General features: G+C 40.3%; 3 protein-coding genes across 11 annotated transcripts; 2 read left to right on the top strand and 1 right to left on the bottom strand.

Annotated features, from left to right (window-relative positions):
• The first annotated feature begins 5,214 nt into the window (after positions 1-5,214).
• LOC125883073 (aldo-keto reductase family 1 member B1-like) lies at positions 5,215-12,403 on the top strand. Its single transcript, XM_049567197.1, has 10 exons — positions 5,215-5,364; positions 5,948-6,115; positions 7,132-7,248; positions 7,505-7,582; positions 7,723-7,845; positions 8,316-8,422; positions 8,521-8,602; positions 9,804-9,887; positions 10,097-10,179; positions 10,888-12,403. Exons 1-10 carry the CDS (start codon positions 5,299-5,301, stop codon positions 10,928-10,930), a joined length of 951 nt encoding a protein of 316 aa, XP_049423154.1. The 5' UTR covers positions 5,215-5,298; the 3' UTR covers positions 10,931-12,403.
• Positions 12,404-15,601: 3,198 nt separating this feature from the next.
• LOC125882621 (aldo-keto reductase family 1 member B1-like) lies at positions 15,602-21,996 on the bottom strand. Of its 2 annotated transcripts, none has more exons than XM_049566414.1 (10): positions 21,797-21,996; positions 20,768-20,935; positions 20,525-20,641; positions 20,307-20,384; positions 19,794-19,916; positions 18,159-18,265; positions 17,289-17,370; positions 16,539-16,622; positions 16,376-16,458; positions 15,602-16,274 (listed from the first exon to the last, which is right to left on the bottom strand). In XM_049566414.1, exons 1-10 carry the CDS (start codon positions 21,860-21,862, stop codon positions 16,232-16,234), a joined length of 951 nt encoding a protein of 316 aa, XP_049422371.1. In that variant the 5' UTR covers positions 21,863-21,996; the 3' UTR covers positions 15,602-16,231. The 2 variants fall into 2 exon arrangements, with proteins under 2 accessions (XP_049422371.1, XP_049422372.1); XM_049566415.1 differs by lacking the exon at positions 21,797-21,996 and adding an exon at positions 21,601-21,736.
• Positions 21,997-33,248: 11,252 nt separating this feature from the next.
• On the top strand, positions 33,249-102,722 carry tfec (transcription factor EC). 8 transcript variants are annotated; one of them, XM_049566405.1, is made up of 9 exons: positions 33,249-33,382; positions 44,920-45,162; positions 91,120-91,374; positions 92,108-92,209; positions 94,778-94,898; positions 96,827-96,883; positions 97,007-97,082; positions 98,015-98,162; positions 101,225-102,718. In XM_049566405.1, the coding sequence occupies exons 2-9, from the start codon at positions 44,941-44,943 to the stop codon at positions 101,714-101,716; spliced, it is 1,473 nt and encodes a 490-aa protein (XP_049422362.1). In that variant the 5' UTR covers positions 33,249-33,382; positions 44,920-44,940; the 3' UTR covers positions 101,717-102,718. The 8 variants fall into 8 exon arrangements, with proteins under 8 accessions (XP_049422362.1, XP_049422363.1, XP_049422364.1 ...); XM_049566406.1 differs by having other exon boundaries at positions 94,778-94,823; positions 101,225-102,711; XM_049566407.1 differs by lacking the exon at positions 92,108-92,209 and having other exon boundaries at positions 101,225-102,722.
• The last annotated feature ends 23,923 nt before the right edge of the window (positions 102,723-126,645 follow it).

Genomic DNA, 126,645 nt, shown 5'->3' with positions numbered 1-126,645 from the left:
CCTCCATGTCTTGGCTGCAGTTCGCAGCCAAACTGTTCCTCTTCTTCAAGTCAAACATTATTTCCAAGTAGCTCCGGTCCGAAGTTTAGCTAGCTGTTTCTCAAGAAAGAGATAAACTAGCCTCCAGCGTCTGATATTCGCCATTTCACACGCTCAATTACCACCAGCTGTTTGGTTTGACAAGCCCCGCCTCCCAGCTAAATTGGTCAAACGCCCCGAGAGGCCCGCCGGACACACTGACCAATCAGCTGGAGTTTTCTGCGATGTAATCTGAGCAGTTATGTGTCTTCATCATGGTCTTCATTTTAAACCTGATTGAGAACAATTATTTTAGTCTCTCTATTAACATGCATTGCAACGACAGTTTATGGTAATATTACTGTTTTTATATCTCCTCATTTTATTTCTTGACTGTGGTCAAGTGTGTCGAAATATCTCTTAACATTTTTTGAGTAATAATAATAATAATAATAATAATAACAATTTAATTTCTCAGTAATTTATTTATTTTTCTGTTTTTTGGTGTATTTTTTTCTGGTTTTTTTGTGGTCATTTTTTTCTGTTTTTCGTGGTAATTTTTTTTTTTTTTCCTGAAGGAGGAGATGAGATACTTAAAAATCTCGCGAGAATCTCCCACCTGGCACCTGCAAGTGACCCCTGCATCCATGGTGACTCCTGCTCATGGATGTATTTTGCATCCGTGCTCCTGCTCCTAGACAATTTCAACTTCGGGATCAATAAGGGTAAGGCACGTAATTAGTTACACACAGGGTAACTAATTACGTGCCGTACCCATGATGGAAAAAAATGTTAGCTTAATGTTACCGGACAACTGAAATCATGCCCATACACGTTTCTCAGCTAAAGTTGTTACAACCTGTTACTAACCTAACCTGTTCATTGAGCGATAGGCCTACACTAGAAGGATGCAGTGGAAAACATAGCTAGATTATCATACCCTGTGTGGATGCAGGGGTCACTTGCAGGTGCCAGGTGGGAGCTTCTCGCGAGATTTTTAAGTATCTTGTCTCCTCGTTAAGGAAAAAAAAATTACCACAAAAAACAAAACAAAACAAAAAAAAAAAAACTCTGAAAAACAGAAAAAAATTACCAGGAAAACAGGGGGAAATTACTCCGAAAAACAGAAAATATTACTCAGAAAAACAGGGAAAAAATTACACCAAAAAACAGAAAAATAAATAAATTACTCCGAAAAACAGAAAAAAATTACTCAGAAAAACAGGGCTTTTTTTTTTTTATTTGTCAGGTGAATGCAATACGCTTCCGTAGCCAAGACTTTAAATCAGGTTCTTAATTAAAATTTTAAAGTTGAATGAACAGGCCCAGGCTTGAGGGAAAGGGAAAAACGACCTAATCCTCAATGAATAAAAACTCTGAAATACATTCATAATTTAACAACTGCCTAAATAAATAAGATTTGAAACGAACAAAGGCATGACTTTTACATAATTAATAGATAATCATATGCACAATTCAACAAATAAATAATAAACAGTGTTACAGCAAAGTTAGTAAATGTCTTCATACTATTTCTAGTCCCTACAACTCTACATTTATTTTTTTCTTTACTTCCATATTTCTAGACATAGCTCTCAGCAATGATAATGATTATTAAGATAATAGGCCTTTATCAGAGCTAAAACGATTAATCATCAGAAAAATTAAACAGCAGCTATCTTACTATATGATGACGAAAACTCTGTCTGTGTGTCTGTTCCATGTTTTTCTCCTCACTGACTGAAATTTGGCACAGTGGTAGAGGGTCATGGGAGGATGCGAATGAAGCAATATTACATCAATTGGCCATGGGGGGGCGCTATAGCAACCGATTGAAATTGCAAACTTTGAATGGGTATATCTCATGCCCCGTATGTCGTAGAGACATGAAACTTTGCACAGAGATGCCTCTCCTCACGAGGAACAAACTTGCCTCAAGAACCCATAACTTCCTGTTATATAGATTTTCCGCCATTTTGAAATTTTAAAATCGATCTCTTCCTAGGAAGTTTGACCGATCTGCATGAAACTCTGTGAACATAATCTAGGGACCAATATCTAAAGTCCCCTCTTGGCAAAAGTTGGAAAACTTACTCAAACTGAGCTTCTATAAGGCAATGAATATTGCAGAGGGCGTGGCTCTTCACATAAAGGTGTATAACATCTCAAGGGTTTCACGATCACCACACAACTTTGTAGGCATATGACCACACATAATCTGAAGGGACCCCTCCATTATTGACCTGATCAAACAAAATGGGGGCGCTAGAGAGCTAATTTCTTAGGCCTAACCGCCATATCGACTTTTCCTAAACTTGGTAGATATGTAGAACAGGATGCCTCAAGGTGACTGGAGAAATTTAATTCTAATTGGCAACTGGGTGGCGCTATAACAACAGAAAAATGCTTAGACATGGCTAAAATGCGACTGATTGCTGCTGCACCAAGGGCTAGCCGCACCCTTCCCATGGGAACTACCAGTGCGGCCCACTTTTAAGTCAATACAACATATAAACACTTTAACTATCTGCCTTTCAACGTGCTACCTCAACTACTAATGTACAGTTTTAGCCCACTAACTCTTCCACTATTGGCAATGGTACTACTGTACTTTCAATAAAGCAATCCTAGTATCAAATTCACAAAAACTCTGTCTGAATACATTGCTCTTCTTAATGGGTTCAGTTTACTATTTAATCTGCAATTTCCTATGATCTGTATCCCAAACACACACCATGTGAAACTCTACATGGACAACTGTGCACTCAATGGGTATGGACTAGTTTTTCTCTGTTTTTGTAATTTTTCAAGAAGAAATGAACTAATCCGATGTCAGTATTTTCTCTGCAAACTGAGTACCTTTGAGTATTGGACTGTTGATTGGACACAAGAAGATGTGAAGATTTCACCATGCACTCTAGGAAAATGTGGTGGGATTTTTTTTTAAGTTGCAGCTGCAATATAAAATTTAAATGCTACTCTTTTTGTGCCTTCTTCAGTCAGCATCATGTATTACTGTTGTATGAATAGGATAACAATATATTAACTTAGAATACATAGAAATTACTGATGAAAACTTGATGACAAACCAGCAACATGCTGTCCAAAAAAATCTATATATTTAAATGAAACTTGTGATTTACACCCCTCATTATTTTGTGTATGTCTACAAATTACTATTCGATTAATAATGTCAACTTTATTTATATGTCAATGACAACTTCCTGTCACCTTGCTCCACTGTACATCATTTTCTAAGCAATGCATAATTTCTTTAATGATCAGCTTTAGTTTTTGTCTCAGCCTTTCTGAACAGGCATGTTGTTTTCATATGCTTTGTGAAATGTATCCAGCTGTGTTATGGAAATGCAAAGACTTTATCCAACACGCAGATCACACAATGCGGCCCTTCACACCCATTAACAGAGCAACACTGCCCTCTGCTGGACATGAAATGTTCAGGGATTAGAGACAGAATGCCTTTGGATGCTTATTAAAAAGGGATGTGTGATTTCTTGTTGTAAGTAGGTGGCGCTACACGAATAATGAAATACTGACATGTAGGTCTGTTTAGGCTTGACCACTCATGCAACTTGTGATATCTGCCATTAACCAGGCCCATATCAGATGTAAATTTTCACTAGTTAACATGTGTGTGCCAAAGTTCGGTGAGTTTTTGAGCACCTTTACCTTTAGCCCCTTAAAGAATGTGATTCATTTGGGGGAAAAAAAAAAAGAATAAGCAATACTGGGGAATTAAGAGTCCACATAGAGAGAATGGGCCCTAAAGCAATGTGTGGAGGGTGGAGAATGGGTCCTTATGAGTGATTGCCAATAGCATCTTTAACAAAATTATGTGCTTATTCTGTGACTATTAATCAACTATTCTATAAATCAACTATTCTATAATCATAAATCAAATGTGAAAATTGTTAAATTAAATTAATAACAACTTAATTTCTTATTTTCTTTGGTACTGTTTGTTATTTACAGATATGCAATAATGATTGCTGGGTAATATGTATGTTGATGTTATCCAATGTCAAGTTTCAAATCCTGTGATGAGAGAGCCCGGTCTCACTCCGAAGTCGTAGAAATCTGGTGCTTGGGCAGTGACTTGCAGCATCAGGAACTAACAAAAAAGGTGTCCTTAAACGTCGGCATGATACGCAGCTGGTTGTTGTTATACTTTAATGGCGCCCAGTGGCGTCAGGGGCAAAGCGATTGGACAACCAACCAACCCTAACCCTAACCCTAACCCTAACCCAACAAACCACAGTTTTCACCTGAGAGAGCTGTGTTTGCGTCCCATAAATTCTAAAGCCAAACCCCGTTCTTTTTCCTAATCCCAACCATGTGTTTGTTGTTGAAGCAAAAAAAAAGTCTATTTGTTGCGTTGTGCTGTATGTAAACATTACATTTCCAGTAAAAACAGAAGAGTATCTTGAAGGAAGACAATGCATGTAACAGGCAGAACTTGACACGCCGTCCTAGAACATCAACAACCAACGCAAGCAGGGTACCTTGCACATCATATGTGGACGTGGAAACCAAACGTCAATATATGACGAGGTTGGAGGAGACAATATGTGCATGATAGTGTGCACCAGGGCCGTCATAAGAGCGTGCACTGGGGCCCATCGTCACTACCTTACTCCACTGCTGTAGCAGCAAAACCCCCCTGAGTGTACAGGTTTGAGCAAGGGTGTGTTTTAGTGCGCATTAATTCAACTTTTCATTTGTAAGGCCAAGAATGTGTTATTTCTTCTCTTTGTAATTACATAGACTCACGTTACAAAAAATGGTGACATAAAATGCAAATAAAAAATAAACCTTGATATAGTATGACAATTTATTCTGCCTGTTTTAGCTACATAATTCACTTACACAAAAAGACAAAAAAAGGAATTCAGGCCCAAACTACTCATCTTTTTTAAATGAAGAAATTAAAGAATTGAGAATACTGCTTAAGATGAATAAAAGCACTTATTTCTTGTTATATTGTACCAATCTTGCATTTATTCCTATCGATTGTGCTGAGTCATCCCTCCCCTCAGTAGCCTGTCTGTCAATAGATTATTTTCATAGACTGGATCCATGAGGACAAGACACTAATCAAACACAGATGGCCTTTTTTCTATTATCTTTAAACCCCACCCCTCTCTCACTGACTAGGACATAAGGGACTGCCTCCTCTCTGAGAGCAGTGTTGTAGGAGTCTGCTTGCACGAACGTCTGCCTGTTGATTTATCCTGCAGAAACAGCAACAGAGGATCCAACATGATACCTTCAGTTACACTCAACAATGGGGCAAAGATGCCTATTGTGGGTCTAGGAACATGGAGGGTAAGGCTGAACATTTTCTAACAAACTTCTAACAGATAAGGTTTAAAAAACAAATGGAGGCATGGACTTGACACTTAGTCTCTACTACTTTTCTCTCAGTAACATTCGGGGTTCTATGGTCTGTATTATCTTTACTGTCAAGTTATTAATCCACTGCCTTGTCAGTGACTAACCTCAGTCTGTGAAATTAACAGAAGGATAATCAAAGGGAAAACAAACATTTTTCCGCACACAAACCTCTGCTGAACACATTTGCTGGTTCAAGGACCGCCTTTATTGTCATTGCACATTATGCAATGCAATTTTTCTGCAGCTCCTGCTACAGTACACATATACACACACGCTTACGCCCACACATACACACACCAATCATACAGATAAAGTACTAGTGATACCAGCAAGGACAACATGCCCTTTACATTCATTTCTTATCATTTTAAATTTTCTAGTCCTTCCATAATACAAGGCCAGACACAAAGGACTGTAACTGCCACAGCTGTCACCAACACGTATTTTACTCAGTATTATTGATGCTGGTCTGTATCTGCAATTCCACTGTTTTTGTATCACCCTACCTCTGTAGGCAGACCCAGGAAAGGTCACTGAGGCTGTTAAGGTGGCTATAAGTGCTGGTTATAGGCACATTGATGGCGCTTACGTGTACCAGAATGAAAAAGAAGTTGGAGCTGGGATTCACGCCATGATTGACCAAGCAGTGGTAAAGAGGGAGGATCTATTCATTGTCAGTAAGGTATGGTATTACAGCAGAAGGCAATATACACACAGAGGCTTTTAAATGCTGCGAACCTTGATTTTTTAGTGCATTGATTTTCTTCGTCAGCTGGGTCAGGGGATGATAAGGTTATAAAACACAAGGGGCCATATTCACAAAGCTTCCTTGTATAAAGACTTGCTCCTAGTGACAAAATTCTAAGAAAATTTTTAACTTCTGACATTTTCCAAGAGTTTCCACTGAAAGTTAAGACTAGATCCTGTTAAAGACAAAAGTTATCCACAAAGTGTCTTAGCCCTTAAAAGAACTTCTGAGGTGAAATACTGTTAGGAGCAGGGAGGAGGACTTTTAAGAGGCTAAAGAGTGAGGAAAGACAAGAATGTAGGAAAAACATCCTCCAAATGCTGGATGACAGTGAGTAAATGAAATGCTGCAAATTAGATCTTGCAGGGATGTTTGTGGTCGATCTCATTAGAGGTGCGCTCACATCTACCATTCAATGCAATAACGATATAACCCCAGAAATAAGGTGATTACAACACTAAAATATTTGGCAACTGAAAAAATGCAACAGTGCAGCAGTGATGACTTTGGTCTGTCTCCACCCTCCATTAGCAGAATGATCACACCACCAGTTACAGCACTTTCCCAGTGCCAACAAAAGGTCAACTAATCACATGTGTTAGAAGAATCTGTCAACCCTAGTAATGAGGTCAACCACAATTCCTCACTGAGATCAGAGTGTCTGTCCCCTAGTTGCTTAGAGTTGCTCTGAGAATTTTCCTAAATCACTTCTAAGCTAGGACTCCTAGGTAGAAACTTTTAGGCTAAGTTAGGAGGTCTCAGAGTATTTTTGGAAGGTTTGTGAATACAGCCTAAGGTCTAACTTGTGCAAAGACATAAAAGCATGTAGAAATCCTTGATAGCCAGGGTCTTCTCCCTTGTAACATTGACATTTTCTTCACTACTCTTCAATGTGACCCATATGCTGAAATCACACTGGCAGGTACAGTATATTTCTTGTGTTTTTATAGTTGTGGTGCACCTTCCATCTTCCATCTCTGGTGAGAGGAGCCTGTGAGAAGACGCTTAGTGACCTGAAATTGGATTACGTGGACCTTTACCTCATGCATTTGCCTATGGGAGCCAAGGTTTGGATTACACTGCAGCCTGTCTGTTGGTAAAACCACTATCATCAAGTGTTCTGGTCAAGCTCAACCTTTAGCCTTTTTCTCCAATGTGTTGGTCTAAGCAACCCAGAGAACTATGCAACCATTAAAGTTTTGCTTTTCAATTTTTTTCCTTGCTTAATAGGGTTTCTTGATGAGCTAATACATTTTATTATCAGAAATTAAAATGAAAAACATTTCATCCAACTTCATGTTTCATTTTTTTTAACCAATGCAGCCAGGGGATGAGATATTTCCATGTGATGAGAATAACCAGCTCATTTCTGATGGCAGTAACTTTTTGGACACCTGGGAGGTAATTTAGAGACTCAGTGCAGTTACATATATTAAGCAAGGACTAACACACTGATAGTCCAACTGACTGCTATATGAACAAAGAAATATTTTGCAAAATGAGGTGCATCAGTGACAACAATGTGCAATTTGTCTCAAAAGGCTATGGAAAAGCTGGTGGATGCTGGTTTGGTCAAGGCTATCGGCATCTCCAACTTCAACAAAGACCAGATTGAAGCCCTACTCAACAAGCCAGGCCTCAAGTACAAGCCTGCCAACCACCAGGTACACTAAAACACCTGTTTACCTAAGACATAACACATTTCACCTGATAACTGTAGGGACCAGCTGCTATTTGAACTGACACATACAGACTTTTACGTTTATTTTACTAAAACCAGGAGCACCAGAAAAGACTCAAATTCTGGGCATGATAATGTCATCATTTACCAAATCTTGGGTTTTACATGTCCGCACAGATACATAGTAACTCGAGTTTTAAGAAGTCTTACCCTAGAGGACATTTTTTAAAAATCTCTGTTTTAGTGACCTAACTTTTTTGCATGTGGACACGAGGCCAAAACATAGAGGAAAGTATCCACTTACAAAAGTATCTGTTGACATATAGACTGGGCCTTAAAAAGATTTAAATCTAACTTGCCTAAGCCCGTAGGAACCCTGGAAACAAGACTTTAATTCTGCTCACAATGTAGCAAGAAGAAAATAAAAGCTAAAGCATTTGTGTGTTTCTCCAGATTGAGTGCCACCCGTACCTGACCCAGGAAAAGCTGATCAACTACTGCCACTCAAAGGGCATCTCAGTGACAGCTTACAGCCCCCTGGGCTCCCCTGACAGACCCTGGTAAGAGGCAATGTCACCTAATATACACAGTTTTCACACAAAACAAAATGTCATTAAGATATGTGTCACTCATTCTTTTCTGTTCCTATTTACAAAAGGGTGACATCTGATGATCCCTCGCTGCTGGAGGAACCTAAGATCAAGGCTATTGCTAACAAGTACAACAAGACTGCAGCACAGGTAAAAAAGTAAAAAGTTCATCTTTCCCCTTTACTTGGAGAAATAAAGCCATAAAACATTTTGTATTATGAGGGATTGGGTCAGTATATCAGGTCCTGCTCTTAACTGGTTAAAATCCTTTTTGTCTAACATTACTTGTGGAGTGCCACAAGGTTCTATTTTGGGTCCAGTTCTCTTTTCACTCTACATGCTTCCATTGGGTCACACACTGCAAAAACATAACGTGTCTTATCTCTGTTATACCGATGAAACCCAGCTGTACCCATCATTCCTAATGACTGCAATAGCCTCACTCAAAATTGCCAAAACATTATCAGAGAGTGGATGCATCAAAACCAGCTGCAGCTTAACCATGACAAAAGATAGGTTTTACTAATAAGTCCACACCATGCAACTGAAGTCCTAAAAGATACAATCATCTACATCTGAATCCACTTCTAAAAAACATCTAAAAACACATTTTTTAGGGTGCCATTTCTATGGGGTCATAGATGTTAAGTGTCTTTATATGAATACATGTGTTTTTTGCATATGTCTGCTAAAGCTTCTGCACAGAGCATCTGTGTATATGGGTATATTTAACTATGTGCCTTTTTGTGTGGATGCATGTACATATTTATACACATTTATTTGTTTTTAATCACTTTGTTTTACCTCTTTATTATTTGCAGATACGTCATTGCTTGTACTCTTGCTTAATTTAACCGCTTGTATTGTCTTATGAAGCACTTTGTAGCATCTATATGTGTGCTGTATAAATAAAGTTATTATTATTATCATTATTATTATTATTATTATTAATTGTTGAATGCAAAGCTAAGTTTGGTAAGAAAACATTCATAATGAACTTTAACATGTATTTTATCCTTTATGAATGCAAAGCATGTACAATGAGCATATACATATAGTGGACAGATATTGTATTGTAGTGGCGTTTGTATGTGTTTCAGTCAGTGGTTGCACACCAGTATCACCGGAAACTCCTCAGAATGGACACTGCTTTGTTTAAAATTGTGTAATGCTTCATTGCAAAAGTTAACTAACAGAAGTGAGCAAGCTGTCACATGGTGGATGGAAAGGTTTGTTACACAACTCTAACTGTGGGAAAATAAACCGCACAGTAACTTGTGGTGATCCACCTAAAATGTGGTCATGCAAAGATGTTCAGGGAGATGCCTGAAGAATGCTGTTTTCCCAACAGGTTCTCATCAGATTCCACATCCAGAGGAATGTGATCGTCATAGCCAAGTCAGTAACACCCCATCGGATCAAGGAAAATTTCCAGGTATACTATTATCATTTATTAACTTGTCCTACTTATCTAGTATATTTATACAGGACCAGTTTCAGATATTGATTTAGGAAAAATAAGTTGAGGTCCAGTCAAATGCTTACATCTGTTTTGTTAGAGAAACTTAAATTTTGAAAAATATTCAGCTTGTGTGCCTCATACTTCTGTTGCAACATTAATTATTTTTTTTCTTTTTCCTTCAGTTGTTTGACTTTGAGTTAAGTGAAGACGACATGAAGACCATGCTGACGGGCTTCACAGAGAGGAGAGTATTCTTACTACAGTGGTGAGTAGACAGGGAGACAAACACAGTGATACGACAATAACATGCATAAGCATATCTAAGGGACTGTTCATTACTTATGAGGGGGGAGGGGGTGGTGCAAAAATGGGAGGAGTGTCTTTTTTTTTTTTAAGCACTCGGGAGGGACTTATGTTTTTTTGTTTTGGCTTAGCATACAAATTTAGATGGTTGTATTTTGTATTTTTTTTTTTTTTTACCATCGATTTTTCAAGAAAACATGCCCTCCAAACCCGCAGTTTTTTGAATGTCAGACAATCCTTGGACACATCACGTGCAACAAACACTTCTGTCAGGAAAACAAACAAAAAAAATCTGACTCTATAATTGTAATATTTCAGCAAAACACTTATCCTACATCTCATTTAAAATCTGGCCATAAATAAACAGTCTGCACTAACTAACTTCAACTTTTAACATTTAACCTTAAACATGAATGCATGACCTTAAACAGTCATGCATTTTCCACTAGTCACACACGAAGGCTCAAGGAAAAATATTTGTAGCCTTGTGGAGGGTTGGAAAAAAAAAACAAAAAAAGAAAAAAACAAAGTCCCACCACAGCCACCCCGTACTCCAATAAGTAAAGAACAGTCCCCAAATGAATTCTTGTAGGCCACAGACTAGGTACTGGGCTTGTTATCCTTAGCATCAAACCTCAAGTAATGTGTGTCCCTCTTCTTTTCTCTACAGGGCCTCCACACACAAAGACTTCCCCCTGAATACTGAATATTAGCTCATCAGAACATGCTGCACCATTTCTGCCTTGCACCAACGATTTAGTTTTCCTTTAATAGAATTTACACAGTCTTATCAAACTACTCCCTAACCAATGTGACAGCTGAATTATTATGTTACTAAACTTGTGCTGGATCAATTTTCATATAATACTCACCACTGGAATAATAAATTCAGTGAATGTACTGGTTATATAGATGTATAGAGTACAACAGTGGTTGTAAAATAAATGTGTGGGGTAATACCTGACAAAGGGTAAATGACATTAACTGTGGGTGACAGAGATTGAACATGATCACTATGAATGCTATGTAGGTACTGAAGTAAGACAACAAAAAAGATGAGAGGTCAAGTACAAACAGTAGATGTTAAGGTAGATTTCAGTGGTGTGATGTAACAAAGTAAAAATGCCCAGACGGGCTTCTCTGGAGATACTGGCTATATATTTACAAGAGATGCTCACAGCGACTCTATTGTCTAAGGAATCTTATTGGCCTCAGTGTTAGTAAGCAGATTTTAGAATTAGTGTACAAAACCGTGGTTGAGAGTGTTTTACCTTTTCACCTTCCTGCCTGGTCGTTTTAACTGTACATCTAAGAATAAACTCTGGGATTGTGACAATGGTAGGTTAAATAGTTGGCAAGCCACAAAAGCCTTTGACGCAACTCTACAGAAAGGAAAAGGACAAAAGTGAGGAGTATCTAGGCAGATAGCTCTCATGCTCTCTTCAGCCAGTTTGAGCTCTTGAGCTCCAGGGGGCGCTATAGAGTACCCCTGGCAACTACAACTGTATTTAAGAAGTCCCTCATTTGAAGTGCCATCAGTATTCTTAACTCATATATGTTCTTACGTATGTTAAGTGTTTTCTAATGACCTTGTATGTTTTTTTACTCGTCTTGAAGCTTATTTGCTTTTTATTAAGTTGTCTCTTGTGTCTGGTGAGCTGAAGACAAATTTCCACCCTGGTGGGCAATAAAGATATATTCTACTCTGCTACTTAGTTTTTTTTGGGGAGTATCTGTACTTTGCTTGAGTTTTTATACTTCTGACAACTTTCACTTTTACTCCAGTACATCTCCCCTAAGCATCATAGTGACTTACTACAAAACAGGGAAGGAAGGGAGGATGGAAGGAGGGACTGATGGATGAATAAATGAAGGAATGGGAAGAAGGAAAAACTGGAATTTGTTCTCTAAATCCTATAAGTTGTGAATACCCAATTTCATCTCAAGTGTAATGTAACCTCCATTTTGTAGGTGGTGTACATGTAAAGAAGAAACCATTGCAGCCTCCAGTATCCGTGTGAATATGTTTTGTTAGTATGCTTCTGCTAAGCCTGGATGCACCAATTCTCATCTATCATTCTAAGATTGGAGACTTGAGTCCCACAGTAGAGCGAGTAAGGATTCCAGGAGATAGAGACTTGTGAGAGGTAACTGCACGGTGACTGCTCCATTTTTAAAGTGTACGTTAAGAAGAAATAAACTTCGTAACCGTCAGAATTCTGACTGCTTTTTTTTTTTTTTTTTAGGGTTAGGGTTAGAAGGTAGGTATAGAATGTTTAAAAAACAGTGAGTGTAATGAAAGAAAGAAATAACATTACGAAACCACATTGCACATGCACAAATATATGTTATTAATACGATATTGCACATATGAGTCTCTCAGTGCTTATTTGGGTTGATTGTGCTCATGGCCTTTGGGAAGAAATTGTCTCTGAAAAACAGTGAGTGTGTGTTTTGACAGACGAAATAACATTATGAAACCACAGTTCAACACAGATGGTGACCTTGATGTGAGTAGGGGGGAGCAAAGAGCCACTGAACTCATGCACACCATCATCTTACTTGCCATGCTCTGCCATCTTACTTTTTACACTTAAGTACAGCAAATAGGACCCCAGGTAGACTCCAGGCATATTCGTGTGCTTGTAATGGGGATCCATGAATAAATAATAAATATCTTTAAAACTTTTACTCAAGTAATATTCTAACTGGTGACTTTAACTTCTACCAAGGTGTGGCTCTCTGGTACTTCATGCACCACTGGTACATTTTTACTACACTGTACAAAATAGACACAAAAATCTGTTTGGGAGTAACACCCAACATGAGGCACATCGCACCAACCAGATTATGACATAGATACCAGAACAATTGGGGTTGGGTGTGGTTAGCAAACTTAATAAAACCCTGCATGTTATTAATAGTCCCCTTTGGTGATGCATTTGTACTGACTAACCCCTGTACTTACGCTGCTTTTAAAGTGTATGTGAAGTACTTTAAATTGCCTTTCTTGATGAAATGTGTTTAATAAATACACTGCAAATATACTGTTTGTGACAATGAAAACAGTTCACCACAGCATAACTACCTGACTTATTATTGACATTTTTTTGGTTACATATTTTCTCTAAGTTAAAGCTGGCACAGGCTGTTTTACTTTGGTGTCACTGGGCAAAAATTCCATAACCTTTGAGCATATGGTAATGGTGGTGGTTTGAGGAAAAACTCTGCACCTACTCTTGGCTAAGTTTTCAAGCATTAGAAAATCTAGGCCCTGACAGGAGATTTTGGATGGTGAAAGCCTGATTCACTGGTAGAAAATCCTTCAGGGGGAGTTGCCCTAGCATTGGCGACAACTGTCTACACTGCAAAGCACCCCAAAAAAGAAAAACGGACTCGTCAAAAAGAGAGTCTAAAAGACAGTCTGACAATATGTGCAATAAAACACCAGAAGTGTTTCAGAGATGGAGAGAAAATGTTGCTAACAGTTTAGCCATCTGCTTACCATAGCCAAAGGCTCTTGGCTGTGGCAAATCCACGTTCATGTAGCTAGCTAAAGCGTCAAATCACAATATATCCTCTCAAAGGGATTTGCAGGCCCTCAAGTTTGCAAAGAATACAGGACGGTTCATATAGAATTGCCGCTTCTTTATAAGCAGCATCACAGTCACAATGGGGATGATTACAATGTATGACTAGTACTAATACAGGTTATGTATGAAGCAGAAAGTGGAGAGCAGTATTTTTTTTTTTGCCTTCTCCAGAAACTCCAGTTTTCAGTCAGTCCTCCTGCCCCCCCAGAACTGAACACTAGCTTTGTCCTCAGACCTTTATGCTGACTCTGTTTGTTTAGCCTTTGTCTTTTAACCTCAGTGTCCTGCCTTCCAGGAGGGTCATATAAACTAATTGCTGTTATTATGCTACTATTAACTGATTAGACTCTAGCGGTCAAAGATCACCGTGACCTCGTCTGTCTTATTCTTGTTAACACGAAATCACAAAAACACCTTGAATTTTGTTAGATTTGGCACAAACATCCACGTGGACTCAGCGATGAACTGATTAGATTTTCGTTGTCTATGGCCATTACTGGAGAATTCATGCACTCATGTATGTCACTGCAGTTTTATTACCCTCCTTCTGTTTACTCTTCCTCCTTGCATAAACATGGACACTCTCACCTACATCACAGAACTCACAGGTTCAGTTGAGGGCACCTTTGGCCAGTGTTTGTTAATGTGACTACAGCAATGTGTTATTTTGAGATGTGTTCAGACGCGTACACAGATAGAACCACATGTAAACATTATTTTCAAGTTGAGTTTTAGTTTATAAAGACACAAGGAAGCAGGAAAGCAGTTTGGCGCCTGTCTCCGTTCGCACTGGGCAGTTGGTGAACCTGAATCCACCAGAGAGCTGAAGGGAAACGGTGTGATCTGACAACACATCCTCACTTCGACCTTGTCGCATATCGATGTTTGGTCGTTGACTTTCCATGTTGAGATGACGTTCTGTCTGTCACATGAAGTGTCTGTTTTCAAAATACACTTCGGTTTTTACCGGCAACGTAGTTTGCATAGTCTCTTTCAAAATAAACGCACTACGTAGATAGCATTCCGTGAGTTGACGTGCTTTTCCTACAACAAGTAGCGCACATGGTTACATTTTGCAAATGCACGCACATGGTTGTGTTTAGGAAACAAAAGCACGTTGTTGCACTTAGGGAAAAAATGACAGGGTTTGGCTTTGCGGTCATACAGGAAGTAAACACCTGCCTCCCGGGTAAAAGTCGGTGGTTGGACCATTTATTCATCAGATTAAGTGATCTGATGACGGTCTGATGACAGAATTTACTTACTAAGTTTAGTGCAAGTGATAGGACAGGGATAGTGTAGGGATTCTCTGAATCACTGACTTAGTTTAATCTTCAGGCAGCTAGCCGACTCCAGTGCTGTCTTGATTGTCCTGATCCTTGTCTTGTGCTGACAAATAGGGTTTAACATTTAATCACTGGCTTGCAATTATGTGACATGTATCTCAGTAATGAGCGATGATTAATGCATTACTTTTTGAGTTATGACCCCAACACTGCCTTTAGCACATGAAGCCAAAGTGTTCTTCTGTCACCTGTTACTCATAATAGTGCATGTCATTACCTTACTTTTAAACAGTAACTAGCAGGATAACTACAAGTCAAAATGGGGCATTAGATGTCACAGTACATTTAATTATGGCTGGTTATGTCTGTGTAAGCAGACCTGTATGTTATGTAGACACATTTGAAGGCCACGGCATTCAATTCATCCATTCCCTTAGTATCACTATTAGGTTTTCTGCCCCCTAGTGGTCACTATGGAACACAGACTTTGACTTAGCCTGAGTGGTCTCTTTTCAGCTGTTTAATAAACTTGGAGCAAATCATTTTATTTTCTCACAACACTTCATTGCGATGCTTAAAAAAGCTCACATGGGAAGTGAAAGGGACTATTTCTTAACAGGGTCAATACACATGATGAAAAAGTGCTATTTATGACTCACGAGTAATAACAGGAAGTGCTTGAATATGGCACACATTTAGGTTCTTCAGTAACTTCTGATGCCACACAGACCACACAGTCAACAAGTATTATTCACCCTACACCAAATGTCAGCGAAAAAAGCACAGGCTGACAGAACAGAAAATGAAAATGTAACTAAAAGATACTTAATCTATACTAGTGCAAACTCATACTCATAATGGCCCAAATTTGTATCAAATGAGCATCTAACATTTGGTATATGAGTCTTAGGAGTGTGCGTACAAGTCATTACCAGTTTTCGTCAAGACAAATATGGGTAACTAAAGAAGTCAGTGTTTCTCCTGAGAAATGTAACATGAAAATAAGAATCTGAAGCAAGGCCACACTAATTTTACAAACTGCTCTAAAGAACAGGAAAGCCAGCATCCTAGAAGGTAGAGAAGCAAACTCCAACTCCCAATGTAAAGCTGTGGAATATGTGCATTATTTTTCATTTCAGAATTCAGCGTTGAATGGATAGTCCTTGTGCTTTGTGCTCCTGCAGAGAAGGAGAAAAAGGAAAATTTAAAAAAAAGTTACCCGACACCATTTTCACAAAGTTACAAAAAGAAAAAAAACCACAATGATTTATGCCCTCACCATTGCATGGGACAGACTCTCCAGTTCCTGTTAAATCCTAATATAGTCTTCATTTCCTCCTCACTTAGTTCAAAGTCAAACACCTGCAGCCAAAACGGTATGTAAGTGAGGCACAATGAGGGCTTATCCTGGAAAATATCTCAACAATTTCTGAGTTAATTACCTGGAAATTCTCCTGAATGCGCTGAGGTGTGATCGACTTGGGGATCACGACCACCTTCCTCTGGATATGGAAGCGAATGAGGACCTGGCAGGGAAGGAGAAAGGATATTAACATATAAATGTGTTCAGAGGTCATTAGTGAGGGCCATGTGCATGTATTTGCACATTCTTCTTTAAGAGAAAATTGTGTGTGAACAAAAATTATTAAAGGGACAGTTCACCCCAAAATCAAATATATCTACAGAGCTGTGTATCAATCTAGATTGTTCTGGTGTGAGTTGAGTGTTGGAGACATCAGCGTAGAGATGTCTGCCTTCTCTCCAATATAATGGAACTAGATGGCACTCAGTTTGTGGCCTGTACTTAATGTAATCCAGACCTTGTTGTGAGCAGTTTCATGTAGGAACTATTTTCTTTCTACTGAAGTACGCCCACTCACTGTATCACTGCACAAAGGGAACTGAGCATCTACTCATGGACAAGAGGCTTGTAACAGTTTGAGATGTAAACAATAAAGGTGGCACTTTGAGCACCACATACTGAGTGCCATCTAGTTCCATTATATTGAAGAGAAGGCAGACATCTCTACAGCTGATATCTTCAACACTGCAACTCACACCAAAACAATCTAGACTGATAAACAGCACTATAGATGAGAGGCAAAACATATTTTTGATTTAGGAGTGAACTGTCCCTTTAAAGCCTTACTTGGTTCAGTTTCATTCTTTATTTGTAAGAACCAGTGTTGTACCTGGGCAGGTGTCTTCTTGTGCTTCTCAGCAATGGCTTTAATGTTTGGATCTTCCAGCAGTGAGGGGTCCTCAGGTTTAGCCCTGCAATTTAAATACATCCTCCAGTATTATCTACAGGAGTCCCACACGTTTCTACAGTAGCCCATAAAGGACAAAACAAACACTGGCTCTGGATAGGGCCGTTCGCTGTTTTCACAGCAGCCGCCATAGTTAATAGCCAATGCACGACAAGAGCATTGGAAAAACTTTTTTTTTTTCTCTCTTCTTTTTTTATATGAACCTGCTTCATTCAGTATGTCTATTGGTTTAAATCACCAGGTCCATTTGTTTTCAGAGGAAGAGACTTCTGTGGATAATTCGACTCCTTAACATCTAGATGAAGTTATCAAAGTAAAAAGATGAGCACACATTAACAGTTGCTTGGCTGGCAGCCACCTCTGACATGCCAAACTGCATCGGAGAAAGACAGATTTTAATATTAAACTGCTTTGTTCTATGTTGCTACTGGTTTAAACCAACAGGTCTGTTTGTTTTGTGAGTAAGATACCACCGCAGATCATTCCACTCCTGGTAAAAACCTCCAGCACAATGAACACTAAAGGAATTCTCATCAAGAGAAGACTCAGCTGGTTGTAATTTCACTGTAAGACTGTAAGATGCCTTTAAACCTCCCTAGATCTCACACTGTCCCTTTAATGTCTAAATCAGGCCAAAATATGCCACACACAGACAAATTACATATACAAAGAGGAACACCAGTCACATGTTGAAACTAACCAAAGGCTTAGTGACATAATACTGAATCAGCATTCAAGCAAGTATGACCCATTTTGTAGCAGCTTGCCTCATGTAATTTTGACACAACTGACCAGGGTCTGTCAGGTGAGCCCAGGGGGCTGTAGGCCGTCACTGTGATGCCCTGAGAGTGGCAGTAGTTGATCAGCTTCTCCTGGGTCAGGTACGGGTGGCACTCAATCTGGTGGAAAACACACACAAGTAAACTTTATACTTTGTTTATGTAACCCAGTTGCATACACACATGGTTTTACAGTGGCACCAAACTGAGCTTCTGTTATGGTCAATGTCTTGTTGAAAGGGGCACACTCAAAATATTTATTTCAAAAAGCGTCCAGTGTATAGGATTTAGGTAGGTATAATGGGAAAATTGAGTATAAAATTGACTGTAACAAAATAGGTGTGTTTTCTTAAGTGTATAATCACCTGAAAACAAGAACTGTTGCGTTTTTGTTAATTTAGAATGAGCCGTTTATAATTTCCCTAACTCTTACCCTAGGAATGAGTGAGTACACCATTATCAGTATCTGTACCAGTATCAGTATCTATATCTGTACCAGTATCTGTATCAGTATATTTACCAGTATCTGTATCAGTATCTGTACCATTATCTGTATGAGTATCAGTTATCTGTTCAACCAACTAAATTATTTGTATCTGTATCCATACTCGGGAGGGGCAGGACCGGAAGCGGGTGGAGTTTAAAGCGGAAGATTGCGTTTTGAGCCTAAAATTGATCCTGTATGAGCCAAATTCTCAAACTAACTCAGCTGACTTTGGATATTTTCTATAAACAGAGGTAGGAGTGAGCCGATAGAAGAAAACGTAACCATAACCGGTGTAGATTAAAGCAGTAGGAGTCACCCTGTCACTCAATGGCTGCCTGTGATGATAGCGAGATTGTGTGTGTGAGTGTGCATGATGGCTGGTTGAAAACAGAGCTCCAGCAGTTACATGTATTACGGGATGAGCCACTGCGTGTGTGTTTGTCTGTGTGTGGCTGGCTTTCTGGCCTACATGAGACATGGCACAGCAGCTACCTAATACGCATTTTGATGGTTCATTTTGGTTCATCAAGAGCACAGATAGACACTTGTTACTCATGTGATACTCGTGCTTGTTAAAAGTACATTATCTGTGCCACATACTTGTTCCTTTTGAGCATCCGGCTCATCCCTATCTTACAGTTTCTTTAAACTACACTGTTTAATTTACTCTGATATATCACTTCACCCTTTAATTTTTTGTGATTGCATTGAGCATAAGCCTATAGAGCTTACTGTGCTTATTTGACATCCTTACAAAGGGATGAATTCGCTCTTATTGAATATGACAGTACTTTGTTTTGTGTTTGGTGAGGGAGAATGGTGCTGTAATCAAATACACAACAAGGCCAGACAAAACAAGACATTGATGGTGAAGGATGGATCTGAAAAACAGCAAAAATATAAGGTCACCACAGCTAATTGGTACAGCCTGAGGGGAAACTGCTGTGGCCCATTACCGATAAACAAGACATTTCTTAGACCTGATAGGAGGAGACAGATGACTCCATTACGGCCCCTTGCCCTTTAAAAAACAATGATCTGGACACGTATCTGTTTTCTTGCTGCTTAGTTGCTTAAACTCAAACATGTTTAAACAGCAGCTGGTCCCTTCTCCTGAGGTGAAAAGTGTTATGTCTTAGGTAAACAGGTGTCTTGGTGTACCTGGTTGTTGGCAGGCTTGTATTTGAGGCCTGGCTTGTTGAGAATGGCTTCAATCTGGTCTTTGTTGAAGTTGGAGACACCAATAGCTTTGACCAAACCAGCATCCACCAGCTCTTCCATCCCCTGTGAAAATTGAGCATGAAAACACACCCTTGGATGAGTTTTGGATTAGAGACTGTAGCTCAACCTATGTGCCCCTGCTATATTCAACCCCTCATTGATCTAAACTCTTGTGCCATCATATTTGTGGCTTACACTAAACCTGTCTAAATATACCCAGCTAAAATCCAACTCTGGCAACTTTCAGTGTATTCTAAAGCTCCCCTTTCTTTCCGACTTCCTCAAAAATATTGCTCTTAAACAATTACCACATGACATGACAAGATGTGGGCTTAAAAAACATTGGCTGTGGTTTAAAATCACGACACAGCTTTGTTATGCTACTTTCCAGCAAGTTTTACCTGTGTGAAGCTGACATCTGATACAAGCGAGTGTTTTGTCTGTTCAGCTCACCTCCCATGTCTCCAAGAAGTGAGTGTCGTCATTGATTGTCTCTCCTGCGCTGTCCAAAGGAAAATTCTCACCGCCAGCCTGTAACATGACAAAGGGAATAATAGCCTATAGGTTTACACGTTACAATATGGAGGCTGTGCTGACAGATTACACCTGAAACCCTAAGCACAGAGAACACATCAGACAGTCATTACTGACAAGACAAATAGTGTTCCTACCTTGAAACCCATGGGCCAGTGAACTAGATATAGATCTAGGTAGTCCATTTTAAGATCACTAAGTGTCTTCTCACAGCCTTTCCTCACCATGGACTTCTCATGGAAAGTGCACCACAGCTATAAATAAAAGCAAAGTCAATGAACCAGCATGCATGTTCAGGAAGACAGCTCTAAAGATTTACATGTAGTAAATAAAAGAAATAATACAGACATGCTTATGTACATTACGCACTCACAACTCACCTTGCTAACAATGAAAAGATCCTCTCGCTTGACCACTCCATCCTTGATCATGGCCTGAACACCCTCTCCCACCTCCGCCTCATTCAGGTAGATGAACGCTCCATCAATGTGTCTATAACCTGCTGCGATGGCTGCTTTCACCGCCTCCGTGACCTTGCCAGGGGGAGACTGGAACAGACAGGGTTGATATACAAAGTTAAACTGCTGTTAACTAACACTCTTTAATGATTTTGCTATACTGTGCCTTAATAACACAGGGCTAACTACTTACTTATTAGGGGGTCAGTGTACAGAACGGTGTATACCACACACAAACTGCACAAATGATGTCTAAAGGGGAGTTTAAGTTCCTCATTTTGTCCCTCAGTTTAGTTATAGGGACTATTTGGTTGAAAAACGGCCATTAGATTAGTTACTTTACATTTTAATGTTGTCCTTTAGGTAGTGTGTCCTCTGCATTTCATCTAGCCTTACTGTTTAGAGCAGGTTATAGTCACAGTGCAGCGCCCTGGCACCAAATCCAGTTCTTATTTCTTTATATTGGGTTGTCCTTACTGTCAATAAACCAAAGTAAAGTGGTTGTTGAAGCTATATCACAGCTAATAAAAAGCAAAGCGAGGAGGACTATGTTACATAATTGTAGGTATCTATGACAGCATGTGAATGACGGTAACCTGCACTGCATAACATTAGCTTACAGTCTAATGTAACTTCACCCAGCAGCTTTGCACACGGCGGTCATGTTTCTAGAAACCTGCTGTCAGAGCGTACGAGCCGCGGTTTGAGTCACTTATAGTTGTGCTAAGTGAAATTAATACTCAAACCACACTTACTTGTCGAATGAAATGCAACTACTGATGAATTTCCATTTATAAATCGACAGGTATGCCGAGGGAAGTTATTTTTAACGACTCATTTGTGTAACTGTCTATTACTGCTTTCGGCTGTGACTTCCTGCTAGCTTACTTAACAAGTTAATTTTTAACCACCGCTAGGTAGGACGACATAGTAGATAAAAATACAACGCACCTTCCATGTCCCCAGTCCCACAAGGGGCATTAATGCACCGGTATTCAGCTTCACTGTTGTTGCCATTTCTCCGGAAGACGAGCAGACCCTGAATGTAGTCTGATACAGAGTGAATGTGGAGCGCGGCGCGAGCACGTCAGCATCGTGGATCGATTAGTGATGCCTGTTGGTTCATGTTCGTCTGGTCTATCCAGAAACATCTAGAGGAGGAGAGGACACACAGCTCTGTCTATCAGATTTGATTCATTCATCATGTTGTGTCCCCCATTTGTTACGACCCGGCTCAAGTGGCCATAACAAAAGGGAGACACACCATGATGAACGGTTAACAAAAGATATTTTATTAGAAACAAATCAAACCAAATTAAACCAAATTAGCAAATAACTAAATAAGAATAACATATGGGGTGTGAATGTCAGTGATATCAGTACTATGTGTGAGTATTAAATGATGGGTGTGGGAGAGTGTGTATGTGTAAGTGTTGGAGAGTGCATCAAAGCAAAGAAACTAAAACATCACCAAACCAAACCAGAGTAGTTGTCTGTAGAGAGAAGCAGAGAGTGAGTGAGTGAGCACAGCTTTTATCACCTTCAGGTGCAATGAGTTGCAATCAAGGCAGCTTGGGAGAGACAGGCCTGACAAACTCTCACAGCAGACACACCCCTAGATGACACAGGGATCATCACATCACCATGTTCAGTTTTGAACACATTAAGAACAGGTGTAGAACATTTTGGGGTATTAGTAGTGTTTGTTTTGCTTTCATTTTCACAGGTTTAAGCTAAAGATCTCAGACTTTTTCATGCACTTCATGGATGTATTTCTATTAACTTTGGGTCACAAATTTGTTAAAATCTGTGTTAGCGAGCACTTCTCCTTTTCCAAGATAATCCATCCACCTGACAGGTGTGGCATATCAAGATGCTTGCTTACAAGATGATTACTACACAGGTGTGCCTTGGGCTGGCCACACTCTTCCACTCTAAAATGTGCGGTTTGATCACACAACACAATCCCACAGATGTTACAAGTTTTGAGGGAGTGTACCATTGGCATGCCAGATGCAGGAATATCCACCAGAGCTATTGCCTGTGAACTGAGTGTAAATTTCATTACAGTAAGCTATCTCCTATGCTTTTTTTTATGAATTTGGCAGTACATCCAACCAGCCTCACAAATGCAGATCACACCAGCTCAGGAGCTCAACATCCAGCGTCTTTACCATTAAGACTGTAAGACTGTTTGTGTTCACACATCCAACTGGCTCAGATGCAGGTGCGTTGGAAAATATCACTTGAGTCTTTCAATAGAAAATCCCACACACCGCTCTTGCTCAGCTTCACAATTAATTAGTAACACTAACATTTGGTACATGCTATTGCAAAAATCAGAGAAAAAAGTACACAGTCTTTGTTAAAACCTCTTCCAAAAGGGTGCTACAAATGCAGAGGATGTGCTCAAGGAAGTACTTTACTCATGCACACACTGGGAAAAAGTATTTCATCAATGATGTCATTACATGTTCCACCACACATGTAATTTATATGATCAAATGTCCTCAAGGGTTATGCTATGTTGTTAAAACATCATGTGCACTGAAGCAGAGAATGAGTAAACACAAGAGCTCCATAAGGAGAAATGATAGAGATTACCCAGTAGCAGTACATTTCAGAGACGTCAAACATAATATCTCATCATTTAAGTTCCAGGACACTGAAAAAGTTACTCTGCCAGAGAGAGGTGGTAACATTGAAGAAATACTTAGCAGAAAAGAAGTGTACTGTATATTTAATATGCAACCTCCCAAAGGATTAAATGATGAGATACCATGACATGTCATGCTATAATGGATAAAGGAAACTCAAAAAGACCAATTTATGATACATAGCATAAGAGTATACAATGGTGTACATTTTGAATGATTTATGAAAGCTGCAAGACAGATGTGTTCATTCAAAAGATCAACATTTTTTGTAAATAATCTTGAAAATAGCCTTTATTGTGTTAGGAGCCCTTTCTAGGTTTTTCCTAGGTATTTTGTGTTTCCTTGTTCTTTTTGTTTGTGGGATATGTGACATATGATGCACAGGCTATTGTCAGTTATTTAGAAACACACTCACAGCTTATGGACTGGGGGGGTCATGAGCCACTTCCACTGACTGAGGTGTGGTGACAAAGGATCTCCTGAAGCATTCAGTCCTGCAACGCAAGGAAATTAACCAGTCATTATGGCGGCTTCTCTGCCCTGCCATGATGTTGTGGGTGGCTGCAGTTCCTGAGGATGGCCTGCACCATGCTCCGTGTGCGTCTCTCCACCACAGTCCCCACTGAATCCAACCTTCTGCCATGGACTGAACTTGCCATCTAAATCAGCTTGTCCAGCCATTTCAGGTGTGCCTTGGAGTGGTCACAATAAAAGACCACTCTTAAATGTGCAGTTTGCTCACACACCAAAATACCATTGAGTGTGGCATGCTGACTGCAGGAATGTCAACCAGAGCTGTTGCCTGTGAACTGAATATTCCTTTAATTACAATAAGACATCTCTATTTTTGTTTACCTGAATTTGGCAGTACATCCAACCAGCCTCACAACTGAACAAGTTGGTTACAATGTCTTACTGCCAGGTGAAGACCCTGGCGAGGATGATGAGCATGAAGATGAGCTTCCCTGATACGGTTTCTGACAGTTTGTGTAGAAATTCCTCAGTTGTGCAAACCAATTATTGCAACTGTTCAGGTGGCTGGTCTCAGACAATCTTAAAGGTAAAGATGCTGGATGTGGAAGTCCTGGGCTGGTATGATCTGCAATAGTGAGGCTGGTTGGATGTACTGCCAAATTCACAAAAACAGCATTGGAGATGGCTTAATGTAGTGAAATTAATACTCAGTTTACAGGCAACAGCTCTGGTGGATATTCCTGTATTTAGCACGGCAATGTTACATGGCCTCAAAACTTGTGGCGTTGTGTCGTGTGGTTGAAGCACACATTTTAGAGTAGAAGAGCGTGACCAGCTAAAGGCATACCTGTGTAGCAATCATGCTTTTCAATCAGCGTCTTGATATGCCACACCTGTCAGGTGGATGGATTATTTTGGAACAGGAGAAGTGCTCAGTAAGATGAATTTTATCAGATTTGTGACCAGATTTGATAGAAAGACATCCATGGAGTGCATTAAAAAGAGATCTTAAACCTGTGAAAAATGGAAGCAAAAACAAACTTTTGCATTTAAATTTTTGTTCAGTGTGAAAGAGCTGATACTACTTGTAATGCTGCTAATACCCCCAAATCACCAAATACTCCTGGTATAACTGAATATGCTATGAATTGGTGCTACCTGATAAAAACTGAGAGCAGTATCTTGTTTTTTCACAGTGGCCTCTCCTCCCCTAAATGAAAAGCTGGTATCTAGATAAACTTGACCAACAGGCATCACTATCAACAATGCTCAACAAACATGGATTTAAACACATTTGCAACACGAATTTGAGAGAAATATATTTAGAAAGTGCATGAAAAATCTTTAACTTACACCTGTGAAAAATGTGAGCAAAAACATGCAAAAAGTGTTACATTTTTGTTCAGTATACCTAAGTTAAACTAACACATGGTAAAAATGAAAGTAGCAGAGGACTGAAAAAGACTCACTGTGTGTGGCTACCTATGTCGCCCCCATCACTATCACACTATAATAGAATTTTTTTGTGTGTTATGTGTGTTAAAAAGAATACTAATTTTCAGGAGAGAGGGTTTGCCATTTTGAACAGGTTATATTTCACTAAAGCAACATTAAATATAATGTTTATTTTTGTTGTTTTAATAAGAAATGGTGAATTCTTTGGTTCAAAATAAAAAATTGGTTGCTTCTGTTTAGGATGGATGTGATTATTGTTAGGCAGCCCTGTACAGTACACACGCATGGTACTTGAGTAAGTGTATTCACTTATTTGTATTAATGAGACTGCTTATTGCCATGGATACAGTCACTTGGACACGCCAGTGAAATAAACTAAACACATCAACTCAACTAGTGCAGAATTAAGACCATGACAAAGAAAATTGAAAACCCCCTTTAACATTAAAATGAATAATGATAAAAACCAAGGCTGGGAGATATGTGTAAAATCAATAAGGTTCCAATATTGAAAATAACATTTCTCCATGTATCAAATGTGTGCTAATAGAAGTAAAAAAGATAAATGCATTACATACCTGCAGTATGCATGATTAAGCTTATTTTGTAAGATGTTTTAAATATCTTATAAATGGCATTTATTTGACTGGGGACTCCTTAACTCCCCGAGGACCCAGTATAGTTTCCAACTACACCAGAGAACCACTCAGCATTATAAACTCCAGTCTTCTGCATGTTTCCACAAGTTAATGTTGGTTACGTTATGGAACCACTAGAGGGCACCATTACCACACTTAGCAAACATGTGAGCCCGTCTCCACAAATCACCCAGCTGAGGCTCCTAAGTAAAATAATCACATCATTTCATACATTAGCTAATATGGCCAGTAATTACAGTACCTAAAATGATTGATCAGTGCTGTTCATTTCACTTAAGGCTCTCAAAAACCTCATGCATACATCCAATATTTGATTTAAGTTAATCCATAGAAAAAAAGAGCTCTTTTAACAAGCCTTGGGTATGCTCATTGTCCAGTATGTAATGTAGAAGATACTATTCTTTTTAATTGGTCTTTATTATTTTGACTACAACTTCCATGGTATTATGCTTACACTGTAAAGGAGGTGTGCACCATTGCGCGCGCACACACACACACACACACACACACACACACAGACCAGCCTTAAACCCCAAGAGACAGCTGAAAGAGGGAACAAATACAAGGTGTCTTTTTTGTCAGAATCAGATAAAACCTCACAGACCTTTAACTGAGCCATTCAACACTCTGAGCAGGAGATAAGAGAGGGAGAAGAGACCGATATAAAAAACATACAAAAGGGAAAAGTTATGGGAGCCAGCAGCCGCTGTGTACCTCACAATGGCTCTCGCTAAAGTTTGTGTCTCTTCTGATCTTCTCCCAGCTGGACGCCTGCTTTTCAGACCCTGTCTCCTCTGATCTAACTTCAGACACTGGAGGGCCTTTTGCCAGCCTGCAAACTGTCAAAGTACCCCAGGAATCAAACACCGTCGCATGCTGTCATGATCAAAGAACCACAGGTAAACCAGACGAAGACACCGCCACATACAATTGCCATCTAAAAGAGGGGGGAAAGTTTTCATTTCAGAGGCTCTTATTTTGCGTCTGCAGGCGGATACCTTTCCACTGAACCGAGTGCATCGATTAGAATAAAGGAAAAGAGAAACGACCAGGCATTTGAAGATACAACAGACGCCCGGAGTAAAACCAAGTGTCTCTCAAGGAAACTTTGGGACAAAGAGTGCAGGCTTAGGTGAGATTCAGAAAGTGTTGCTCAAAGAATTTGAAGAGAAATGGGAAAAATATTAATAGACTAATGCAAGGGACAGAGAAAGGACGGCGGTGTGACAAGTAAATATAAAGATCACACTCAGCAACTGTCTCCAATTCCAATATGTGCAGCCATATTTTATGCTTAGTGCAGCTGGTGGTGTCCACTCTTTCATCGGCTCTGCATCAGATCAGACACTCCACCGGTAAGACCTGACCTGTCCTGGGGAGATCAAACACCTCATTTCATTTCATGGCCTTTGCTCCATTCTCCCTGCCTCTTTCTCTCCACCTCTTGTCTCTCCCATTGGCCTTGGCTTTGCTGTCTTTTTCTCTGTTTCTGCCAGAGCGCCCTGGGTCATAATCTCCACCCATAAATCTAATGTCGAGTGTCAGCTCCTGCTGAGTTCACTCACACACTCGCATTCCGCACATTCCGTCTATCGGACAATAACAAGATCAGGGAGAGAGAAATCCCTACGTCATGAGTAAATCACGGTCATTTGTCGAGTGCATTACATGTCCTTGGATACACTGGGGATTATTAAGGCTGGTCTGAGCCCTGCAGACATAATCGAAAATAATTCTTTAATATTTACCACTCATACCTGGATTAGGTGAGCTGATTCAGACCTGAAACAACTAATAAGTTAATTGATTGGTCAATAGGCATAAAAATCAGTCAGCAACAATTTTCATAGCTGTTCAATCGTTCACGTCATTTTTAAGCAGCTATGACAAAAATGTGGATATTTGCTTGTTTTCTTGGTCTTCATTTACAGTAAATTACAGAAGTGTAAACGAGTCACAGGACTTGGACTTGAGTCAGACTAGAGTCGCAAATGTTTAGACTCAACTTTAAGATCAATGACTCATAACTTCACTTAGACTTGAGCCTTTTGACTTGAAGATATTTGATATCTTCCCCAAACCCAATGATCAAAAGTATGTTATTTAAAAAGTGTGTAACAAATCAATTAATTACTTCCTTTAGTTTTATTTTAACAACTCAATCACAAATATCTTCACAAGTAGGAAAACAACAATACCAGTAAAATGAAATTCATATACACAGCGATAACCTTTTTAAATACAATACATTCATCATCTCTCTTATCTACAGTCCGACTTCCACATAAGTAGAATAAGTTCCCTTGCTACAGCCATACCAAATGAAATGGCCTGAGTTTCATATTTGTCTGCCAAAGGTAACACACTCGTGGCACCTAGGACAGCAACTATTAGGTTAGGTTCCCAGGTCTTTTCAAAGGTATTAGAGATGTCTCTTCATTTCCTGAGTAAACTAATATTATTACTATCTTTTCCCAGCAAGTTGACACTTTATTCCCCGAATGATCCACATTGTTTGAACCAATCCGACAGCTGCCAGTCAAACTGCAGGAGAGAGCGATGAAGAACTAATGTTACGTAACGTACCAAGTGGAAAGAAATGATACCAAAGATAATTTCATTTGTGTGCAAAAACTATACAGTGTTCACCAAAAAAATCCTACAAACAGCATTATGCAAATTGCATAGGCCAAAAATCAGAGACTGAAACACAGCAACTTCCGAATTATGTAACAAATAAACGCAAATACATTAGTATTCTGCTGTTTAAATGGCATTACAGTTAGTGAAGAGTTCATTTGGACTTGTTTAGGACTGGAAACTTTAGGACTTGAACTTGACTTTGGACTTGTCAGTCTTGACTTCAGACTTGACTTGAGACTTGCCTGTCTTGACTTGGAACTTCAGTGCAAAGACTTAAGACCATCCTGTGACTTGTTGGTCAAACAAAACAAGCAATTTAAAGATGTCACCTCTCTCTATTTTGTAACATCTTATAGACCAAAAAAATAATTAATTAATCTGTAATTAAAGTAGTGGTTGTTTGCAGCACTTAACTGATTCTATTTATGGCTAAAAAAATATCAGAAAATTACAAGTATCTCAAAAAATATGATCAACAAGAAACAGTCGAATATACGCACATATTCTTGTTATATCTCTCTTGTTACCATACACAACCTTGAACATGTGCTCAAAATCGTATTCACAATTTTAGGAGACAATTAATGCAAAAGACTTTCACACATTTGGCTCATATTGTTAATTTAATGGCATTTTGCTGCGCAGGGTTATATGTGAAATTAAGTGAAGGCAATTTGAACAATTTAACATCCCTACTAATGTTCTGTAGTTGCATATTTTGTCACCACTACAAGCATGCGCAACACCAGCTCTCTGACCTAAAATGCATCTAATTTCAGACAGCAGAGGACTTCAGTGGCATCGGTGTTGGTGTGTGAACGGTCACATCGCACTGAAACTGTGTTAAGGCCTTGGTTATGTGAACAAGAGAAGCTGCTGCCTCTATCAGAATAGTTCAGGCAATTAATTCAGGTAATGTATGTGTGAAAGAGTCTCTACACTAAACCCTTCAGCATATTTAGAGTTTCTGGTAAGTTCCTGGATTCCCTTAATGCTTTTAACACTTTGGATCACGCTCCTGTCTGACAGTACAGCAGACCTAATTGCTCTTTTCGGTGAACTGTTTGCGCCACGTCGGTAGTCATTTCAAGGAAAAGGACAGCTGCATAACATCAAGCCTTATATTCTTTGAATCATTGTCAAAGCTGGTTAAAGTATCTGGTTTTGGTTTGTCGGTTGTCTTGGATTGCATGTGACAGACAAGAATAAGTGCCCTCATACCACAGCAACCACAATGTAAGATATTGGGTACATTTCTTATTCTGAAACTACAATGGGGAAATTGCATGCAAGCATTTATGATAAATAGGAAATATAGATTATTTGAAAATGTAAGGTCAGTTATTTCTGTTGACCTTGTATGTCTGGAAAAAGTTAATAAAGTTTTGAGAATGTTGGTACGACGCAACAGGGATACAGCTCAATTTCTGGCATATGCTGCTAATAAAATGTAAAGCCAAGGTACATTTTTAGCCATGTTTGCAGTGGTTGGTTGGTGCACCACTTTGTTTCAGACTGCTGGATGGATTGCCATGAAATTTTGTACAGAGATCCATCTGCGTTTCACAGAGTATGAATCCTACGTTAATGATCCCAGACTTTTCCTGTAGTGCCGCCCTGAGGTTGCATTTTGTGAGTGAGATGTTTTGACAGCTATGGGATGGATTACCTTGAAATTTGGTATAGACGTTCATTTTTCCATCATGATGACTTGGTTTAACTTTGGTGATCCCTTCACTTAATCTAGTACTATCATCTGATTGAAGTTTTAATCAATACAATGCTTTGGTTCTTGACTAAATACCAATGACAATGTATAAAATAAGGGGACACAGCCACCATGATGTCACCCATTTGCTGGTGGGTGAAGGGTTTGGTCATTGCCATCTTGGTTATTTCTGGAGCCAGAAGTGACCATATTTAGACGAGAGGGTGATGCTGTGGTGGAGCGATGAGTGGATGTGAATGTGAGCGAGAGGATGCCACTGTGTCACTATTAAATCACTATTAAGGTAGCCCCGCCCTGAAGTATACAGTGTCTCATCATCTTTTTTTTTTTACTCTAAATGGGACTAAAATTTACAAAATGAAAACTGTATTTAAAAAGTGTTTACTGAGGTAATAATCAAGTGAGAAGTCATTTTTTTTCATAGGCTTGTCCAAAATCAGACTCCTTTTTGCAGCCAGAAGAAACACCCCCTGCTGGCCATTAAAAGTAATACAAGTTTAAGACACTTGGGCTTTGGCTTCACTTTTCAGACCTGCAGATAATCCCTTGCTAAATACCTGCAGAACTAATGACATTCTCCTTAGCTTTAGCTGTACTTTGTGTTTAGTGCTAATTAGCAAATAATTATGATGTTGAAAATATCAAACATTATACCTGCAAAACATCAGCATTGCTCGCATTGCCATTGTAATACTAATGTTGGCATTTAGCTCAAAGCACTGGCATATACCAATTATTTTCTAAACTACAAAAGACGTAAAAACAAAGTATGTCATGTAAGTCTGTAAAACAAGAGGAACAAAGGTAGACAAAAGGCTGCAAATGTATTTGTTTCATGATTTTTTTCATCTTTTGCAACTCGGTAACTTAACATCAGGACTTGTTATGAAGCTTTGTACCTATCTTACCGGAGCTGTATGCATTCAACACCCAGAGAATGTCTAGAGTCAGAGACTTAGTTGGGAATGTCCGCACATGGCTCTCAACATGGAGGTTACTCAGCTGGCTGCTGGCAGTTAACAGTGCTAACAGTGTTGGTAGGGAACTGGAGGGTGGGCGCTACACTTTCATAACAATGCTGTGATTGTTTTCAGCTGTATCTGCCAACAGTGCCAAGCGGCAGTGATTAGCTAGACAGTGGTACACACACACATTCTACCATAGCAAAAAACAGAGAAGCTCAGATTAAAACACAACAGACTGACTGACTTTATTCTCTGCTCAGGACGCCATTACTCCTGTTACCTCTTTCAGTGACGGCTTACTGGCTCCGAACCATAGTTGGGAACACACTGGCTTATTGACATTAATTTAGTTTGGTTCGTTATTAGCTGGTTACTAGATTGTAGCAGTTCGGACTACTCTGTAGAAGAAAGTATGGCAAGGCGTTCGGGTGCCATTCACCAACAATGGCTTTAGAGCAGTCACAAAACAACTATTGCCTTCTCATGAGGTTTAACAGTAGGTCTTCACCATGACTCCCCAAGAGAGCTGCTTCCCTCCACATACCCAATGACGTACACGTCACACCCTCACAGGTTACTTACAAGGCCACCGCCCTTAAGGGGGAAAAAGGGTGAGCTGGTATTGGTAACACTCCACTATATCTTCACAAAGCAAATAGTTGTTTGCTGCTATATTAATGTTCTTAATGTCATAAAGAACATTTAAGCTTCAGAATGCAATAACAAGTAATAGCAATTATTTCATACAAATAAATAGTATGTGGGATTTTATCTTTTGACTATCTGGATGATTCGATCTGATATGGATCCAAACTACACGTACTGTTGTGTCTTTTCACATGCACTTACATACATACTGTGAAGACATGTACACAGACTTGGCCTTGTCTGTGAGCAGAGGTGTCTCCTCTCTGGCCCCTCAGACATGGTTTGGTTTTTGGCTTGATTAACCACTTAGTTCAGTCTCTCAGACACAAGATTGCAGGGAAAAAGCAAGTAATGAAGTGCTTTTGAATTTGCATTCCTGAGAGCTTTCACAGACGCCTTGATTTCAGTCTGCCTTTGCTGTTTGTTCTTTGTCAAGAGATGTCTGCTATTTTAACGGTAACGCGTAACAAGTGTCCATCCAACCTCCTCCATATTGCTCCCTCATCAACCTAACTGCCATGAATAAACACAATCAACATGCATCTGAAGGGGAATTTGGAGGCTTTTTCTCTCAAACTGTCCCTGATGGGTTGTTCATCATTGTCATTATGCAGATTACAGTGTGACCGTGAATGCAATATCGGAGCCCTTTTCCTCTGGAATGAAATGTCGCAGTTTCATAAAGCTGACCGAAAACACTTGTGTGTTTTGTTCTTACAAGTCGAGCAGCGCTGATCAGTTATGGACAAACTGTCTCAAGAATATGAAATTAACAGCCTTCAGTCTACACTTGAAAGTCAAGCCTTTATTTTCAGTATCGACCTTGACAACAATATCAGAGTGTGCATGCTGCATTATCAGCTGAAGTATCTGCTGTAATTTACCAGGTAAGTACCGCAGTTTGGTTGAGAATTTCCAGAAACACCTCAGAACAAAGTTATAAACATCAGACAGCAATAAGCTTTTTGTTTTTGTAACTTTTCTTTCAGGTTTTTTATCTCTATTTGATTCATTTATGAGCAACTGTGATTATGTAACACAATGACTTGCCAGAATCTGTGATTATTTCTGTCTTGGATGTAGGACAGTTTACGTAAAAGCTTCCCTTTGCACCCCGCTCCCGGGTGCTAGAAAAGAGGAAACACAATTTGGCTTAAATCTGGGGCCCTTTCACTAGTCTGAGCTTCCAGGAATGATTAAACATGAATAGGAGGTAGACCAACGAGCAAGTTTATTTGACTCTGACGTGGATAAGCAGACATACAGCACACCAAGGGGACCTGTCTTCCTTTGCCTCCAAAATACAGGTAAGTGAGTATTTGAGATTCCTTTTTTGCCAGATACATGCAAATAATAAATAATACTGTGATAATGCAAATGATACTGTCCTGCAACTTAAGATGTGCTGTAATGTGACTCAATGTGTAGTTTATAAAAGCTGCTATTGCTGATATTTATCTCTCAAGAGGGGAACAGAAGCATATCACCTCTACATCTCCACAAACAACATCCTGTTAGACAGGAAGTTCGTAAGCGGCAGGCTGGAATACTATCTAATGTAAAGAACATTTTTTTTAGCCCTTAACTACTTGTGATTTTTGTTAATAGATACCACATTTAGGAAGGTATCTATTTTTTGTAGATAAGGACTTAGGAATTATCAATTGCAGATTTTGAACTTTAAGACTAAGCAGCGGTGTGAGAATAAGTCAAAGAGGTTTCAGAAGAACTTGCATGCTCGTTCTTAAATGTCTGCCAATTAAAGTTCATTTTAAGCTCATATTAGGTGACACAAACCTTTCCAAGAGATTTGCTTTCAGAGATAACGGTGAATGTTTACTGTCATAAGCTGTCCTGTGGTTGTAGATATGTTTAAATAACAGGAATAAGACCTGTCATTTAGTTACTGCACATACTTTTGATTATTTTTTTCCATGATGAAAAGACTCCAACATGATGTCTAACTTGCAAAAATAATGATTTTAATGCTGCGTTATTATTAAAATTGCTGCATTAAAATCATTATTTTTACATGTTAGACAGTGTTAGGAAGTCTTTTCTACAAGTTTTCTTCTTCTTGATTATTCTTTTCCAAACATAATGTTTTTCAAAATCTATGCAATGTCATTACTAATACCAAGTGCTAAATTTCTGTATGCACTGTTATGTGTTTGGATGGATGGATAGATAGATACTCAAAGGTATACAGCAATTGTTGGCTACAGTATCGCCAGAAAAAATAAAGGTGAGAGCAAACCCTAGATTTGCTATATTTGCGAGTTTTTTTTTTTTTTTTTTGGCACTATGTTCACTATATTCTTAGCATCCTCACTGATGCCTTCTGCTTATGGTCTGCCACCTGGTCGCTAACTTTTTGTTAAGTCTCCGCCTCACCTGTGCAGAAATGCTGTTACAAGTCCTGCATTCAAAATTTTACTTAAATAAATGTACAACGGTATTAGTGTCAAAATAGACTTAAAGTAATGTAGAATGCATTATGCATATTATATCAAGAACTTATAATCACTGATGCCTTCATGTGTACATCTCTTTCATGTTGCAGCTAGGCTTTTTTTCTTTCACTATGTACCGTTGGCTAGCTTGTGAATTTCCCCCAGGCTCAATGAAGTCTTATCATTTTACATAATAATATGCCATGATTTATTTGTTAATTTTACTTACTTTACTTTTACTTTACGATGGTTATCTCAATATGAAAAATAAATTGTCAAATAAATGTAATGGAATAGAAGTACAATATTTTCCTCTAATTACAGTGGAGTAGAATTATTAAGTAGCAGAAAATTACAAGTAACTCAAAATTTTACTTAAGTACAGTATTTGAGGAAACATACTTCGTTACTTTACAACACCGTAAAAGAACACTCAGTCGACATTTGCTCCAAGCTATGCTAACATTATTTGTTAAAGTCTCACAGCATTTTGTTTCCCGGTGTCACTCTGACATCTTGGCCATGTGTGGCTGTGCTGTGTGTTAGTTTGAGTGCAGCTTTAAGAATATCAGAATGACACAGCGGGAAAATCCTCAAAGTTCCTCATGGGTACTTCCTCTTTTTTAGTCACCTGATATTATTTACAATATGGTAAGAGAAAAACCCTGTGAACTTCTCTAATATTGCATCACGGGAATGTTGTTCTCGGAGCTGTGCGTGCACAGGTTCGGCGCTGGGGAAGGGGAAAAACAGTGTGGACGGAATGAGCGATATGGCAAAGGGGGTGGACGTGTGTAAAGGCCTCATGGGACAATGAGTCACAACCAAGATGACTAAGTAGTATCTTGTGAACTAAATGTCTGTCACAAGTAATCTCAGAAAGGATTAGATAAAGTATTGCATCTGATTAATTTTGGGATAAAGGACTTTAAAGGTTTGTTAAAGATTCAAACGCAGATCTCAGTGCTTTGTGAGTCTTTTTTATCACAGATGTGAAAGAATTTGTGTCAGTGGTGTGTAGCTGTGTGGTGTGCAATAGCAGAGATGTGTGCAGCGCCACATAGCTGGTTTATGTTCAGAGGATGGGGTGCAAACTTGGAGTAGTGTGCAGCAGCAATGCCTCTTTGACATTAAGGTTTGTGCACAGGGTACTCCAAGAGTTTTGCAACAGGAGAGGTGACTCATGGCTTGTCATAAAGAAACAGACAGGTCATGACACACACGCCCCCTCAAATATTTAAGTTTTTTTTTTTTTTTTTTTGTTTTTTTTTGGTCTTTTTAAGGGGTGGGAGTTGCACTCTCAAAAGGGAAACACAAGGAGAAATTATATCATCATTAATAGATGCATACAACACCATCTTGTGGTCAATACGGAAATGACAACTTGGATTTCATTTACATTTCCACAGAGGTGCAATAATGCATTTATTCAATAATGCCCTGTCCATGATTGTTTTAGCTTACCCTTAAGAGCAATTTTCTGAGCTTTTTGGGGGGAAAAAAAAGTAAACCATACTGTCATTAGTTATGTCAGTATTTCATGGTAAGGTTTAGTTAGCATTCTAGCAGAGTGATGAAGAGGTGTGTGGAAGGTGAAGAAGAAGAGGTGGGCTGGAGGAAGTAATGTGCTGGAAGAATGTAAACATTGTCTGCTCTGAGGGCTGACTTCAAAGTGAGACTGTGGTAACCTCCTCTCAGCGGTGCCGCACACCCTTGACCGATGAAAAGCGAAAGTGAATGTTCATCCACGGTCTGCAGCCTCTTCCTGAAAGCACTCTTTGAAGTCACAAAATGGATCTGATTGACTTATGAAGTAGACGCTACATAGAATAGAAGAGAATCATATTTGACAATGCACATGCTGCCGGTGTTTCTTCCACAGTTTAGGCATAATTACATTGTATATAAGCACATTAAAGCTCCCCTGTGCTCTGCCTTCCTAAGTTTGTGCAGACTGGTTTCCCACAATGCAACACTATTAGAAGACTATGATATATTATCTTTAGTCGTGCTAGCAATTCTAGCAGCAGCCACTTTTGTGTGACATGCGAGAGGTGTATATATGGTCATGCAGTCAAATTTAAGATTAAATGTATTGCAGAAAACTTGTTTACTGCCTAAGGCAAGGAAAATGACCACCACCTGTTTTTTAATCATCAGTAAAATATTATAAACGACAGAATAAGTAAGTTACTAAGCTAAACTACATGGATACTCAGTAGATCTTGCAAGCAACGAACTATGAAATGCCGAGAATTAACATCTAAGTTTGTCTTGTGAGGATCCACGTAAGATATTAAAGGAACACTTCACCCACAAAATGATCGTTTGTGTATCAATCACTCACCCCGAGCTACACTGAATTCATTAAGTAAACTGTGTTTTTCTCACATGCGTCCACGGTGAATGCACAGTTAAGAATCCAAAAACTGCGAAATTTTTGATGAACTGGAGTAATGGGGTGCATGTTTAACAACAGCAAAATTATCAAAACATCTGTTTACAAACTCAAACAACTCATGTGGTTTAATCCAAATCTAATTTATCCAGTCGTACACATGCATTTTCGCTAAAACACTAATACTTAAAACACTTCCACATAAAAAGTCTCATGCACAGATAAGTAATGCGCCTGGACAAGCACGTGTTTAAACTTGCTGCTCACTGGAATACATGGCTCGCGCTACCTGTATACAGAAGGTTTTAAATCGCAACATAGTAGTGAAAATGCATGTGTTTGGGCAGGCTGTTCTCATGCACTGTTTGTATGTTTTCCCATAAAAAGTAATGCTCCAAAATTCATACATATCCCACATAACCATGATGAAATATTTGTATATAACCCATGTATTTCGGAAGGCTGTAATCATGTGACCAATGTGCTGACGGGAGTAAAGAATAAAGAGGGAAGCGGTCCTGTAAGGTTGGAGACGCAGGACTTTCCCCTGGAGACCAATGTTCAGAACCATGTTAATTCTGAGTGAACTTTGAGTCATTTTAAGGTATGTCATCACCAGGTTTCTTTTCCTAAACCTAAACTCTGTAACCTTACGTTAAGTGCGTAACTTTAAGTTAAGTATGCAACATGATTTGTTTGTTTTTGAGTTTACGACTGGAAAAATGAGACTTGGATTAACCTACACAAGTTGTGCGAGAACTTGCAAACAGATATTTTGATATGGTTTGCTGTTGTTAAACGTGACTCCCCTTTAACTCCAATTCATCAACAATTATCTCAGTTTTTTGATTCTTCATTCACTGTGGAGGCATGCAAGAAAAACAGTTTTCTTTACTCATTCACAGTAACACACAGTGAATAACTCATATACAAAAGGTCATTTTGTGGGTGAAGTACTCCTTTAATAACAAAATTTGAGGAACATAAAAATGTCAGATGTCAAAAATGTGCATTTTTGTAACTTGTTAATGTTAAGTGTGATGAAAATCCCCACCAGTTTCATATGTAGTAACAAAATGAAAGTTGATTATACGCATTATTTTCCACCCACTGGATTGGTTTGTTTTATACGCACAATGTAAATATATCCACATGTAGATCTTAAATTGTTTGGACTCTCCTCTAGTCTGTGGTGCTTGAACAAGACTTCTTCCCAGACATGCCTGTCTGTCTTTGTTCCAGCGACTCACAAGCAGTTTGTAGTCCTGACCAAAATTCTGTTTAGGCCTCGCAGATTATCTAATATATGTGATTAGATGCTTTAATATCGTTACCAGGTAATCATAGTTATGAGTTTTAGTCTGTTAATTCTCAAAATTGCAAGTCTAATGCAGTTATGGAAGTAAAGAGGCAACAGTTGAGTGGCAAGCTTTAGAAGTGTCTGAATCTGCTCTATAGTTAATGTATTATGTGTAATCCCATATGAGGTTATGATTAAAGAAGTTCAATGTCCCTGCACCTCTCCAGTGCAGATTATTGTGCTTTTGTGGAGCTAAAATAACCCGTTAAAATGAAGTGACAAATTCATACACATTTTACATGGCTTACCTAACAAGTGAGGTCCTATCAAAGCCATATTTAAGTGACTGGAATCAGAACAAACAGTCGAGGAATAGCTGAGCCACACAGGCTGAAAACACAACCCTTAAATGGTGACCTCAGCTCTTCACACAACCTGAACACACTCTGTAATAATGACCTTGTGTGAAGGGTGTATGTTGAGAAGACTTTGCCTGTGTGATCAGCGATAGAGGCTGGATCTCCTGCATGTCTGAGCTCCTCATCATTATCTTGGCTCGCTGACTCATGTCTTAAGCACAAGGAACAAAACTCTCGCAGCGGCCTTGTTCCCGACGCAATGGGACGCCGGGAGGGACAATAAGAGAGAATTAGCGGTGAAAAAAGCAAATAAATAGGTGCTTCAATACATGACAGCCCTGCGACAAAGCCCACTGTGGATGAGAGGGACAGAGAGAGAGAAATAGAGAGAAAGAAGAGAGAGAGAAGGAGAGAGGCCTTGATGAAAATAAATAGTGGAGCTCAAAGGAAGGCAAGGGTTGAGCGGATTGGAGGTGATGATGAGTGGAGAGCTGTACAAAGTAGTACATCTATGGGAAAGGTTTTAATGAGGCAGACGTCTGTGTGTGTATGTGTGTGTGTGTGTGTGTGTGTGTGTGTGTGTGTGTGTGTGTGTGTTTTCTCATCTGTGACACAGACACTCAGAAAATCCTCAGCAATGATACTCCAAACTTCCTGTCTCCTTGTGGGTGAGGATTTGTTAAGTGTGCAACATGGACAGACAGTCAGACAGACAGATGGACAGACATACAGATAGATGGTTGAGTTACACAATTCAAGGAATCTTCTATGAATATTACTGGACAAAACTCAGTTGCCTGAATAAATGTTTGCATTGTATATTTCTGCAAATCATGGATATGTAACATTTGTGACAAAAGGTGACAAAAATCCAAGTAAATTGGGTATTTGAGCAATTAAAAAAAAACAAAAAAACAACATAATTCAAATTCTAATTAAAAAAAGCCATCACTTAAAGGGAAATTTTGGTTTATTTCAACCGGTCTCCTATCGTCCTAAATTTGTTTCAAGTGACTAGTAACATAAAAATAATAGTTAGCATGCTAGCCGTTAGCCTAGATACAGCCAGTAGCGTCAGACCCGTTAAAACGTAAGTGAAAGGGCATACTTCAAGTGCAAAGTTAGTCTACTAAACAAGCTTTTTTTTCCACAAAGTCCGCCTCATTTCGTTAGGATAAATGTCAGAGAACATATAGAAAACGGCATGTAAACGTGTTGTCTTACCTTACAGGTGTGCTGCCATGTTTGTTTACCATCTAGCTCTGCTTTCCAAAGCGCGGCCGAAATATCGCGAGAACAAGCAGTGATCTCATACCGTGCCTAGGCTAACGGCTAACATGCTAACTATTATTTTTATGTCACGAGTCACTTGAAACAAATTTAGGATGATAGGAGACAGGTTGAAATAAACCGAAATTTCCCTTTAAAAATATGAACATTTATTGCTATTCAACAAGCACTCAAAAAACCTAACCATTTCATCCATCATTCATTCCATCAACAAAAACAGCTGCTGTCTTCAACAGCAAATACTGCTATCAAGTCAACATCAAATAGCTTACACTAATGTCTCCACATCACACTGATTGGTTTTGTTTTGCTGAAGATAATAAGCATACCACAGCTACATGATTGGGATTTTTGTTTACTGTAGATTGTCCAACCACTGAGACAACTGCTAAGCAGGGACAGATGAGCCCAGAAAATCTGTCAATGTTTCACTTCCACATTTATAAAGAACATGGTTTAGAAAGTACATGACTGTTGTTTTGATGTTCTGGGAAAGTACTGGCTGCTGGCTAGTGCTGAAGCTAGTAGTTTGGCATTAGCATTAGCTTTTGGATATCTGGTTAAACCAGACAACCTCTAGACAACACTTGGTGGGATTCAAAGTATTTTTTTATAGAGTCATCGACTATGGCTGTAATTATACATCAATCTGGAATGATATATTGATTCACTAAACAATATTATAGATGCAAAGTGGAAACACCGATACAAATTGTCATCTTTAAGGTACGCTTTTTCTTTTATTCTTATGACATATGTGTCAGCATTTCCATATCTTGACATTTATACTGTTAATTCTTAATGATAAATACTTTCCTGAGTTAATCCTGATGTTAATTAATGACATGGGTTTTGGCCTAAAAGGTGGCGATCACTCTCAGAGTATATATTCTGTACTTAGAATCAGAGAGAGGGCAGTAGTGACAGGATTTCTCGTTCACTTGTGAGAGCTGGTTCTTTGGCTCTTGTTCACTTTGCAGAGCTGGTTCAAAGATGGGGTTCGTTTGTTTGTTTGTTCTTTTTGCTGTGTGTGTGTGAGTGTGTGTGTGTGTGTGTGTGTGTGTGTCTGTGTGTGTGCGTGGGGGGGGGGGGGGGGGGGGTGTTAGTGGGTTCAACGATGAATCGCATTGCTCATTTATCGTGGTCTGGATATTGTAATGTGGACCCAGAATAGACTCCACAGATATAAAGTTTGGTGTAGCCACAGCAACGCCCTTTATAAACAACAAGCCTGTCAATACAAGCAAGTGCTAGCGGATAGTGGGTTAGTGGGTTAAACTAGGAACTGGCTCATTCACTCTAAAGAGCCGGTTCACTCGTTCACTTCAAAGAGCCAGTTAAAAGACTCGGCTCGTTCGCGAATGTCACATCACTAGAGCGCAGCGTGGAAGCTCATGTCGCTAGAATGTTACGAGACTAGTGAATGTAATGTATGCTATGCTCCTTGAACAGTAAAATGGTGTGAGAGAACCTGAGATGTTGCATACTTTTCATTTTGTGAGTTAAGATGCAACAACATTCAAACTGATATTGTCTCATATTGACAGCAGGCTTCTGAATTAAATGGAATCCAAATTGTATTGTGGCAGACTTTGTGATTAACTGATAGGTGATCAGTCATTGACATTCTGTATCCAATAGCTAGATAGCAAAACAGACAAAAAGAGACCAAAGCCTTACTATTAATGTCGCTTTCAAAGTATTATGTAGCCCATCTAGACATAGTTTTCTCACTGATGACAAATGAACAGGTCAGAACACAGAGACGGTGAGGCAGACCTGAAGCCTTATGTAAAGAGGCATGAGCAGCGCAGCCCTGTTTCCGGTTGTCTTCCGGTGGCTCCAAGGCTTTGTATATCTGCTCCATCTTCAGAGCAGCAGGAGGCCTTTAGTTCTACTGTTAGCTCTCAGTTGGATTAAGAGCAAGTCAAAAAGGCCCAGATAGGGGTAACACTTTTTGAACAACCATGGAATCAAAGGGAGGTGGTATCAACATACAGTCAACAATGGGCCACATTAGCTGAGGTAATGAAGGTAGAGAAGAGGACACCTGAGACTCTGAGGACCAGTTTCCACTTAACCAGATGTAGGCCAGACTATGTTAAATAAGATTACCTACAGCTAACAAATATAATTTTATTATACTTTTTTTACCTGAGATTCAGCTACAACAGGGCTGTGACTAACAATTATTTTCATTATTGACTAATCGGCCAATAATTTTCACTATTAATCAACTAACGGTTTAGTCTATAAAATGTCAAAATGCTCAACACAATTTTCCAGATCCCAAAGTGTCATCTTCAATTTGCTTCTTTTGTCCAACAAACACTCCAAAAACCCAAAGTCTCTTTATTTACTATCATATATGACAAAGTAAAGCAGCAAATTCTCACATTTAAGAATAACGTACCAGTAAATGTTTCACATATTTGTTTGAAAAATGACTAAAACGATGAAATCGATTATCAAAATAGTTGCTGATTCATTTTCTTTCGATCAATTACTCGCTTAATTGATGGAATTGTCACAGCTTAAAGCCACAAAGGATTTTTATTCGCTGAATGGAAAGTGGAGGGCAGCTGCCTCTTCCAATGCTGCCAACAGTGGATTAACATTCCTCACTTACAACACTCACACACACAATCTGTGTGTATGATGTGAGATAATGAACACGGGTTCAGTTCGAATCTGCATTTAATCATTCATGCTATACTGCTGGTTTAATGTAAATATGTTTGTGGCTGTCATTGTTAACTCGGGTAAACAAAGTGAAGCTGCAGTATTTCACACTGGAGATGACGAATGATGACGAGTATGTGGTTAAACTTGCAGGTATTATAAAAACCTGTATTCACTGTTCATAACAAAGCTCACACTGATATTAAACCCCTGGGGTAAAAAAGGGAAACCTAGTGCTGAGTTTAACCAAAATCACAATCTTTCCCTTACCTTAACCAGTGCTACAGCGATTATGTTATTATCACAGTGAAATTATGGATGCAATTTAGTAATACACACATACTTTAAAGGAGACATGGTTGATCAGGCAATGAAATCCTGAGTAGATCCTTTTAAAATACTCATTTGAAAGTCAGTGGTTCAGTATGGGCTGGCAAATTCAAATATAATCTCTTCAGGTACATATTTCATCTCTGACCCTGAGCCATTCCACCTAAATACACACTTTATGGGATAGCATGGAGCAGGAGTAACTGGGTGACAAAAGCCAAGTTGAGTGGCATTCTCTTACCCATAAAACACTCTTCGTGTGCTAAGCCAGTTAATTGTTATTTAAGAAAGATGCCTTGCTCATGGGCAAACAGAGACGCTCACAAACCACAGACAAAGACTCAGGCTAAACCCACACAGACGAGCCACTTGTTCCAAATGACCATTCTTGGAGGAATGCAGCTAGGTGGACAAAACCCTTTCTCTACATGTACAAAAACCTGTTTTCTCATGCCCACGTCATCTACACATTTTTTAACGCAGTGCCTAGAACCGGCTGGCAAACTCTGCAGAAAAGGTATTCTGCAATGTTGGCGACAGAATAAAGGCAATTAAACACTGTTTGCACCATGGTTGGACGGCCAGGCAGGCGTACGCCTCGCCAATTAACCTAACCTCATAAGGAAAGAGAAGAGAATCTAGACTCGGAGATTATAATCACACACATCCTCTTTGTGTTCAATCAGTTCTGCATTGTAGCAAATGTATGAGTCTCCTATTTTGCATGTATTCTCCATTAGTACTCCAGTGGCAGTGACAGCTAATTTGCACTCAGATATTGTAATTTAGATATGAAGTGCTTACTTACTTTCACACTTGTGCCCTTGGCTCCCCCTGGGACCATCGGCTATTGACGACTACCCCCCTATCTTAACCACTTCTGGGCAAGTTTCTCCAGTGTGTTTCAAACATGGCCTGTCACCTTTATTTCAGCCTTCAACGAAGAAATTAAGTGGTATGTTTTAATTTGTATCATGGCACCAGTGATTCTCAATGCTAGGCCTTTTCATGCATCTTTTGTAGGCTGAAAGAAAGTCTGAATATCTCAAGTTAATTAAAAGCACCAAGCAAAGCAGTGCATGTGAATGTACATTGGTACTACTTTCCATTTTTGCTTATCCTTACCTCAGACTTGACTCTTGTTTTGCCTATTACTGTATTCAGTGTCAAAAATAAAGAATAAAGAACATTAATATCACAAAAATGGGCACTACTCTGATGTTTTGTGACAAAGAAAAAACTTTTTGGCCATATTTAGCTGAATGGGCGATATTAGTAACAAATTGAAACAAAAGGATGGTTGGCAGCAATTTTTTTCCCCAATGTAATAACCTTTTGATTATACATCAACTGATTCTGGTTACATCACGCCTTCGAGACGCTTTGATCTGAGGCATGCTGCTTGTTGTTACTTCAGCGAAACAGGCAATCAACTTTGTCCGATCATTAACTTCATGATGGAAATATTAAAATTGTATATATCAAGTCAAATGAAGGCTCATTTATTCATTTCAAAATGAAAGTGGATCACTTCCAAAACACCAAAATAGCTTAAAGGAAAATTCTGCAATCAAACATAACGTTCTCAAATCTGATAAGAGACAATTAAGAGTCCTGCTATACATGGCTACAGAGAACATAAGTAAATAGTGTGGACATGACAGACGCCTGAGCCTGTGACTAACGTGCTAATAGGGCTGAAAATCCGTCTTCATTAAGGCTTTTATAAGAAACTGTCCAGCTTTTAAGATCAGCAACCAGTCAAAACACATCAACCAATGTCATCAGCTCTAATGTACAGCTGTCTGAAGTAATTGGTTTAACACATTTCTCTAACCAACATTAACATGTGCAAACCAGCACACATGCAACCACATCCACCAGTCCATCTCCCTCCTGCCTTCGTTTCCTCTCTTCTACAAATAGCCACTGAAATTCAGCAATGAGTCATGATGTAATAAGGATCGAACAATTTTGTTACACCATTGGTTAATATTATGACTAACTGTCATTTCTTGTTTTTGTTGCTTAGATCCATTTACGGTCATCAGAAATGTTCCAGTCAAACTCCAGCTCGGACAACCAGTGGACGATTAGTCAGAGAGATGACGGAGAGGGTTTCTATGATTCTGGACCACATTCACATAGCTGGCCTCAGGTCTGCCACCCTCGGCCTAGCAGCGCCGTTTATCGGTCCTGCTCTCAGCGTCCCTATGGCGGAGCCTACACCAGAGCACACATCCCTGTTTGGTGCCAATCCCAGAACACATGGAAGGTAGGTGGCCACAAAAAAATGTCAGGTGAACACTGTATAAACTAGAATCACAGCATGTATCATGATATAGCAACAACACTGTGGGTCTCCAGCCATGCTACCAGATTAGTGAGGCTGTACTGACAATGGTATCATGCACCAGGGCCATAATCACCCATTTAACATTGGTGGTGGTGGTCATGGGGGGCATTTTCAATCAACACCTTTTGCAACCCAACCCTCCAGGGGGGATCTCAGGGGAATTTGCCCTAGGAGAAACTTTTAGAACTTAACAACTTCACTAACAATTTTCAAGCATTTTCAAACAAATCTTAGATCATGCGTTCTCAAAGTTTTAATGTGGGGAGCCAGCACGTGATCAAGGGCCACACGGAAAATGTGCACACACTATGACTGTTTTTATGACATACATTAGCCACTAACACTGTACAAAACCTGTAACAATAGACAGTGATATAGCCTACATAACACTCATATTACATGCTAGTTTTCAGATTTTTTAAAGTACATTTAAAATGAATGAGATAAAGAGACAGTACAGTGTTTGAAATGGATTGTACAGCAGTTAAGCAATGGCCCCTGCTGGGGTATGGCAATGCCATTTAGACAAAACACACACATAACTGCAGTGCAATGTAACATTAGCGCCAGTTGTAATAATAATAGCACTCAGTTAAGTTTATTTATGATTACCATTACATTTGCTGATGGTTATTTTGGATGGTGGTGTGTGGTTGACTCTCGTAATATGGTAATTTTTTTCTCTATATTTTTTCTAAAACTCATTCAAATATTGGGGTGGATACCCCACCCAGTAAGTATCATAATTACTGCCTAGTTATGTATGATTTACCTTACTCAACAGTTTAGTTTAGCACATTAACATGCAAGCATATGCTAGTTACCACAAAAAAGAAAGTGCGCCTGAGGTTGTGGTGATTAAAAATGTCAGCAGTTGCAGGTATTTGGTCATACACCAATCAACCAAAAGTAACACCAGTTAAAAGTAAGATGTGATAATAGCACTAGATAAATACTTAAGAAAAAAAAAACGTTATTACAGCTTATAGTGAGAAAGACATTAAAATTGCATGACAATCCATCCAATGGTTGATGAGATATTTAAGTCTCAGCCAATGCATTGAACCATCTGCCATCCATAGAGCTTGTTTTCTAAGTAGACCAAGTTTAAAGACACTTACTGATAAAAACACAATATATATATGTAAGACACACTCGCATTTGTGTTTTATTTACATATTATTTTACATTAATGTGTTAAAATATTCTGTAAGGATCAGTAAGTATCCCTATATAGCTTTTGTCGACACATAACTGATCTCCAAATGGCAGCTATGTCTCCCCTGTGGCTTTGTTTTTTTAAGTGCATTGCTCTCCCATTGTTCCTCTCAATCGCTTTACATTACATTGCATTTATACAGAGCTCTGACAAAGAACTGTGATCACAATGCAAACAGCTACCACCTCCGCCATCAGTGTGAGTTTTTGTTTGCCACAAAATTCCCCTAATAGCCCATATATCACCACAGATATATAATCACTGGGGCGTCAGGTTAAAAAATGTTGTCACACGTATAATTACGGAGCTCCATTAAATGCATCAGCTGTCATCAATATGAAACCCAACAAGGTCGTAAACACAGCGGGCCTCCTCTGGTGAACCTCCTCATGCCTGCTGGCTGTATGTAAACAACATCAGTGACACATTGTTGTCTACTCATCACTTATTACAGCCATTCAAAGGCCTCTAAATGGCTGTAATGAGTGATGAGTAGACAACAATGACACATTGTTGTCTACTCATCACTCATTACAGCCATTTAGAGGCCTCTGAATAAAAAGGTTACTAAACAGGGTTGTTAAAGTGAAGATCAGTGTTGCAGCGAGGCTACCTAGTTTACTCATATCACTCTCCTCAATTGCTGCTCTCAGCAGCAATACATTGGTGTGCTTACAGTATGTTTATAACCATCTGCCACTCATACATATGATCCTGACTGTGACTATATTGCTGCAATTCACACACGTCAGGACCCATCTGAATGAACTCTGTGTGTTAAGGGGCATTTCTTTGGAATTCAGTCCCCAGGGATTGTAGCGCCATTGTCCAGGCAACTAAAAACCCTGCACAATGTGATGACAGATCACTGAGCCATAACTGGCTACTGCAATTACTGTATGCCACTGGATGCATGCATACTGTGTGTATTCATGTGGTCTTGCGTATGTGCATTTCTTTCAGATTGCACGAAGATTGCAGGCCTCATATGGGATTTAAAAAAAAAAAATCTATTTTCCTGCTTTGCTTTGATGCAAAAGTGAGACTGAATTTTGGATGTTTGGGATACTATTGTGTAAGAAGCCAAATGACTCCCAGATCGGCTGTACAGGCTTTGGGGAGGGAATTCCTGGAAGGGAGATATGAATCAGACTATCAGAGGAGGAGGAACAGAAAACATCCCTACATTAGATGGATGACTGATAGACTTCAAAGCATTGTTGCAGTATGTTTTCTCTCTTCTGTTGGAGGCCTTTCATGTGCTAAAGTTGCTCTGGTGTGTGATGTGTGTGTTTGTGTGCATGAGGAAATGTGTGTGGGTGTTTGTGAGTCGATACCAGCCTCAAGGTACAGGCTGCCCCCTCCAGTACCAGAGTCAAAGAGGTTAGGTGGATGCAGGTAAAGGCGAAGGGTGGAAGATTCCTCCTCCAAATAAAAACAACAGATCATGATGCCATTAAGAAGAAGAAACAACATTAAGCAGAACATTAAAGGTCTAGTTCATAAAATTTAGTGGCATCTGGCTGTGAGGTTGCAGAACTAAAACTTCTGCTGTGCTAAGTATGTAGGAGAACTACAGTGGCTAATGTGATAGTGCAAATGGCCCTGCCTAGAGCCAGCAATTGATGTGTCTGTTCTCAGCTACTGTAGAACAACACGGCAGACTCATTTGAAGAGGCTCATTCTAAGGCGGAATTTATACTTCTGCGTTGAATCAATGCCGTAGCCTGACATGCACCTCCCCAGAAATGTAACTACACGTTGCGACGACGCAGACCTCCTATCTATTTTTGTAAGCTGAAACCATTTCCCTCAGTGGAAACAAAGCTTTAATTTATTTTGATTTCACAGATAAGATACAATAAATTGTGAAGACAACAAAGCCTCAACAAAATAGCATTTTAAGTCTTGTTTGTGATTTATCCTGGCTTCTTATGAGTAGAGGAAATCTTCGCTCATCCCTATCTATACAATGTAAAATGCCATAGGCTTGTGCTAATACTGTTAGCATGTTACCTTTGTTTGGAAAATGTGTTTTCGTGTGACAGTTGTTTTGTCAGTGAACCTTGTGTGTTGTAAGGAAAAGATTGCTAGGCACTAGGCTAATTTATACAATGTAAAATGCCATAGGCTTGTGCTAATAACATTAGCATGTCGTATTTGTGGGGAAAATGTGTCCAGAAAAAGACAACTGTTTGTCTGTGAGTGCTTCGAGTTATAACTAAACTTTACAGCACTCCATAGAAACCCCACCGCCAACTAGTGCTTTGCAGGTGCAGATGCAGGGAAAAAATTTGTAAAACATACTTAAATTTTATAGTTACAGTTCACTTATGTAAAATTTGCCTCTGTTGGGAACATAAATTGGGCGTCACATGGAGGCACCAATTATGTTGGGAACAACAATATTAGGCCTCACCAAGGGGACACCATTAATGTTGTAAATTGGCTATCAGAAACAATTAATAATTATTAATAATAATTAAAAATTATGTTAAATAATGTGACTTAATCAACATCAAATCACCTTGTGGGGCACCATTCCCGGAAAAGGGAAAATGATAGCCAGTTAAAGATGTCAGTCTCATAAAATACACTAAACTATTAATTGGAATTTTGATTAATAATCAAATAATAACCATAACCAAAATTAACAGTAAAGCCTGAAGGATTTCAGAGTTCTTGACACAGCAGAGGTTGACTATTCTGATGACGATAAGAATCTGGGTGCAACGGCCAATATTTCAGGGGTTCTGATGTAGCCAGCGAATATATGGGCAGAGACATCCTCTTCAGTGTGCTGGTCATTTTACAGCTAATCTCTATAAAAAGATATTTGTGTATGAAATCAGATAAAAGAATTTAAAAAAGTTAATAAAGAGATAAATTGTCATCAAACAAAAGCCAATGGGTTCCAAGATTTAGAGGTTTGATTCGCCCCCAGAAATCAAGCCCCACCCTACATTAACTCAGTCTTGGTCCTGGGCAAGTAATATATATATATTAAATAGGGATTGTATAAAACTTGTCCTCAGTAGTTAGATGTGAGAATTGGGATGAGCTCATGACAACACACACCCTACATTATTCATAACATTCATGACCAGTACACTCCTGCTATAAACTGTATGAACTCTGCTGTTCAACTGCTGTACAAAAGTTATAAGCTGTCAATTGATTTGTTTTCTACTCCCCTCATGTGCATGACGTTGCTTGGAAACCCGTCTATATGGCCATCAAACCCTGACTTTACAATATATGGAGGTCAGCTTTTTCACAACATTCACAGAAACTTGCAGCTCTACATTCTGTATGATGAAAAAACCAACTTGGTATACAGTACAGTACATAGAGTCTAGTGTATTAAATTACACAAACAGCTTGGTGTTAGGCCAGCAGCATGTTTCAAAATCAAATCTGGTGAGTTCTGAAACTGCTGTCACATACAGCAGCAACACTACAACTCAAGGCTTGTCCGTCTAATATCCGTGGCAGAGCCTGTGAGTCACGGTGGAAGCAGACACATAGCTTCAGTGTGTTGTAGGGTGGTGCACGCAATGCAAAAATTTCCATCAATTCAGCCGGCCAGCTTGTACACACTGTGGCAATCAAAGACAAATCCACAGTGTTTTGTTTTGCATCGTCACTTTTTGCAGATTCGTTCAATCTCAAAACAAAACATCAAGGGAAGAAAAGAACTAGTAAGAATGCAAGAGACTGAGAGAGCACAGATAAATAGCGGGGTGTCAGGGCAGCAGGGACACTAGCAGGCCAAAGCATGCGAGAGCAGCAGTGATTGGTTTGGACCACCCATCTGGACTGGCTGAGCGCCTGGGCTGGCTGGACTGCTGTTTGCCCGCCGGACTGAGTGCACGGATGAATGAATGGAGGGATGGAGACAGACAGAAGTCCCGTGTGATGATTCAGATAGATGGAACAACGTGTTGGAAACATTAAACATGTCAATGGAAAACACACATGCTATCACCAGCAACCACACGCAATTACGACTCTTTCTGTACACGGTATATCAGTTCAGCAAGGTTCAGGTTCAGTTCAGCTGAATCCATTGGTCACATAACATAAAAATCTGTAAGCATGTTAACCATTTTTCAACCCAATGACCCTGAAATGCAGCTTGATCATAGCAAAGTCCCTTACATTATATATAACTTCATAATATATATTACTTAGATACAACAAGTAGATCCATCCAGGCAATCTGATTGGTCAACTAGACATTGAGAACATGATCATAACATGAGAGTACCCAATCCTCATCACTGAAATATATCTTAGTTACAACAAGACAGAATTGTGTTGGCGTGGTTACTTATTCAGATTAAGGAAATCCCACAATCTCTACAAAACATTAACATTAGCTGTTGCTGTTACTGTTGCTAGGTCATTACTAAGACTTTGCCTACTTCCTGGAGTAGTAAACCTGATTTCATTACATAGATAGATACCATAGATTTTATATAACGATGGAGGCAAAAATATTCCAGATACAGCCGCTGCCATCTTGGTGATGATGTCATTTGGAGCCAGAGTGGTCCGTGTATCATTCGTTCATTCCATTTTCAATTTAAAATCAAAAATCAAAAAACAAAGAAAAAAAAGGTTAGTTTTTTCATTATTTGTTTAATAATCAAATTCAAAAATACAAACTATAATACACTGATACACTGATTTCATGCTCACATCAAAAATAGCAAATCGAAAAATGGGCCACGATTAAAATTTGATTTTGATTTTTCATTTGATCCAACTTGCGTGACCTGGAACTATTTTCTACGGAAGCACATTGCATTCACTGGATAAAAAAAACATTAGACACCTTATCTCGTAATTACACAATTAATAGCCTAATTAATTACATATGTGAAAATAGCCTGTGCTGCCTTTGTTAACCATTTCACATACAGAAGTTACTCATTTCAATGCTGCAGCCACAGTGAAGGGGGTGAAATAATTGATCCAGGAGTAGCTGCAGTGCACAACAACAACCAGCAGGTGGCACATGTGAGCAGTTGAGATGCAGCGTCCAACTGAAACTGTTTGAGAATTAGCAGTACTGTTATATTTTCTGCCGGACCTGTACAACAACAACAGAAACAAAACAAAACTCACAAAATCCATCCCGGCTCATCTATCCACTGCTTCAACAATCACCAACCCTGCTTTGCTTGAACTCTTAATTCACCCAGACAGATGTGAAAATATATTGGCTCTATACATGTATAAATTACTGTTTAACATACTGAAGTAAGCCTTTAAAATACTGACGAAACTTCCTTTTTATTTATGTTTTGTACACTGTATCTACTTACAATCCATTTCCAGTTTACCATGTATCTGTGAACCTTTCATTCATCAGCACTGTAGGTATCGTGAGACAGTCACACAGCTGGCAGAGAGTGAGAAGTTAGGTTGATATATATTTGCTAATCAGATCTGTCTAGAAAACACTAATTAGTAAATAGCAGCCAATAGTTTTGGGACATTGGTTATGCAGGTCAATTGCACGAAACCTGTTTTTGACCCTATCTGCATGCTCAACTCGTCTAATTTACACAGCATACTGTAAATGAAATTAGCTAATCAAATGAAGCCTCAGACTTAATTTGTGTTTTCTATGTTCACCTAAGGGAATTATCCCAAAAGGGACACTGGTCTCACTTGGGTTTTCTTATGCAGTTCACCCCTATAAAAGCAGAACTATATGTAGTGTAGCTGGGAAGCTAATGAAGGAGGCTTTTTTTATGTTGTTGGTATGGAACTAACATTGAGCATATGTAAAGGAAACACTATTTTCATATGTTCACTGATAGTTTGGACGCATCTAACATTCTGAAATTAGAGAAGTTCTCTGTAAATATTTTGGAGATATTATGACAAAAAAAGAAAATCAGTAAAAATTCCAAACAGGGTAAAGGATTAACATGAATGGTTTCTATCTCATTATCCAGTCTTAGTATGGCGCCCAGCCTTATACATACAGATCTTATTTTAGATCAGCAGCTATGAATACATAATTCCTTTGCTCAACAAATAACATTTAGACACCATTACAACCTCCTTTTGATGTTGCCTATGATAGAAATATCATCTTCCTTTGCATAATTGGGTGATGAAACTACTCTCTTTTGGAGAGATTTTCCACAGAGGTCTTTCCCCTGACCCCTTCTGATATGGCAGGGTTATCTAAGACACTAATCGGATTAGACAGAATAGCCCTCTAAATGTTCCACGTTTGGTTCTTTAGTGTCTTGCATTGGACATAACTCCATCCTAACAACACACACGTACACACACATCGCCGCCCCTCCAGCTCACCCTTGACCTCCACCTACGCTGATTGTTCTTACAACGGCAGAGATCAGGCCATTAGACTGTCTCGATAATTGACACGCAGAACAAAAACACGGGCCACTTCTGGATGAAACATATCATAATCCCTGAAGGTGGGGCAGCGGGGGGTTTCAAGGCCACCAAGATAGCTATTCACAGCATCCAGAGACATGGAGGGACCTCCGGGAAAGACATTGTGAGGTGTTGGTATGAGACTTGGTATGACACCCCTGGGAAGAATGGTGATTAGTAACTACACTCTAGGGCATTTGTTGAAACATACACTTGGTATTGTTTGATGCTTTCTTAATGCTACTTATGGTAGTGAGCAAGTTAAGGATGTCGTAAAGGAACAAGCTTGTTCTTGCTGCACATAGATACACATAAACATCTCTGCTGATTTACGCAATAATGGATTCATTCCCAAAAATGAAAACATAAACAAAGGTCAGCACACTGTAGCTTCCTTTAGTGCAATTATTAGCACATCCACAAGTGACATTTTGAGCAGTTGCTCTTCTTCAGAAGTCTGAATAACACCTGTGCAGAGGTTGATAATGACAGCAAGATGACAAAACCAACATAAAAAAAATTCTCCCTGTCTGTAAAATATAAATAAACACAGGCCGGTGTGTACATGTCAAAAAAGAAAATGAAAAAAAAAAAAAAAGACTTCGCAGTATATGTTTGAACACTAGAATATTTTAACTTGAGTCAGATGCACATGAAATCGCTGAACTGATGCAAGAATGCCAGTACGTCCTCGGCATCATATGTCCCAGAAGGATCTCAATGCTGATTGGCTATCCCTGCACGAATCGGTCGCTAAAGTTCAGATCTTTCAACTAGGAAAACTGAAATAGCCTCAACCCAAACTGTGCTACTTGCTTCCTTCGCACCACTTAATTTGTATGTTTTGCATCAGTCAATTAAATGAACTTCATGAGAAAATGTTGTTATTTAACGTCTCTGACAAGTTGCAAAAATGTTGATACTTAACTTATCACTAAAATGTTCACTGACATTGTATTTATTTCTCGCAAACATACGTAATCTGATTTCAAAATACATTCCTGCTGAAACATCGACGGTTGTGGAGATTTTGGTTTACAAGCTTTTATTAGTGAATATTCATGGTAGAAAGTGTCACTGTACACCATTAGAGTGATTCTCCCTTGCTATAATGGCGGAACAGAGGCATGGAGAGCACAGATAAAGAAGCATGCGCGCAGATGGCACTGGGAAAGGGGGCCCCAGATTTATAGTGGTATAGTCGGAAAAGCATTGAAATCTAGCATCTACAAGCATAAACGTTGGGGTTTTCATTTCATTTCATTAACTGTCCATTTTTTTCGAATTCCATGTTCCATGTCCCAGTTTTTAAACTGGGAGGTTACGTTGTGAGGAGCTCCAAGTTCCGACTTCCAATGTGAATGTAACGAGGAAAGTGTGTAAACATGTTTAAGTGGAAACCCAAAACACAAGTATGAACCTGAAAATGACAAGAGTAGGTCCCCTTTAACTTCTTTATGGTTATATGTAGAAACTGGCAGCACTTGATTAAGGTTAGAGGACACTGGGGAAACAATTAAGCACTATATAAACATGATTCCCAGGCGACAGGGTTGTACTATGAGATGGGATTTTACAACTCTGGAAAGTATCATGACAGCAACAATTTTATCTTTCATCACAAAGATCACAAGTAGATACTATAAATAGAGTGTTACAAAGTGATCATCAGGCATGCATTTGTAAACAATGATGCTACTTTGTGTTGTGTATTTTTGGCCAGAACCCTCTGTACTGGCACTGAGGCTGGGCTACTGTCACACTGCCATTGAAAAGAATGAGGGGGCTTGTGTTTTCACATAGCGCTGTTGTCTGTCGGAACAGGGCCAAAGTCTGCTTGTTTATCTACAGTTTTCCCTTTCTGATTTGTACATAATGGGCTAATGATGGTTACCTGGACTGACCCCATCAACTGATGGGAAATATAGCTCATACTGTGTAACCCTCTCCTCACGAGTGCGTCTGTGGCCCCTACCTGATTTGTGCAAGTTAAGTTTGAAAATCTGATTACACCTTTGCCATTTGGGCTGGCTTTCCTTATTTTTTTTTCTTTGCCCAAGGTATTTTGTTCTTCGTGTGCTCTTTAACTTTGATGGTTAATGGGCTATGCTTGCAAAAGTTATAGTGATGCTGAAATTTTACAAATTTAGTTGCACTTTAGCAACTTTTTTAAAGTTTAAAGCAACTCGATTTTGGATTCCTACATCAATTAACATCTACAGTATGTACTGGAGACACGGTCATACTTATTTGCATCACTCCTTCAAAGCAAGATAAAAGCCAGAAATCATAGTTCAGAATGTGTTATCTATCTATCTTACACTGGTGGATGTGACAAGTGATAAGGTTTCGTGTGGATAAGATCAAGCAGTAAAGCAATCAGTGACATGATAAAAGGCCATTGTTCTCAGTGTATTAAGAGACAATGACTGATGGTAATTATCTTAACAGCAAAGCCCCCATCAAACCATATACTCTATACTCCCACTCCAAACTACTTATCAAATTCAAATCCAATATTGAATCTTTTGAATTCCTTATTGAATCGTATTTATTTATTTATTAAAATGATCCCCATTAGCTGCCACCTAGGTGACAAGCTAGTCTTCCTGGGGTCCATATTGTATTAGGTTTACAATTCAATATTTGCAACTAAAAAACTCAAGCTCGGCATTTGTTGGTTGAGAGGGCATAAACGCTGCAGAGCCTAACTGATGTTCACAACCTGTAGCTTCAACCTGAAATGAGATGAGCTGCGTCATATATGAAATGTTAATTAAATATATTCGACATATTCAATTAGCAGCTGTAACTGACTGTAAATCACCATGTACTTACTCTGAATGCTGACATTATTAAGTTGATCAGATTGAAATGTTAGTATGATGAGAAATGAAGTGTAACTTTATCTTTTCATTAGTCTTCAACCAAAAAGTATTGTGCAGTGCATATACTCTTACAGTGGCAGGCCATGTTTTGGCATATACCAGAGACAGATTTCCACTCCCACCAACCCCAACTGGTCATTACAGGTATACTCTGCAGTCTATCGGTAAGCTTTACAAACATCAATAAAATGGGGGTTCCAAAAGTGGTTCCAATGAGCATAACAACAAATATGGCAATTACAATAGATATGAGGGAGAAAAGAGAATACAAAAATGTAAATAATATCTATACAAATAACACAATCAGTGACATATTCAACATACTCATAGCACATTGGAGCCCTGAAAGTACGCTAGAAATCTAGTAAAATTATTATCACATAAAGTGCAGTGGATTTTCTCAAACTTCAGACAAGACATTAAGTTCTCAAGCCACTGAGAATGTGTTGATGGGGCAGCGCCTTTCCATCCCAGCAACACTGCATATCTAGCTAGAGGAGCAGTAAACGCCAGAGCATTAATGTTTAGGTAAGTTGTGCATCCTCTTCGGCAACTCCCAGTAGAGAAGGACAGGGTTCAGACTGGGAAGTTCGTAAACTAAAGTGAGGTGTTCCGTTATATAATTTCTCTAGAAAGGAAATGCAATACTGTGGGTCCCACAAAAACAATCAGTCCAGTGATATGGTTATATTGTCATGATATAATTTCACTGACTGCACTGACTTTTACAGAACGACACAACTGTGCGTACCACACTAGATGTAATGTCTTGGTCAACAGCATGTGTTTTGGCTGTTGTCTCTACCGACCGTACTTTTAACCTTTTGATTCTTTGATGCACTCTTTTACCACTGAGCCACACTTCCTCTGGCACTGATGCCACCAGGGCCTAAAACCCCATGCACCTAATACAGCCATTCATCCAACCGTTCAACCCTGGGCATCACAGGGGCCCCTGCATACTCCATAGCCTTTATAAGATTAATGCAATGGATGGAGCAGGTGTCTGCCAAAATTCCATTCCTATTTAAACCTCCAGGCCCATACCAGCAACCTAATCCTATTAGGCCTAATTGAGTGAAGTCGACAGTCTTTTTCAGTTAAACTAAGTTCACGCGCTAATAGGATTCAAAAGGGGGCAAAAAAAAAGGTACAATGCGTAGAGAGTTGTCGTGTTAGTGTGTGGCTGGGGAAGTGGACAGTGTGCATCAGGGAGCAAGTGAGCAGGGACTGTGTGTTGGGACCAGTAGAGGCTTCCCGCTGGGTTTGGGGATCTGTGCTTAAGGAAGAAGGAGGGAGTGGGCTGGAGGTCTCCCCCGGAGGCTAGATAAGCTCAGAGGGGGGAACGAGAGCAACATAATTGGTATTCGGGAACCCCTAGTGTGTTTGTGTGTGTATCTGTGTCTGTGTGTTTATGATCCATGTGTTCGAAACTGTTATGTATGAGGAAATCCAGCTTGTATCCTTGGATACTTAATCAGAAACGAAGATTTTAGCATCACATTTATGTGCATGTGTGAGATTGAGAGGACATGTGCTGTATGCTTGAATGCAGTCACACTAACTGTACTGTCACTCCACAGTAAACAGTACCAGAACAAAGAGGAATTTAAAGGAAGTGGTCTAAAAGCATTAGTGAAATTGATCAAACATTCATCTGAATATGAGCACACACAGAGTGCAGAGTCAAAATAAAGGGACATATTATAACACATTTCATTTAGCGTTTCTTAAGGGTAATGTGATTTTTTTCCCCCATGGAATCTTCATTGTCAAACAAGGAATTTTCATACAGTAGATATACACAGAACACAGGCAATACACTGCAAAATCTGACTAGTTGATTTTACTTTAAAAAAAAAAATCTATTAAACAAACTACGTTAAAATAGATAAGTACTGTAAATGTAAGTTTTAAAGGTCCAGTGTGTAGGATTTAGGGGGATATATTGGCAGAGATTGAATAGAATAAGTATTTTTCTTAACTGTAAAATCACCTGGAAATAAGAATAGTTGTGTTTTCTTAACCTTAGAATGAGCTGTTTATATCTACATGGGGTGTGGATCCTCATTTAAGATCTCCATCTTCATCGCCATGTTTCTACAGTAGCCCAGAACAAACAAACCAAACACTCTAGCTCTATACAGGGCCATACATGTTAACGTTTTTTTCACGTTTTTGTGTCAGCCACCGTACTTAGAAGCCCATCTGTGATGAGCAACATTGGAAAAGATTTGTTGTTACGTAAAACTGATTTATTCATTGTTTTACCAAACTATATGTAAGAAATATAAAGCAAATAGTCATAAAATCCTCCTAATATGTCACAGAGACTAAGGAATAATGTTCATATAGCATACTGATCTCACCGACAACAATAGTACAGCCAGAATATTCACATTTAAAAAAAAAAAATTACGGTTCGCAAATCATGTTTATGTTTTGAATTTGTGTTTTGGCCTGTTGCGCCACCCACCGCCGTCTACCAGTCACATGGTCAGTAGAGTCTCAGCATCAGTTACAGTTACGACTGAGCTACAGCAGCACAGCAAGCAGCATTAGCAGTGTCCCAGTACATAGCATTAGCAGCCGGCTCCTCCTCAGCTGTATCCCAGCAGCAGCGTTAGCAGTGTCCCGGTACATAGCATTAGCAGTCTCCTCAGCTGTATCCCGGCAGCAACGTTAGCAGTGTCCCGGTACATAGCATTAGCAGTCTCCTCAGCTGTATCCCGGCAGCAGCGTTAGCAGCAGAGAAGCTGGTACATAGCATTAGCAGTCTCCTCAGCTGTATCCCGGCAACAGCGTTAGCAGCAGAGAAGCCGGACTTGCTCGAATGGTCCGCTGGAAAACCAAAGATCAAGGATGCGGTGACGCGGCCCTGCCACAGCAGTCGCCGGTCAAACAAATCAGTCTCCAGCGTGCCGCTGTCCAGCAACCTCGAATCTGTAGGGGGCAGGGGGGCGGACACGACTTGCGGCAGTATTTTGAATTTGAGTGCAGTAACCGTTTTGGCCACATTCTTTTACTGTCATTTATTTTGGAGAGGAAGAGACCTCTGTGGATAATTTGGCTCCTAGTGAAAACCTCCTGAATGTCTGGATCCTATGTTATCAGGGCAGCAATATTTATAACATGAAACTGCTTTTTTCATTATTTTTAATGGTTTTAAACACCTGGTCCAATTGTTCTTTAGAGGAAGAGACCTTTGAGGATAATTCAGCTCCTGGTGAAAACCCACTCTCACAATCAACGCTGAAGGAATTCTAACCGGGAAAAGTTTCGGCTGGTTCCAGCCCTCACCGCTATATGAAACGAAATCCCTTTTTGTCCACCTGCCATTGTGGCTGTTGGATTCCAAAATTTACCAGCCACTACATAACCTTTTTTTTGGCAGGTGACTCAAGTTAGTCTAGCAGCCAATCACATATTTTTTCCAGTGTCTGGCTGGTAGCTGGTGCTAATTTCCAACCCTGCTAAATCTCACTAAATCTTCCACACTGAAACTTAGACTAATAGTTATATTTCCTTTTTTTCAAGGCAATCAGTTTCCTAGAGTCACTTTCCCATTATTTATACTAGGATACTCTTGCATTAAAAACTTCCTGGTACAAGAGCAACCACAAGATATGATCTACAGTGATACATCCTAAAGCCAAAAGACAATAGGAATAAAAGCTTGTCACATCATTGAGTCCTTGTTTTTGTCTTGTGGCTACTGCATGATCTTATCAGGACCCTTTGTTAACACCTCTTCCCTTTTGTCGCCTGCTAAAAGACAGCTGTCCTCTGAGGCAGACTGCACAACTAGTTTTTTTTCCACACAGAAACTAAAGGAGAACAAAACTATAATTAGTACTATATATACTGGAATTAAAAGGTCCCATGTTGTGTATCCTGGCCTAGTGTTATTTTAAAGAGAAGTGCAATATAATTCTTAAAAATGTAGAAGCAGTGATGTGACTCTCTGTAGTTTATCTTCATTTTAAACTGAGTAAAGCGTTTCCAATGGCCCATGAAAACTGGCTCAGACTGTGGAAAATCAAGTGTCTCAAACTCCTTTTAAGTTATGAGAACTTTGGAAAAAGAGACTCATTATGTTTGTACAAACTGTACAAAAACCTAAGTCTGAAAACAACAATTTGTGGTTTTATGTGCAGTTATGTCAAGGACTATTTCTAATCAATCCAGCTGCCAACTACAGCTTAATATTTAGCACAAAATCCATATCAACCTTCTCATATAACTTGTCAAAATATGCATAAATGTATTTCATAACATATCGAATTTTACACTTGATGGATAGCTGGCTGAAGAACATCCACTGTACTTACACCCATGCAAGAGTTTAAAACATTATACTGTGTTCTTGTCTTCTACCACATTCAAATAAGGCTATTTCAATAGCTTTAAATACCTTTCATTAAAAATGAGCGTGCTGAGTGACACTCCGCAGTCGTGATATAGGCAAGGCTTCACAGACACACACCAAATTAAGGAGGTCAGAGTGGGACACAGTGTTTAGCCAGTGGCGTCAGTGACACAGACGTGGCCCGAGGACATAACCTTTCAGGGCTGCCCACAGCCAGAGGTGCTACATGGGACTCCCTTTGAAGAGAACACATCCAAAAGGACTTGAGAGACAAAAGGTTAGCATAGGCTGTCAGTGATCTTACATGGCCTCCTTTCATGAAGGACAAACAGACAACAAAGGCACTGAGGAGGACGTTGAAATCTAATGGCAAGTGAAAAAGATGTTATCTGGGGTTTTAAAGGCAAAGAAGTGAATTAACAGATTAATAATTGTTTTATTATTTCATGACACTTTTTTCACAGCATTGTTAATTTTGGCACCTCTTTTTGTCACATTGTCAGTTTTAGAGGTGACTCTAGATAGTTGACCTCAGAAACCTGATTTGACCGCCAATCTCGCAGTTGAATTGTCACAGTTGGGGGAAAATGTGGTTATGAAACAAAGGATCATTTCATTCTGGCTACATGGGGATGCTGAAAGCCTGATTTTATATCATGGCCTATTTTACTCAAAACATATTAATCAGAGTACTCACATAAGAACGTAACTCTCACAGAGCGCTAAATAGTTCCTAAGAAAGACAAATGTTTTGTTACAACCACTGAAAGCATCCTGGAACCAAGGAACCAAGTGACATCTATCAATCTCCTCTGCTCCATTACAGGCCCAACCTACACACCTACACCTACACATGAATCCCTGACACACAACAAACAATGTTGGATAAACTGCGTTCTACAATAAGTTACATTTTTGTGCCAAATCAAGAAGATGAATTGTTTAATTGGGTGTTTCTGCTCTCTTCCAAACATTCTGAGGCTACAACTGTTGTTATCAATGATGTTTACAGTTACCATGGTTACAGGTGTTCTCCTTTATTACGAGGTTAGCAGAAATGATGCTGTTTACTTAGCTTCACACTGCCAGACCAAAGTACAAATACAACTTAAGTCTGGAAGCCTCAGTTCTTTTTTGATTTCTGAGAGATGTTATCAGTGGCTGTAGACCAAAATGCCTCTGGATGCAATTTAATGGGCCGACAACAATCAGAGCAACGAAACATGACGAAGGGCTGAGTGACAGACAAATGTAATGACAGATGATGACAGCATGCCAGATGAATTGTGATGGTATAGCATCAATACGTCTATCGAAGCAACACATTGTCATTGACTCTCCACTTCCAGATACGATGTGCAAAGTACCCTGGGTGCATTGGTTATTGAGGTTCTGGGACACCGTGTCAAGTGCTGCCTGTTACATGAGTTGTCTTCTTTCAAGATACACTTCCCTTTTCACAGGAAATTTAACATTCACATACAGTCTCTTTCAAAATAAACGCACTACGTCGGTACATGAGGTTAGGTTTAGGAAAAAAGAACAGGGTTTGGCTTTAGAATCTTACGGAATCGCTCTCTCGGGTGAAAGTCGGTGGTTGTTGGACCCCTCCACCACCCCTATCACCCACCCCAGTTGGACTTTCGCTGCCTTAACATTCGTCTTTGTCCTGCCTCATTACGTATTACGTAAACTATTACGGCAACTGACCGCGTATCATGCCGACATTACAGGATGCCTTTTTTTGTTGGTTTCTGATGCCACAAGTCACTGCCCAAGCATCGGATTTTGTCGACATTAGAGTGAGACCGGGCTCCTGAAGGAGTGTCGCCATTTTTGTCATCAGAATTTGAAAAAAGGACCTCAATGAAAAGTTTCACATCAAGAGTGCGGGAGGCAAAAATAATGTCATCAGAAACTTTGTGTGTCAGAAGGCTCCGCAAATTGTCAGTCGTCATCTCAAAAATGGAAATCTGTCTGAACGGGAGGAGAACCAGGCGCCTCTGCCAGAGCAAATAAAACATAAGTTCTCAAATTTGTCCACTACCATTAACTTGTACATACTTTGTCTACACACAGTGCCCTGGGTGAGAATACTGTTTAACTAATCATACAATATGTTATTCAGTATGGTACATATCTACATACATATCCGCCACTATAAATCTAATCATAATACAGATCTTATAATGAATCTTTAGGTTAGGCTAGGTTTTATTGTCCCCAAGGGGAAATTCTTTTCCGCAGCACTGTATTTGTTGGACTCAGCATGAAAAACAATGACACACAAACACCGGCACCATCAGAACACATCACACTGGCGAGCAGCACACAAGAAGCAATGACATATGTACAGCATATGAACATGACACAATCAACAGGGCCCGTTGTTCAGAGCAGCTATGGCTGCGGGAATCAGGTTTTTCCCGAAGCGAGCCCTTCTGCACCTCAGTGTTTTATACCTGCGTCCTGAGGGCAGCAGGGCAAGAGTACAGTCCGTGCTGTCGCAGCAGAGCGTACGCCATCTGGTGGAGGCCTACTGGGTGCATATTCATCACTACAATAAACAAAACAGACCGATATGAGGCAAAATATCATCGTTTCCTAGAACTCACTTAAAGAAACCGCTGTGAGTTTTACAGTAACTTGAGGTTGCAGGTAAAAAACAAAACAAAACAGCTAGTCTGTAGGACAGCTGATTAGGAGCCATATAGAGCATAAATCTTGGATTAAACAATACAAATAACGTTAATACCTTATGATATTATTCTGCTCATTAAAATGTATGACTGCATGTATTCAAATTTTAAGTCCTTCCCTTGAATCATGGAAACACTGGACTGATTTCAATCAAGGAAATGACCACTAAATGAAACCATTTAATTGAAAAAAGAAAGATATTCCATTAGTTAGCTTTTGCTTCCTGTTTTCTACAGTGCATTATGCTGTGCAGTCTGCCTCAAGAGACCTTTTGAAACATTACATTTGGGATACAACTCTGCATCGTCATGGTTCAGATTAAAGGAATTATAAACTGCCCGGCAGATAATTAAACCATTATATGCTGTCTATTCTCCTAATCATGATCAAGAGGGGTTGCCTTCATAGATGTTTCCTAATCTGATTACATCTGATATCACTTGCACAATGGCACTGTCTTTGTTTCCTGTGTCTACATGGAATCCCATGTAAATGTCAAAATGTTTTTCCTTGAAGGCAGACTGCACAACTAGGTGTTTTCCACATAAAGTCAAGGAGATAACAAATCAGAAACAAGATAAATATCTACAGTATATCCCTAAATTAAAAGGTCACATGTTGTATATCCTGTGCCCCTTCCTTTGTTAAAGAGAAGTACAATATATATTTCTAAAAAGTGTAGAAACAGTGATGCAACTCACTACAGCTCATCTTTATCCTAAACTAAGTAATGCGTTTCCAATGGTCTGTTAACACTGGCTCAGACTGTGAAAAATCCAGAGGCACAAACTCTTTTTAGTTCTTGTGGGAACTTTGGGAACAAGGCTTTATTCAGTCTGAGGACCAATGTTGCAAAAGGAAGAGTGTATTTCTGGAAAAAAAAATACATTGTACATATTACTACATTTGCTGTGACTGGCAAAAAAATAGAAAATGTAGGTGTCTATTTCAAATATCAACTTGTTTTAATTAAAGTTGTGTGTCTGTATCACTCTGCAGCTACACCTCCAAAAAGTTGGCGACGGGGTTTCTGTGAAGTGCTGTAAAGTTTAGTTGATTCAAAACACACATGTAAACATGTAATAAACATGTCTTAATAGAGACTATTTCAAACACAATTATACAAATTGGCTTCACTGTAACTTGCAGCATTCACAGACAAAGAACTTGTTGTTTGTTGTACACATTTTCCAAACAAATATAACATGCTAATATTATTAGCACAAGCCTATGGCATTTTACATTGTATAAATTAGCTTAGCGGCTAGCAGACTTTTCCTCTGCTAATATGAAGCCAGGATAAATCACACACAAGACTTAAAATGCTATTTTTGTGGAGGCTTTATTGTCTTCACAAATTATTATTCCTTAACTGTGAAATTAAAGTAAAAAAGCTTCATTTCTAGTAAGGGAAATGGTTTCAGCTTACAAAATTAAAACATGAGGTCTGCGTCGCTGTGCATAGGGTAGTTGCAGGGCCATCTGCACACAGAAATTGAAGAAAGAGAAGGAAAGTGGAGAGAAATATGTCGAGAATGCCCAACCCAAAGTCTAAAGAGAGTGGAGCACTGGACTCCAAATGTAAAAACAAAAAAACCCTCAATAGTTCTGATGTAGATGTACTTGAAGTGAATGCTGAACAAGCTTAAAACTTAGTGATTTTAGTGGTTTCAGTAGCAGATATAAAATAATAAAAAAAGATGCATGGCATGTTAAAAAAAAAAAAATACACGTTAATCAACCACCCAAGTTATTGATAACTTAACTGCATAACTCAGAACGCTGCATTGTCACTTTTTGTCCCGCCTGCCTAAACCATCTGTGATATTTTCCAGTGTGATCAGTCACTATTAGATAGCACTGTTCCCATCAACATTGCTGAGGTGTACTTGCGCTTTTTGTACAATAATGAAAATAACTACTAAAAATACTTTTAAAATCTGAAAAATGTAATTGTAATTTAAATCCTATAATAATGTACTGATGTAGAATGGAAGAAAATGCAATGACCAATTATTTTGCAGAAATATGTCAGCACTAATTGTGTGTAAGTGCGTAGATTCTCATTTGAGAATAAATTTAAAAAATGAGAAAACATTGGTGAATGTTGGGATCTTTGTGAAAATTACATCAGTGGGTTCTCAGATGAAATTCCCTCTTAAGAACAGTTGGTGAAAGAGGCCCACTGTGCTCTTAATCATTTAAACAAGCTTATTTTAATGTTTGTATTAACTTGATTCAAAAAATGTGAGTGTGCTGAGTGACATACAGTATGTCAAAGTATGGAGCGGCTGACTAAAAGGGTGATTCACAGTGTCGCCTAAAAAGATCAGAGTTTAACCTCAGAAGACCTTCACTGTCCTCAGTCTACCTCAAACTCCAAAGACACTTGCCAAAAATACTATGTATTTGTTTGTGTGTGTGTGTGTGTAAGTGAGAGAGAGAGAGAGAGAGAGAGAGAGAGAGAGAGAGAGTCCAGTGATGGAGACTGACAATGAAAAGTCAGGAGGGAGAGGGAAAAAAAAGACACACAGCTTAGTACAATGATAGAACAGAGAGAGAGGGAGGGAAAAAAATCAAAGAATTGGAATAATTGGCATAATTCAAGGTGACTGGGCACAGTCAGGGGGAGTGTCAGTGTTGGGCGAATCTTTTGCCATCCTCAAAGAGAGACGGTCTGCACAATTAGCCACACGAACTCTGACCCCGCTCAGAATAATTAATGAATAACAGAGGGAATAAAGACAAAAAGGCGCAGAGCGGTCTGGTTGAGTGGCGAGCGAGGGTAATACATCAAAGAATGCCGTTAATTGGCCCTGTGGCTTTCATTCTTTGCCCTATTTCTTTCAATTCATTGACTCAAAATAATGGGTTCAGGTTCATTATCAACAGGTCGTAAGCCCTGGGAGTGCCAAAATTCAACAGGAGAGTCAGGGGTGTGTGTGTGTGAGTGAGTGTGTGTGTGTGTATGCTTGACAGTGCATGTGTACAAAAATGTGTGTGTCACGGCTTAGCTTTCGCCTGGCCCCCCAAAGTCCTGACGACATCAATCCCACACAGGGAAGAGTTGTGTAGTTGTGTTGAGAGGAGAGCAACAGGCCGCAATCGTTAGATTTTTTTTTTTTGAGCTGTGTAAGAGCATACAAGTGCAGTTTTTATCGCGTGTTTGTGAACGCTACAAGTGTCGTCACGATGCTGGAATATAACTGGTACGGACAGGTAAGTGAAGCCGACACACCTTCTCCTGTGATGATGCTTTCAGATGTATTGTGACTGTTGTGATGAGGCCTCAGGGTAAGGCAAATAATGGTGATAAGTAGATTAAAAATGCAGACGATTACAAAAAGATAATGCTGTTTGTACAATGCACTATGTGAAACGTAGCGTAACATATTCATTTTCAAATACTACAGACTTCCCACTGTATTTCCATGACTTCAAATCAAAATCTCAAACAATATTTTTATATCGTGCCTGATGGTATGCTGTAAAATAAAGAGCAGCCTTGTTCGCTATTGATGTAAAAGGACTATGACAAGTCTGTTTAATGTCAAATTAAAATAAAAGAGGCACCCATATCAAATTTAGGGCTGATTTATGTGGATTTAAATGGCATTAGACTCACTTAAAATAATTCAACCCTGAAATCACTGTTGGAATCACAATACCAAGCTACATAGAATGAAAGCAGAGCACTGTGTGACAAATTTGACAAGAATACAACTTGATTAAAAAGAGACGGCAAGAGACTGATGACGTCAGAAGCAGAGTCAGTATAGCAGTACTCACCAACTGTCTGTATGGCTACAGACTGAAGTATTAAGTATTAAATTAAGTATTAAATTCTCCACAATACTAATAATACTAATAATAATAATAATAATAATAATAATAATAATAATAACAATGTGAAGCATTTACAAACAATTTTATCTTTTTAAAAAATTAGGCATTATTTTGCATCATTGTAATTTTATTACATTTATATTGGATAGCATTTCATTATTGTTCAGTAAAACCTAATAATTACAAATTTCATGATTAAGGGCTGTGAAATTTCTATTGTTGTATGTGACATAAAGCATTAAAAACCAGAGACTGAGATGGAGATTGTTTTCCAGGGCAGTAAAAATTGTTACATTTCCTACATCTAGGTCAAACCATTACATACTGTATCGGACATAAAACAAAGACTGAAAAATTAAACTATTGAAATTTACATTTTAAAGGAACAGACATTTAACTTTAGTGTTATTGAAAATTGAAAATTTGTGGCTTTTAATCGCTGTTAATGAAGCACAAAGTAGAAAATTTGAATTTTTTCTAATAATCTACATATTCTGTCTTTTACTAGGCTGTGGTGGAGTTCACGTTTTCACACCTGTAGCCAGCATTTTCATACACTCTTTCAAGAGCATAGGTTTCACTTCAACATGGGGAACACATATGGAATGTGGTTTTAGGGGTTCTCAGAACATTTTCCTGCTACATTTCCTCTGCTACTTCATGTCTTTAATGGGAGGTGAAGTGGCGGTGGTGTGGAGTACAAATGCACTTGTTAAAAATATTGAGGGGGATGTGTCCCTTGCGTCCCCTCAGCCCCCCCTCAAAGTCTTCATCTATGTGATGTTAATATTCTTTGTAAGGACTAATAACCCCTTAATCCCACTACCTGGTATAATAATAGGCAGTGGGAGGTGTTGTAATGTTTTGTTTTTATCTTACCATTAGAGTGTCTGTTAAATTCTCTGAGTTTTTCTTTATCTGCCTGTGGCTCTCATTTTTTGTCTTTTCATTTACTGATATCTCAAAGGCAAAAAATGGTGCATTTTTGGAGTAAAAACCCCAGGTCATGTGAAACTACTCCCACTCACGCACAGATCCAGACACACCATGAAAGAGCGAGGGGCAGGAGGGGTGGTTAACTCAATTACCGTAACTTTTTCTGCTCACGGCACGTGATTTTTTGTGAGAAATACCTCGCCGCTTGCTACACATGCTGAAATATTTCAGCCATCCTCTTGGCCTGACCACAGCACAGTTTTTTCTCTCCAGCAGTCTTTTTTTAATGCCATACTAAAGGGTTCCCATACCTGGGTGAGCCATGTCAAGCAATTAATACCCTGAAATACGCCTTTTAAGTGAGTCTTTTGGTCTCTGGGGCTCCCCATTGTGATGAAACGATCGGTGTCGTCTCACGTTAGCCTCGCACAGGTGCCTCCTCTGCCTGCACATCAGATCATTAACATAAGCAGAGATGGAGAGACAGACTGATGGAGATAAAGAGATAGAGGGAATGAGATAAGGCACAGATAGAGGGAGGGAGAGAGCATAAAGATAATATAACTTTGACGTAAGTAGATAATGTAGATAGATAGATGTTCAGTGTGATGGATTACCTATGTTAACTGAGGTTTATGTAAGCTGATTTCTGTAACTTGCTGAAATGAATTGAGACCAATGGCTGTTTAGAAGGTAGGAAATCAATCTAAAAACGTACGGTATACTTCACATAATGCTCAGCTGTAATGTAAAGTTTATACAGTTTGTATGTAATGAGCCAAAACATGTACAACCAGCAAGATCCTTTAATCACTAATGCATTTGCACTCTTGCAAACTGTGCACACTTCTTTTTTCACACTTTCGATCGTGCCACTCAAACACGCTGAGATGAAAGTGATCAGATGTGATTATTAATAACAGAGTTACAACAATGTTTTATGGTCATTTTTTGGTTCACTGATGAGATCTGTCATTGTGAAAACTTCACAGACGGCAGGGAAAAAAACAGCAAAGCTACATTCGTTTTAGTTCAGGCCTGCATTATCAACGCATAAGTAGGATAAATGCAACGCATGCTTGAACACTGACACTGGTGGGAGTGGAGGAGAGCGAGCAGTGTGCAGAGAGGTTTAGTCAAAAACATTTGTGCTAGATTGTTTGAAAAATATACCTTCTCTAAATTGCAATTTACTGAATTGAATTCAGAGACACTGTGTGACCTGTAATGAAACATTAACAAAAATGCATATTCATAGATCCCAGATTTTTTAGTGAGGGAGGAGTAGATGTAATTTTAAGAATGCTGAACTAGGGAACTGAACTTTTTTTCATTGAGTGTATTTTCATACATCTAAGAGCATGTCTGACACTGGCATGTCATGTTGGTATAACTGTGTTATAAAACTATCACTGTCCACATCTTTTTTTCATAATCCAAAAGGCTGAATTTCAAAAGGATTATGGTCATTTTCCTGACACTGAGGGAGGAGACAGAATGGATGAGCATACAGAGCACAAGACTTTGACACCAAGGTTTGTGCCTTGCATCCATATTACTTCTGCCAGAAAAGAACGCCAATACTGGATGATTCTTCAGAATCCTGGATTATACTCAAGGGCAACAACCCTTTTTTATTTTGTATTTGATTTTAACAGTTAAGGTTTGGGAAAGGTCATGGTTATGGCAAATATACTTTGGTTAAGCATTAAGGTCACGCCTCATTTCGAAATAGCTCTGTGTGCCTATGCAAGTCTACCGGAAGTCCAGTAACACCTATGGGAATGTGCGTGATCTCCTGTTTTTGCAAAATATATATATATAATTTTTTGTTTTTTGTTTGGAGCAAATCTGCCTGAAGCGTGTTGAAACATTTGAAGTTTTGCGGCAGATTTCATTCAGATCATATGTACTGTGTGTTACTGTAAGTAAAAGCATAGAAGCATAAAAACACAACAGCTAACAGGCTATTTCATTCGATTCAGTTGCTTGACGATGTTGAAAAGTTAAACAGTATACTTGGCTAACACTGGTAGCATGCTAGCTATGTAACTAGGGATGTCAATGTTTAGCTGTTTATCGGTTACCCGCTGAGAATTATTAGTATTTTTTCTTTTTTTAAAATGATTTTAAAAAAAGACAAAAAAGAAAAAAGGAAAACATGCACACAACAAAAAATCCCACCCCAAATCAACAACAGATGCTGCAGTATGTGAAAATTAGTTAAAAACAAAGATATAACAGGAAATAAATAAATAGGATGGCATATAAGAGTCAAACAATGCCTATCAGGGGCAAACCAGACAGTGTCTTTGTATGGAGTGCAAGGGTTTCCAAAGTTTCCAAAATTTGTCCAACCTGTTATTGAGATCATAGGTCAGTTTTTCCAAAGAGATGAGCTGATATCTGTGCTATCTAAATGCAGACTGTAGGGACACTAAGAATATCTTTGACCAGTTGAACATGACACTATATAGGTTAATTTTGCTACTCTTCAGTTTATTGCACTGAGCACTACCACAAAGTTCTGGTAGGAGCTAACTAGCTAACAAATGTCGGCACTTGCTTTGACCATTACCAGTGACGCCGTGGTGATGCAAAGCGGCCAAGAAACCACTGAAGACCGGAGGCTGGCCATTGGGCATGTTTTCGCACGTAAACATGGCTAATTGGTCGTCTGTCAGAAAAGCCAACATAGAATAAAATAAAAGGCAAGGCATTTACAACGCAAAACATTAAAATTTCACCACCTCTAATTGGATAGCATTTTGAAGTCAGTCAATGGAGCGCCAGACTAAAAGGAAAGGCCTCTTGTATTTCACATCTTTTTTTTTTCCCTACCAATACCTGTTCCATTATTGGTTACTAGGTGTTGGCCTTTTGACAGCAAAAATAACCAAAACTGACATCCCTATGTGTAGTCTCGCCACCAGACAATCAGAGATCTCCGCCTTCTGATAGTCTGGGGACACTCCTTTCTAAAGTGTGTTTAACACACCAGAGAAAACGGCCGACAACAAAGCAACGCCTCTTGCATTTTTGAAAAGGACACGCCCTCCTGGAAATGTGCGCTCCCCCTTTTCTCGTCTGCAAGGAAACAAACACACAGAGAGCTTGAAAATGGATGGAGAGAGATTTAACTCCGTTTTATCAAACGTGTGCTCAGTCCACAAGATTGTGGAAATGAAGGACTTACAGCGACTTGAGCCATTTTGTACTGCTGCACGTGTTTCTAGTTGGACTATGTTTACGAGCACAAACAAAATATATTACTCCGTGCACATATTTCTTGAGAAGGGATGGCAAACCCCCCCCAAAGAATAACTTATTTCCCATTTCTGCTGTGGTGTTTTCGATCCATCCATAAAGAGATGCATTTCCTTGTGTTGAACACTAGGGGCACACTATGTATACTATATAAACCAGGCATTAATTTTGGTCTATGGGAAGTGAATTCCAGTCTCTGCACAACCTGGCATCCACCACCGTGACTTCCACATCCTAACTTTATGCCTACATACTGCTTCCTGCACTGATACTAAACATAGGCAACAGAGGCAAGCCATGATGCGCAGAAGTGTCCAATATTGATGCTTTTCCCTTGGTATTCTGGGATGGCATCTCATGTGTTGTTAGGTTTAGGTAAACCCACCCGAGGTACACTTGGTCAAAGTGCTCTACATAAAACATCAAAGCATCAAGACAAGGTGCAATGTTTAGGAATGTTTCTGTGATTTGTAGTTGCTACATGCAGGCCCTATTCTGGGTCCAAGTCATTCAAGTTCCATGTGTCAGGCTTGCACAGGACCAGTTGATTGGTGAATTTAATTTGGTAAAAAGAAGTGGCTGGCATGTGCACTGGAAGAGGCGCATGGTAGTCTACAACAGAGGATTTGGCAAGCATAGACAACTGGCAACAGCTGAATGATGGAGAAAATAAATTGAACTCAGGCACAGCTAATTACTCAATTTAACCAAGACTGGCTATTGGGGTTATTTGAGGGCGACTGGTGGAGTAGTATGATCCAATAAGAGAACCGGAAAACAGAAATGGAAATTTGGAAAAGATTGATATTGATTATATTAACAAAAAAGGACAAAAAGGAGATCATGTACTCTATTTGGGTAGGAAGTATGTCCATCATCATAATATTGCCTGAGAGGGATTCAAGCTAATACATGAGAACTATGTTGTAACATCATGATCTGGGTGCAGGTCAGTGTAAAAACTGAGCAGACCTGCACGTGATAACAGTGTTCTCTTCTGGCCTTTACCTCTCACTATCATGTACCACTGGGATTAGGAACACTTGTACTCCCCCCTTCGTCACAGTGGCTCACTCGTTCAAACGGTGGGGGCACAAAGATGGCCAAACAGAGCAAACAAACAGCTTTTTGTCCATCTATGACTAGTTCTGGTAAGGTCAAAGTTGATTTAATTTTCTGCTTAGTTCTCATTAAACAGCTATTGCATTATTTAATTTTCCACAATCAAGTTAAAGGAGGAGGGGTAATCAATATCTCCACCAAAGGCTTTTGAACAGTGGCTTGCAAATTTAGCCCACGAATGCACTTTATGTTGTTTGGGGAGAGTAGCATCCTCTTTTTCATGCTGTCTTGAGATGTTGAGCTTCAAATGTCAAAGGAGCTGCATTGTATTATTTCTGTATTTGATCTGCACTAATCAAAATGTTTTTCTTTGTAGTCCTCTTAAGATGTGCGTTAAGATAAAAAAAAATTGAAAAAAATTAATGATTTGATTAAAAAATATTTCCACATATGGAATCAGGACTAGAGAGCTAGTTAGCAGGCAAATATGTTAGCTAAAAGTAGCCTAGTGAATAGAAAGTTTAAACAGATAGCTAAAAGTAATGATCATTGTTGAAATACATAGATTAGAGCAATACATAAATAGTTGAAATAGTTAACAAAAAGTGAACGATAATAGCTAAAAAGGCTAAAAGTAGTGGATGATGGCTAAACAGCTAAAAGTAGAGATAAATAGTCAAAGGTGATTTTAAAGCTTTGTCCAAATGTATAGTGAAAATGATTATACCCTACATAGCGAATTTAGCCCACAATGCATTGGGAAAATGTGTACAATTAAGGATTACTCCACCTAGTTCAAATGTTATCACTTGATTAAATGGCATCATCAGTGGTTTTCAGTGTAATACATGTGGGTTAGAAGGGTCTTGCTACACCAACTAGTAGGTTCAGCGCATTGTTATCAGTGCATTAAATGGCTGTGTTTATGGAAATGTGGTGACGGAGGAAGTCAGGTGAAGTAACGTTAGTATAAAGAGTGAGAAAATCCACATAAGGTAGTAGTCAGGGTCATGGATGGGTTAAACAAACACAGGACTTTTACCCGCTAGAGAATGAGTGAAAAACTTTATGTAAAAAAAGTCATGTAACGTATTTATTTTAAGCCAAACCATGATGGGTTTTTTTTTTTTGTTTGTTTATTTTGTTTTTTTAAACCTAACCACATAGTACTACCTAAACCTAACAAAGTGAAAGTGTAACCTAAAAACTGCTCTGGCAGGACCCTTTCAACCCACATCCATGATGCTGATAACCACTAATAATTCCCATATAATGAAATATTTCAAGGGTGATAATTACTGAGAGCTACCTACCTTCATGCCTTGTGCAGAAAGCGAGAAAAGGGGACATTTAAATAGCTTTCATAGATGAGAAGAGTGACCTGAGTGTCCCAAAGGAATAACAGGGTACCACACCAGGTACTGTTGACGGCGACTTATTTTGACTAAGTTATGTTTATGGTTGGACACAATGTAAAGTGCCAGAAAGGGTGTTTCCACACAGGGTCAACCCAATGCAATAGGCATATGCTGACTGACAAATCACACTGTACATACTAACTAAAACAAGTTATACACAGCACATGTTGGCTGGTTTTTGGTTGAAGATCTCCCCTCTCTCTAACAATTACATTATTGGATATTACCACTTTTATTGAGTCTGTCTGACTATTAATTTTTGCCATGTTTCAATCTCAGCCTTTTAATCATCTTCTGTAGGGGGATATTTTCTCTGTGCTCACCTTAATTCTTAGTTCAGCACATGTACATACAAGATAATTTTGTTCCATCAGCACTATTTTTGGACTCACTGTCATGGTCAAGTACTTTAACAACAGTAAGATGTAACCTTGGTACCCCTAGTCGTCTAACAGAAGAGATCAAACAAACAGCTCTTTGTCCGCAGCACTGACCCTTTATGACTAGCTCCGGTAAGGTCAAAGTTGATTTAGTTTTCTTTTTAATTCTCATTAAACAGCTCTTGTGTTATTTAATTTTCCACAATCAAGTTAAGGGAGGGGGGACGGGGGAGTAATCAATATATCTCAACCTCATCTCTTTTGGGGTTGTTATGCAACATAAACACTGCAGCACTGATTTATTAGTTTGGCTTGAGGGGGCAGACTGTAGGGGAGCAATAGATGGCTCTCATATCCCATCACTGCTCCCTCCAGCGATGCAAAGGAAGTCATTCCATCATCTTAGGCCCGCAACATATGCGTTTGTGTATAAACAACTGGCTGCGTAGTGAATGGATTTGTTCACGTACTTTCCTATATGTGCGTTACTAGAGGTATCCACTAGATGGCTGACCAGGGAAGTCAGACTGCATGATGTAAACAACAAACATGGCAACACTCCGGTATGTTACTTCTGAGATCCCCACGGATCATGGCAGAAAAAGCGATAGTAGCACCTTCGTAGATGAGACACATGTGACAATGGCGAGTATGTTTCTCTCATTCTACCGATTCTGCCCCCTTTGGATCACCTCTCTCGGTCAGTAAAGCACGCCCACAAAGACACAAACACACTACGCCGAGGTTGTCAGCTGAGTATGTGCTCCTTCGAAGTGGCCATATGGGGTCCAGGCCACCTTCGAATGTGTGTCTGAGTGATAGGATCTTAAAATGTTATCACATCTGTTCTTAGAGCTGTCCATTTGTATCCATATGCATGTAATTACTAGGTGTTAAAAGGACCATATTTACTTCACCATCGGCGGTTTGTAATACAGAAAATTACTATGGAATTGTACTTTTGTGACACAGGTAACTACACTCCAGCAGACAGTGATATTACTGTATTGCCAATCGGAGTTTTATTTACTAATATGTTAAAACCCATGCATCAAACAGGTGCCTATTATCATACCTTTTTACTAAAATCTTGCATGACATTGTGTTATCAAAGTCTGAACAGAGAAAAATACAGTTGGACCCAAGGTTTTGGACTACAGAGGCCTTAACTGCTCTGACTGTGAAAGGCATAACTAGAAACATACATCCCACAAAATGCAGCGCTGACATTTTATCGACTTGAATCATTTCCTCTTCTAAATGTTTGCAAAGCCAACAAGAGTCAAGACATTGGCTCTGATGTTGGCTCACAGCACACCAGGAATCAGAGGGCTTGTTCATCCACATTACTGCTAGATCTATGGTCGTCTTGGCCTTACTCTGTCATCACCATTCATTTTGTTTGTTGAGTTTGATGATGACTAACAAGATTAGCAATTTGACCTTTTTCTTACTTTTTTAAAAATACATATTTCTAAATTACTCCATAGTGATACATCCTGGTGTTTTAGGCTACACAACCTGACCTGTGATCTGTTTTCTTATCTTGGATGCTGTTATATCCCCTCTTTTTAAAGTCATCATGGGCTTACTAATGTCTGTTATCGAGACAGAAAATTTTAGGAAACATTCAAAGCAAAAGAAATTGCACTGTGTTCTTTGAATGTTAAAAAGAAGTCCTTAAAATAGAAACAATTAAGAAACAGTAAACATTGACAAATGATTCCGTCATTGAAGTCAACTGCAAATCTAGAAGTTCATAAGCTCTTTTGAGAGTGTAACATGGATTTCTTTCTCTGTGTAGTGAACATTTTGTCTTTAGGCTGTTGCCCAGGCTTGAAAGGCCTTTACTTTGGTGAGCTGGGACTGTCTCGCAATCAATCATGTGCATAATTTTAATAAGACTTCATCTTCATAGTTATAGCTGGAGCCCACAGGGGGCTTCTTTTCACTGTCTGCCAAAGTGAGAGATTAAAGTTGTCTACAGTACAGCTCTCTGACATCATTCAGAGAACCAATGCTAAGCACCGGTCTATCCTGTTCTAGCTCACTGGACAGTGAGGGTCAAGGATGAGGTGCCTCTTTCAGGACCACAACCACTACACAGCGGTTTACCCACAATCCTCTGCTGTGTATTGCTCAGCAGCTTGCGGCTGTGGCTCGGAACTGCCATTTAACAGTAAAGATTAGATCTTATTCCCCTGTGTATTTTTACTCTTATTTGGTGTTTAATCACTATCCAAATTTTCTCTTATATTCACCTTCAGTTGAAGAATTACATGCACTTTCATGCTTATAGGCTGACAAAAGAAGGGTGTAGCATGTGATAAAGTATCCCATAATTAGGTACCAAAGTTGAGGGCAACCACAGGTGCATTCAGAATTTGTTTAAATACGAGCTGCTGGACTGGTTTTGTCTGCTTGTCTGTTCCTGGAAGCCAATGTACCGACTGTACAGATGTTAGTTTGTAGCTCTTATACAATGTACCTTCTCAGAACTCACCAGGAACACCAGGTCTTTCTTATTTTACTCCACTCTCCCATCTTCATCTTCCTGTCTCTGTACATTTATGAAGTTGATCTAATTAAGCCTTGTAAAAAGTGCATGCTTTGCTTGGGTTGAAACATTTTGAAGCCTGCAAATGTATGATGGTAGTTGGCTCTCAGTTTACCTCTATCTGCTCTCCCTTGCACATCTCTACTGACTGTGTATGCAATTATGTTGCATCTAAAATGCATTTTGATTATTTTTTTAGTATCTGTCACAGCAAATGATTTGCTTGAATCAGCTGTATGTCTGAATGTATGTCTTGTTGAATTATTCCTAAACGAAACACTGTGCTGCTACCTGCACTCTTTCTTGAAATTGCTCTAAGGCCCTGTCTATGCTAAGGCACAATGTCAAGAAACATGCTAACCAGCCTGTTCTCATTCCCCGGGGCATCAAATAGTGCCACTTTATCAAGCCCCTTGGCACACTTTATTGTGCTTATAAGACGTGGCGCACCTTCAAGTAACTCCAGTGTAAACCCATCTGTAGGCATGGGGTGGGAGGAAGGGGAGGTAGACAGGTCAAACAAAACTGAACTTTCCTCCATGAGACCACAGTTCGTGTCCTATGTGAAACCAAAAACCACCAGTTTTAGCATAATGGTACAGTCATTGCCCATTGACGTCAAACTTGACTTGACTTGACTTCACATTACATAACAAACTTACTTACACTTGATATTTTTTCTAAACCTAACCAAGTAGTTTTGTTGCCAAAACCTTACTACAACTGTTTCACATCATTAAGCATGTGTTACAATGTGTTTCAGCTGTGCATCACATAGATACGCTAAAGGGTGCCCTGTGCATTGTTATGAGGCACCAAGGGGTGAGATAAACGCCGAGGGAATGGGAACAGGCTGTGTTAACATGTTATCATCTGATGTTAACTTTATTCAATCAATCAATCAATCAATTTTATTTATACAGCCCAATATCACAAATCAGAATTTGCCTCACAGGGCTTTACAGCATACGACATCCCTCTGTCCTTATGACCCTCGCAGCAGATAAGGAAAAACTCCCCCAAAAAAACCCTTTAACGGGGAAAAAAAACGGTAGAAACCTCAGGAAGAGCAACTGAGGAGGGATCCCTCTTCCAGGATGGACAGACGTGCAATAGATGTCGTACAGAACAGATCAGCATAACAAATTAACAGTAATCCACATGACACAATGAGACAGAGAGAGAGAGAGAGAGAGAGAGAGAGAGAGAGAGAGAGAGAGAGAGAGATGCAGGTAATGACAGTAGCTTACAACAACATTATTGAAAGTAATAATATTATAGTTATAGTTCTGGCTACTGTGGTACAATATGTTGAAAGTATGTATTAATATCTGGCAGTATACATGTGTGACAATAGTCGTGTATAATAACAGTAGAAGTATGACTAATGACTAATGATGGTAGCAGCAGCAGGAGGCATCTGGCAGGACCACGGCAGCAGCACAACCACACACGTCACGCTGTCCAGGCACCACTGCGATATGAGTTAATCTGAGAGACAGTGGAGCACAAAGGCTCCGGAGAAGAAGCCGAGTTAGTGACATCCAGAATGGCCGAGTTAGCAAGATGCAGTAATAGAATACGAGAGAGAGAGAGAGAGAGAGAGAGAGAGAGAGAGAGAGAGAGAGAGAGAAGAAGAAGAAGAAGAGAAGGTGCCCGGTGTATTATAGGGGGGTCCTCCGGCAGATTAGGCCTAAGTCAGCCTAACTAGGGGCTGGTACAGGGCAAGCCTGAGCCAGCCCTAACTATAAGCTTTATCAAAGAGGAAAGTCTTAAGTCTAGTCTTAAATGTGAAGGCGGTGTCTGCCTCCCGGACCGTAACAGGAAGATGATTCCACAGGAGAGGAGCCTGATAGCTAAAGGCTCTGGCTCCTGATCTACTTTTGGAGACTTTAGGGACCACGAGTAACCCTGCGTTCTCAGAGCGCAGTGTTCTGGTGGGATAATAAGGCACTATGAGCTCTCTAAGATATGACGGAGCTTGACCATTTAGAGCTTTATAAGTTAACAGTAGGATTTTAAATTCAATTCTGGATTTTACAGGGAGCCAGTGCAGAGAAGCTAAAACAGGAGAAATATGATCTTGTTTCTTAGTTCCTGTTAGTACACGTGCTGCTGCATTCTGAATTAGCTGGAGAGTTTTAAGGACTTACTAGAGCTACCTGATAACAGAGAGTTACAGTAATCCAGCCTAGAGGTAACAAAAGCGTGGACCAATTTTTCTGAATCTTTTCGGGTCAGGATAGGCCTAATTTTCGCAATATTACGCAGATGAAAAAATGCAGTCCGTGAGGTTTGTTTTAAATGAGAATTTAAAGACAAATCTTGATCAAATATTACTCCGAGGTTTCTTACGGTAGTGCTAGAGGCCAGAGCAATGCCATCAAGAGAAACTATGTCATCAGATAAAGAGTCTCTGAGTTGTTTGGGGCCAAGAACAATAACTTTAGTTTTGTCTGAATTTAACATCAGGAAATTGATGCTCATCCAAGTTTTTATGTCCTTAAGGCAATTATGGAGTTTAGTTAATTGATTACTTTCTTCTGGCTTCATCGATAAATACAACTGAGTATCATCCGCATAACAATGGAAATTTATAGAGTGATTTCTAATGATGTTACCTAAAGGAAGCATATATAGAGTAAATAGGATTGGTCCGAGCACAGAAACGTCCGGAACTCCAAAACAAACTTTGGTACGTAATGACGATTCATTATGAACGTGAACAAACTGAAAACGATCAGATAAATAAGATTTAAACCAGCTTAGTGCAGAACCTTTTAGGCCAATTAAGTGATCCAGTCTCTGCAGTAGAATTTGATGGTCAATTGTGTCAAACGCCGCACTAAGATCTAATAAAACAAGTACAGAGACAAGTCCTTTGTCCGAAGCAATCAGAAGGTCATTTGTAATTTTAACTAGTGCTGTCTCAGTGCTATGATGCACTCTAAATCCTGACTGAAATTCCTCAAATAAATTATTATCATGGAGAAAATCACATAGCTGGTCTGCGACTACTTTCTCAAGGATCTTTGACATAAAGGGAAGATTAGATATTGGTCTATAGTTGGCTAACACCTCTGGATCCAGGGTGGGCTTTTTTAGTAGAGGTTTAATTACAGCTACCTTAAAAGACTGTGGTACATAGCCTGTTAATAAGGATATATTGATCATATCTAATATATGAGTGTTAACTAAAGGAAAGACCTCCTTAAGTAGCCTAGTTGGGATGGGGTCTAAGAGACACGTTGATGATTTGGATGAAGAAATCACTACAGTCAATTCTTGAAGAGAAATTGGGGAGAAGCAATCTAAATATATATTAGGTTTTACAGCTGTGTTTGAGGTTAGATAGGTACTATCTGAGGACAGGAGGTCATGAATTTTGCCTCTAATAGTTAGAACTTTGTCATTAAAAAAGCTCATAAAATCATTACTGCTAAGGGCTAAAGGAATACAAGGCTCAATAGAGCTTTGACTTTCAGTCAGCCTGGCTACAGTGCTGAAAAGAAACCTGGGGTTGTTCTTATTGTCTTCTATTAATGCTGAGTAATAGTTTGCTCTGGCATTGCGGAGGCCCCTCTTATAAGTTTTGAGACTGTCTGTCCAGATTAAACGAGATTCTTCCAGTTTGGTTAATCGCCAATTCCTTTCAAACCTTCGCGATATTTGTTTTAACTTACGGGTTTGAGAGTTATACCAAGGAGCAAATTTTCTTTGCTTTTTTAACTTCTTTTTGAGAGGAGCTACAGAGTCAAGTGTTGTTCGCAGCGAGCCTACGGCGCTATCGACAAAATGATCAAAGTCGGTACGGGAAACCTCTGTTACTGAGGGACTTGGTATTGAATTTAATGATGGAGTAATCTTTTCCTTAAATTTTGCGACAGCACTATCTGATAAACATCTAGTATAGTAACTGTTGCTGAGTGGCGTGTGATCGAGTAAAAAGAAATCAAAAGTAATCAGATAATGATCCGATAGCGAGGGATTCTGTGGAATTAATTTCCTTATTAATTTGCCCTTAACTAACCAGCTCTTAGCATTGCATGCCATGGCATGGGCGCAGTCCCAATCCCTACCCTGAGGCCTTAAGCCCTGAACCCTCACAGAATTTACTGATGTCACCATGTACTGTAAGTGCTTTAGTGGTTGTGAGGGCTCAAGAAGGTATAAATAGGAATGAGACAGCACTTTGGCGTGACATGTTGTGTTACCTTGATGATGCCATAACATGTTACGTATGGTACAGTTGTGGGTATGGGAGAATTTATTTTATATTTTATACTGGTGGTATAATGGTTATGAATAAAGTAGGTGTGTAATATAGCCTTTGTTTGCATCCGTATGATGATTTCAAGAGTTTTTTATGTACCATATTCAATCCTTGCTGTATAAATTTAGGCATATCAGCACACCCAATGTGCCAGGCTGAACACCCATGCGCCAGTTCTCCTTGTTTACAGTTTTTTAATGCTTCCCAGCTTCCCCTGGTAACCTCTTTAATGACACAGCCATGTGAATAGTGCATAGTCTGCAGAAATGTTGATTTACAGTACTAAAAGTGTGCATGATAGGCTCACAAATAAGCTACAGAGCCCTCATGCACTCGATGATTTGACAGTTGGGCAGCCCTAGGCCCTCGCAGACTTTGCAGGAATGCAGCTCAAAGTCTCTGTGTCCGTCAATGTCGAGAATGGGATTGGGCTATGGTCATAATTTAAAACTAAGTCACAGATGCTGGAAACCACTGCATAATGAGAATACGTCACAAAGACCACCTATGATTGGTGATCAACTACAAGTGATTTGAACAGTAACTGATGAAGTATGTTCTTTTGTCGAAATTCCACAAATCTTTTTTCCCACCAGCGTTACATGCGAATGAACTAGAAAGGCGAGACTATAAATCATCAGAGACGATACTGATACGGACATAAACACACTAGATGGCATGTACAGAGCCACAAGCTGATCTGTAAACAGGACATCCAAGAATATACATAACCCTCATTAGTAGTTGTGTATGTCTCTGTGAGGGACTGTCTGTACATGTATGCATCTGTGTAGAGGGTCTATGATCTCCCAGGTGCTCCTGTGAACAGACTCCTTTTCACTCCTCACAGATAATAATGTGCTCTGACTGATTTAGCAGCCAAAATTTTATTATTCCATTTTGACTAATCACATCTCCTCTGCACTGATATAGAGGACAGGCTGCACTGCATCCTACTATTCCTCTCTGTCATCCGTCTCTCACATAGCTTTCTGTGGACTCAAACGGTTGTAATGTCATGTAATGTTTGTTGGAAATCAGTAATTTAGTAAAAATACTTTGTTAATGTACTTAAGTATGTAAGTGAAGGCACATGTGCTCACGTGCATCACATTTTTATCTTTGTGGTAACTTAAAACAGCACTTCAGCAGTGATATAATCACTCAGACTACTACTTGCTACAAAACTGTTTTCTAATCCACTTTGCTGACAGTTCTTACCCTTGTCGACATCTGATTTGTAGCCATGAAATGAAATAGAGTAGAGAAAAGTAGGAAGCAATTGTTTGCTTACTTTGTACACTCTTAAAAAAGCATCTACTGATTCGACTTAAAAAAAATTATGGTAACAATTTGCATTTGTCTTTTTAAGTAGTTGGCAATGTTGAGCAAATCCTATGAGTCCTTTATAATCTGATAAGCTCAATTAGTTTAGTACAACCAACATGATTTGCTTTGATCTCGAAAAGCTTTATTAGGTTGAACCAACTTCATTTTTTATCCAAAAGTTGTGGTGATACAGAGTGGTCAAATTATTTTGTTTAAGATGTTCTGTTTTTTTTTTTTTAAATTGTAATTCCATCCTACTTAAAAATGTCTTTTTTAAATTTTTTTTTTTTTTAAATTTTGATCAAATTATTAAAATTAGTTGTCAACTAACTAAAACACTTTAATGTGACAAATGTAATTTTTCTATGCTGAATAACTTCTTTATTTCAAGTGTTATCCCCTAACCCCATGAATCAGTGTCTATAGTGTAGCAATCTTGGAAGCCACCGCCTGTCGTCTGACTAAGTGCCTCTGTGGGCAAATATTTGGGGGTGTAGCCAGCAAATATCCAGGCCAAGACTTCCTCTTCTGTGTGCCACTCATCGCGGCTAATCACCATCAACAGACATCCACATAAGAATGCAGATACATTTTAAAAAAGCTAGTATAAAGCTAAGTAGTCACCAGAAGATAGGTTTTAAGGTGGCACATCAGCCAATATGTTGAGCCTCTCCATTCGGACTGTTTACCTGCTGTTCAAACGTGATTGGTCAATGTTAATCGGATGACAAACAGAAACCAGAACGCTTCTGATACCTAAATCTTGTCCTGTCACCTACAGATTCTGCAGCCATTTGCTGATATGTGTTTATAGAAATTAACTAAGCAGTGAGTCGAACTGTTGATGAGCTTTCTGCCTTTTTCCTTGAAAGATTTACTACTTAATAGTATTATATTGTTTGTATTTGTGTTCTATCAGCTCAGCCATGCTTGTGTGTGCCACAGTCACAACAAGAAATTGATAATAGTAACATATCAAAACTGCAAGCAGATTTAAATTGTGTTTTTGAAACAAACAAAAAGCCTACAATGCGGGAAATACTGAATATAACCAGTGTGTTGAGTATAAACTAACATCACTTTTTTTCACAATCAAAGATCCAGTGGGTACCTAAGTCATTTTCTGCCTTTACTCTAAGTATGAATCTTGATTTTTTTTTTTTTTTACACCACTGTCGAGGCAGACCATTTTCATAAATTCAATATTTCATCAAGGTAACAAGTACATACACACGCACACACACACACACACTCTCTCTCTCTCTCACACACACACATAGTTTCACGTGTAATCCAGTTAAAATGGCTATAATATTTAATTCATATGAGAATCATTAAAAGTGCAGTGGTGCCGTGTCCATTATGCATTCCTTTTCTAGCAGGATAAAACAGTCCTCAGATGTGGGAGCTGCACTTTGAAGTGTTGTCTCAGAAGCAGGCCAACTCTTACAGGAAGTCCCTGATGTTTAAAACATGCCATGCAGGGGGACTAACAAAGGTGAGCACTTGTGGCTCGCCCCAAGATGAGCCAAAAATGGCCTGCCAGGAATTTGGCTATATCTGATAGATCGCGTACACACAGCGGACATCAAATAAACAAAGAGCAGACAAATATACACGTGGGTAATAGTGAAGTTGTAAGAACACAAAACACAGTAACAGCATGTGTAGGTACCAACAGATACATGGACACACATGCACACACGGCAGACATGAAGAACAGCTGAGCATGTGTTATGTTGACCTTCAAACAGCAGCAAAATGATTTGGACACAGCAGCATAAATAATGCTCACCCATCCAGCTGCGATGCCGACGAGTATCAAGACTTGCATTCTCTATGTAATGAAATCATCCACCATGGACACGTGTGGGACAAATTGCAATTTAACAGCTGAGGGGAGACATTAGCTTATTGTGCAGTACAGTGTTAAACTGATTCTTTAAATCTGTACCAGCTTGATTTAAGAGAATGATTTTGATTCGATTTGCTTTATTACGTTCAATGTCCTTAATTTAAGTTCTGACGTGTTTATTAAAGAAGCTACAAGGAGTTTTTTTAACTGGTTATAAAACAGCCTCAATTTAATACTGATGCCTCTGCATGGCCTATATAAGCAAACAAGAGCATCAGCAAAAAGACTGGCTATTTCTAAAGAGTTATTCTAAATGCCTGCCCGCAGGTCCGATTCCTGCACAGTCCGACAAAATGATTTGAGGCACCAGACTGGAAGAGCATATGTTTACGTCTTCCCAGGGAAGAGTTTCACAGTGAGTTAGCCAAGTAATTATTTTATTTGGGGCAGGATTAGCAAAGATTAAAACAAAAGAACTGACCGATGAACCGAAGAAATAAACCTTAAAGAGACAATGACAGAGCATGGGCAAAAAGCACAAGTCAACCTTGGTCGCTCATTCAAAAGATGGAGAGAACTGTTAGCTAATTTTGTTGGTAAGGTTGAAATAAATGGATAAAAATAAAGAGGAATCCCTATGCCACAAATTCCAACAAAATAAAAGTTCTTTGTAGATGCTTTAATGTGAATCAAAAGTAGGGCTGGGTAACGAACTTACCCAGTAATGAACTGGGTAATGTATTTACCAAATTCCATCAGTACTACTGAGTACCTATTCACATTAATTCCATCAGTACCAAATTTCAGTACCTTTGAGTACATCTGGGTGAGAACGGAAGGTTTGGACAAGAGGCAGAAGTGCTGCAAAGCACCTTGAAACATCAGGCAGGAAGCAGAAACACCCCAAAGCACACCCTTGAAGCCCAGTGAACCAAAGCTATCAGTGCAGTGCCGGTGCTGACGAAAGTTTCATCATCTGGTCTATTTTCTTTTCTTTATCATTTTAGTAATAGCATAGTATCACTGCAAGACAAGCAGGCACACACACATATACACACACACGAGCAAATAGACAGAAACCAACTACGACGATCCCCTTATTGCAGCTGGTTCAAAAACGATATCGTCAAAGAAAAATTAAAGTACCAAAAAAGGTATTGGGTATCAGTATTGAATTCCAGGTACTGGAAGCCATAATGGTATCAGTTCAAATGTGAACGGCACCCAACCCTAATCAAAAGATATATGAAACCCTCAGATAATGTTTGCAATAATCACTGAATAAGCCGTGAGAATAAAACTGTAAAGAACCACACTGGATTTCACTCTTAAAATTGGGTACTAATTACATAGGCCAGGTGAAAGCAGGTAGGATAGAAACCCAGCAGTATTTATTGTTAGCATTATTGGCTACACTGTTACCAATTTTGCAGGTGAACATGGTGCAAGTAAAACAAAATGAACATTCGCTTTAACAGAAATGTATCTATCTTGATTTGTTTTGCTAACCCTGGTAGGGTTTTAAAGTTGGACTCAACTTTCTTGTATATAGTCATTAGTCAGAAGTCTTGGCTTCTGATTTAGCTGATTGTTTTTATTATCTAAAGGTCTGGACTGCAGGGAGGATTTGTGATGACCCCAGTTGAGTTTTGCTGTGTCCAGGAATTCTCTGGGAGCAGTTCTGGGAAGGCCTGTATCGGCCTTTGTTGTGGCCTGACAGTGACTGGGACATGATAACAAGTTTGTGTGAGCGTACATCTGTGTGTTTTAGTATATTTGCACACATGCACAGATTACATTTCTGTACGTTTCCCTAGTTGACTCTCTGACTGTAGTTTGATGGTTGAAAAGCCTTCCAAGGGAAGTGGGTGTCGTGAAGATAACCTAGGAGAATGTGCTGAGCTGGGCTGGATGTTCTGCAGGAGGAAGGAAAGTGTGGTGATCCACAAGCAGGAACTCACATTCTGTCAACTTATTACACCCCCAACACACGCACACCCCAACCCCACTAACTGCCATCTGTATTTCTGCCTCTGTCAGGCCTTTTCCCTGACCAAAAACACACACGTACTAACACACACACACAGGAAACGGCCCATGCGGCTCCCAAATAAGCTGATGTGTCATGCCTTCCTCTCCGATATTTCTGCAAAAGCTCCCGTCTTCTTCCTCTTCTCTCCCTGTCTCGGTGAGACACAGCTGTAGTTGTGACAGTTCATGTTCTTCTGTAAGAATTTGCAGCTCCTCTTGTGGGAGACGCTGCCACTCTGGGAGCCATGAGTCGCTGTTGTGTGGTCAAAGTGATCACACTGACAGAGATCCAACTTCTACAGGTAGGGGGAGAGCGAATCGGCTACAGACCAGGCAAATTGGGAGCAGATCAGATATAGAAAAGTGTGTGTGTGCAGCTGTTTGTGTTTGCATGTGAGAAAAATTTGTCTGCGCTTTATAAGAGGCATGCATTTACAAGCTGAATAAGTGAATGGCCACTGTGGAATGCGATTTTTGTGATCAGTTTGCTATCCCAGTCTTATCTTCCCTCACATTTCACAATCTGGGGTGTGTGGTTGCAGCCATTTACTAGCAGGCTCAGCAAAAATACAGTAAGCATGTCCGAGAAGGCTTTCTGTTCAACTTTCATCTTATCTCTGTACATTCAAGATTGGAAATAGATAACTACGCATTCCTACTCTCAATATGTATTAAACACAACATTTTGCAGAAATGAATCCAAACCTCCTACTAGGTTTTGTCCATAATTTGTACAGCTAGTTAATGTCACCAACACCCTGTGTTTCATAAGTTGTTGGATTTTTCTGAAGTGAAAGGAGAACTTGGGCAAGACTGAAACTGAGTTAGGCAAGAGCTGTTCATTTAGAGGGGACACCTGTGAGTGTTTGTCTGTTGCAGTGACAGTGTGGGTGCAGCATTTTCAGTGGGACTAGAGAAAAACACCTTTTAACTCTGAGGTAAATCACACCAATATTACTTGCATCTCACAAATAGGGAAATCATTATTTGAAAGACTATATTAAACTGGACCCTTAAGATTTAGCATTGACTGTTATGTTTTTATCTTATGGTGGAGAATTTGTGATTTGGGGAATATATGTCCTGTAATGCAGGATTAATGGCTATATACTTCAGAGGGCAACCGAGTTGTTCTTAGAGCATTGCTTTGATGTGTACTTTCTTGCATGAATCAGATACATATTCTATATAACTGCTGGAAAAAACGTCTGTGATGTAACTTCACAGCGGAGCATAGTAAAGTATTTATCGGATTCCATCAACCTGCTGCATTCACGTGTGGATAAGATCCCTGCAAGAACACAAATGATATTAGTGAAGAAGTTAGAAGAAGTCTGATTGAGAAATAAATAGGCATTGCGTGTTGAATGAGGGCATTGTCTGGCTCTGACATCTTTACTTTAATGATTTAAACGTCTCTAATGAAGATAATGAAGTTAGGGAGATGCAGCTGATCTCCTAATGGCAGTTTTTAATCTTTTAACTTGATGTAGGAAGCATAAACCAAAACTTGACAAATGCTATTCTGGTGCATGAAATGGTGTCCATTTGCAAACCATGTGGAGCTAGAAATGCCAAAAGTAAATGCACTGACTGTCCTTTCTTTGATGTTGGTGATTCTTTTTGCCTATATTCTCTGCTGGGTTTGCATGCCAGGAATAACTGTGCAAATGTGTGCAAATGGAAAGTGAACCTGTGACCTCTTCTCTACCAGTAACCTCAAACACTGCCTCAATTGTTGTAGCAGGTGCCGGTAGCCGGTAGAGAGGAAAACTCTCAAACATCAGAACAGTCACTACAACACCAAACTTGATCCGTGATTGATTCGATTCTTATCTCATTCCTGTCCCATGTGTATGGCGGACACTGATAATTTTCAGCATGTCTTCTTCACACATACACAGGCCTGCCATTGTCGAGGTTGGCCTCGGTGACTGAAGCACCATTACCTCTCAAATCTAATCAGATTCCCTTAAGTGGATAACAAGCGTGTCTCCGGCATTTACAGTAGTGAGAAAGCTGAAGTGAAACCAGGACAAACCACTGTCACACAAAGCAGATGTGGTGTGTAGCAGTCCTGGCATCCCTCCTGCTATCCGTAGTGGAAAAAAATGTTGATTAGCTAACAACTGGCATCTTGTTTGGCCTGGAAAAGTCATATAAGAGCTCTCAGTCACTACTTACAAGTTGAGTATTGTGGACGAGCCCGTTCTTAGTTAGGTGGATGAGTGGTGAATAACCGTAGCTAGTATAGCTGACGAGGACAATTTAATGCTGAGTTTCAGTACAAATCCAAAGTTGCAATGGTTTAAAAATCCTTATGGTTTAGCAGTGCTGTGCTAGCTGACATTTAACCCATTGCGAGAAGTCTGGAAACACAACGGGCTACTTGCTAACGAGCAATTCCAGCTATTTTTCTGGGAGACTATGTAAATTTTGAGAGAACAAATCACAGGAAATAAAATGTGATGTTGCACAATTAAAACTTACCTCTGGGTGTTGTTGCAGCATTATTTGATCTGGTATGACCAGTAGCTAATGGTGGCTAATGTTAGCAAATTTCAGCAAACTTAAGGTAGATAAAGCTGTATGATATACATCACTGAGGGAGTTAGCTCTGCTCCACTTGTGCCACTGTAACTGTAGCTTAGCATTTCAGCTTAGAAGTGCTGCTTAGCATTTAGCGTTATCCCATAACTGTGACTAAGTAGCTGTAGTAGCTGCAGCAACTGCAGTTCCGCAAAGGTTAAGAAGTTGTTCTTTTGATGCTTTTGTTATCAGTTATTTCAGTCGATAAATGACACTTGTTTTTGGGGTACAATAATATGCTCTGTAAAGTAACATTATTAGGCCCATAAGAGCACTGTACGCCAGTTAAAAGTCACCATTCGCTGATTCCAGATTCTTGAAATTGCTGTATGTAACTCTGAAAGGGAGATGCTAGGTTGTTGAGTCTCATTCCCATGTCGTCAAATACCAACGCTTTGGGTTGGTGCATCACTCCGAATACCAACCCGGAGCATTGGTATTTGACAACCGTGGAATGAAACTCAACAAGCAACTATCTCTCTCCAGAGTTACATGAAGCACCTTTAAATGTGAATATTTTCTGGTTTCTTTACTCCCCTATGGCAGTGAACTAAATGCCTTTAAGTTATGGACAAAACCAGGCATTTGAGGCCCCATCTTGGGCTTCAGAAAACCCCGACTGACACTATTTTCTGACATTCTATCGACCAAACAACGACTCGATTAATCGAGAAAATTGGCAGATTAGACTTTACAAGTAAATGACATATTTCATAATTTAAACACTCATTGTACATTAACATGTAAATATCATCAAAAATAAGCACTACTGTATACATTGTATATACTGTCATATCAACCTACTTTACGTAAATATGAAGCAACCTGTTACATTAATCAATCCATATTTATTCCAGCACCCTTTGCACTCTGCACCATTTATCTACTGTATGACTAAACATGTTTGTTTTACCTTTGTTCAGCTTTGTTGTTGTCTTAGCTGAAGGTCTATTTCTGTGTGCTGCATGTACACTGAGAGCAGTCAGATTTCTTCTTTGTGTACACACTTACTTGGCCATTAAAGCTGATTCTCATGAAAATAGTAGCAGACATGGTTAAGAAATTCAAAAGTTGACTGTTCTTTAACGTCACATTATCTTTTACCAATCAGTTCCACATACATTTTAAGTAAAGTCATGTTGCATAGTCCACTAAATCTGCTGAAGTAAGAAACCAGCATTGTTGTTTATCTGAATTTGTTCTACTTCTAACTGATTAGCGGAGGTTAGTCATGGAAAAAGCAGCCGTGTAGTTATAAAAAGATGTCCAGGCAAGCCCATAGAGCATGCTATTTTGACCAGTGAAACAAGTACTTTTAAGAGGAAGTCCAAAAAGAAATCTGGGTTAAAGAGACAAGATGAGCGTCAGCAACTGACAAGACTGACATTGTAATACCACCGCGAACAATGCATGTATTATTACTAAGTAAATCCAAAAGTACTCTAAAAGCCATTAACTGATAACATAAGTAAGATCAGTGAGGTTCTTTGTAAGCTCCAGACCAGTAATTAGCCTAAACTTGAAGTTTTTAGGTGATGTTCCCTCTGAATAGCCCTCAAATACAGTAATAAAGACCTCAAAATAGCTTTATGGCTTTTATTGTTTGGGAACTGATCATACTAAACTGTCTACATTGAAACCAGTGAATGAATGAAAAGGCTTGGTTAAAAATGGCATTAGAGTTATTTAAAACCCCCACTGGGGAACAAGGGTCAATTGTACTGCGACAACCCCTGGAGCAGGCAGGAGAGGACGTTGGGAGCTGATCACTGATTGGTCAGTCACACAGAAAAGGGCGGTCTGCATGAATTAGTGACAGACGCTAAAGGCAGATATCCTGCAGTGATCAAACCCTGGGTGATCTGACAGTCCAGTGTTTGAAGTGATTATCATGCTACGCAACATAAAGGCTTACACCCAGCTTTGGGCCTAATTAGTTCACTTAGGGCCCTTTATAAGACTTTGGTAGGGGACTGGGAAGTACAGACACTCACTGAGAAGTCAGCAGCTCAACAGGATAGCAGCAGCAGATCTGGATGCCTAAAGTTGACTAGCTGCTCCACCAAAACAAACCAGTCTGAAGATTATCAGCTTTTCTGAGAATGCCACACTTAACTGACTGCAGTTACTACACGATGCGGGACGCAACCAGAGCTTCAAATGTAAGATTATTGAAATTTAGACAATGACTTTGTAAAATGTTTTGTTGAACAGTGCTGTCATGTTTTCTAATGTCACATGTGTTTGTAAGGCTTTTATTACTGGTTTGGCGATCTTGACTGCTGGCTGACAAAATGATGTATTTTGTTTGTCAAATTAAGTTCAGTTCTGGGGAAAAAAGCTCTCTTGAACACATTTTCAGCCAGAACTTGGTCCTAAATGATCAGAATATGAGAATACACGAGGAAGGGCCTTCTGAATCCTAATTCTCATAAAGACACTTGATACACATGTTAACCATGACTCACTTTACTGTGATTGTGCTACAAAATACAGCACTGCTGTAAGTCTGTAAATTTGCTCGGTATAAGTGACTAATGATGGGAAATACTGACTCGCAACTATTTCTGTGTGCTGAGTTAGATCATCTTTTCGGAAAGCCGACAGCTGCTGTGAACACCTCCTGTGTACATGGTCTTAGTCAGTGCTATCTCAGTGGTGCAGGAATGTGTGATAAACTGATTTTCTGTCCTGTCAACTAACTGAACTTCTTTTTTGTTTTTCGCTGCAGGTACAAAGCCACCTGGAGAACTCCAAGTTTCACCTCCACCAGACCCAGAATCAGCAGGTCAAGCAGTACCTGACGCTGGGCTCCAAGCTGGCCTCTTCGGCCGGGCAGGGCCACGCTGTTCCGCATCCACACGCCCAAGGCCAGCCGCTGGCCACCGTGCCAATCATGAGGAATGGACACATGCCCTCCGTCAGCGACGGCAGCAACCCCAACAGCCCCGTTACCCTCCTCACTATGGCCAATCATGACAGCGAGGTGAGTGGACTTATAGGAAAAGGAAAGTGTGAATTATGTTGTTGCTGAATATATGGAACTGAAATTGAGCAAACTCAAAATGCGCCTAGCAGTGACTGGAAAGGAGTGACATTGCAACAAAATATTGGAACCACAGACTGGGTCACAAACCGAAAAAGTGTGGGTCATAATTTTTGTAGATTTTGCAACATTCTTGACACATTTTCCTGTCAACACTCCACATTCCTATCAATGGAAACGTTCTGTTCTGTGTTTGCTTTTTATGCCATTTGTATAAATTCTGTCTCAGTCACTCTAAATCCTGATTTTAAGGGAGATAAATCATGGCTGGCTCTTTGTTTGGACAGACAGTCGACATGTAGTACTATTCACCTTCTATATTTCTGGGTTTGAAAAAGTATTTCCAACTAATCATCTAAACAAAGTGATGCCATTATTGATCTCCCTCTCTCTCTCTCTGATGTGTTCATCAATAACTTCAGACATGCAGTCTCTGATGAGAGAACCCCTAAAGGAGGAAACTAGTTTGATAACAGATGCATGTTTTTCCCGCCAGCACTGCTAACTAACTAGGCAGTGAAGAACTTGTCTGTTATTGGATTAGTTTCTCAACAAACCCTCCCCTGCCTCGTGTCTATTTTGGTTTGAAGATTCGATTTGGACAGTATTGATATTCTGGTACAAACATCATCAGCCTGTCCAGGAGTACACTGAAATTACTGTTTTCTTTTAGTTTCCAATGGATGAAGTTATTGATGACCTTATTAGTCTTGAATCCGGTTTCAATGATGGAGGCTTGGATTGCATGGAGCCTAACATCATAATGCAAAACAATGTAAGTATGAATCACATTAACAGCTACATTAACACTGTTTCAAATGCGACAGACCGACAGCAGCTATTGATTTCTACACAGTCCTTTCTTTGTTAACCTGCTCTCAAGTTCCTCAACTAATGACTTCACTCTTTTCTAAGTTGAACAGAGACTTGAAAGTGAGGTTCTTCCACCCAAAGGTTTAGGCGCAGGCTTGACTTGCTTGGGAAAGAGGGGACCTGTCTTAGTTTGGGGTCAGCTTAAGTCTAGAGATGAGTCAAAGTTCATTGGGGCTTAGCAACATTTCTCACATTACTCAAGAAGATCAACAATGCAGATTAAGTTAAAAAGGAGGATGTTTGTAGACAGAGGTATAAAGTTCATGACAATAGAAAAAAATACATTTATAGTAATTAGGGATCACATCCGGGATTGTGAAATTCTGAGCAAGATACCAACACTGATCTTTAAAATAACAATCTGGGCAATTTTTGCGATTTGTTGTAATTTTTTTGCCCTCAAAAACAACAATAAAAAAAAATCTTCATTATAAAAAAATAAGTGAACTGATTAAAAGTAATTCAGCCCTTCATTACACAATCTCTTAATGAGCACAAATTTAATCACACAACAACATTAATGACAACATTATAATTCACCTTCGCCCAATACTCATTTTTACTAAACAGAGTTTGAACACATGATAATGTAATTCAGTACAACCTCCTTTAGCTGTTGGTTCCAGCCACTGGCTGCTAACAGCTAACATTAGCTAGCTCTCCTTTTGCTGATTTCAACATGGAGTTGTTGTTCACAGTGCAAGTTAATCAGGGAAAAAATAGGGTGTGTCCCTGTGCCGATAGGTAAATGGCAGTCAACAAGGTCAATATCAGTCGATACTGATGTTCGGCCAATAAAATGGTGCATCCCCAAAAGCAGAAATAGAATAGGACAGAAACTTAGTCACTGTCTTACTAAGGTCCATTACTGGGAAGGCAACCAAATAGAAATGGCACCATAGACAAGTACTATCAGTAGGATTCCTGGTCAAGAAGGAATTCAAAAACTCTAGACAAAAATGTCGGACAAGAGGTCCATTTGGCCGGAGAACATAGCAACACCTGAGCCAAATACAGGGAGAGTTTGTGGGATGGCAACACTGGGAATCTGGCCTAACTCCTTAAATACAGAGAGAGACAGATTAGCAGACAAAGAATCATACACACTGATAAAGTGACACGCAGCAAAACACAACAGATACTGTGACAGAGAAGGAATGAGGGGGGGAGATAAGGCATGGGGGGGAGGAGGAATGGGAGAGCCAGTGGGTTTCAAATGAGGACAGAAGCGCGACAGAGGAACGAGGAGTGAGAGATTTTGTTGGAGAGAGTTACTGAGCCATTGGATTGGGCTAATGCATACACTCCCCATGGGCTTGTTCAGAAATGATACCATGCTTAAATGGATCAATTCATCCTAATTAGTCATACAGTACGATGCATCACGTCGTTTCGCCGTGTCAACACATCCAGGAACACAGACGGGAGAGGGACTGAGATGATTACAATAGGAGTAGTAGGGGAATTGTTGCAATCTTTCATTTTGATAAGCACTTTTTGTCCCCCTCCTCCTCCTCCTCCTCTCCCATCTTGGTGAGATAATGAGAGAAAAAAAAAAAAAACGCACATGCAAACTAAACCAACTGCAGATAACTGAAATGTCTGCAGTTTCGTCTGTTTTGTTTCTTCTCCTTTTTTTCCGCTCTTACTTTCCACTCCTTCCCATCTCTTGACTTGACATGCAGCCTTATCACGTTCACCGGTCTGGCAGTTAGATTTGACACACATGTCGTGGACAAAATTGGCTGCGCGCATCGGTGGAATGCATGGTGGCTTCTGTAGCATTTTCCCATAAATACACAAATGCGAATTAGACACACATGTGTGTCAGCATGCCATATCTTGACATCTCCCTGGTCCGTGAAAAGACGTCATTATCGCAGAACTGATGCACGCTTTTCCCAGACGAGGAGAGACCCGTAGGAAAACAGTTTTGCCTCTGTTCAAGCAGTTGACCCAGCTAGCCTTTTCATCTAATGGGATGCTATTTCCAACACAGAGAACATCTCTGTGTTAGAGGCGCTTTCAAGTGGAGGGGTTTGAAAATGGTGGCATTAGCAGATCAAGGCACTGCGTCTGGGCAAAGCAAACCTCACAGGGCTTTAGGGTTAGATAGAGTAAGACTGGAGGATGACTTTTTATTGACCTGGTTAGCAAGGCTAAGCTCTTGTTAGGTTGTCTTTTAGTCTTTGTGATACTCAATGAGCAGGCAATCTGTCCTGCTGAGACAGACATGGATACTACAGCTCCCTGCTGGGAGGTCCAGAGCCAGAGGCCTGGGGGCTGACAGCCTCTTCTGTAGGCTGTGATCACGCCACATGTCTCTTGCCATTTCTGTCAATGATAAACAAAGCCACACAGTGACTAAAAACAACTATTTGTGTTGTGGTTTGCAAGTGTGTTTGCATGCTCTACCCATGACTGACAATTTTTCTTTCTTCCCCCATCCCCCCCCCCCCCCCCCTCCTAGGTGTCCCTCAGTAGCAGCATGCTGGACGTCTATGGGGGTGAACAAGGTATGAACGCCCCTAATGGTGGAATGAGTCCCACATCTAACCCCACAAAGCTCACTGTAAAAAGGGAATACACAGGTATGAACTCATACCATAGTTTTGATCCAACAGCTAACCAATTAATGAATAATTACACCCTCACATTGCTGTAAAAGTTAAACCACACAAAGTCTACTTGCTACATGAAAGGCTTTTGGGGAATTAAAACAAACAAAAAAAAAGGCACATTTCCTCTGACTTAAAGGGATGGTTCAAATTTTTTTTAACTGGGGTTGTATGGGGTACTTAGTCATAGACAGTGTATATTCTACGGCAGATGTCAGTTGGCATGCCCCCAGTTTGGAGAAGCAGACTTGAGTCTGACATGGAAGCTAGGCAATGTACTGCTGTGGAGGGGTTAACAACATAACATGTTTGAGCCACCTAAATAAAGTCCCGCTTAAAAAAATCAATATCGTTTTAAGTGTATGCTATATTGAGAGTATTTTCGCTGCTTTACCTTCTTGTCAGACAGTGATTTCCAATGGGAAAACAAAGCCGTTATATAACTTTCTGCAAAGCCAGACTCCATTGACAAAAACTGTAATTTAACAATTCTGAATACAAGAACAACTGGTCTACAGCTGCTTCATTCAGTTAGCTGTGTGACTTTGGCATTTAAAAGGGTTAGTTTGGACTCACCAAAGTCACACTATAACAAAAACTAACCAACTGATCAAGGCAGCAGTAGGCAGGCAACTCCCATGTTCAGTGAACTAAAATTACTTTTTTTCTCAATGGAGTCTGGCGGCTTTGACGGAAGCACAGATAGGGAAATGAAGCTGTTAATGGCTTCCCTGTTGAAATGGGTTGTCTGACAGAAAGATAAAGCAGTGAAATACTCTTAATATAGCGTACACTTAGACCAGTATTGATTGTTTTTAGGTGGCTCTTTTTTTTTGTTGGCTAAATTGTGTTTTGTTGTCGACCCCCATCCCCAACAGTGCATAGCTTAGCTTCTGCATCGGACTCCAGCCTGGTCCTCCAAACTGGAGGTGTGCTGACATCTATGGTAGTTAATGTATGGTCTATAGATAAGCACCTCATACAATCCCACTCTAAAAACTCCAAACTATCCCTTTAAAGCTCCCTTTGGGTTCTACGAAGAACAGAGTGTACCTGCGTTAGCTAAAAAAGGGCAATGTGTCTGTTCCTGCTAAAGTCGACTCCAATTACACGTGTCAGGCAAACAACAGACAAACGTTTAAGCCGATTTGTGTCCAGTGTCTGACAAACACTGTCCTGCTTGTCACTGGATCTGTTAATAGGCTGCTGAAACGTGTAGACTTTTCCTCACACTGAAGGAAGAAAAAAGAAAACAAACAAAGGGCCCTTTAAGACATTTCTTATTAATGTCATGCATCAAGCAAAGAAGCCCAATTGATTTAGGAAACAGAAAGGAAGCCTGAAGAGCCCTTCACTCTCAACGAGCAAATAAGGAAATTGCCATCTGTTTCATTTGAGCGTGGGCGGAGAGGACAATGGGGCTGTTACACAGAGTTTAAATTGTCTTGATTGAATCAACAGAGACAAATTGGGAAATCCAATCTCAGGTCCCCAATTATGTAATTTGAAAGAATGTGAATACAAATATGGATGCACTGGCATTCTCCGGGGCAGATTAGTGAATTTGCTAAACTGTCTTAATTACGGTAGTTTAAAAGTGATCCCCATTTTTTCCGTCCACAATGAGCCTCAGACATGCTGGAGTGGATAAATTGGGCTCATTCAATGTGTGTGTGTGTGTGTGTGTGTGTAAGGAGGTCAAGCTTGTGTCTGTGTTGTGGGCCCGTGCACGGAAACTCCACAGTCTGGCTGACCCCGCCACTGAACCCACTCAAACCAACTGATTGTGCATCTCCTGGCTGGACATTTTGTGTCATTTTATGTTCGTTGTCTTTCAGTTTCTAAATTAGTGTGTGTCACTAATCGATTTGTTCCCCTCTGTGAATTTTTTTCCCTGACAGAACATGACACAAGAGTGATGGCCAAAGAGAGACAGAAAAAAGACAACCATAATCTGAGTAAGTGCCTCCCACTGCCTTTAAACTCCCTCACAGCTCATCATCTGAAAATGAGTTATGGCTAGTTTTGCACACAGCAGCTGGCAATGTTCTAATCATCACTGCCCTTTTTTTCATGCTTAGTTGAAAGACGGCGTAGATACAACATCAACTACAGGATTAAGGAGCTGGGGACACTCATACCAAAGTCGAACGATCCGTAAGTTGCAAATCTAAAGGTATTTATTGAAACAATGCCCTTGTTTCGCTTCACTTTATGTCACTATAACAACTGCAAGACCTTGTCTGGCGGGGAAGCATATTAAATTCTAAGCACAAAGACCCTCTAAACGTTGTTCATTGAATTCAAATGAGTACTCAAGCACATTTCAGTCATATTTCAAGGGTGCACTTGAACTCCCATTGTAGTCTACGCTCCAAGAGCTGTACATCCTCTCACTGGGTCCCAGCAGTTCAGCTCAAAGCATGAATGATGAGGAAAGGGTCAAATGCAAAGAAGCAGGCCACACCATTTGAATCAAAGTTTGAAGCACAATTGGAACATCGAGATGGAGCGTGGAGCTGAATTGAAATCCACCGGCCATCTTTCGCAATTGAACTTTGCTTCAAATTTAAATGGAAGGTTGGCGTTGTCGGCGCGCCGTTAACACCAGATAAAAGAGATTATTAGCGCTGATCAGACCAACGTCTCACTCGTGTGGTAAAGGACAATTTTACTACAGCTCCCCTTTACTTAAAAAAAAGCAATAATATCTGCAAAAGAATGACTTGCACTCTAGCACCTCAAGTCCAAAGCTCCATTTTCTCCTCCGTCTTGCTACTTAGCTCATTTTCCCCTCACCTATTTTTACTCGAGGATTAATTTTACCGAACAAGGAGGTACGAGAATGGACTTTCCACATAGCTACTTAACTATTCTATTAAAATTCCCATTCAGTGTCCCCATGTAATGTCCAAGGATGAATAATTGCCCCATGTAAATCGCCATTTCTTATTCATATCATAAAAGGGGGAAAAAAAACCTCTGTGTTAAAACTTTTCCCCCCCATTTTTTTTTATTGCGGAGGATATTCTGCAGACATCAGGAGGTTCTGTGTAAAAGGTTATCTTTTACATTTCTCTGTTCTGCAGCGACATGCGCTGGAACAAAGGCACCATATTGAAGGCCTCGGTGGAGTACATAAGGTGGCTGCAGAAGGAGCAGCAGCACGCTCGGGAGCTGGAGAGCCGTCAGAAGAAGCTGGAGCAAGCCAACAGGAGACTTCTGCTGAGGATCCAGGTAATAAAGTATAACAGTCTATATCGGTTTAGTGTGTTTTTGTGGTGTACAGAGTGAAAACCACATGGATGAACCAATAAATCACAATAATACTCAGAGATAAAGAGACAAAGAAAGCTCGTGAGGAGTTTCTGAACTCATAAATCTGAATGCGTTTCGTAGTGAAATATTATTCTTAAAATATTCATTCTTGTCAGTGTACTTTCTTTGCTGCAGTTTAACTTGTCTGAGGACAAGTAGCAAGAAAGCAAACTGAGGCCTACAAATCAAGATCATTTCAATACTTTTCAATACTCAATATTAGATTAAATGAGTGTCAGTGTCAGCGATGGCAGAGTGAAATCACTTTGCAAGACAGAAGAAGAAATGGATGTGGTGAAAGTGAACAAACGACAGGGGGTCAGGTTATTTTATTTTTTTTTCCACTGAGCTCTTTCGCAGAAACAGTTCATAAATGTTTGTTCTTTCAGCATTTGGTTGTGTTGTTAATGTCATACCTGGCTATCTAGTGTCTTGTATCTGTCCTGACAGTCTCCCGGTATCCCTTTTTGAATGACGAATACAGGTGAAGGCTGCCGATTGGTATGGAGAGTTACTTTCTCTCATATAGGTGTAGAACTAACATGCTAGTTAACCATTGGCGGTAGTCTTTGTGGTGTGTTCAAGTGCAACTTTCTGATCTAGACACAAGTGACGGGAGGTAACGCAACAGTTAGCCTCCGTCGTTACTATTTTTTTCATATGGGATGGATGCATCTGCGTCCTAACACAAAAGGTTGCCCAATCAACCCACTAATGTCCCACTAATATCTTTGCATTCAATCTTAGTGCAGAATCAAAGTCAATTTCTATTGCCAAAGATCAGTTTGGTGAAGACAGAGAGCTCACTTTGTGAACCCTACCTGACTCAATCATCCCGAGGTACTTCACACTCAATTCCACCTCCAAAGCTTTACAACCCCGAAACCTAAACTAGACCACCCCCCTTTCCTCTTTCCCTTCTGTTGTTTACACGAGCTCCTTCCACTTATCTCTGAGAGCTTGGTGCTAATTTCCTGATGAATAAACAAGGGATGCACCGAAATGAAAATTTGTGGCCGAAGCCGAATAAAATTAAACGCTTGGCTGAATACCGAGTACCGAATACCGTTGTTTAGTTTTTCATTAGTTTTTGCAGATGAACCCTCTCCAGAATAGTGTTGTCACGGTACCAAAATTGGGACCCACTGTACGATACCAATAAAAATATCATGGTTCTGAGTAGTATCACGATACCACAGTGAAAATGAGGCAGATGTGCCTTTTGTCATTTATAAAAAGATAAATCACTCCTCTATAATACATCAGTGATATTTCAATGGAATAAATTACTTATTGACTTATTCATACTTCAAAAACAGCATCAATAAGTGATTAACATGGGGGGATCAAAATAAAATAAATAAATAAAATAAAAATCAACCAGCCACCCTCCTTCCCTGACAAGTAAAGAACAGCCCCTCCATAAGTAAAGAACAGTCCCTCCATAAGTAAAGAACAGTCCCTTCGTAAGTAAAGAACAGTCCCTCCATAAGTAAAGAACAGTCCCTCCATAAGTAAAGAACAGTCCCTTCGTAAGTAAAGAACAGTCCCTCCATAAGTAAAGAACAGTCCCTCCATAAGTAAAGAACAGTCCCTTCGTAAGTAAAGAACAGTCCCTCCATAAGTAAAGAACAGTCCCTCCATAAGTAAAGAACAGTCCCTTCGTAAGTAAAGAACAGTCCCTCCATAAGTAAAGAACAGTCCCTTCGTAAGTAAAGAACAGTCCCTCCGTAAGTAAAGAACAGTCCCTCCATAAGTAAAGAACAGTCCCTCCGTAAGTAAAGAACAGTCCCTCCATAAGTAAAGAACAGTCCCTTCGTAAGTAAAGAACAGTCCCTAAAGTGCGGTGAGAAATGTGAACGGCTCGTTTCTCCTCTGACACATCACATACCTGTGTGCTGCCACAGCTCGGCTGTCCAGGTACTTTTGGGCAGTCATGACACCAAGAAGAGGACATTATTGGAGTTGGACTTCTCTGTCGCCGGTAAGCCTATGGCCACCGGGTTTGACAGGAATACATTCCTGTCTGTGTCTGTGCCCCCGTTCAACCCACAACCGGCGGGATTCGCCTTTCGTTTCTGCTGCTAGTTGAAATCTGTGCTCGCACAGCGTGCTGAATGATTTATTTTGCGCGAACAAACTATTTTTAGTCGCAAATGCGAGTGCAGTGACGTACGGAGTAAAATGTCGCCACACTGCCGACATTTTAATCCGTCCGTCACCGCACGCTGTTTGATTGCGTTATCAAAACACGCCGCTATTATTCAGCCTTGCTTTTCACTTATTCCACTGAATACCGAATGTGTGTTTTTTTTTTTCCAATATTCGGCCGAATATATTGGGTAAGCGAATATTCGGTGCATCCCTAGAATAAACACAATGACCCCTGCTCTTTTTAGTGGAAAAACAGCAGGTGAGAAATAGATGATGAACACTGATAGAAGAGATACTTAGTGACACATGCATGAATAGAGGGCCACACACACACACACACACACACACACACACACACACACACCCCTATACACTTTAACAGAGATTGTGGTTTTCTGAGGTTATGTGAACGATGGGAAAAACACAAAATCTGTAATCATCTTCAAAGATGACAAAACTGTTCAGGTAACACTGACTAGGACTGACGCGGAAAGGACTGTTAACAAAGGTCAAACAGGCCTTTGTGGTGACACTGATAGGTGATTAGCGCTGTGATAAGAGTGTGTGTGGGAGAGGTGTGTGAATCAACACCCAAACTCCCCCAGTGCAGCTCACTCCAACCTAACCTCAGTATGTGGGAGGAAATGTGGAGGTGTGGTGATGATGTCACTCCACACTGTGTTGTCATGGCAAATCTGCTCATACTTTTGGCATTCACATAGTTAAGGTATTTATTCATATCTCATCTCGACTAACATGCAATGAGTGTAAGCAATGTTCTCAAGAAACCGTCTCTAACTCCTGGTTTCTTTTCTTTTGTTTTCCAGGAACTTGAGATCCAGGCACGAGCACACGGACTTCCAAACATGACTTCAGCCTTGGGGACGGTTGAACTGTCCTCACATCTCCTCAAACAACAACAGCAGCAACAGCAGCAACAACAGCAGCAACAACAGCAGTCGTCTCCCCAGGCACAGCAACCCCAGCAGCCGCCCCTCTACCAGGAGGACCCCAACAGTGACTACCTCCAGAGGATAGCTGCGGTGGCCGGCGTGCCGTCCATCCCCACTGCTGCCGGGCCGCAGGACCACATTCCAGGCGCAGATGGGTGCACCACATTCTCTGACCCGCTGTCCCACTTCACAGACTTCTTCAGCGCTACCCTCAAGGAGGAGCACCGGCTGGACGAGATCCTGATGGACGACCCTCTCTCACCGTTTGGCACCGACCCGCTCCTCTCGGCAGGCTCGCCTGGGGCTGCGTCCAAGGACAGCAGCCGCAGGAGCAGCTTCAGCTCTGCAGAGGGGGACGACCTATAAGGGCGCCCTCTTCAGCAACACACTCATGACAACACTGTTGTAATCCACAGTGGGAAAGGGGCATACACAGAGCCTTTAAAGACTGATGGCTCCGGGCAAACAATGACCTCTCACAGGGTTGCAAGTAATTTAAATGACAGCTAACATACCAGACAGCGCCCCTCAAAGTGCCACCTGTATATAAAGTGTGTAGTTCTTGTTGGTCAGGTGGGTGTTAGAGCTCGATTGGTCCCTGAAATTTGGATTCTCCAAAAGCTTAATGGGACCAGAAACAGCTCATGGATGTCCACCTGCTCTTTTTAACTTCACTATAGACAATGAATATGTTTCTCTGCCTCCCGGACAGAGCAGAAACAGACTCACAAGAAAAAGGGACACATTTATCAGCCTTTAAGTACATAATGTAAACGACCATGTCTACTGTTGTTTTGTCTTGTTTTTTTTTTTGGTAAACACTGTGGTAGCTGTACACTGTAACATTTATGCAAAAATAATCACTGAAAACTTGCAAACACTGTCCTTTAAAAAGAAAATACTACTGTTTCACAGACGGATTGTAAACAATGATGTGCCTTATTTGAAAAAAGATATGAACATGAGACTGATGTACTCACCGCGATGCCTAACATGTCGTATTGGTCTCGTCTGTTTTTTAAATGTTTTCTGTTAAATAAGTCCTAATGTATTTATACATGTTTTAATCCACGTATTCTCGAAAAAGATATATATTATTACCTAACACGTTACTTTTTTAAATTCTTAGTAGGGGTCAGAAAAATATAATAAAACCCCCCTTTTTTGGTATACCTTATTTTGGCTTCTTGTTGTCATCATCATGTATTCTAGATCTGCATTCATATACACCCAAACTATGATGGATTAGTAATTGGGCCTAGCGAGTGCAGACCCAGGGGCCCAAAGTGTCAGGGGCCCCCCCTGGCCTTGACCTGCAAGATGTCACTCATATTATCTTGTACTGACTAGGAAGAGACACAAAAAGACCACAAAGAGATGCAAAGGAACTGCAAAGAGACACAAAATGAAAACATTTGACAACAACAAGGGCAAAACAAATACAAAGAGACAGCGAAAGACTAAAAAAAAGACAAAAAATTACCTAAAAAACAAACACAAAATTACCTCAAGGAGACACAAAATGACATTAGCCTTACATTAACACAACGTAAAATAAGAAAAGAACCAAAAGAGACACAAAATGACCACAAAGAGACAAAAAATAAACAAAAAAGACAAAAAAACAAACACGTAAACTCAAAGTATGTCAAAGCAACACAAAACAATATCAACGAGACACAAAATAACTACAAAACAGGGCAAAACAACCTAAAAGAGACACACAATGACTACAAGAAGACATAAATCAACATCAAAGAGACACAAAATGAACATTAGAGACACAACAAAAAGAAGACACAGAATCACCACAAAGTCTGTGTGCATTTCCTGTCCTATGTAGGAGAGGTGGTGGGGCCTTTTACATGTCTCTGCCCAGAGGCCCATTGTCTCATAATCTGACCATGCCCAGACAATACAAAAAAACCCTATCTTTAACTACAACTGCTTTTCCAAAATTCTATGTAAACTACATTAAAATGAGAAAATAATACTTTCAGAACTCAAAACAGCAGTCTTTTGCATTTTACTTTCAATGGCAGACTTAGCAATATCACATATATAATGACTCTGTTCTCTTGTTAAGTGCACAGGAACACATCAGGGGCATGATGGTAGACACATGATACAAAAAGTGACCGGTGATAAACTGAGTGCTAAATGATCTTGCTGGATGGCAGCAGGGCTTAAAGATTGAACAAAGGCTGAAAAGTTTCACAGTGGAAGGTGAAGGGCTGGCATACAAGGTGGCTGATTGGCAATGAGTGGCAGAGAGGAGGAGAGAGGAGGGAAATTGGATAATAAAGACAAGTAGAGGAGGAGTAATAATTCTGATGAGCCTACTGTGAGCTGATGAGCCCTTGAGGATGAATAATGGCGAGGAATAAAGAGCTTCTGTGAGAGCTGTTAGCCGAGAGCTCAGAAAGTTTCCTTGGAGGTAAGCAGCGTGAAGATATGTGTCCTTTGCGGGAACGTGATTGCAAACTGTTTGTATCATTGATAAAGTTTGCTGAGGGAAGTTTGTTATAAAAACATTGACCTTAATATAATATGATCACAAAACTTGCTGTTTGTGTTCAGAAATCATTCATCAACATGTAGTTTTCTAATCTTGTAGTCATGCATTAATAATAGAACAAACACACGCCAATACTTCCCAAATGGATTTCTCATCAAAGCCTCCCTGAATTAATGTTTTAGAGTGTTATTATGGCGAGTGTTTCTCTGTAATGAAATCGAAACATTCCTCGCTCGCATCTCCTCTTTAGCCGCAAATAAGACCCAACCAATCAATCTTTATGGAGTACAGTCACTCCAACTACAAAGTGGTGAGTGATGTTTACGGGTAATTGGCCAAAGCAGTTATGGAAGGTAAATATAGATTTTCATGAAGAGTATCTAAGAAAGAGCGAGCGTGACTGAAATTTCAAAAGGCTCAATTTACATTTAGATTTTTCTCTCTCGTCTTACCAAACTTGGAAGAAATACACAAATCTAATTAGTGTAGCGCAGGAATTGATGAAAGTCAGGGGAAGAATAATACAAACCCTTTACCGTAATGAAAGTATTGACAGTAATACCCATGCACATTCGCATAACGCTATCTCAACAAGACTATCTCAAGAGACAAAGCATTCTGCTCGGGAAAAAAAAAAGGAAAGTCAGATTAAACTTCCTAACTAATTCATTTCTCTCCATATCAAAGGCGATCATGGACAAAGTTCAAGGCCAGTTATGCATAGGCTTCAAAAGGAAATGTGGTCGGATGAGGCAACGGTGACATCAGAACAAGCGACTTTTTATTTGCAATATCACAGTTCATCAACCCACGGAAACTCACAGGAACTGATGTGAAAGTGTCTATGGAGTGGAACGAAGAAAACAGCGCAGGTATCCAATAACGCTGTTATGGCAGAGACATTAGCTACATATGTGGAAAGGGGAATGTAAATTTGAAGATGTAAAACAAATTTGGGAAAGTTTGTAATCCCACAAACCTCCCTGTGTCTCCCTCTCAGGTCCTCTGCGCTTTACCAAATCTCCTTCATCAGAAACAGATTTCCCCCTAGTTGCCAAAAACCGTACACCTTGTAAAATAATCTTTCCATTCCTTTTTGTGTTACTAATGCATGCACAGCAAAATGGTCTCCCTCAAAGAATTACCTCACTCTCAGGATGAAAGGGCTGCTGCTGTGTCGTATTTCAAACAGCAGGTGGCAGCAATGTGCTGTGTTTTGTCATCACAGTGAGCAGCATGTTCATAAAAAGAAACCCAAGGCAGGAGTGTCGTACAACACAGAACATTTGTGATGGATTATTAAAAACAAAGAAAGCCAATCAGGTCAGATAAAAAGTAAAGTTGGTAAACAGGACTTTCACATATGGAATAGTGCCCTGGCAGTATACGCTGGTACTCCCTATACTTCCCAGTATAAACTGACAAATCTAAAGAAGGCAAGTGATGTCGTGAACCTCACAGCGGAGTCGTTCTGTCACCAAAACAACGTTGTCAGACCTCCTGCCACCCACCAACACTGACACCACCACTGAGCAGGAGAAGCTGTCACCTGTGCAGATGCCACAGCTGCCAGCGTGCTACAATGCACTCACCTGTCGAGCCTGCCATTGGCAACTCTTAATCACCTCCCGCTGAGGTGACTCACTTTGGAGCGCTGCAAACAGACACACGCACGCTCGCGCACAGGGCCGCTTGCACACACAAACAAGCCTAATCAAATGTGCTTGTGTGCAAACACAGATGTGCACACGCAAGCACAAACACACACACAGATATGCATACTACACACACAGGTGTGTATCTCATTGCGCCTCGTTGCCACACGTACGAGGGAGCCAAGGGGGGGAAAAAAATAACCACCTAAAAGCCCTCATCAGGATCTGGACTGTGACAAGACTTGTGCACAAATTAGGTGAAATTTGAGTGGGAATAACAATATGACAGCCGGCAGTGAGGCACCAAACATCAAGTGTCATATCTATTTTCAGCCATGATTCAGAGCTGTGTGACAAACAACACCATGCCGCTTCTCAATCAGTCAGCTCGTCTGCTGGAAATGTGGCAAACTAGGCCCCTGGTGGAGTTTTTCCTTCAGGAAAAATAAGAAATGATCTGAGGTTAAGGTCAAAGTTAAAGGTGAAATTATAAAACTTTGAGCTTTACATTTAATTATCAGGAAGTCAAACAATCAATATTGTCGCCCCGGTGCTCCACAGTAATTCATCCCATGATTCTTTATCCCATGCTGCTTTTATTAAGGACCACACCCTGACCAGTGCTCGACAAACTCCCACGTCACTAGACTTGCAAGGCCCCACGTGCATTAACGACGGAACACAAGAGAGATGAAAAAAAAAGGAACGAGAAGTGGCTGGGCCTTCTTGAGATGCTATAAAATTAATGCGATTTCCAGAGTTTTTATGAATCGAGCCAGATGCCAAATACATAACTTCAAACAAATTGACTTCCAATTATTGGTGCGGCGCACCACTTCCAGATGTGCAACAGATGGGGGCCGGGGCGACCAAAGGTGTCTCAACCCGCGCTTTGTGTTATTCCGCAGTAAAACGGCAGTACAGTTGTATGTGTTTTAAATCACCGTGGGCTGTGGGCTGGAGGTGAAGGGAAGGACAAGGGGATAGCGGAGGAAAAATGAAAGCACATCATTAGGAAAATGTAAATCTACGCGGCACAGACAGTGGAGCTCCATATGTAGCACTAATACAGCCTGATATTATGTAAAGGCAGATGAGATGCTGAGGCTGAAAGCTGGAGCTGTATCAAGGAGGTGGGGGATTCAGAAATGTAAATGTTAATGTGATCTCTGCTGTATCTTCCAGTGCTGGGATTAAATGGTAAAAAGGAACAATTATGGGGCTCGCTTTTTTTTGTGCATATGTTAATAGCTTACAATATCCTTGCATGCATAAAGTACATTAGATATGATTAGAAGATATCCACAATACATAGCTTTATATACTAGAAGGTTTTACAGTAGTCATAAGTAGCACTGCACTCTGTTCAATTGTTAATGAAGTCTCTTCCTGGAAACTTTAAATAATTTGATTAGTCACTGTTAAAGCTACATAAAAGTAAAACAAATGTGATTCCGAGTGAGAAAAGTAGCTGAGCATGGACTTCTTTTCACTGCAGAGGAAACTAATAGAATATCCAATAGTGGTACGGTGTCCTGGGAGGGTCATGGCTCTGATCCCATTATTACCACAGACTTGGGCCTTGGGGGAGCCAAAATGGCTGTGTATTTTTCCCAGAGCCCATACTGAAGCAGTCTACTGGGGCCCTATCTACTTAACTAGCAGCCTGCCTGAGCAGCACAGGTCCCACCCCCCTACTCGTCTGATCCTGGGGGCCAAAGAGCTTCTCCTCGCCGCCTCTCTGTTTTCACGTATCTTAGGCTGTCTATTCAAATACAGCAGAGAGCGGGGACCATTTTGCTTGGCCATCATACCTCTGTGCTGCCTTTAATTCCCTTGCTCTGCCGGAGTTGTATGCTAATCCAGCTGGCGACAGTTCCCCCCCCCCCCCCTTCAGGTCTCTCTGCATGCACACACACTCCGACACACACACTTTAGCCTTGTGTAATCTGGGTGACCTTGGACTGAATGGAAGCTGCTGAAGAGAGGTCCCTGATTGATTTGTAATTCAAAAGAGGAGCGATGGCCACTGTGCCCCCACCACCAGGAAACCCCTCTGCTACCCCTACAAAATAAAATATAATAGGACAGTTACTACTTCAGCTGTTTCCTGTTTTGGCGAGTTAGGGAGCAGGTCTGCATGGTAAGGTGCTGGGGGCAAATTTAGGCATGAGGGTGCAGGGCAGCTGGGGTGAACAGGGTGTTTTGGGAGAGCATCAAGACGATCATCATTAGCAGGGGAAGATAATTGGCACAGCGTGGGTCCCTGCGTTTGGGTGCTCTGATGGGCATCTCATCTGCATTATTCATTCATCTCTCCTCTCTCTCCCTCTCCCTTTCTCTCTCCCCTGTTCCCTCTTTCGACCCAGGCCAGGCGCTGGGCCCTAGGAGCCGGACTCATCTATTATAGATGGGTAATTGTTTATTAAATGCAGGCCTGACCTTTATGCCTATTACCCACGTGCTGCACACCAGTGTGACTGGCAAGCATCTGTGTTTTTCCATATTCTAGAAGATCTGACAATCCCCTGTTGAGGATGTGAGGCCGCTTTGGCACAAGCACGTGGCTGGATTCACGGCTGCGGACGGACAGAAGGAAGGAAAAAAATAGATCGAGATAGGAACGGAGGGAGTTGAGAAGAAGAGGATGATGAAAAATAAAGCCAATGCCCGTGTGGCTGCCACTGGCCTGAGAAGTATCACTCTCCCTCTCCTCTAAGGCTCGGTGGATGGAGGCAAAGACAAAGGGTGAGCTAAAGAGATGCTTTGCTTCTCATTACACTGACTCCTAATCTACCTCTGCCCTATCCTGGGCAATCCCTGCTCCAGGCGTTTGGAGGCTAAAGCTTCAAACTAGGCGGTTTGTCCAAAGCGGATTCATTACCTTTAGATAGGACTAGCAATGAGCCTGCTAAAATGTCACATTTAAAACTCACAGCAGCCAGAGCGTGGCCAAACTGACACTAGAGGTCAGTGTTGTAACAGAGTTCAGATGGCCCCTCTCTTTCACTTGCAGACAACAGTGAGCTTTTAAGCAGACACAGACATTACAAAAGATAGGACAGACTGGCAAAATAATTCAGGTAATGGAAATGAATTGAAATGAAATGATTAAGTTCAGTTAATTACTCGGTAGCTTAGGCAAATCAGCTTAACTTATATCAAAATCATTATTTCAGCCAGAACGGCAGATTCACCGGGAAGATATTTCACCAACATGTACTTAAATCAGTGTATGTAAAGTAGGATCAGGCTAATGGATTAGATCTAATACATGTGGCACTCAGTATGGTGACAAAAATAAATGTGCTATTAGAAATTACAGTGCTGGGGGAAAACATACAGGGTCAGTTTGGAGCCACAGATGGTTTGGGTGGTGGTGACACATTTCTTTGTCAAGTATTTATATCACTTCAGTATCTTTGTGAATGACAAGTCCTGCTAAACACCAGCTCCCTGTTCAGGAAAACAGTTAAAGCTGTTCTCTCTCATACTGTCAAATAAGTCAAAATACTCACTGAGACGTCTCTACAACACAACACTGAGGAGAAAGGGAAAATATCGCCCTGGTTTGGGTGTACTGCTGTGCTGTGGTATGATGTAGTGATCTGCATGATGGCGTGTCACTGGTTATTGGCTGGGTTGAGAGTGATTAACATGGAGTGTTAATTAGTGGGTCGTCGGGAGTGGGTGTGTGGCTAACGACACGGCTCCGAACAGCTCGGTCACACATAAACACACGGCGCACAGCTTAGGCCCTTCTTTTACAATTAAAATGAATTTTACAATTAGTGCTGAGGAGAATAATTTAAATTACATCTCTTATTATGTTCTGTTTAATCAAAGGCTAAAAAGGAGATACTGGAAATTAAATAATTTCTACAGAAACAGAATCAAGGGACATGTTTGGGGAAAATTCAGAGAACATTATAGGAAGATGTAAAATAATATAAAAGGAAGTGCAGATTTATAAAACAATGAAATTATGTCTTTAGTGCAGCTAACACAGATCAGGCTCAGATTAGCAAACAGGAAGCTGTGGTTGTGAATTTTTTGTAGCCTCTATTAAGTGGTATTTACTGATTAAATTAACAGCAAGTAAGAGTGTTGCTGTTTAGAATTACTGGCCAAAATCTAAAGAAATATTAATGTAGTTTTGTGCTGAGTGGAGCACAAAAAACAACTTTAAAAATGTTATAATAATAATAATAATAATATTAAGGAAATAAAAGCATCAAGTGCAAATCAACAACATGCTATTTACAATCTTTTCTGATTTAACAGCACTCGTATAAAAATAGAGGCAGCAAGCAGGAATTCCAGTGGCAGATTTGCCGTAACGCTGCTGAGTTGATTAGAAGAATGAGAGGAGAGTGAGTGAGTGACTGAGTGAGTGAGTGAGGAAGAGGAGAGGAGGGAGTGAGGGAGCGAGTCGAGCCGCCCCTCTTCCCAAAGCTTATTTATTCCTCCAGCATCCAGCCCACTGATTAGGCAGCTACAGACACTCTTAATGCCTCCACACAATGAACGAGCTGCTGCACTTTCAATGGGCTTATCTGTTGTGCTGTGTTCAGTAAATAATGCCGCAGCTGTCAGTGGCCTCCGACGCATCATCCATGTTGCTAATGCTACGCCGGGATTAGCCGTGTTGAATGAAGTCTTGTCACCGAGCAGGGGAAGCTGTGCCAAGCTCCAAACAGTTTACAGGACCCTCCGCCCCGAGTGGAACAAATAGAATGTAATTAAGGAGAGATGAGAGCACGGAGGAGGTGTAGTTAGACAGGGAGGCACACGCACTAACATATGCACACACAAACACATTTACTCCTGCAAATGCAAATGCCTCTTTGTTAGTTGCCGTGCCTTTTTAATACCCAGAGAGGGTAAAATACCTTTTTTTCCACATTATGGAATTTGTCATGTTCAGTTGGAGCTGTCATAGCTAGAACAGTGTGCGCTAATGTGTGTAATCTGCTTTGCAACACATCAATTATGATGGATATTGCTCCACCGCCATGCTTCCAGGGTTTTTATACAAGCCTGCAGGGGAATCAGTCTTTTCTTGTTAGGCAACCTGTTTAGTAAATAATGATCCACTTTGAGCACCGGCTGATGCCGTATAATGTGATGTGCGTGTGTGTGTTTGTACACATGTGTGAGTGCGGTGTGGTGGTGGTGGTGGTGCTTTGGTGCGCAAGGATCAAGCCTACTAGATCAAAAAACACTTACGTGCAGGCTGGAATTCAATCATGCCTGCTGCGCTGTGTGAAAAACCCCACGTCACGGAGAAACCTGAAGCGCTTCTGAACGCGCTACGAGCCCACATGTAAAAACTATAAATATTATCAGTGACTTGTGAAAGTATTTCCAGAGCTGTCTGAGCTAACAAAGAGAGAGAAAAGATAAATATTTAGATCTTACACTGTGTCAAACAAAATTTATTTTGTTCCAAATCAGCTTTTACCATTTTCTCTCTTGCAGGGATGCTCCGGGGTGCACGCACATCACCTCTCCTCCTCATGTAATCTCCTCTCTCCCCTTCAATAACACCACCTCTATTTGTCTGTTTTGTTACCTTTAGCTCAGTCTGTCCCTAACTTTTCACTCCTTGCGCTTCCTTCCTCAAGATCAGCTCAGGAACTCCCTCCGCTCATGTTATAAATTATGTTCCTCCACCTCATGCTCTCTACCTTGCTGTCTCCAGGACAGGGCAGTAGAAAGCAGAGAGAGAGTGGTACTGATTTAATCTTGTACTTACTCTGAAACCATTCCTTTCCATCTCTAACAAAGTCCTGTTTTTTCCAGAAGAAGAACCAGCCCTCTTCAAACAATCTCTAACTTTTGCTTTGAATCATTCACCTCCTGGTTTGCTCTCCTTCACAGGCGCAGCAACATTTAGTTAACTTATCCACAGCAACCTCCAGTGAGCGAAACAGTAGGGGAAATGGTGCACATTCTGACAAAACACACACATGCTTTGGACTTTTCTTGTTAAGGGATAACGCTCTCTAAACTCAGGGCCCACCCTAGAAGCCTCTCAGATGGAGCAGTGTTTCGCCAATTCGCTTGGGAAGGACTTTAGCTTTCTGGGCCCTTTGGGAGCTGCAGCGGATCACATGGAGATCCCTGTCAGATCCCCACTACACCGCGTTGCACTTCTGTCAGTCAGTAAGTCAGTCCGTCGGCAAGGCGGAGAGGCAGGTAACAGACAGGGAGAGAGGGGCCCTTCACTCCTAGATGAACACATTCTTTAGTGTCAGCATAAAACCCTTAGGTGCACTGGGACCCACTCACAGACACTGCTCTGTGTATGTTGTTTTTTTGTGTGTGTGTGTGTTGATGGAAGTGCACATTCACACACCTCTGACAGTGTACGAAAAAAAAAAAAAGATTTGGTGGCTTAATCTGAGATTGGGAAAGACACTACTGGATATTCTATTTACTCCATGCAAGCTGCTCCCCGATGTCCCATAAAGCCTCTCGCCTCTGAACTAAGCTGGTCAGGGTTAAAGCTCCCAAGCGATGGGAGACCGAGTACCTGCCAAGAGTGTGTGCGTGTCAGTGTGTTTATGTGTATCTGTCCAGCCCCCCACCCCTCTCTGCAGTGTAATGGCTTTATTTATGAAGTGGCACCAGCAGTAACAGGCAGGCGATAAAGGAGGAGATGGGGCAGCAAAGCCGCGTGCCATGCCGTGGCCTGCAGCCATGCTATCCTTATGGCTTTTAAAAGATTGATACTACTTGATGCTGTGTGCTCGTCATGTGAGCGAGGAGGAGGAGAGACGAGGTAAATACTGCTGCTGGAGGAGCGGGAGAAGGAGGTGGTAATTCGCTCCCTGCAGGGATTTGTTTACCTTAACTTCTGAGAGTATATGCTAAAATTGGCGTCTTGTCTTCCTTTTTACAACCCACTGTATTGTATTCACTCTGTAAATATGGATCATGGGCATGGGCGGATTATGAGACGGTGGGCCCCTGGGCCCAGATATGCAAAAGGTCCCACCACCTCTCCTACACAGGAGCAAGACACACAGACTTTTGTTGTTGTTTTGCATGTCCTTTTGTGGCTTAGTGTCTCTTTGAGGTCATTTTGTGTGTATATGTGGTTGTCTTGCCTGTTTTGGTATATATTTTGTGTCTTTTTGCAGTTCATTTGCATCTCTTGATGGTCTTTTTGTCTCTTTTTGGTCATTTTTAGTCTATTTGAGTAATTTGAGTGACATTTTGCAGACGAGGGCCCCTGGGCCTGTGCTAAGTAGGCCCAGGGGCCCTACTGTAACATATAGTGAAAATGGTTGTTAAATTCTTTGAATTAAGCAAGAAAGAGGGTGGAGTTTGAGCTATTTTTTCCCATCAAGATGTAATTAAAGAACTTAGGGTGAATAATTTGAACAGCACTTTTTATATATCAGTAATACATGCATGCTTAGTTCATGACAGCTTCATCTGACATGCATAAGGAATTATGTTTTGACTCGGAAATGATTGACAAGGAAACACTAGCTGAGTTATTGTAATTAAGTTCACCACACAACAAGGTGAAAAGTGAAAAAGAAAAGACAATATAAAAATCACCACTATTTAAAACATGTTCTGCTTGTTAATTCAAGACACTTGAGCTTGAGCGAGGAAAACGCTTTTTCTCCTGTACGAAGGATTTACTAGAAAGCTCACCTGCACCTGGCGCACACATCCACTCATACATGCGCACACACATTGACAGAGGTGTGCCTCTAAAAACAGAAAATGAGGACATTTCCTCAGTATTCCCCGAGGCATCGAGCGGCCTGCTGGCCAATGAGATCAGCAGGTTTCCTCGAGATGCAGAGACCTGTTGGAACACACAGGACTCATTCAAACTCTTCTGCCTGTCCTCTTCCTCTCTCCCCTCTCCTCCTCTTCGCTGTGCTTAAAGTTTTTTTTTTTTTTGCGAGTGACTGAGAGCATTAACCTCTTTACCACAAACCTCTGCTTCAACGCACCTGTGCGCCGGGCGAACCCGTCATTAAAATTAACATATGACTTGCCATCAAATGAACACATTTGCCATGTTTTTCTTTCCCGTCGTGCCATTGCGAGCAAACTGCTGAGTGAACTCAACAGTTCTCTGGGGTGCCATTCCCGAGTTGTTTACCTGAATAACTGATGTGATTTACTGTTTCTTTTAGACCCAACGACACTGAATTGATGGCGTCTGACTGCGACCCGACAGTGCGTGACGGCAAAAACAGAGATGCATTCACGTGCACAATGAAAGCATGGTGTAATGTAAACCAAATGCCTACACAAGCTGACCAAAATATCTCCCTGCAAAGCAGATTTGTGAGGTGAGGCGGCTGTCATCGCAACCACCTAGAGTGTGTGTATCGGATAAGACAGACAGAGAGTAAAGAGAAGAGGAGGTGAAGACACTTTGTCTCTGCTCATGACTCCCCAAGACTAAATATAGCGTCTGGCTTTTGTAGCCTCTGTTAGATCCCATATTTCAGTCTGACCCTGATCTGAAGACAAAGCAGAAGCTCACCGTCTCTTTTTTTAACTCTGTGACCCCCCCTCCCTCTCTCACTGACTGAAATGTGCCTAAATTTACAGCTAAGACAACAGAGCGTGGGCCTTTCAGATGTGTCATCTCAGTAAACTGCTCGTTTGTTAGCAGAGATGTTATACTCGCTGTCACGCTGGGGTCCCATCTTGTTTTGCCAGGTGGACCGGGGGCCCCTCCCGCCAGCTCTGGCTGACTGTTTTGATCCAAAGCAGCTGGTAGGACGCGATACCCGTTTAGTCTGAGAAATCAGCTTGTACAAACAAACACCTCGCTTTCTCTGCAGCCCCAGCACAGGCCAGTGCATCTGCCAACCATTATAACCGAATATCTGCCTCAAATCAGCCTCTCGCAATATATAAGCCAGGTCCTGTTTCCAGGCCAGCAAATAAACAAAACAGGCCTCAGGCTTCATTATTCATTATTAAAGATGATATGGTAGAGGCAGGGGAAGTTTACAAAGTACACCTGCGATGCCCACAGTGACCCAGACTGCATAGCACATCTCTCAAGGGGGATGCCGAGCGAAACTCACAGGTGTGGTGGAGTTATGCATGCCGCAACTGACAAGGTTAGGTGACATGCCTTTAAGATATGCCATTACCACACATGGAATTTATTCATTTTTATTCATTTATTCATCTTGTCATCAAACACAAAATCCAATTCAAAGTTGGTCTAATAACCCGTGAAACTTATGGAAAACTCTTGTAGTCTCCCTGACACATACATCGTACAAACATGCACCCGATGGCTGTATGTTGTCAGTCATTCCAACGCAAAACTGCCAGGCTGATGAAAAAAAAGTGCTGCGTTAAGCAACTCTGGAGTGTCACGGCGGTTGAAGTTAACTTGTAGGCCTACTGAGCACTTCTCCCCCGAGTACAAACTTGTAACAAAGTAAGGAAGTGCTTTTGTGTTGATGGAGGGAAACTGAAAGCCACTACAGTTGGTTGCAGGGACTTGAAGCTCGGAGACACCTTGCTGCACTGTGAGAGAGACAGGAAGAAAGGGGGAACAAGAAAGGGAGAATAAGGGCAGATTGGAAGGTAAAGAACGAGGGGAAAGTGAGGGGGAACGTAGGAGATGAAGATGGAGATGGAACGAGAGAAGAGTGTGTGTGTGTGTGTGTGTGGTGTGTGCAAATGAATGTGAAAGGGAGGGTGGGTAGTTTTGGCTTGTTTTCCTTGGCGCACCTGCCCCAGAGAAGCAGCCATGAACAGGAAGGTCTAAAAGTTAATTACATCAGCTGTCCGAGCCAAAATAAATGTCAGCCCCTGATGGACGCTGCAACACCTCCTCGCCTCTCGCTTGCCTCTGAGCAGGCACTTCACCTGCTTTCAGTTAAACATCTGAACGCCCATGACCTGGATACAAATCCATGCAAAATACACTATCTCCAAGATTAAATCAGATATATGTTACTTGCTGGGAATGACTCTTTAAGATATAAACACCAAGCGGAGCCCATTTTGACTTTGCAAATGTCTACATTCCTAACTCTGTATGTTGAGGAATGTTTTTGTCCACTTCTCTGCTTTACTCGCTGCAAGTCTCTCTGCTTCTAAGTCTCCACCATGCTCTTTCCCCCCAGCTATGTTCATTGAGCAAGCCTTGTTCCAAAGCGCTGCTCCCGGTCTTTCTTGCCTCTTAATCATTCTTAATTTCACAAAACACCTAAGGGTGCCCTTCCTCACTCAGTGCTTCTACCAATCCAGCCCCTCTGGCCTCCCCTCAAACACCGTCCAGCCTCAGCTGCTCACACACACCCCGACACCACCGGTACCAATCCAACCGCGAGCCTCCACACCATTCAACCTCTGAGCTATGTGGACTTAAAAACATGTTATCTCCCAGGACACTCGGATGATCCCTGCAACATTAGCATAACTTAACCCAGCACCTCTGGTCAGCTTTTATGAGTCACTACAGAGGGAGAAAACGTTTTGACGCTTGGAAGAATATAATGTGCTCCACTGTGGGGTCATAACTTCCAGAGATACATGAATAAAGCTGAGGAAAACAACTTAATATGAATTTGGTGTGAGCATACCCAACAGTACATGTTGAACATCAGTCATCCTCTCTCGATACTGAGTTTAGCAGTCCCTAAGGGATGCAGCAAAAAAAAGAAAAGAAAAATTGAGGCAATAGCAGCAGTAACTGTCCCAAATATGTTCAACCTTGCTCAACTTTTGTCACGTTGGTCGATCAAATACATGAATACAGACCTAGATCTCTGTGATAACAGTGTTATTCTACTTGTTACCACATGATCAGCGAGATGAGTGATTGTCACCAAGTTTAAAACATTCTAAAACATCTTTCAAATCCACAATTTTACCTTATTTCATCTTCTTACATGTACCTATAGCAAGACACACACACCAACCCAGCCCTTGTGTCCTACTTTTGGTACGAGCACCTGCTAGGGCTAGAAAAACACCAGCAGAGCCCGTCAAAATCAACTCCACACCATCGACTACCCTTTGTTTTAAAATTATTTTCATAAGCACTTCTTTTTTCTTTAAACCAGTGATCCTCAAAATGGGTTCAGTAAAAAGTTTCAGATTTATTTATTTAAATTATATAAAATAATTTTTGTTTGGTTTTGTTTTACAAAAGTTCAATAGATAATATTTAGATATTTAAACCAAAAATGGTTAATAGATTACACTCTGAAGATGTGTATATTTAAAATAATTAAAAATTCACATTTTATATGGCTTTTGTTACACTAAAAGTGAAACACTTGGCTTCTATTCACATTTCTCTTGATATGTGTGTTTGTGTATGTTTTGAGATGCACTTCATATTAGCCCCTTTTCATTTGATTTGCCTTTGATATTTTGTTATGGGTATTCTGTGTTAAGATGTTGAAGACATTTTTTAATACACTTATAATATACATTTCTCTTATACTGCTCTTTCACATAACTAAGACTATACAAGTGCAAAAACAACAACAACAATTAGGATAAATTAAATTACTTCAAGGGACAAAGAGACAAGGGGTCCCTGGCACATACTCTATCTTGCAGGGTTTCCCCCAGAGAAGTTGTTAGACTTGGTGGGAAGTTTCTTTTGACAGGAACCGGCGAGCCAGTGTGGGCTGGTGGACAGATGTCTTTTTTTAGCAGGGCCCATCATGAATTTGTTGCTAATAATACAGCTAAGTCAAATTAAAATACATTTCTTTGTGTGTAAAAGTAGCATTTGGTCTCATATGCATATGGAATATGAAGCCGTTTTGGTGTGTATTCATTAGTGAAATGGGGAAGGGGCTAGTTGGTGTGTCTGCTGGATTTAACCTAGGCTTGTAATACACCGGCAGAAACCCTGAATCTTGTGAGGGGTCCTTGGCTGACAAAAAATTGAGACTCTCTGCTTTAACTGCAAAGTTTCAGCTTGACAAACTTGGGTTTTTGCTAGCTCCTTAGCAAGCCGTAAAACCAATGGCTAGCCACAATTAGCAGTGCTGCAGCTTGATACAATAGGTAGTGTGCTAATCAGAGGCGCTTAGAAAAAGATGAATTATTACACCTGAAAGCACACTGAATGCTTTGGAGGGTAGATTTTTTTTCTGTGATGCAACACAGCATTGCCTGTGCATCCTTCTTTGCGACGTGGTGAAGGAGGAGTGGGTGGGCAGATGGAGGACGGTGGCACATCTCGCATCTTCCTCACGCTGTCACTTCTAGCATCCTCTCCTCTCCTCTCCCCTTTCCACTCATGGCGGGAGCAGTGCGTGGGAGTTGCTCAGGAGACATCATCATGAGCCACTTCACTCGAGTGCTGCCTTCAATCAGCCCTCGAATTAATATTAATCATTTCTCCATCCCCCCACACAACAACCCTTTCGTCTCCACGCCGCTGCTGATAAATACTGATGTGAGGAGAAGCAGAAAATAAAGCATTCACAGATGCATATGGACGTATGTCAGTGACCACACCTTGGCAACTCCTTCTTTCCCTTCTTACGTCTTTCTGTCCCAGTGGCTTCATGGTTCAAACTGCCGTTCAAGACTTAATTGTCCCTAATCACTGCTGAAGGTCACGGCTACTCAGCAATACATCTCCCTTCCTCTGCCCTGTCTCTCTCATCTCTCTGTCTTTTCTCTTTTTCCAGCCCCCTCCTTTCCTTAGCAACCACCACATTATACCTTCACGGAAGACGACACTAAAAGCAACTGTCCATTAGAAATCTTCAAAAGAAATAGAGAAAAAAAGAAGTGTAATTAGGACCTTCGTTCTCTGACTTTTTTTTTTTTCGACAGGAAGGAGTTATCAGCTTGGAAACATCTACTGCCTTGCTGTTTTGGGCATGCTGCCTCAGAGAGAGAGAAAAAAAACGAGAGATGGGTAGAAAATATGAGCCCTAAAATCAGAAGTGATCATCCAGAGGAATGTTTTTGTGTGCGTGCATGTGTGTGTCTGTGTGTGTGTGTGTGTGTGTGGAAGCGAGAGCGCTGAAGATGGCTGAAGGTCAGGGAGACATTGAGGCAATCACACTAATGAAAACAAACGAGGGATACAGTTGGAGGGAGAGAAGGAAAGAAAGGAAGGGACAGAGACAAAAAAAGAGAGTGGTATGCGTGTGTGTGTGTGTGTGTGTGTGTGTGTGTGTGTGTGTGCGCGCGCGCACACGTGAGGAGAGATAGCCTGCCTTGCCTCAGACTAATCAAACACAACACTGTGCTATAAAAGGCTGGTGAGAATGTACAGATACATAAGCGAGCACTCACGGCCTGCCATGTACTGTTCTTTTATTTACATGCCCTCCTAACCTTTAGTGAGACTTGAGGCACACTCACACACATGGTGTACTGTACATACGTGGGCAAACACACACACACACACACACACACACACACACACACACACACACACACGTACACATGGCAGTAGCAATATGTGAAGGTTATTCCTGCAGAGGGATGACAGTGTTTATTCAGGGCTAGCAGGCAGACTCTGTGACATTCAGCTTGGAGAAAATGATTAATGCTACAATATACATAGGCACGAGGAAAAAAAGAAGAGGAAGAAAAAAGTGTTGCACTGGTCCGTCGCAGAGAGCAGAGGCCTTTGTAGCCACATATACATTCCCTTGTCTTTCTTTAGCTCGTCGTGCTACATTTGAGTGCCTGCGAGAACGGGTTGAAATTACAGTGATCATGACTCTGATATCTGATGCTTTGTCAGTTTTCATATCAAAACCCCCTAATTTGTTCTAACATGTTTTAATATAAAGAAACAAGGAGAGGGAGGAATAAGGAAGGACACAAAAGTTTGATTCTGAAGAAAAGAGAGGGCGGGCGGGAAGGGGAGACGTACATGAGATGTAAGTGAATAAAACCTCCATTACCACGCTGAATGTAAAGGAAGTGGGTTTTTAATTAACATCGCTGCTAATTAACGAGTGGTTATAGATCAAAAAGAGATACAGAGGCATGTGGAGAGCACACACTCGCACAAAAACCCACACACACAATCACACTGTAATCGCGCTCTGCACCTAATCACACGCTATCTGAACCAATCAGTAAGCATGTGGACCCAACGGCTTCCCACCAATAACATGAGGTGGAGATCATTGAGACATTAGTACTGATCAATAAGCAGAGGGCCAGCCGCTGCAGATAAACCTTCCCACAGGAGAGGCGCTGCCTCGGGCAGAGTGGAGAGTGAGGAGCTGCGGAGGAGCTTGCACTGCAAAACAATGCAAAAATCATCATTTCCTTAAAAGAAGCGCCTACAGTGTGAAGTCATTGTCGGATTCTGGTGCAAATAGATGCGTCTTTTATAGATAATTTTCAGATTAAATGGTTGATTCAGAATGTGAATAACCTTTCATTAACCACCCACTGTTCTGCCCGCAGGATGCTAACATTATGCACAACTTTCACAGCCTGCTAGTGCTATGAAATGTTCCATTAATATCAACGTGTAATATATGTATTAATGGGTTAGACTCTCCTGTTTTGAGCCATTGGCTGTTTTCAAAAACAACAACCTGTTGTTGAGAGAAAATCCTGGTACAATCCGTAGTACTTCAAATGCAACCTTAGTCTTGTGCAGCCAGACCTATCTCTACAGTGATGTGTCAGCGCTAGACAAAGGTCTGGAAGCACACGTTATCATTATGTGATAGGGGGGAAAAATGCTCTGGTTTGTTTGTATTTCTTTAAAGCAATCACAATCATCTTGGGCGACACTAAGCCCTGGATGCAGTGACTGTGCCCTTGGTAGTTCTGGTGGAATATTGGCACGTGGGGATATAGCACTGTTGAAAAAGCTAATTCTCTGCAAAAGAAAACACCACTAAAAAAAAGTAACAGGCATATTTGATGTATTTGTGTGAAGTGAAAGGATTAGTATAATGTCACTAGCCCGGGTAAAAAGATGTGGCAAATCAGCTCCGACTGGCTGTGTCAGAAAATGGACCAACATCGGGCATGAGAGTCCCGCAAGATGGAGTCTGGGCTTTTCTGAGGTGCTTCACAAGTTGTTTTATTCATAGTAGATTTTTACAACAATCCACCTAAAGAACAAAGCAGCCATACCTTGTCGCATGATCCAAATCTTGGTCAGAATGTGCCATTTTCAGGGTGTAGGTTGTTGGCTCAGAGATAGTCGTTTCCTGTAGTAAAGGAAATTCTGAAAACATTAACACGTAGATAGAGGAGGGAGGGGAGAATGCCAGCCTAAATAGCCAGACAGTCGCAGGGTTTATAGTCACAGTCTACATTTGGATAGTCAGACCATTGAAATTTTAAAAACAGGTGAGTACAAAAGGGTTAAAATACCAGTTTGGAGGGTGATATGTGCAGCAAAAGATAGGGGTGGTTTAGTATAAATGGGGTTGAAAGGGTCAAACTGAGGGTAGAGAGGAGTTCGTCAAGCAGCCTTGTTCTTACTTTGATCCAGCGTATTAAAAAACTAGTATGTACATCCTGAACCAGCCTGCCATGAAGTTACATGAACTTTAAAAACTGTCCATTCTATTCACTGTTCTCCTCAGAGAAAGAGCAGATTTTGGGAAATTCCACAAAACTAGACAAAAACAACACCAATGGCTCCATCAGCAAGAAGCTTCTCAAATTTAAGTTGTGAAATAAGTTATTTTTAATTAGAAAACTACAACAGCCAGTTTTCACTTGAGTCTCTTACAGGAATCATTTGGGGTGATAAATGCAAGACTTATTTGGCTGACTGGCCCAGTCACCTAACCAACCAGTCAGTCAGCCAGTCAATCCAACAGCCAGCAAACCGTGAAATCATCCAACGAGCCAGTCACCCGGGCAGCCAAACAAACTGACTCAGCAGCTCTCCGACAGCATCCTGGCTGAGCTGAGCTGCTCTGCGCCGGCCTATTCCACTTCAGAGGAAGCCCTCTAGTTTATTTTTCATTGGAAGGGGATTTGGCTGCTATCAAGTGGTAGCAGCCCAGTATCAAACGCACGTCTGGCTTGTAAACAGGCAGCTGGCAGCTCTCCAAGCTCCCCACAGCGTGCGGCGCGGCCGAGCCGAGCGGAGTGGAGTTGTGACACTGATCCCACCCCTATCACTCCCCGACAGCCTGCGCTAATAGACCCTTCAAACACTCTCACCTCTATCTATATTTTATTTGAGACATGCCAAGTCTGTTGTGTGTACATGTGTTTGTGTGTGTGTTTGCGTGCAACGACTCTGGATGTGCATCATGTTGTGTGTGTGTGTGTGTGCATGTCTCTCTGGATGAGGCATCTTCTTTATTGCTTGTTGTTGACATGGATCCCTTTAGCCCTTAACAGGAGTCAGCGGGAGGGCTAAGCTGCTAACCAGCCACACACACACACACACACACACACGTGCACACATACACTCGCACATTGTACTGCTTCACCAGTCGAAAAGCATTATTCAGCAGGTCAACAGCCACTCTCACTGCTTGGAAGTGTGTGTGTTTGTGTGTGCCTGTATATACAGTATGTTGGTGTCTGCTGGATGTGTGTGTGTGTGTGTGTGTGCTTGTGCTCAGCGCTTCAGGCTAAGGCACTCAGAGTGAAATTATGTTCTCAGACTGGCTCCGTGTTGCCCTCTTTATCCTGACAGGCGAGGAAACAGCCACAAATAAATAAGCAGAGAGCTCTCTCCCCAGACGTGACCGCCATGGTATACTAGCACTCCACAAGACGGCGTGAAGAAAACAGAATTGTATTTTATTGTAGGGGTGGCAGGGGACTGTGACTCGATAAGCATGGTGTATTTGTTGTATTTGTGCCACTTAAAGTAAAGCTGCTGCTGTGGGGACGGCTGTTAAAGGGGGCGTGTGAGGACACAACAAGCATGGAGAAATCTGCTTCTGGGGCAAAGGGCCATTTACAGTCCCGGGCAGAATTTTTTTAATGCAATAAAACTATTATGTGAGAAGTGGAACAGAGAGCTGCAGCAGGAAATAAGGCAGGAAGGTCGGCTAAAGATCTGTGCTCAGGCTCATACAATCAGTAACGCCAACTTGTAGAGAGAATTTCAACGGAGGATAATGAACAGAATTTTCAGAACAGAGGGGATGTGAAGAGACCATGGCTACCCATTAGTGTATATTTTGGCAATGCCCACTGTTAGATAACTTTTGGAAATCAATTTTTACCACTGTGAACGAAGTATTAGATGTTACATTGATACGGTTCCCTCTGATAGCAATTCTTGGGATAAAACTGGATGTAACACATAGTAGGAAAAGGATATATCTCGTACAACCAACAGCAGCAAAGACGACAATTACAATAGGATGGCTGAGAAAGGATCCCCCCAACCTATGCTGATTGCAATTTCAAGATGTAAAAATTAACATATATGCTTTGATTACAGGGGTAAGTTAAGGGGTAAGATGGACACCTCTAATGGAGGTTATAGAGAAACACTGGGATTGATAATTTTACGATTATATACTTAGAATGTAAGTAATACCCTGACATATGCTGATATGACTTCTTTAAATAAAGAGGACATTCTATGTTCCACTTTTTGATAAATAATATGTATATTTGACTAAATATGTTTGTCTATAAGGTGCACTTACATAAAACTCATGTTTAGTTTTATTTTGATATGCTTATATTATTAAGTAAATTATTATTTCAATTTGTTTTGATTTATTTTTATTCATATTTAAATGTACTGTTCGGATATGTAAGACCTTACAAATATTGTCACCCTTTGTAAATCAAATACTTCTAAAAAGGGATGGGAGAAATATACAGATAAAGAATAAGCTTCAAAAAATAAGTGCAATAAAACTGACTGCATATGATAAAACTGATGCTGTTAAAGAGATTTAAATTATTCGCAAACAAAAATACTCTGAATCAGTCATCTACAGCTAAAATGTACAATATCTATTAAGTAATATATCAGTCTTATATCCACCTGTATCACTGTGGTGTATCATGAAACAATACTTAACAGTGCTGTGGCTAGAGGACACTCACACACCCACAGGTGTTTTCACTTATTCAGGCTAATTAGACCTCTGCAGTGAGTTGAAGTTGGGTGGAGTTATGCTGGGTAATATGTGAGGTGGCCAAGCTTCATGAAACAATAAGGTTTTAACAAGTGTAACTTCTCTGACATGATAGGTGCAGCAAACTAGAAGGAGGGTCAGAGAGCTGTCAATCAAGCAGTCTTAAAAGAGAGGGTGTGTAGGGTCTACACAATACTCCTTTATACAAATAAGCTGTTAGCAAAACTAGCAGCGGAAAACATCACAGGACTCAAGATACAAAGTTATCATGCTACTTCAGTCACAATACAATCTTAATTTATCCATTAAATTAATATTATTGCGATTCGAAAACATATGCTATTTATTGTGACACCATATATTGTGATATATTGTGATTTATTACCCTTTTGAACTGCAAATTATATACCCAAAGGAAACCTCTGTTACTGTTTCATCCAATGAGATTAAGTTTTCAGTTCAATAATGTCACTTCAAATGAATTCAATTTATTGCAGCAAAATGTATCTAGTGGGCTTGAAAGCAATTGATTTAATTATTCTAGTAGGTTAACAGAAGTTAAGTTTATATTTGCAATATTAGTAATTCATTTTATAATAAAAATTGCTACTTGGATATTTATCTTACTTATCAATTTGTCCCCCACCCCTGAGTGAAACCTGTGTGGTTTTCCGAGAAGGTAAGTAAGTAAGGTAAGTTGTAATCTTGAAAGTTTGTCTGGTTTAAGAAATTTCAAGAAGTGCATGATGATGTGCAAATTCAAATAAAATATAGCTGTAATAAATGAACAAGAATCAGAGTGAAATGTCTCAGAACATCAACATTCAGTCTAACCACTTGGTCATATCTATAGCCAGAGACTGATTTGAGATATTTTTTTAAATCTGTCGATATACTAGCAGATATCCATTTTTACATACAACATACAAAAACTTTTAAATACTAACATTTTTTATATGGATTGAAAAGCATGTCATTTTACAAACATTTCAAGGCTTTCTGATGGACAAACTATGTTCACATTGCTTTTAAATCAGCCCAAACAAATCTTGACATTTTTGTAGTCCAACTTCTCATTACTTATTGGGCAACATAAATGCTGACACAATATATCTGTGATAAGATAATGTCAGGTTATATATCAGCCCAGCCGATTTATCAGTCAGGCTCTGATCACATCCAAATTTCAGACTGTTTTCATTAAAACATCTGGATCATATACTGCGTGAACATGAGCAATGACAAATCTGAATTCAATCATTTGAGCCACTTGAATATTTTCTGAATCAAAAGCATGTTTTAATGTCTCATACAATTGCCTTCCATCATAAACCACCAGAAGACAGTAGATTCTGACCCAAATCCAGCCTCCTAAATAATATATTCAAGTCAAACCTTCATCCATTCCCAAAGGTTTCCAAACTCATCATCACTCTAAACAGCAGTAAGCTAATGTGATGGCTGACCTTAGTGCTTATTCAGTTCATACAAACAAGGTCTCGTTGGAGAGGCTTATTGAGCACACAAAGGCAGAGGCCAAGTTGTGCAGTTTCGTAATGAGCAGCCATTTTGTTTTTGCTTTTCTAGCCAGAGGGAATCTAATCAATTTTTTGTGTTGACAGCGGTTTTATTTAAATGTCCACAGCCATAGACAAAAAAAAAAAAAAAAAAGAAAAGAAAAGGGGGGAAAGTGAGCGTTCAAATGGTGGCTGATGATAATGAAAAGAAAACCCCTCCCCAGCTGGCCTATAAAAGACTTGCAGAGAGACATCTTTGAAGGTTCTCCTTCAAAGCCCCGGCTTGCCTCCACAGCCGCATCAGGGGATTTCTGTTATTAATTGAAGTTAATTTTCTGGGATATCAGTTTGCTGGGCACGTGGGAAAGATTGATAGCCCCCACGCGTCTCTCGAGTGTTGGGATGTGGAGGGGGACGGGCGAGAGGACAGAGAAATGACACTGTTCCCTCACCATCCCAGAACCCGGCTTTTACTTTTATCATCCCCAAATCAAATTACAAACATCGGAGGCCAACCTTGGCTGGAGGAGATTTCCATAAGATTAATTAGGCCGGCTAGCCAAAGACAGAGTGGGCAGGGAAAATATAAAATAATAAATATAGGAGGGGGGGGGGGGGTTCGTGATGAGGATGGGGGTTGGTAGAGGGATAAGGGATGAAATGTGTGTGTCTGTGTGTGAGAATGGGCAAGTCAAATGGACAATGGGTAATTAGTGCAAGCAGCAGATTCTCAAAGGCACAGGGAGGACAGCCGAGCGGGGGCTCTCCGTTGGCCCCCGTGATGTGGAGGGCCGTACGGCGGGGCCCACATTTAATTAGCGCCACTTTGATACCCACAGGAGTGCCAGGGGCCCGGGGGCAACCTAAACAGTGACTGACAACCCCACACCTCCGGACGCTCCCTGCTCTCCAATTATAGATGCACCAAGCTGAGAGGGCCCTGTGTAAACCCTCATACAGAGGAACTCACGTGTGCACGCTCGCACACACATGCAAAAGACATACACACCTTTGTACTGCATGTGCACAAAATGCCCAAACAAACCAGCCAACCAGGCAGCTGGCTCCAGCCTCTTCCTATTTGTGTGCTACAAATTGGCATTTGGATTAAATGGAGCTTGAGATGCCCTGAAGGCGGGAAGAGAAGACAATCTCTCACCTGGCCTGATCTGCTACCAGAGCAGACGTTTAAAATGAGGATTAATTTTTTGGGGGGGAAGAGAAAGGAGGAAAGACGCATCAGAGAAATCCTCTGCCTCTGTTTTCTGAGACAAGGCGCATTAGCGAGCAGAGTAAAAACAGGCACAAGTAAGCATGCACACACACACAAAGCCTTGGCGTGCCAGTGTACAATCTGCAATATTAATGTGTGGAAACGAGTATGAATAAGTGACTGGGAAGCAGGAGCTTTTGCTGTGTTGCGCTAGTCTATTTTTAATGTGCAGGGATGTGCCTGACACCACAACATTTTACAGCGCTTGAGTTACGTGAACAAACAATGCCCCGGCGCCATGAATTATGCAACCGCAGTGTTTTCATCCCGGCCCAAAACACATAT

This window comes from Epinephelus fuscoguttatus, linkage group LG22 (assembly GCF_011397635.1).
Source record: "Epinephelus fuscoguttatus linkage group LG22, E.fuscoguttatus.final_Chr_v1".
NCBI lineage: Eukaryota > Metazoa > Chordata > Actinopteri > Perciformes > Serranidae > Epinephelus > Epinephelus fuscoguttatus.
This window is presented reverse-complemented; position numbering and strand designations above follow the sequence as displayed.

What these genes read in the sequence shown, in the direction of transcription:
- tfec (XM_049566405.1), top strand. Translation starts at nt 44,941, where the DNA reads ATGTTCCAGTCAAACTCCAGCTCGGACAACCAGTGGACGATTAGTCAG. An exon ending in ATACCAAAGTCGAACGATCC is followed by an intron (nt 97,083 to 98,014) that starts GTAAGTTGCAAA and finishes TCTGTTCTGCAG; the next exon opens with CGACATGCGCTGGAACAAAG. An exon ending in GACTTCTGCTGAGGATCCAG is followed by an intron (nt 98,163 to 101,224) that starts GTAATAAAGTAT and finishes TTTGTTTTCCAG; the next exon opens with GAACTTGAGATCCAGGCACG.
- LOC125883073 (XM_049567197.1), top strand. Translation starts at nt 5,299, where the DNA reads ATGATACCTTCAGTTACACTCAACAATGGGGCAAAGATGCCTATTGTG. An exon ending in TGGGTCTAGGAACATGGAGG is followed by an intron (nt 5,365 to 5,947) that starts GTAAGGCTGAAC and finishes CTACCTCTGTAG; the next exon opens with GCAGACCCAGGAAAGGTCAC. An exon ending in ACAACAAGACTGCAGCACAG is followed by an intron (nt 8,603 to 9,803) that starts GTAAAAAAGTAA and finishes TTTTCCCAACAG; the next exon opens with GTTCTCATCAGATTCCACAT.
- LOC125882621 (XM_049566414.1), bottom strand. Translation starts at nt 21,862, where the DNA reads ATGGCAACAACAGTGAAGCTGAATACCGGTGCATTAATGCCCCTTGTG. An exon ending in TGGGACTGGGGACATGGAAG is followed by an intron (nt 20,936 to 21,796) that starts GTGCGTTGTATT and finishes TGTCTGTTCCAG; the next exon opens with TCTCCCCCTGGCAAGGTCAC. An exon ending in ACTTCTTGGAGACATGGGAG is followed by an intron (nt 19,917 to 20,306) that starts GTGAGCTGAACA and finishes CAATTTTCACAG; the next exon opens with GGGATGGAAGAGCTGGTGGA.